This window comes from Pongo abelii, chromosome X, assembly GCF_028885655.2.
Source record: "Pongo abelii isolate AG06213 chromosome X, NHGRI_mPonAbe1-v2.0_pri, whole genome shotgun sequence".
In the NCBI taxonomy this organism is placed as follows: domain Eukaryota; kingdom Metazoa; phylum Chordata; class Mammalia; order Primates; family Hominidae; genus Pongo; species Pongo abelii.
The window spans coordinates 155,822,084-155,963,616 of record NC_072008.2 but is presented as its reverse complement, the minus strand read 5'-3'; the positions used below and the strand labels follow the sequence as shown (position 1 = coordinate 155,963,616).

Sequence of the window (141,533 nt, the reverse complement as noted above, 5' to 3'; positions counted from 1 at the left end):
GGTTTTGAGTTGTATTTCCCTAACAATTAGTTTCAATAAGTATCTTTTCATATGCCTACTGCCCACTTCCATAGCTTTTAAGCAGAAATTTCTAATCAAATACTTTCCACAGTTTTGAATTGGTTTGTTTTCTGTTGTTGTTGAATTTTAGGAGTTCTCTATATATTCTGCATGTGCATCTCTTATCAGATATATGATTTGGAAATATTTGTTTCTGGTCTGTGGATTGCATTGTGATTCTCTTCCTAATATCTTTTCATGCACAGAAGTTTTAATTTTTATGAAGTCCAATAGGTATACATTTTCTTTTACTGATGGTTTTATAGTATTTTCAACTTCTAGCGTATCCTTTTTGACTCTGCTTCAAAGAGTTTACATCTCCCTGCCTATATTACCAACCTATTTTTGCATGCTATTCACTTTTTCCATTAGATTCCTTAGTGTATTCACCATACCGGTATTAAATTGTCAGACTGATAATCCAACATCTCTTCCATGCCCGAGTCTGTTTGGTATTTAGTCTCTTCAAACTGGGTATTTTCTTTTTTTATAATGCTTTGTAACTCCTTTTTCAGTTGAAAGCCAGACATAATGTACTAGGTAAATGGAAATGAGGAAAATAAGGCTTTATAGTTACAGTTTATTTTTGTCTGTTTAGGACTGCAACTGTGTTTACGGTTTCCTGGAGCCATAGGTTTCAGAGGTTAAACTTTCTGCTCTTGTGTTGAGTTTCCCTAGATATTTATTCTTAAATGAAATCTGAGATATGAAGTTGTTTCAGTGCTATTCCCCTGCTATTACACAGGAGTACTACTGACATACTGGTAAGGTGTGGCAAAGAGGAAGTGTTCCACAGACCTATGAGTAAGTCTCAGTCTTTTTATTGGCCTGTGCCCTGGGCTGAGACCTGCAAAAGTGCTACTCATTACCACCTTCCAATCTTCTCACACTTTTTTGGACAAAATATCTTGTTGAGAGTAGGATTCCCCTCCTTGAGATTTTTAGATGCTTTTCCAGCTGTGGTTGATGCTGCAGCCACAGGATACAGATTCAGGACTGGAGCTAATCTGTGAGCTGGGCCAGCAGGATCAAAATGTTCTTTCCCTCATTCCCTGTATACTGTATGGGCCTGTCTTCCTAGCTCTTGGACCATAGACAGAGAACTTTTTCATAAAACTCTTTTTGTCCACACCTCATGTGCAATTTAGAAATTTGGGCAGCCTTTGAGTTCAGTCTTGGAGATAGAGGAGGAAAAAAAAGCACAAAAATTTTACCACCATACTGATTTTACTTCAACTTCTAGTTTCTTTGCCCAAACCTCCTGGTACCATTTACTTTATAGAAGCATGAAGTTTTGGTATGAGAAGAGATTTGGATTTACATAAAAGTTGCATAGAGAAAACCAAGGATTAATTTCACAAAATTGGTGGAACGATAGAATCTATCTCAATGGGGAGTGATGAGGAATACATTAGATGTTTTAAAAAGCATTGAGAAGAGTCCCTGAGATCTAAGAAACACTCAAGCAAGCTTGTCCATTATGAGTCCTCTCAGTAGTGTCCTGATCTGAACTTCCTGGAGTGTGAGATGGAGGGGCTGGATGGATATGCCAGAGTCCCCCAAATGGACCAAATGGGGGACCCCAAACCACTAAATCTGGTCCAGTATCTCACTAACGGGGAACTCACAGGACTCACCATATAGTCCTACCCATGGCTACAACTTATTACAGTGAAAGGATACCAAGCACAATCAGCAAAGGGAAAGGGTGCACAGAGAGAAGTGCAGGAGACCAGACACAGGTTTCCAGAGTCATCTCATCTCCCAGTAAGGACCACTTAATTCCCTCACAACAAGGTGTGACCACACATGTAAAATGCTGCCAACCAGTGGAGTTCAGTAAAACCTCATCACCCATGAGTTGAACTTGGGCTGGTCACACAAGTAGTTCTTCCAGGCATGGACCAAAATTCCAGACTCCCAGGAGGAAAGCACTGTGCAGCTTTTTGTTTTCATACATAGTTTAGGTATATTGAGTTCTGAGAAAAGTGAAATCCCTCCCAAATCCAAGTCCTCAGAATCCAGCCAATGGGCAACATTGAAAGTAATAGGCTGTTCTAAGTAGAGCAATGAAGCCTGCTGTGTGCAGTCTTTTCCGCACAGCGCACCCCATTGGTCAAGGCATATTACAGGAAATTATCAATAGGACCGGACACAGCAGGGTGAAATCAAGCTGCATACAGATATCACTTATGCCTGTTAGGAGTCCTGGATTGAACCAGTCAACACAAACCCCATTAACCACACAGGACTATCTTAGACAACCACATGGCTCCCTCCTTAAATTTTAGTACAAATGGTTTCTTTTTACCTAGCCAAGGGCATCAATTCAGGTAGAACACAACTCTGGTCAGTAAGTTGGAGCTGATCTCAAAGTCATCCAGGCCTGAGGCAGTGTCATGACAGGCAGGGTACACAGGATGTACAATACATGAGGGCACACTTGGTGTCCCTGCACACACCAAGTGTACCATGGTTTGGGCACCCCAAGAGAGTGTACCTAAGTCAGGAAGCACAGGACATCAAGGCCTCATTGTGGCCTTCCTCTGTGGCAGCTGCTGCCAGCCACGGGGTATCCAGTACAGGCCATATAATCCAGTTCAGTCCCTGGTTTCATTGCAGACAATTTGTCTTGTCCATGACTGGTGTGGATGACAACCGGGTGCTCCGTGGGGAACATGGAGGGGCTGGAGTCACTGCCTCTCTCCCCTAGTCAGTGGGGTCAGGTATGGCGTCAGGTATGGGCTCAGGTGAAGCCATCAGTTTGGAGTCACAGAACTTGCAGCAGCTTGCAAAGGCAGCATGGGGAGTTTTCCTTCAGCAAGAGAGGAAACCTTCCAGGAACAGTTCTGCAACACTAAGACCACAGTGCTCTCCCTCTCACCTCCACAGATATCTTGTTGTGTTTTTCTCCACCCTTATAAAATCAATGTGGCTCACTCAGTAATAAAAGCTTTACATTCCCTCAATCACTCATACCTTCTCCCAGGCCTTCTCGCCTAGCAAGGCTGTATGTAACAGGGACAAAAACACTGTCAAAAAACAAGGTGTGAACAGAAAAACCCATCATGTTTAAAATCCTGCATTTCGAAAAGATTTCAAAATGGGTTTACGTATCCCTTTCCATCCCGCCTATTTATGCAGTGAGCAGAGCAGAAAAAACTCATCCCTTCCTGGGCATAGCTGCATTTGACAACCCCACTGCCTGGCATGTGGACTAGGAGGAGAGAGAGGAATAAAGTCAGGCTGTCCATCTGCTGTACCAACCTGTAACTGATGTAGGTTGTCAAACATGAGTCACCAGCAGTGGACATCCCAGAGAGGGGGTTCAAGACTGATCTGTCATGAGTGGGCAGAGGGATCACAGTCTCTGTGGGGTGCCCTCTCCTGATGTGCAGCTTTTGGCCACCATGACTGGTTAGAAGTGCAACCCGCCTGAATCAGAAATACAGTGCCCATGAGCAGTCCCACTGTAGTGGGTCCCACCTGAGAACAAGCCCTAAATCATGGGCATCTGCAAGAGATGTGGATGGCCCAGGGCTGCATGCAGGTTGCAACAGTTTTGAACCCCATGGAGTAGGGCCCAGAACAATCAAGATTCCAGTGTCAAAGACTAATCTATTGCATTGAGCTATGCCTGCTTTCTGTCCAGCACAGCTTGCGGCGAGTCTGAAACAGCTCAGGGTGGACACTTTGGGTTTTAGCTTAGAGTCAAGCCCAGCCTGTTGAGATCTGTGAATTCAGAATTCCAAAACAGTCAAGAGGTTTTCTTTAGCAGCAGGAAAGCCGAGATGCTGCAAGGCCAGACAACATCAGCATTCCGTGTCCCCGTGAAATGCCTGCCTGGTGTGCTTTCCTAAGGCCTTTTGGCCTTGTCCAAACAGACCCCCTCAAATCATGCAACTCAGCTCAATCATCAGCCTCTAAGGGTCAGATATCCGAGTTCATAAGAGCTCATTTCACACTGTGTGGGCCTGGGGGGGTTGATCAAGGAAAATGATAGGACCACCAGAGGCTGTACCACACAAAGCAGCTTTATTGGGTGGTGATTGGATAGGGTGCTGGGGAGGGGATATCCTCAGAGCAGAGGGCTGTCCAGAGTTTATGGTTCAGGGGTCACCATCAGACATGTAGAAGGCAGGAGAACTGCTGGAGGAGGTGGGAATTGGATAAGGGCCTTACAGGTCTAGCTGATGTGTATCAGTAGCTGGACAAAATAGCTTTGAGGTCTCCTAACCACAAGGTTCTATCTTATCTATGGTTAGCAGATGTGGGATGAGTTTAGCAGGGTATGGAAGCCAGGTAGGCTCTGAATGCCTAACAATCTGCTTGGCAGTGCCATGTTTCAAATGATCAAACGTGTGAAAAATTGAGTTTTGTGCTGGTGGGCTTCGGAGCCAACAGGTCTCAGTCTTGTGAAGAAAAACAGTAGAGAAACACGAGCGGTACTGCAGGATAGCCAAGGAGCCTCAAGGCCAATCAACAGCAACATCCCATGTCTAAACAACAACAAAGGCCTTCATCCAGCCTAGGGATTACACACAGGTCATCTTTGGTACATGTATATAACACAGGCTGAAAACTGCTTTTAAATCTCTGAGGATGTATCTCCACCTGAAGATTGCCTCTCTTTTCCATGTGGACTTCCTTTCTCCAGGGACCCCAAGAGGCAAGAATTATCACCTACAGAGACATGTTCTAGTTTCCATACTTGAAAAGCTTAACACACACACACACATACACACACACACACACACACACACACAGAGAGAGAGAGAGCAAATCCAAGCACTATTGATTGAGAATGATGTTAATACTATACTTCCTCACAGACAAACTTTCCCACAAAAGGCTTTTAAGATGCTGTAGAAAAGACAACCAGTGGAAATCACAAGCATCCAGGTGTCCCTGTCTACAGCAAGGGATGAAAGCTGGCTGTTTAGGAAAGCTAGCACAGCCTCCTTTAGAAAGACTCATTAATTCAGGGGCTTGTGTGAAACAACCTTCAGGGGAGGAGAGGCCATTTCTGTGGAATAGCCTTCTGCCCTAAGCCCCAGCTGACCACACCCAACCAGAACATGGTCACTTGTGCTGAGTGCCACATAAGCATCCAGGACTTTCCAAGGGGCCAATTAAAAAAAAAAAAAGTGCAGAATCTTCCAATTAACCTGAGTCAGCATAGTAAGGAAGTCTCCTCTTCTTTAACCCTAAGTGGAAAGTAAATTTGAAATGACCAATCTGCTTTCTTTTTTTTTTTTTTCCTATTTCTGCTTTCTTTAGCACTGTTCTGCCTATGAAGCCAACCTCCTCTGCTCGGTTCATTGGAACACTCATTTCATTTTATAGAATGTTGTGTTGCCCAATTCTAGTATTGCGAAAAAATTTAAAAAGCCAGCTCAATCTTCAAATCGTATTTGATGTCATTTATTCTCTTGGCAGTTTCTGGCAACCCATGAAGGGACCCAAAAGACACAGCTGATGTCTCTGGAGACCCCTTGACAAATGCAGGGGAGATGCCGTTGACAGCTTTGGAGGCCCCTCTCACCCTCACAGAGACATAAGGGTTCTAAGTTCCTCTCGGGTCAGATTTTTGCATTGAGTCCCCTGATACTTTTGGCTCTTGATTCCAGGATTCATTTGTCCTGTGAGAGAGAACATTACCTGGGGGTTTGTGGGGGCTGACAAGTCACTGACAATACATGTAGTTTTAAAGGTAACTGATGGCAGGAGCAGATTATCACATGCAGTGTGTGACTCTGGCTTTTGGAAATTTGCAGGGATGTGGGTTCTCCAGTTTCTTTTGCTTGTATGCTTCGGTAGGAGAGATTCACTGGTTACGTTAGTCAGGGGAAGCTCAGAGCCATAGCCATGACTGACTGGTGGCTCCAGTTTAGGAACTTATGAACGATTAGAGCACTCGCCACCTAAAAATAAGACATCTGTGTTAGGATCAGCTGGTCATGAAACAAATAAGTTAAATACCATGTCACCGTCAGCCTCAAGACAGCATCCATGTGGCAAGGCTCACTGGAAAGCAAACCAGGACCCAATCCTGTGGCATTTCCTTCTTAGACTTTGATCTTATCTCTGAGTCAACATAAAAATGGGATCCTTGCTTTCCAGACAACAGTGTACTCCACCTTCTGGCTATGCCTGCTTTCTATATAAGTATTACGCAGCAGAATCAGCAAACCTTTTCAAAAAGGTGCAATCTTCATAAGGATAATTTAGACTTACAATGGCCATCATGTGAAACATTCCAGATGAACAATACTGTTCATCCCAAAAATGTGCTTAAAAATTAGGCCCTCTGAAATAGGCCCCCACATGGATGCCTATTCATGTGCACAAATTTCTAAAAAGGTTTTTGTAAAACTTGCCTCCCAGAGACAATTTGTGGGTGTTCTGGATTTTATGGCAAAGTTGTTTGCATAAGTTCAATCACAATCTGCTCTCTTTATAACAGGATGCAATTGGGAATACTAGTTATACTACCCAGGTTGTCACTGCGATACCATGTTTGAGAACGTTCATAAAATGCATGGCTTTAAGTGTTCCCAGATTTATAGTGAGAAAAAAAAGTCACTTCCTGGAAAGCCCAGGAACCTCAAAATATTTGAGGGACCCTGAGAAGAGAGAAATTCACCCAAATCTATAGGTGCGGCAGACAAAGTCTGAAGTCCACCTTGTTTTGGCTTCCTAGCATAAAGAGGCTTTGAAAACTGAAATCTGAGAATCCTCCCTAAAAGTTCCAACAAAGCAAACTTTAAAAGAGCCTATGTGGCTAATGGATCCTTGCTGCACTTACATAAGTAATCATTCTAAGTTTGATGAGACTAAACTTATTTTGTTATCAGAATAGTCTTACTCTAGTTATCTTTGATAGAAATGCAGATAGAAGAGAGAAAAATTAAGTTTCAGGAAAATTTTAAAAACTATGGTATACTTGTTATTAGTTTGTAGCTCTGTTCGTTGTTTTCGAGTCTAATTGCAGGCCATACATGATTCTAAATTGTTCTAATTTTCTCCATTATCTGGTTGCAAGTCTCATACTAACAGGAACTGCTCAGGTCCTCTGTAAGCTGCAGCTCGACATCTCATGTAAACATCAAGAAACAACCCTCCTGCCTGATGTGTGAGCCACTCAGAGAGTTCACCACAATGCCTGAAGCCATAACCAGACTTTCAAGCTACAAGCCAGAATGAGAACTCGATGACTTCATCCTGTAGACAGCTTCTCTAAAGATGCTGAAACAAGACTCCCTTTCACAATGACATCCTTATCCCTCTTAATTTTTTCTTGCTTATGCTTCCCTCTTTCACTTGGCAAGATAACACCTGTATGCTAGACCTTTGAACAAGGTGGGGGTTAAGGGGACCAACTCCCAATGCAGTCAAAAATCTGTGTATAAACATTGACCCCCCAGAAACATAACTACTACTAGCCTGCTGTTGACTGGAAATATTATGGATGAACACATATTTTGTGTTTTAAGTGTGTTATATACTATATTTGTACAGTAAAGAAAGCTAGAGGTAAGAAAGGGTTATTAAGAAAGTCATATAGAGGAGAAAATATATTTACTATTCACTAATTAGAAGTGGATAATGATAAAAATCTTCATTCTCATCAACTTCACATTGAGTAGGCTGAGGAGGAGGAAGAAAAGGAGGGCTTGTTCTTGCTGTCTCCGGGATGGCAGAGGCAGAAGAAAATCCATGCATAAGTGGACCCATGCAGTTCAGACCTGTGTGGGTCCAGGGTGACATGTACTTAGAATTTTACAATGATCAGCTTCCATAGAACATTGGATATCCCATGCCAAGCCCATATCTTTACATGACCCAAGACATTCTTTAATCCACCCAGTGGCTAAATTTAGAAACATCCTTGATGCAATTGTTTGTTTAAACTTCGCTAGTGATCCCTTTTATAGTCAGACTTCAAGATCCACTTGGCCTCACTCCCTGCCTCAGTTTAGCCTGTGATGGGATACTAGATCATGGAACTGCAACCTTCTAGCTCAACAGGAAGGACTCTGTGCAGCTGCTAACACTTTCTGTTGTACGTGGATGAATAAGACAAACAGGCTAGTTGGTTAGAATGGGTAGATTCCTCATCTGGCTCATTCTTTGGTCTGCTCAATTTCAGTCGGTTTAGCTCATGGGAAGCCTGCCTAAGGGGCTGTTTTCAGAGCCCCCAGCCAAACTGAAGTTCTAGTACCAGAATATCTGGTAAGGCTGACCTAATTGGAGATGGAGGGGAGCTGATGGTAGGTTTTCCAGTATGCCTTGCACAGGGTAATTCTTGTGCCTGGCGGACAGCCTAATAAATTTATTTTCCACGAGATTTGGTTCAGGAAAACTACCAGCTGGTTTCACATAACTGGTTTCAGTGAGGGCCCTTAGAACCCACAGTGGGGAAGACAACCAAGCTGTCTTCTGGGGTTCTTGATTCCAGAACTTGGCTTTTGGATGGCATTTTTAGACCTGTCCTGGGCCAGGAGGGAACCCACTATCCTGAAGTCTTACCAGATTTGCTTGGCTTATTTGATCATGCAAGAGAATTACATATGAATAATTAGGTCCCCCTGCTCACTGGCTCATTTTTCCTCAAAACATTCATTGAGCATCTGCTATTTGGAAGGCTTAGGTTAGTAGTAGAGATGCTAAGGTAAGCCAGATCCACCCCTAACCTTAGGGTGGTAGAGTCTAGGATCTGCAGTCACATAATTAAAGTGGCCAGATGTCTTCTATGATCTGGAGGGAAAATAAGAGAGCGGTGAGGGTGTGGGGCAACAGGTGAGAGTATTAATAGTTGAGTGTACATGCCCTGAGCCAAAACCTTTTGGACTTTGGGAAACTGTAGTTCCTTCTGGGGGAGCTAATTGTAATGAAGCTGTGTGGTGCCAGAGCCAGATTCTCAGGCATGAGAGAAAAGCCTGGAATAGAAAACTGCTCAGCAGTTCCTTTTGAATAGTGGATAAAGCAGAGAGGAGTTTCCGTCTGGGGCAGGAATGGAAAGCATCCTGTGCTCTTGTTCCAGTGAGGTTGAACACAGCACAAGAGCTAGGTGATAGATACGCATCATCTGCAAGTGTTTTCTGAGAGATAAGGGTGAATATCCCTGGAAGTGAGGCCCAGAAGCCACTGGACAGGTACTCTTCTGCCTGGCTGGGAGCCAAAGCAGACTCTATTAAAATGACATTCTAATTAGGTCATCTCAAGTGCCATTTGGCTAATTTTAGCAATGGCTAGATTTTGGGTGGCAATGAAATGAAAGAAAATAGTGGTTTGGATGGAAAAGCAGCTGGCAGAGAAGGAAGGAGTTGGTCCTTGACTCAAATTCTAGGAGCTGTGAGCTGCATCTGGCTTGGGAAAACTCCCCAACAACCAAAGTTTGAAGTATGTCCTCTAAGAGGAAATATTTACTGAACTTTATAGATGAAACTTCATTCTTTGACAGATTATTCCGTGTCTTACTGAGCTGTATATTATCTGATAAGTCCTGGAGAACAATGACAACAACAACAAAATCCCAGAGTGTTAAGGCCTGGGGTAAAATAATATAGGAAAAAACAGCCATTTGCCATTCTTTAAACTTGTAATTTATGCCAGGCCCTGAGCTAGGTGCTTCACTTGCATGGCACACACTCCAACAGTCCTAGTGGAAAGGACTTATCACACCTGCTTCACAGACGTAGAGCCTGAGGCTCACAGGGCTTGGGTATTTCCCAGGATCCCGTGGCTACTAAGGGACAGGGCTGGAAAGACCCCTGGTCTGAATTCCTCCAGAGCCTATGCTGTTCCCCCTCCCCCCAGCCTGAGGCCCATCTCCTGACTGCATCTTCTCAGCACTGCGCCATGTCTCTCAGGTGACAGAAAGAACCCTGAGACCAAGGTACTAAAAGCAGGTCTACAAAGGTGACAATGAGAATCAAACACCATTAGGGGGTGGCATGTGGTAAGTCTCCTGGGAGCTCATTGCTGAATGCTTTCTGTTGAGCACCTACTATGGGTGCTCATCAGGTTGTGGGAGAGACTTCAAGTGCTCATCCACATCTTGCATTCCTGTCCTTCCTGGGCACATGGGACAAGTACATTCCCAGGATTTGTTTCTGGCCCCGACAGTTTCTCGTGTCACAGCACCCTTTCTCAGTCACCCTCATGTTCCCTCTCTTCTGACTAGGTGAACTGGCCTGCTGTCCAGTCTTCACTGCTGCCTCCCCTGGAGGCTGTGCAGAATCACCTCCCCTCCCTGGGACATGGAGTAATCCTATCCCCTGCAAAAGTCCCTTGACTCTGACACTGCACACCCTTGGTCTTGTCTCACAGCCACAGCCACCCTGGACTGCAACTTTAGACACTTGGTATTCCCTCCGGGGAATCCTCTGCATACTGTTTGTTTTCCCAGTGGGCTGCAAGTAGAGTATGATTTGAAACATAATTTCCTGGTTCTTAGGGTACATGCCTGAAGGTAGACATAGAGTTTGTCCAGTCACTAGCATATCTGCAGTATGATTTTAATGACCTTCTTATCTGAACCTGGGGACTGAACGGGCAAACACAGGGACAGGCTTTTTTAGGTGCTCAAAACTTCCATCCCCTCATAAGAATTCTAAGAGGAACAGCGATCAACTGAGTCTGAATTCCTACAAACCCTGGGCTTCTCCCAGGAGGTGAAAAATGGTTCCATGATTGACATGCCAGCTAGAATTTGAAAAGAATAATTAATCAGACTTCCACTGCCTCCTGTCTGGCATCTCTCCCCAGGAACATACTGGCTTTCAGTGTGACTAGTGGTACCTGTACAGGTGTTCAGACAAGAATGGTTATGTGGAAGGTATCAAAGACCCTGAGCAAAATTCTGCCCCTGCATCAGATGGAAGGAGGAAATCCTCAGCCTCCTGAGATGATAGATGGCACTGCAAAAGGAAGTGCAGTAAATGCTATGGAGTGAAGAACGTGAACTCTTTCTGCTGACCTTTACAGGATGCTCTTCAAATCGGATGGGCTAATGCATTTGAAAACATCTGTCACGGCCAGGCATGGTGGCTCACACCTGTAATCCCAGCACTTTGGGAGGCCAAGGTGGGTGGATCACGAGGTCAGGAGTTTAAGACCAGGCTGGACAACGTGGTGAAACCCCATCTTTACTAAAAATACAAAAAATTAGCCGGGCATGGTGGCATGTGCCTATAGTCCCAGCTATTCAGGAGGCTGAGGCAGGAGAATCACTCGAACCCAGAAGGCAGAGGTTGTGGTGAGCCTAGATCATGTCACTGCACTCCAGCCTGGGCAATAGTGCGACACTGCGTCTCAAAAAAAAAATCTGTCACATAGTAGGCACTTAAAAATTAAGACAATTTCAAGGAGAATCTTGTCTTCTCAGAATCTTCTCTAAAGAAAGAAGAGTGTTATCACAAGAAAAATATAGTTTACATCTATTTGAAGCTTTGTTCAAAGTCACTGCTTCTGAACAACTTTTAGAAAAAAATTCTCAGATTGACGTCAGACATTTCAACTAGTCTTATCTAGTTAAAGAAGTAACTTTTAGAGGCCAAGGCGAGCAGATCACCTGAGGTAAGGAATTTGAGACTGGCCTGGCCAACATGGTGAAACTCTGTCTCTACTAAAAATAAAAAAATTTGCCGGGCTTGGTGGCGGGCACCTGTAATCCCAGCCACTCATGAGGCTAAGGCAGGAGAATCGCTTGAACCCGGGAGGCAGAGGTTGCAGTGAGCTGAGATCATGCCACTGCACTCCAGCCTGGGTGACAAAGTGAGATTCTATCTCAAAAATTTTTTTTAAAAGTAAATTTAGTTCCATCAACCTCATTTATTATTTTTCTATAATTTCTGAAATGTTTTATTTTCCTATCTATATCATCCATATATATGTATAAAATATATATATATTAATATACATGTATATATATTTATATATGTATATATATATTTATATATGTATATATATATTTATATATGTATATATATTTATATATGTATATATATTTATATATATATACGTATATATATATACACACACACACACATACATTTCTTTTTTTGAGATGGAGTCTTGCTCTGTCACCCAGGCTGGAGTGCAGTGGTGTGATCTTGGCTCACTGCAACCTCTGCCTCCTAGGTTCAACTGATTCTCCTGCCTCAGCCTGCCGATTAGCTGGGATTACAGGTGCCCTCCACCACGCCCAGCTAATTTTTGTATTTTTAGTAGAGACGGGGTTTCACCACCTTGGCCAGGCTGGTCTCGAACTCCTGACCTCGTGATCCACCCGCCTTGGCCTCCCAAAGTGCTGGGTATCATCCGTATATTTTTGTTGGCCTTAGGTTAATTTACTTTTCTGTTCTCATTATATAAGATCAAAGTTTAGATTTTTTGTTTGAATCTTTTCTTACATTCTAATATAAGCATTTAATGATATAGGCACTACTTTACCTAAATTCCACAAATTTTTAAACATGACATTTACGTTTTAATTTATTTGGAAATATTTTCTAACTTTCCTCAAGAATTTTTTGAAACATGGATCACTAAAAATATGTTATTTTAAAAAATACAGGTATCTCATTCATTATATTTTTTATTTTATCCCATTACAGATTTTAAAAACATACTTTGTACATATTCAATTGTTTTAAATTAGTTATGGGTTGATTTACGATTTATTTTGGTAAAACTTCCACATATACTTGAAAATCTTGTATATTCTGCTGCTTTGCTGTGGCGCATTCAGCAAAAGCCAATCAGCTTGAGTTGGTTCATTTTGTTGTTCAGGTCTTTCCATAACTTTGAGGACTTTCTGTCTAGTTCATTTATCATTTACTCAGAGAGGAGTGTTGCAGTATCAAAATATGATTGTGGATTTGACTATTTGTCCTTTCAGTTCTATCAGATGATGTTTTGTGTATTTTGAAGCTCTGCTTTTAGGTGAATTAACGGTTAGGATTATTATGTTATTTGTTAAGTGACTATTTTTTATCATTGCATAATGTCCCTATTTATCCATGGCAATTTTCCTTCTTATAAAGTAAAAAATTAAGTAATATAGTCACTCTAGCTTACTTTTTTAATTTTTAATTTTATTCTGTAAAGTATCAAATACTAAAATATCAGGCGAAATTCACTCCCAATATTTCACGTAGGTTCTTTTCTGTTTTCCCTAAGTGTCAGCTGGTCTGAGACATAAAGGGAAAGAGTACAAAAGACAGAAATTTTAAAGCTGGGTGTCCCGGGGAGACATCACATGTTGGCAGGTTCCATGATGCCCCCCAAGCCGCAAAACCAGCAAGTTTTTATCAGTGATTTTGAAAAGGGGAGGGAGTGTACAAATAGGGTGTGGGTCACAGAGATCACGTGCTTCACAAGGTAATAAGATATCACAAGGCAAATGGAGGCAGGGCGAGATCACAGGACCACAGGATCAGGGCAAAATTAAAATTGCTAATGAAGTTTCGGGCAGGCATTGTCATTGATAACATCTTATCAGGAAACAGGGTTTGAGAGCGGACAACCGGTCTGACCAGAATTTATTAGGCGGGAATTTCCTCATCCTAATAAGCCTGGAAGCGCTACGGGAGACCGGGGCTTATTTCATCCCACAGCTGCGACCATAAAAGACAGCCGCTCCCAAAGCGGCCATTTTAGAGGCCTCCCCTCAGGGACGCATTCTCTTTCTCAGGGATGTTCCTTGCTGAGAAAAAGAATTCAGTGATACTTCTCCCATTTGCTTTCAAAAGAAGAGAAATATGTCTCTGTTCTGCCTGGCTCACCAGCAGTCAGAGTTTAAGGTTATCTCTCTTGTTCCCTGAACATTGCTGTTATCCTGTTCTTTTTTCAAGGTGCCCAGATTTCATATTGTTCAAACACACATGCTCTACAAACAATTTGTGCAGTTAACGCAATCATTACAGGGTCCTGAGGCAACATACATCCTCCTCAGCTTATGAAGATGACGGGATTAAGAGATTAAAGTAAAGACAGGCATAGGAAATCACAAGGGTATTGATTGGGGAAGTAATAAGTGTCCATGAAGTCTTCACAATTTATGTTCAGAGACTGCAGTAAAGACAGGCGTAAAAACTATAAAAGTATTAATTTGGGGAACTAATAAATGTCCATGAAATCTTCACAATTTATGTTCTTATGCCATGGCTTCAGCCAGTCCCTCTGTTCAGGGTCCCTGACTTCCTGCAACACTAAAATTATTTTCTTTTCTTTTGGTGTCCAGTTCTACGGGTTTTAGCCCATGTGTTAATTCATGGAACCAAAACGACTATCATAATACAAACAATTTCATCACATTCCTCCCCCCAAAACCCCCCTCCACCTGCTATTATAGTTAATCCCACCTCTCCACCACTAACTCTAGTATCCACCCATCTGTACACCATCATTTCAGTTTTCTCTTTCAAGAAGGTCACATAAATAGAATAATAGAAGTCGGGCATGTTTGGTACTTGTTCTTGTGGGGCAGTCAGGATTCTGGAATACTTTGGCTTTTGGGGTGGTCAGGCTTGTGGAGCAGTTGTGTTTCTGGTGCACTAGGCCTTGTGTGGTAGCCGGGCTTGTGGAGCAGTTGGCTTGTGGGACACTCGGGCTTGTGGGGCAGTCAGGCTTGTGGAGCACTCAGGCTTTTGGAGCACTAGGGCTTCTGGGGCAGTTGGGCTTGTTTGGCAGTTGGGATTCTGGAGAACTAGGGTTTGTGGGGTACCTGGGCTTGTGGGGCAGTCAGGCTTATGAAGCACAGAGGTTTGTAGGGCTTTCAGGCTTGTGGGGCATTCAAGCTTTTGGGGCAGTTGGGCTTCTGGAGGACTCAGGCTTGTGGGGAACTAAGGCTTGTGGAGCACTCAGGCTTGTCAGGCTGTCACATTTGTGGGGCGGTCAGGCTTGTTGGTCAGTCAGGCTTTCAGGGCAGTTGGCATGTGATGCAATCAGGCCTGTGGGGCAGTTGGGCTTGTGGGGCAGTTGGCTTGTGGGGCAATGGGGCTTGTGGGGAAGTTGGGATTCTGGAGAACTAAGGCATGTGGGGCAGTTGGGCATGTGGGACACTCGTTCTGCTCTTTTGCCTTCCTCTTTGTCTTCATATCAGTTTTGAAAGTTTCTATTTTCATTTTTTTCTGGCTTTCTTCTTGTTTCCTTAGCCATGTCCTATCTATTGATGAGTTAATCAAAGTCATTCTTCATTTTTGTAACAGTGGGGATTTTGGGGTTCTTTTTTTTTTGAGAAAGGGTCTCACTTTTTCACCCAGGCTGAGTGCAGTGGCACAATCACAGCTCACTGCAGCCTTGACCTCACTGGCTCAAGTGATCCTCCCACCTCAGCCTCCCAAGTAGCTGGGACTACAAGCATGCGCCACCCTGCCCAGCTAATTTTTGAATTTTTGTAGAGACAGGGTCTTGTAGCTTTACCCAGACTGGTCTCAAACTCCTGGATGTAAGCAATCCTCCTGCCTTGGCCTCCAAAAGTGTGAGGATTAACAGGCGTGAGCCACTGCACCTGGCTTGGTTTCATTTTTTTCTAATAAAACATTTTTATTTTGGTAAAATACATGTGAAATTGACCCTCCTAACCACTTTAAAGGTATAGTTCAGTGGTATTAAGTACATTCATATTTTTATGCAACCATCACCACCGTTCATCTCAAGAACTTGTTTCCTGTGGCAAAAGTGAAACACTCTACCCACTAAACATTAGCTCCCCATTCCCTCTTATCCCAAAGCCATCGCAACTACCTTTCTTCTGTCTGTATGAATTTGACCATTCTAAGTACTTCATGTAAGTAGAATCATACAGTAGTTCCTTTTTTTGTGACTGAATTATTTCGCTTAGCCTAATGTCCTCAAGGTTCATCCATGTTGTATACTATTCCACAATTACCTACCTTTTTAAGGATGAATAATATAACATTGTATGTATATATCACATTTTTCTTATTCATTCGTCAATGGATTCCTGGAAAATCTTTCTCATAGATCTCTTCCTGTCCACCCCTCATGTGCAGTTCTCATATTTGGGCTGACTGTGACTCCAGGCTTAGAGATACAACAGGAAAACATGGTACAGGAATTTTCACTGCCATATTGATCTTACTTCAAGTCTGGTTTCTTTCCCCAATGCTCTTGTTACTATTTACTTTTTAGAAACCTAACCATTTTGATTTAGAACAGAGTTGGATTTACAGAAAAGCTGCACAGATAGGACTCAGAGTTTCCTTCACAAAATGGGTGGAACAATAGAATCTATGGATGTTTGCAAAGCATTGAGAACAGTCCTTGAAACCTAAGAAGCACTTCAGCAAGCTTGGCCATTATGATTCTTCTCAGCAGTGTCCTAATCTGAAATTCCCTGGAGTGGGAGATGGAAGGGATGGATAGGTGTGTCAGGGTCCCCAAAATGAAATGGGGGAACCCAAACCACTGAATCAGGTCTAGTAGCTCACTAGGAGAACTCATAGGACTTGTAATATAGTCCTACCCATGACGACAACTTACTACAGTGAAACGGTATCAAGCACAATCAGCAAAGGGAAAGGGTGCACAGGGAGAAATGCAGGAGAGCAGACACAAGTTTCCAGAGTCATCTCATCTCCCAGTAGGGTCACACAGAATGCACTTAATTCCCTCACAACAATGTGTGACCACACATGTAAAATGCTGCCAACCAGTGGAGCTCAGTAAAACCTCATCACCCATGAGTTGAACTTGGCACTGGTCACATAAGCAGTTCTGCCTGGCATGAACCAAAATTCCAGACTCCCAGGAGGAAAGCAGTGTGCAGCTTTTTGTTTGCATAAGCAGCTTGGGTATAGTGAACCACCCTGATCAGTTCTGAGAAACGTGGAATCCCTCCCAAATCCAAGTCCTGAGAATCCAGCCAATGGATAACATTGAAAGCAGCAGGCTTTGCCAAAGATAGCAGTGAGGCCTGTTGTGTGAACTCTTTTCTTCACAGTGCACCCCATTGGCCAAGGCATATTACAGGAAAATTATCATAGGACCTGACACAACAGGGTGAAACCAAGCTGCATATAGATGTCACTTGTGCCTGTTATGGGTCCTGTACTGAACCAGTTAACACAAACCCCATTAACCAAAGAGGTGTATCTTAGACAGTCACGTGGCTTCCCTCTTAAATTTCAGTACTTTTTCTTTATACTTGGCCAATTCAATCAATTGGGGCATCAATTCAGGTAAAATACAGCTCTGGACAGGAAGTTCCAGCTGACCTGGAAGCCATCCAGGGCTGAGGCAGTGTCATGACAGGCAGGGCACATAAGTTGTACAATACCTGAGCATACACATGGTCTCCCTGCAAACTTAGAGTGTACCATAGTTTGGGCAACACAAGAGGGTGTACCTAAGTCAGGCAGCACAGGTTAACAGTGCCACACTGTGGCCTTCCACTGTAGCACCTCCTGCCAGTCACAGGTTTTCCAGTACAGGCTATACAATCCAGTTCCATCCTTGGTTTCCCTTGCAGACAGTTTGGCTTGTGCATGACAGATCCAGAGGACACCTGGAGGTGCTCTAAGGGGAACATGGAGAAGCTGGGGCCACCTCCTCTGTCCCCTAGTCAGTGGGGTCAGGTGTGGTCTCAGGCATGGCCATCATTTTGGATACACAAAACTTGCAGAAGCTTTCAAAGGCAGCATGGGGTGTTTTCCTTCAGCAAGAGGCGAAAGCTTTCAGGAATAGTTCTGAAACACCAAGATCACAATGCCTTCTCCCACACCTCTACAGATGTCTCATTCTCTTTTTCCTCCATCCTTATAAAATCAGCATGGCCCACTCAACAATAAAATCTTTAAATTGCTTCAGTCATCTCTTACCCTCCCCCTGGCCTTCTTGCCTGGCAGGGCTATATGAAAGAGAGATGAAACTGTTTTTACAGAAAAACACTGTCATACAGCATCATGAGAACAGAAAGGCCCATCATGTTTAGGAAGCAGTCAGGAAGAAATCCTCCATTTCCAAAAGATTCCAAAATGGGTTTACCCCTTTTCATCCTGCTCATTTATGCAGTGAGCAGTGTAGAACAACAATTTAAAAAATAATAATCCCTCCCTGGGCACAGCTGCATTTGATAATCCTACTGCCTGACTTGTAGGCCAGAAGCAAGGAAAGAAAGTAGCCAGGCTGTCTGTCCACTTTCCCAAACTGAAACTAATGTGGATCGCTGGACACAAGTCACCAGCAGTGGACATCACAGAGAGAAGGTCTAAGACTGATCTGTCACAATTGGGCAGAGGGATCACAATTCTTGTTGGGTGCCCTCCCTCAATGTGCAGCTTTTGACAGCATTACCAGTAAAAAATGCAACCTGTCTACATCAAAAATACAGTGTTCATGAACAGCTCCACTCTCGCTGGCCCCACCAGAGAACAATCCCCTCATCATGGGCATCTGCAAGAGATGCAGACAGTCCAGGACAGCATCTAGCTTGTGACAGTTTCAAATTCCAGAGAGGGGTGTTCAAAACCTACCAGGATCACAGGGTCAAAGACCGCTCCAGTGCATCGAGCTATGCCTGCTTTCTGTTCAGCACAGCTTGACATAAGTCTGAAACAGCCCAGAGTGGACATTTTTGGGTTTTAGCTTAGAGTCGAGAAAAGCCTATTGTAATTTGTGACTTCTGGGTTCCAAAACAGTCAGAGAGTTTTCTATTGCAGCAGGAAAGCTGAGATGCTTCAAGACCAGACAACAGCAGCATTCCATGTCCCAGTGAGAAGCCTGCCTGGTGTGCTTTTCTAAGGCCTTCTAGCCTTATCAGTTTAACAGTCCAAACAGACTCCCTAAAATCACACACCTCAGCTCAGACAATCATCAACCTCTAAGTGCGAAACTCCAAGTTAAGCAGAGTTCATTGCACACTGTGCAGGATTAGGGGGTTGATCAAGAAAAATGCTATGACCAACCAGGGGCAGTTACCACACAAACAACTTTATTGGGTGGTGCTTGGATAGGATAGCAGAAGCGGGGACATCCTCAGAGCAAAAGACTATCTAGAGTTTATGGGTGTGGGATCACCATCAAATGGGGAGGAAGGCAAGAGAACTGCTGGGGGAGATGGAAATTGGAGAAGGAGCTTATGGGTCTAAGTGATGTGTCTCAGCAGCTAGACAGTGTCTTGGTCTTCTAACCACAAGGCTCCATCTTATCTATGGTTAGCACATGTGGGGTGAGGTTTACCAGGGTATGAAAGCCAGGAAGGCCTCCAATGCCTAACAATCTTCCTGGTTGAGCTATGTTGAAAATAATTTAGAAGTATGAAAATCTGAGTTTTATGCTGGTGGACTTCTGAGCCAATAGGTCTCAGTGTGGAGGAGAAAAACAATAGAGAAATGTCAGTGGTGTTTCAGGAGAGCTGAAATGCTGCAATGCCCTTTGATATCAACATCCCAAGTCTAAACGACCAGCAAGGATTTCCTCCAACCTAGGGGTTATACACACAAGTCACCTTTGGTACTTTTATAGAACACAAGCTGAAAACTTCCTTTAAAATCCCTGAAGATGTATCTCTACCTGGAGGCTGCCTCTCTTTTCCATATGGACTTCCTTTTTCCAGGGATCCCAAGAGGCAAGAATTATCACCTACAGAGGCTCTATGTCCTATACTTGAGTTTAACACACACACACAGTGTGTGTTCAAGCATTAGATATTAATTCAGAATAATTTTAACCTAATTGCTCACAAACATTGTTACAAAAGGCTTTTAAGATACTGTAGAAAAGAAAACCAGTGTATTTTACTCTGAGCAGGGCAATAGGATAAATTAATTAATTTTTTAAAACGTGCATGGCCAGGTGTGGTGGCTCACGTCTGTAATCCCAGCATTTTGGGAGGCTGAGGCGGGTGGACCACAAGGTCAAGAGATCGAGACCATTCTGCCCAACATGGTGAAACCCCATCTCTACTAAAACTACAAAAATTAGCTGGGCATGCTGGCACATAATCCCTGCATGTAATCCCAGTTACTCGGGAGGCTAAGGCAGGAGAATCACTTGAACCTGGAAAGCGGAGGTTGCAGTGAGCCAAGATCACACCACTGCATTCCAGCCTGGCTACAGAGAGAGACTCTGTCTCAAAAAAAAAAAAAAAAAAAGCAAATTATGAGCATCCAGGTGTCCCTGTCTACAGCAAGAGTGGAAAGATGGCTGATAAGCAAACCAAGCAAAGCCTCCTTTAGAAAGACTCATTAACTCAGGGGCCTGTGTGAAACAAACTTCAGGGGATGCCACTGCTATGGACTAGCCTCCTTCCCTAAGCCCCGGCTGACCAGACACAACCAGAATGGGGTCACTTGTGCCGAATGCCACGTAATTATACTGAACTTTCAAAGGGGCCAATTAAAAAAAAATACAAAAATACTCAGAAGATTCAGTCAACCTGAGTCAGTGTTATAAGCGTGTCCCCTCATCTTTAACTCCAGAAGGAAAGTAACTTTGAAATAACTGTGTTGGTCACTTTTGTACTGCTATAAAAGAATACCCGAGGCTGGGTAATTTGTCAAGAAAAGAGGTTCATTTTGACTTGCATTTCTGCAGGCTGTACAGGAAGCATGGTGTCATCATAGCCTTCTTGTGAGGGCTCAGGAAGCTTCCATTCATGGCAGAAGGCAAAAGAGGAGCTGGCATATCACATGGCGAGTGAGAGAGCAAGCAAGAAAAGGAGAAGCTGCCAGGCTCTTTTAAATAACCAGATCTCATGTGAACTCACAGACAGAGAGAACTCACTCATTATTGTGAGGACAGCAGCAAGTTATTCATAAAGGACCCACCCCCATGACCCAAACACCTCTCCCACTAGGCCCACCTCCAACATTGGAGTTCACATTTCAACATGATATTTGAAGGGCACAAAATACCCAAGCTGTTTCATTCTGCCCATACCCCCCCAACAAATCTCACATCATTTTCGCACTGCAAAATACAAGCATCCCATCCCAATAGTTCCCCAAAAGTCTCAACTCATTTCAGCATCAACTCAAAATTCCAAAATCTGAGACTCAAGGCACGTTTCTTCCAACTATGAGCCTGTAAGATAAAAAAACAAGTTATTTACTTCCAAGATACAACGGTGATCCAGGCATTGGGTAAATATTCCAATTCCAAAAGAGATAAATCAGCCAAAAGAAAGGGGCAACAGGCACCACACAAGTCTGACACCCAGCAGGGCTGTCATTAAATCTTAGAGCTCCAAAATAATCTCCTTTGTCTCCATATTCTGCATCCAGGGCACAGTGATGGAAGGGGTGGGATCCCAAGGCCTTGTGCATACCCATCCCTGTGGCTTTGCAGGCGCAGCTCCCATGGCTACTCTCACTGGTTGGAGTTGAGTGCCAGTTGCTTTTCCAGGTTCAGAGTACAAGCTGCTGGTGGCTCTACCATTCTCAGCCACCTTCCCACAATCCCACTCAGCAGTAACATGATTAGGACTCTGGGCAGAGGGGCTCCAACCCCACATTTTCCATGAGCACTGTTCTAGTAGAGTCTCTCTGTAGGAGCTCTACCCTTGTGGCAGGCTTTTCCCTGGGCACTCAGGCTTTTCAACACATACATCCTCTGAAATCTAGGTGGAAGCTGTCAAGCCTCTTTCACTCTTGCATTCTGTTCTCCCGCAGACATAACACCATGGGGAAGCCACCAAGTCTTATAGCTTGTGTCCTCCAAGGCAGTGGCCTGAACTGTATCTGGGGCACTTTGAGCCATGGGTGGAGCTGGATCAGCCAGATGCAGGTAGCAGTGTCCAAAGGCTACAGAGAGCAGCAGGGCCCCAGGCTTGGCCCCCAAAACCATTCTTACCCACTAGGCTTCTGGGCCTGGGATGGGAGGGGCCTAGTTTTCTGAAATGCCTTCAAGGGCTTTTTCCCATTGTTTTAGATAGTAACACTTGGCTCCCTTTCAGTCGTGCAAATCTCTCTAGCAAGTGGTTCCTCAGCATCCTGCTTGGTTTCTTCTCCGAAAATGCTCTTTCTTTCCCTACAACATGGTCAGGCTGCAAATTTTCCAAACTTTTATGCCCTGCTTCTCTTTTAATTATAAATTCCAACTTTAAGTCTTTCCTTTTCTCCTACATCTGAGACAGGTTGTTAGAAGCAGCCATGGAACATCTTGAATACTTTGCTGCTTAGAAATCCCTTTGGCCAGATACACTAATTTATCACCCTTAAGTTCAAACTTCCACAGATCTCTAGAGCATGGACCCAGTGCAGCCAAGTTCTTTGCTAAGATATAACAAGGGTGACCTTTGCCAGTAAATTCCTCATTTCCATCTGAGACCTCATCAGCCTGGCCTTCATTGTCCATATTTCTGTCAGCAATTTGGTCAAAACCACTTAACAAATCTCCAATAAGTTTGAAACATTCCTGCATCTTCCTGTCTTCTTCTGATATCTCCAAACTCTTCCAACCTCTGCCCATTACCCAGATCCAAAGCTGCTTTCACATCTTCAGATGTCTTTATTGCATCACCCAACTCCTGTACCAATTTTATATGTTAGTCAGTTTTGCATTGCTATAAAGGAATACCTGAGGCTAGGTAATTTATAAAGAAAAATGTTTATTTTGGCTCATGGTTCTGCAGGGTGTACAGGAGGCATGGCACTGGCATCTGCTTCTGGTAAGGGCTCAGGAAGCTTGCAGTCATGGCAGAAGGAAAAGGGTAATCAGCATATCACATGGCGAGAGAGAACAAAGAGCTGCCAGGCTTTTTAAAGCAACCAGATCTCATGTGAACTTAGAGAGTGAGAATGTAAGGTTAGCCGAGAGAAAGGACGAGAGAGAGAGCCCCAAGTTCAGGCAAGCCTTTATTAACCTGTCGGCTGCCCCCTTCACAGTCAAGGAAAGCAGCCCCAAGCTTACAGAATGAGGGGTTTACATTGGGGCAGGGAATTTGAGGGAGTCCTTTGGTATGGCTGCATCCCGGGGTTGTTTGCTGGTTAATTCTGCCACGTATCACCTTGTGATGTTTATGGTACTGGAGGGTGTAGCTAAAGTTTGTTTATGCTTCCCACAACCTCCCTCTGTTCGGTCTGGATGGTTTGTAATTGGGGTTTGCTTTATCGCAGCAAGGCCTGATAGATAAAGTCTTCTATCAGGCTGGCTTCACTGCGGTGCCTAGATAAGGGCTTGGAAATGTAAAAAGGTTTGGGGGAAGGGTGGGCAGCACGGAGAGGTTTGGGGGAAGCATTGGCAGTACCAAGAAGCTCTTTGGGGTGGTTTGTACCTAACAGAGAACTCATTACCACAAGGACAGCACCAAACCATTTATGAGAGATCCACCTCTGTGACCCAAACACCTCCCACTAAACCCACCTCCAACATTGAAGGTCACATTTCAACATGAGATTTAGAGGGACAAAACAGCCAAACCATATCAATGACTAATCTGCTCTGTTTTCTGTTTTTGCTTTCTTCAGCCATTTTCTGCTTACAAAGACAACTTCTTCTGCTCAGATCATTGAAACACTCATTGTACTTGAGTAAGGTTGTAAGTCTGAGAGTCTGACCATGTGGGCCTATTCTGGCCCTGTTGCTTCCTCACTGCGGAACTTGCACCATGGCTCAACCCCTCCATGGCCTAGCTTGGCTCATTGGAGAAATGGACTCATTCTTAATATCCACCCAAGAGATGGGTGTGCACAGTAAATGACACAGACTAGCAGAGCACTTAGCACAACGGATTGACTATGAGTTGTCCAGGTCACTGGCGTTTTGAACAAAGAATTGAACAAAATGCATAAAGTAGCAGAGGAATGAAATGCAGGAACAAAGCAGTGAAAGCAGGAATTTATTAAAGTGAGAAAGCCCTCCACAAGGTGAGAGTGGGTCTGAGCAAGTGGCTCAAGGGCCCAGTTACAAAGTTTTCTGGGCTTTAAGTACCCCATTTGAGGTTCTTAATGACTACCCCTTATCTGGATAAAGGATTTGGTCTGTGGCTAATTAAAGGCTGAGGTGAATTGGCACCCTATGCAGATGAAGGGATGGTCCCTGCTTGGCCCACGGTCAACAAGGCACCCTCCCCTCCCTTTCCATCTGAGATGTGGTGGAAGACGGATGGTTGTAGGGAGAGTAGCCTCTGATCCTTTGTTACTCAGCATGGAGAGATGGGGTTTTTGTCTTTTGGTTTAGCTTTAGGAAGTTTGTGTTAATCAGCCTTAGGTTTCCTGTCCCCAGACCGAGGTATTTTCCTTTTGATCCAGCTTTGGGAAGTCAGAGTGAATCGGCCTTAGATTTCCTGCCCCCAGACCCTGGTGTTTTCTCTTTTAGGAAGTTAGCACAGAGTGGCCTTAAGTTCCCTGTTTCTAGAACCTATTTTCCTGTCTCAATAGGAGCTCACAATAATTGTTCTGTTATCACTGTTCTAATGTAGAGCCATGTCCAAGGATGCTAAACCCCACTGAGCTCCTGGTGACATGGAACTTTCTTCATCCAACATGTATTGAGGGCCACATTTGCACTGTGGTCTCAGCCATCCTCATGGGCCTCTTAGTCCAGAGGGGAGACAGCTCATCAACATGCCCAACCTCATAGGAGTTCAGGATCCACCCAACCAATGGTGGAGAGCTGTGCTGGGCCAGCCCTTGGGAATAAGCCTTGCCAGCTGACCTCATGGAGTGACCTGGACCCTGACAAGCTGAGTGACTTCTGGGTTGAAAAGGGCATTCCCATAGGGGAGGCAGCACAAGCACCCTTACCAGCAAGGAAGTTCACAGTGTGCTCAGTAAATAGCACCAGAGGGAACCAGAGGTTGATGCAGGGAGACCCCCTGAAACTATTGCTATGGAATAAAAGATGAAATGCTCCTGATTATTGTAAATACATAATTGCATGCAGGATTGTGTAAAGACAATGCCAGGTTGGACTGCCAGAATGAGCCAACAGTGCGTGATGTGCTTTCCGCTGCAGACAGCCTATGAATGGATGTGCAGTCAGGGAGGTTTCACATCACCAAGATTCCTATCCTAGAAAAGCAGATGTTCATAGCTCTGGGAATGGAATGTGACCCTTGTGGAGAGCCTATAAACGGATGCATGAGGAGCGCCTGTCCATATGGATAAGATAGGGCTATAAACGCCCTCATCTTGCCACGGCTCTTCTAGGCCTCTTTAGGTTTAAGGCATACTCCCTTCTGAGAATTTCTGGTCTAACCGGTTGTCTAGCTTCACATCCTGTTTCTATGGATTGTTTGTAACCAGCTTTTGCTGCAACTGTTACTGCTGATTAATATCTTGCTAATCATAGGTCATGGAAAGACTGTGTTTCTGTTTTAAGGCTCTGTTAGAAATTACTGATGCACACACTATATCGTAAATGTTTATTCCTGTATACTGTACTTCTGCATACAGATGTTATGTTAAAGAATTACTTCATCCCCATGTGACCATCTCACCTCATAATCAAATGACCCTAAATCCCTCACTAACCTACCCCTGCCCTCACTAAACTTAATAATAAATGCTGGTATATCCAGTGTGTTGTTGGCACCGTGGGACCAGAAGGCGGTGACCCCACTGGACCCAGATTTTGCTATCTTGCATGTGTCTATTATTTCTCGACCTGCCGATTCGCCTGAGAACAAAGAGAGAGCACTGTTGCATTGCAGACTGCTGGCCAGATCCCGCAATAGGTTGAGAGTTGTCTTACCCAGGACCCAGCATCAAGCAAATGCTGAGTGAAGCAGGGTTAAGGGCAGGTGGCATGGTGGATACCTGAGTGTGTGAGAAAGAGGAGCCCAGTGGCTAACGAGGCTGGGAAAGGAAGGCCTTGGAGGTGTGAGGAGTTGGTGCCTAAGCAACTGACAAGTTCCGAGCCACAGTTTAGAAAGACTCCTCTGGGGTGGGATGAACCAACTGCAGGGACACATCCTGGAGCCCGGGAGAGATCAGCAGGGAAGAAGATCCTGAGAGGCCACGGGGAGGATGAAGAGGGCCTGGGGGATCATGTGACAGGCAAGGCCTACACAGCGAGTCTTGGCCTGTGGCTGGCCTCATACCTTGGGGCCCCACCATCAAGACCTCAGCACTATTCTTGATTGCTGCATAGCTACAAAGAAGCTGCAGTGAGTCAGCACTGAGACCACTTTCCACAGGGCCACTGGTCCTCATACCATAGTCAGCTGTGCTCTGCTTGGGTCGCCTGACCATGATGATTTCATTCATAAAGCAGCAACGCAGAGGGGCCATCTCAGGGGCTTTTGGAACATGGAATAGAAGACCAACCATTTTCCTCAAAGTGGCTTGCAGGTGGCAGGTGACTCATAAAGAATGTCTGAATGGTTGCTGAAGGTTGCAGAGCTGATCTTTGGGGACTGAGCAGGCTTAGGTGGAGGAGGCTGGATTTCCCACCATGACTCTTCTTGACTAGACTTAAGTCAGTGCCCTGAATATTCCCTCCAGGGGACAAGAGGAGTTTGATGTCTTAGACTCGAAATCCCAGTGTACATTCTGTGACTTAAATCAAAGGAGAATGGTCGCTAATGGTCCTATAGAAGCCACATGACATAGTGTGACTAAATCAAATCAATACCAGCTCTTGGCTGAATGCCACCGTGTAGTTTCCCTAGTAATTTTCTTCACGATCGTTCCCCTCCCACCAAATGGCCAAAAGCCTTTATATAAGTAATCAGCAGAGTTTATAAGTCCGCAAAAGCCACAACAATGTCATTCTCAGTCTTAAGAATTCCCCCATGAAAAAGCACTTTGGTATGTAAGTGAAAGATACCAGCTGTATAATTGAATACTCAAGGATCCTCATTTAGAGATGTCACCAATGGCCTCTATTTTAATATTTAGCCTCAGAGTGTGTGTGCCTACAGGTTACACTGAGTCCTTGAACAAAGCTTTGTAAACCTCTTTAAAAAGCTTGGTGACCATGAACCAAGCCTGCATCCAGGCATTGGGGACACCATGAAGGATTAGAGAGCCCTGAGATTGAAAAGCACCTTGGAAGAGCCTCTTCCAACCCTCTTCGCACTCAGGGCCGACCCTGAGTGGGCAAAGGGTGCTACTCAGTGGGACAAGGACCCAGGGTCCTTTCAGTCTAGGGCCTTTCCACTGTATCACTCTGTCTCCCTATACAGAGTGAATATTAAGAACAAAGGTGTCTTTAATGGCTAGAGAAAATGTATCACCAAAAAGACTGTTGTATCCTCTCATCCGGGATTGAACATGGCTTTCATTTGGGTTTTCTCCCTCCTTCTGCCCAACCCAACACACGCTCATACGCTCATCTGTTTTCAAATACATAATGATGGCACTTTTGTGCTGGATTACTTTAATCAGGTCTAACTAGACAAACAGAAACTTTTCTTAGGCTAGTCTGTGTAAAGCAGGCCTCAGAAATGAACATGTCTTCACCTGATCCAAATCCAGATTCCAGCGAGGTTTTGGACAGGCACGAGGACCAAGCCATGAGCCCAGATCCAGGCTCCCAAGATAACTCACCACCAGAAGACCGAAACCAACGCGTGGCCAACGTGGAAGACAACCACAACCTTTTTAGGCTTTCCTTCCCAAGAAAGCTTTGGATGATTGTGGAGGAAGACACATTCAAGTCTGTGAGCTGGAATGATGATGGAGACGCCGTGATCATCGAGAAGGATCTCTTCCAGAGGGAGGTTCTTCAACGGAGAGGTGCAGAGAAGATCTTCGAAACAGACAGCTTGAAGAGTATCATTCGCCAGCTGAACCTCTATGGATTCTGCAAAATACGCTCAAGCAACTCTCCAGGAAACAAGAAAATGATGGTAAAGTAGAAAGCATTTCTGTAATCCCTTTTCTCTCTTTCTCAAACATATCTTCATAGGACACCAATATAAATAATACGCCGTAAGAGCTTAAGTGTCAAAGATAGCATTTTAAAATGTGAAACATTGTTTATTGAAAGATGAAAAGTATAGAACTTAAAAAGTATGGATTTTGATATTAAACTACAACCCCCTTAGAGATAATGTAAGCATCATATTATGCAGACCTGCATATTACCTCTACGGGGTTGCAGTTTAATATCAAAATCCATGCTATTTATATATTACTGCCTTAATCTATGAATCGTTTATCTTTAGTCAGGTCATGCTGTAGAGCATAACCACACTTGCTGCCACTTACAGCATTCTTTTCTCCATTGCAAAACAAAATCACTATTTTGAGAGGTGGGAAAGGAATAATTTATCCCAGAACAACTAACATGTTTCATTTTGTTTCAGATCTACCGCAACTCCAATTTTCAGAGAGACAAGCCCAGGCTCCTGGAGAATATCCAGAGAAATCACCTCAGAAACACCGCTCAGCAAGCGACCCGTGTCCCAACTCCAAAGAGAAAGAAGCTGGTAGCTACAAGACGCTCCCTACGTATCTATCACATCAATGCCAGGAAAGAAGCAATCAAAATGTGTCAGCAGGGAGCCCCCAGTGTTCAGGGACCCAGTGGCACCCAGTCCTTCAGGCGCTCTGGCATGTGGTGGTCCAAGAAGAGTGCCACTAGGCATCCCCTGGGAAATGGGTCCCCTCAGGAACCAAATGGCCCAAGTTGGGAGGGCACCTCTGGGAATGTCACATTTGCATCTTTGGCTACTACCTGGATGGAAGGCACAGGGCAAGTGCCTAGTAGTCTGGTTTACTCAGATAATGGTAGTGTAATGTCTTTGTACAATATCTGTTACTACGTTCTGTTGGCCTCCCTCTCAGTCATGTCTCCAAATGAGCCCTCTGACAATGAGGAGGAGCAGGAAGGCTCCTCAGATGACAAGTGTAGGCTATGTGAACAGTTCAGAAACAATGCAAGTCCATGAACTCACAGGCCACTAATGGCCCATAAAAGTTGCCATTTTCTAATGAGAAACACATTTTTGGTCTTAATAAAGAAAAACAAAATTCCATGGAAATAAATAATAAACAATTTAAATGAGAACTGTTGTCTGTGTTTTTTTTTTTTTTTTACCTTCTATATTATACACATCTCATTGGCAGAAGCCACGGGAGGCTGGAAATCCTGTCCAAGACAGGCTTTGGTCCCCATTGTCCTCGTTTATTTGGAGAAGCAGCATTTTCACACACTCGGCAAAGGATGTTGCTAGGAAGTGTCGAGGCCAAGCCCAAGAAGACCCGGTCCCCTGAGATTGGCCTGCTGGCCAGGAGAAAGAATAGACTCCTGATTCCAGCAATATCTTCCTGTATCTTCAAAAAGGAGATTGTTTCCTCACGGGTCCCTCCCAATGTTGCCAGGAAGTGTCTGATCAGCAGCTCAGCATCCCTAGCCTAGCATCCAGGGGCCTCCAAAGAGGCCCACTTGAAAGTCAGGCCACCCCGTCTGCCATGGGATGTACGACCACCATAACATCCTGGCTCAGAAGAGAAGGGCCACTGCAGTCAATACCTGGGGGGAAATGCCCATCATCCTCATGGATAACAACTAGAAACTTTGCTAAATCACCAAAAAAAAAAAAAAAAAAAAAAAAAATTACTACAAAATAAAACAGCACCACTGATCACATTTCCAAGTTAAGCTCACTCTACTAGAGCTGTATTTTGGATGTACTGCTAGGATAGGAAGTAGCTGTGTGATGCAGGTAACACACATGCTTCAGAAACTGACAGACACTTTCACAACAGAATGAGAGTAACCTGAAAGGACAGACAGCTGCTCTAAGTCTGATGTCCTCTTCATCCTGCATGAGTCGGTTGATTAATGGCTAGTCACTACCAGGCAAACATTCAGTGCCAGGTCCCAGACTTTCTGTAATGTCGCCTGGATGCTAGTTACACATTTCATGAGTTTTGACCAGACCAAATCAGGGGAAAACATAGAACGAAGCCTCAAACACTAACCAGTCATCTACAACACATTTATTTGTACAATCCAGAAACTAGCAGGACCAAAATTAGAAGCAATGCTGAGACATTTACTGGCAGCTTTTCCTTCTACCCTAAGGTCAAAGTACTTGAGACATTGCCTGTGTGTCTAAAGAGGCATCACACAAGGAAAGCCCCACCCCCTACTTCCTTCACCTGAGCAAAGAAACCTGTCTACATGCACAGTGCTTAGTGGGTGGGATTCTCCAAAGCAGTGGAAATTCAGATTTAACCTAATGTATATAGGTCTGCGTCATGCTGGCGAATTGAAGGTGTCATGATTTAGCTGGTTTCTCTGGAACATTCCTTTCAGGAGCCCACACTTGTCACACTTCATGCCCCAAAGGGATCAGGTGCTCTGGGATGTCTACCTGGAATACATCCTTGCCTCCTTTCCTAGGTATGGGCTCCAGTAACCACCCGGGGTTTGAAATCACTGTCAGGTACTTCTGCTTCAGGTTGGTCAGTACAGCTCGATTTTCTAGTTCCACAACCTCATCGGGAGTCAAGTCTTTGGGGCATTGCAAAGTTTCCCCGATGTCAACGAGTCCTGTACATAAAGAGAGATACAAATGAATGCCTTTCACTTCCATAGCCCAAGGCCTGCCCATGTGACAACACAGTTACTCAAAGTCACAATCAATAGAGAGTAAGACGGCATCAGTAAAATGACAAGAAGGGAGTCAAGTCCTTCTTCCGTAGCTTTGATAACGAGCCAAACCCGATTCAGGAAATGCTGGGAGAGGCAGGGGGAGGGCTCCAGAAAGGCAGAGGAGAGGGCCTCGTCCTCATGAAGCCACACAAGTAAGAGGCAGGTCCAAGCCAGACTTTTGAGGGCAGTGGTTGCAGATTGGAAGGGCACCAGCCACTGCCTGGGAAGCTACAGGTGATGCCTGAAAAGGTCACCAGGGGACAGGTGCTGATGTCGGGCCTCAGTCACCTAGAGGTTAGGGGACTTGCCCAGGGTGCTGTGAGTGGTGGGGCTGGGGCAGGTTCATGAAGCCAGGCAGGCAGCCCAACTCTAGAGGTCACCTGACCCATTCGGCGGGCTGGGCTGCTTTTCATGGTCTCTGCCACACATGTGCACTCATACACGTATGCACAAACACACACACACACACAGCCAAACACCACAAACACCATGTGCACATGGACCTGACCAGGCTTCTCACTGAGATCAGAAATAGGAACTGAGGCCCAGAGCGGAGAAATGATTTACCAGAGCTCGCGGAAGCTAGGTATGCCAACCCCCAGCCCGAGGCCCTTGCTGTCCCTTTGAAGGTGTGTTGCCGAAAGGAACTGTGTTATACACGCCAATCAGTTCAGACGACAAGAGAAGCCCCCAAATTCCCAAGCAAGATCTTGGGTGGCAGCCCTAGGCGTTGTCTGCGCATTGGGTACATTGTCACTTACCCGCTATCACTCCTCGGCCAAACTTTTCCCCTTCCCTGAGCAAGGCCTGAATCTGAGCAGGAGTCATCCCGAACCTCTCCACCAGCAGCTCCCGCCAGGCATCGCCTTCCCAGTCCCTGTGAGCAACGTGGATGGCGATGGTACAGTTCCGCTGGCTGCTCAGCAGGGGACGCCAGCGTGTCTCCACAGTCTTGACTCCATTTAAGACAGAGCCAGCATTAAGGCTGCCGGAAGGAGAGGCAGCCAAACTTCATCTTCGCAGGCGCCCCGGGCCTCCGGTGGCCTGCGGAAGCACAGAAGCGCATCATACGCCAGCCCTCCAAGCTCAGCTGCAGTGGCCTGATCTTCCCCCCCCCGTGTCTCTCAGATGGCCTAAATCGCACTGACCTTGATGGTCTGCTGCTTCCGTCTGTCACTGATGTCCAGCACCACAGCAGGCTCAAGGAAACGGGCTGGGATTCGGCTGACTCAGGTCCATCCCATGGAGTCTTTGGGGCGGTCCAGAGTAGGGCAGGGACAGCTAGAGGAAGGCACAGGCAGGACAGCATGTGGTCAGTGCTATGACAGAGGTCACCGAGCCCTAGGGCAACACAGAGGACAGAGGGCCCCCTCGGCCTAGCCAGAGTAGAGAGTCGGGGCTGGTGTTAGCCCTCTTCCAGCACAGAGGGACAGTCCCAGGCTCTGCTTCTCTTCTTTTCCCCCTGCTGTGCCTTGCCAACACTCTCAGTGCCCTGGCCCTGCCGCCAACAAGGCACTGACCTTCCCGGCTCCTACTCCAGGGCTGCTGAACCCACATCGTTGATATCCAATCTCAGCTCTGCTCTCAGGATGCACCGTGACCTCAGATGGCCCTTAGACATCTCCTCTCCACCCCTCTGGGTGCCACCTTCCTCAAGCCCCTTCCCCCACCACTGCTCTCCACTGTCAGCAGACGCCCCTGTCCCAATCTGAGCTGAGAAAAGAAGAATGATAATCAGAACAACTGGCAACCCCACACACATGCCTTCACGTGCCAGCTCTGGGATGGCATGATCCTCGGATCATCAAATTGAATCTTCAAGTAACCCAGCAGGGTCAGTGGTACTGTGAGGCCCACTCTATGGCTGAGGAGAATGAGGCACCAGCCCACAGTCACACGGGCTCTGGCTTCCCACAACTCTTGCCCAGCCTCCTGCGTGTGTGGCTTGGGAGAGGGTCCCCTCCTCTTGCACAGAGGACAGCGCTGTGCCTTGGAAGGAGCCCTGGGCTTGAAACCAGAACCTCAGCCCAGTCACAGACTCTTGAGATGCCTCAGTTTCCACATGGCTGTGAGGATGGGAGATAAGGCACCAAGAGCACCCAGCCCAGTACCTGGCACCTAACAGAACAGTCAGAAATAGTGGCTGCCCTCACCCCTCAGGCCTGTGGCCCCGCCCCCGGCCCCGAACTCCACCCTTGAGCTGCCCCCACTCCTCTCTCTGTCCTTCCTTTCAGCACATAAACGCAACCTCTAGTACGCTCTATGATTTTAAGAAAATATACCCACCCTCATGAGACAAAGCCCTGATAGGGCCAAAGCTGCCTGGTATTCACTCCTTTCCCAATCGGCAGTGCAGCCTTCTGAGCTCCAGATCTGCTTTTCTCCCGCCTCTGGGGTGAGCTGCCCCAGCCGAGCCAGTTGCCTGCTGTGCTCTGGACCCTGCTCCTCTGGCTCACTGCGGGCCCTGGGTGCCACCAGCCACCATCTATGCTCGCTCAGCATCCCTACTCTGAGCACATGCGTGCCTCCCGCTCTGCCTCCCTTCTCTTTAACCCTGAATAGCCGAGACCTCAGAAGAGCTGTCTACATGCACAGTGTCTACTTCCTCTCTGAACTTTCTGCCCCCACCCCCACCTTTCTCCCTTTATTCCCCACCCCCCCACCCACTCCACTGACTGACCTATCCCCACAAGCACCCATGGCCGGCCTCATGCCAGTCCTGTCTTCATCTTAGTCCATACTCAGCAGCCCCAGCATGGCTGGGCACACTCCTTCCCTCCTTCTGGGACCCCCACGTTGCTCACCGTCCTGCTCTGAATCACGTGGTGCAGGCCACCCCCCGTCAGACTCAGCCTTAGGTAGACAGGCCTGTACACACTCAGGACCCCAACCACCACCACCAAGTCCACCTCCCTTCCACCTCTGTGAGTGGCATCACCAGCTACACAGTGTTCCTGCCCCAGACCTAGCTGCTCTCTGCCCTCCCTCTCTTTCCCACATCTGCGGCCCACATCCCGTGGCACTGTGTCCAAAACCGACACTGAATCCGATCCCTCTCCATAATCTCTATGGCCACAATCCCAATCCAATGCCCTAAAACCCCCTGCCTTCTGAAGAAGTCTCCTGATAGCACCCCCACCCCCGCCTCAGCACTTGTCCTCTGCACTCTTGTGACCACACTGCCATCGGAACGATCTTGGTACAGGGACAATGAGATTATGTCACTCCTCTACTGAAACCTTTCAAGGGCTCCCTGCCCCAACTAGCACGGAATCCACACTTCCTCTCAGGGCACTCAAGGTCCCTCCTGATCTGGCTTCCCACCCCAGCCACGTCCTCTCCTCTCCCCTTTATTCACCACCCTGCAGCCACACAGGCCTTCCATCCCCTGAGGGAACATGCCAAGCTTGTTTCTACCTCAGGGCCTTTGTCAGTTGTGATGGGTTGCATTGTGTCCTCTTAAAATGCGTATGTTGAAGTCCTAAACCCCAGCACCTCAAAATGTGGCCTTATATATAAAAACAGACTCATTACAGAGGCAATCAAGTGAGACTGAAGCCATTAGGGCGGACCCGCATCCAATGTGGCTGGCGTCCTTATGAAAAGGGGGATTTCAGAGACAGTCATGCACACAGGGAGAACACCATGAGAAGATAAACGCAGAGATAAGGGAGATGCTTCTACAAGCCAATGAGTGCCACAGATTGCCAGCCAGCCGCCCGCAGCTAAGAGAAAGGGGCAGACCACATTGTCTTTCACAGCCCACAGAAAAAACGAACCTGGCCAACACTTTGATTTCAGACTTCCATCCTCCAGAACTGCGAGACAATGACTGTCTGTTGTTTAAGCCAGCCCCTTTATGGTCCTTTGTTTCAGCCATCTTGGCAAACTGCTGTTCCCAACACATCTCCACAGGATAGGGCATGAGTTTTCCATTTAACAGCACATCAAGCCCATTCTTTCCACCTGACAATCTTCATCTACCTTGTTTTTCACTGCCTGTGTGATATCCCATTGTTGGTCGTCTCATAATTTGCCTGACCATTCCTCCACTGATGGAGAGTTACAAGTTGCTTCCCACTTTTGCCACTAGAAATGACATTACCTCTAACACTCGCTGTGTGAAGACATGCTGAAGGAAATGCCTCAGCCGCCTGGCACGCCCATCTAAGATGCTGATATCTGCCAGCAAATGACTTTCCACAAAGACTCACCCGTGTACCCTCCACCAACCCATCCATGGCGCCATTTCCTCACACACTTGTGGCCCCTGAGCATCATTATTCTCCTGATGGGTGACAAAAGATCACCAGGTTCCTTGGTTCTGGATTACTTCTGACAGAGGCCGAATGTCCCCCACAGGGCCTGGCCACTTCCATCGGAATATGTGGCTACAGTAAATGCCTCTTTTCTGCCGCCCAGTTTCTTAGCCAACCCTTTTCTCATCATCACCACAAACTCAGAACAAACGCGGACTGTGTGTGTGTGTGTGTGTGGAATCCCTAGTAGGAACTGATGTAACTGAAAAGGCAAGAAGGAGGCTGAGTCCCCTCTTACCTGGTGCTGCAGAGAGTACCTGCTTTACGGCCAGAGGAGGAAACACTCTTCCACTTAGCTTCTTTACCTGCACAACAAGGAAGATGAAGAGGAAAGGCCATTAAGTGCAAGCCAGCAAAGCTGGTTAATGGCCCTAGGAAGGTCTTCTACTCAGCAGGCATTGGAAACCAAGAAGAGCTGGGAGGCCTGGTCTTATCAGTAACACACATGTGCACATCACAGTTTGGTTCTGCTAATCACAGCAGTGGGACCCTCCGCACCTGTCTGGGTCAAGGACCACAGGGTGCACCAGCCCGCAGGGCAGAAAATCATTTCACCATGTTGAGCAGCATTCTTGCAGCCGAGCATGCTCCATTCGAAGGGAGAAAAATGACACTTCCCCTCCCATTGTCCCGGGGCGAGGGTTTGGGGCTCTAAATCCCATTGTCCTCAGCTTAATTCTGGGTAGGTCACGCTGAGCACGGCGCCACAGGCCACAGAGCTGCGCACCGCCCGGCCTCGGGTCCAGGCGAGCTCACAGCAGAAGGGTCAACGGGAGGCAGGGAAGACCGGACTGAGGTGGGGCCGCTGTGTGTGGAGCAGCACACGGGCTTTCTACTCGCAGACGCACGTCGCGGGTACACGCGCTTAGAAGGAGCGGAGCCGAGACCCTGCCGACAGCAGGGGATAGGAAAAGGCGCCTGGGTGCTTGAACAAAAGCTTTGTAAACCTCTTTAAAAAGCTTGGTGACCATGAACCAAGCCTGCATCCAGGCATTGGGGGCACCATGAAGGATTAGAGAGCTCTGAGATTGAAAAGCACCTTGGAAGAGCCTCTTCCAACCCTCTTCGCACTCAGGGCCGACCCTGAGTGGGCAAAGGGTGCTACTCAGTGGGACAAGGACCCAGGGTCCTTTCAGTCTGGGGCCTTTCCACTGTATCACTCTGTCTCCCTATACAGAGTGAATATTAAGAACAAAGGTGTCTTTAATGGCTAGAGAAAATGTATCACCAAAAAGACTGTTGTATCCTCTCATCCGGGATTGAACATGGCTTTCATTTGGGTTTTCTCCCTCCTCCTGCTCAACCCAACACACGCTCATACGCTCATCTCTTTTCAAATACATAATGATGGCACTTTTGTGCTGGATTACTTTAATCAGGTCTAACTAGACAAGCAGAAACTTTTCTTAGGCTAGTCTGTGTAAAGCAGGCCTCAGAAATGAACATGTCTTGGGCAATGAAAACAGTATTTATGGGCAAAAATGAAACTAAAGGTAATCTCCTGTTGTGATCTGCAAGAGGGTGAGATGCAGGGGCAAGCAGAGCTCCAAAGGAGACTCCAAAGCACAGCTGAGGATGTGGCCATCCAACCACAAATGGTGCTCTGGGTAACACAGTGGTAGAGGAGTGAGGGGAGTGCTCCCACCATGCTCAGGCACAGCAGCACTCTGGGGACAACTTGACCAAGGGGAATAAGAAACACTTTATCTGGGCCCACTGGAGCACATCCAACCGATCATTAGGAGTACTTGGAAGAGACCAAAGCAGGAAGGAGATGAGGGGGATTGGAAAAGAGGGGTGCTACCACACAGATCAGGCCAAACAGCCTGGTAGGGACCACCATCTCCTAGAAGGCAGTCACCCACGAGGGGTCCATCTGACTCAAGCAGTCTTGGTGAAACCCAAGCTAGGGCTAACTAGGGGCTGGCTCTTGAGCAAATTAGAGGCCAGCAAATGGCCTCCCCTGTCTTCAGGGTTGGGAGTGGCCATAGAGCCATGGTTTCTCAACTCATCTGGGGCCTGGCCCCATGACACAATGTGACTGTCAGAAGGTGGGAGACTTTTCTGGGAACTTGAACCATGCCTGTTTATACTTTTAGAAAAGGGAGAAGCTGAAGGCCATGCCACCTGTCTACTCCCCCAACACCTGGCCAGGGACCCCTCTCCAGATTGGCTGAGAGCCACCTTTGTGACATCATGTGACAAATACAGCAGATGATGAGTTAAGCCACTGGTTGCCCTGATACCGAGACTCTAGAATTTTGTGGACAGTATTTATTGGGCACACCTACTCTGACTGAGGCATTTTGGACTTGCTAGGACAGTGATAAGGGCCTTGGGTACAAAATGCTCCTGATTCTGGTGTAGCTCCATGGCGAGTCAGAACACTGAACAGGAATATGAAGCCAAGCTGGCCCCATCTGTTGGTGGAGAGCCAACAAGCGGGGGCCCATCTAGTTCTTCACCTGATCCAAATCCAGATTCCAGCGAGGTTTTGGACAGGCACGAGGACCAAGCCATGAGCCAAGATCCAGGCTCCCAAGATAACTCACCACCAGAAGACCGAAACCAACGCGTGGCCAACGTGGAAGACAACCACAACCTTTTTAGGCTTTCCTTCCCAAGAAAGCTTTGGATGATTGTGGAGGAAGACACATTCAAGTCTGTGAGCTGGAATGATGACGGAGACGCCGTGATCATCGAGAAGGATCTCTTCCAGAGGGAGGTTCTTCAACGGAGAGGTGCAGAGAAGATCTTCGAAACAGACAGCTTGAAGAGTATCATTCGCCAGCTGAACCTCTATGGATTCTGCAAAATACGCTCAAGCAACTCTCCAGGAAACAAGAAAATGATGGTAAAGTAGAAAGCATTTCTGTAATCCCTTTTCTCTCTTTCTCAAACATATCTTCATAGGACACCAATATAAATAATACGCCGTAAGAACTTAAGTGTCAAAGATAGCATTTTAAAATGTGAAACATTGTTTATTGAAAGATGAAAAGTATAGAACTTAAAAAGTATGGATTTTGATATTAAACTACAACCCCCTTAGAGATAATGTAAGCATCATATTATGCAGACCTGCATATTACCTCTACGGGGTTGCAGTTTAATATCAAAATCCATGCTATTTATATATTACTGCCTTAATCTATGAATCGTTTATCTTTAGTCAGGTCATGCTGTAGAGCATAACCACACTTGCTGCCACTTAAAGCATTCTTTTCTCCATTGCAAAACAAAATCACTATTTTGAGAGGTGGGAAAGGAATAATTTATCCCAGAACAACTAACATGTTTCATTTTGTTTCAGATCTACCGCAACTCCAATTTTCAGAGAGACAAGCCCAGGCTCCTGGAGAATATCCAGAGAAATCACCGCAGAAACACCGCTCAGCAAGCGACCCGTGTCCCAACTCCAAAGAGAAAGAAGCTGGTAGCTACAAGACGCTCCCTACGTATCTATCACATCAATGCCAGGAAAGAAGCAATCAAAATGTGTCAGCAGGGAGCCCCCAGTGTTCAGGGACCCAGTGGCACCCAGTCCTTCAGGCGCTCTGGCATGTGGTGGTCCAAGAAGAGTGCCACTAGGCATCCCCTGGGAAATGGGTCCCCTCAGGAACCAAATGGCCCAAGTTGGGAGGGCACCTCTGGGAATGTCACATTTGCATCTTCTGCTACTACCTGGATGGAAGGCACAGGGCAAGTGCCTAGTAGTCTGGTTTACCCAGATAATGGTAGTGTAATGTCTTTGTACAATATCTGTTACTACGTTCTGTTGGCCTCCCTCTCAGTCATGTCTCCAAATGAGCCCTCTGACAATGAGGAGGAGCAGGAAGGCTCCTCAGATGACAAGTGTAGGCTATGTGAACAGTTCAGAAACAATGCAAGTCCATGAACTCACAGGCCACTAATGGCCCATAAAAGTTGCCATTTTCTAATGAGAAACACATTTTTGGTCTTAATAAAGAAAAACAAAATTCCATGGAAATAAATAATAAACAATTTAAATGAGAACTGTTGTCTGTGTTTTTTTTTTTTTTACCTTCTATATTATACACATCTCATTGGCAGAAGCCACGGGAGGCTGGAAATCCTGTCCAAGACAGGCTTTGGTCCCCATTGTCCTCGTTTATTTGGAGAAGCAGCATTTTCACACACTCGGCAAAGGATGTTGCTAGGAAGTGTCGAGGCCAAGCCCAGGAAGACCCAGTCCCCTGAGATTGGCCTGCTGGCCAGGAGAAAGAATAGACTCCTGATTCCAGCAATATCTTCCTGTATCTTCAAAAAGGAGATTGTTTCCTCACGGGTCCCTCCCAATGTTGCCAGGAAGTGTCTGATCAGCAGCTCAGCATCCCTAGCCTAGCATCCAGGGGCCTCCAAAGAGGCCCACTTGAAAGTCAGGCCACCCCGTCTGCCATGGGATGTACGACCACCATAACATCCTGGCTCAGAAGAGAAGGGCCACTGCAGTCAATACCTGGGGGGAAATGCCCATCATCCTCATGGATAACAACTAGAAACTTTGCTAAATCACCAAAAAAAAAAAAAAAAAAAAAAAAAATTACTACAAAATAAAACAGCACCACTGATCACATTTCCAAGTTAAGCTCACTCTACTAGAGCTGTATTTTGGATGTACTGCTAGGATAGGAAGTAGCTGTGTGATGCAGGTAACACACATGCTTCAGAAACTGACAGACACTTTCACAACAGAATGAGAGTAACCTGAAAGGACAGACAGCTGCTCTAAGTCTGATGTCCTCTTCATCCTGCATGAGTCGGTTGATTAATGGCTAGTCACTACCAGGCAAACATTCAGTGCCAGGTCCCAGACTTTCTGTAATGTCGCCTGGATGCTAGTTACACATTTCATGAGTTTTGACCAGACCAAATCAGGGGAAAACATAGAACGAAGCCTCAAACACTAACCAGTCATCTACAACACATTTATTTGTACAATCCAGAAACTAGCAGGACCAAAATTAGAAGCAATGCTGAGACATTTACTGGCAGCTTTTCCTTCTACCCTAAGGTCAAAGTACTTGAGACATTGCCTGTGTGTCTAAAGAGGCATCACACAAGGAAAGCCCCACCCCCTACTTCCTTCACCTGAGCAAAGAAACCTGTCTACATGCACAGTGCTTAGTGGGTGGGATTCTCCAAAGCAGTGGAAATTCAGATTTAACCTAATGTATATAGGTCTGCGTCATGCTGGCGAATTGAAGGTGTCATGATTTAGCTGGTTTCTCTGGAACATTCCTTTCAGGAGCCCACACTTGTCACACTTCATGCCCCAAAGGGATCAGGTGCTCTGGGATGTCTACCTGGAATACATCCTTGCCTCCTTTCCTAGGTATGGGCTCCAGTAACCACCCGGGGTTTGAAATCACTGTCAGGTACTTCTGCTTCAGGTTGGTCAGTACAGCTCGATTTTCTAGTTCCACAACCTCATCGGGAGTCAAGTCTTCGGGGCATTGCAAAGTTTCCCCGATGTCAACGAGTCCTGTACGTAAAGAGAGATACAAATGAATGCCTTTCACTTTCATAGCCCAAGGCCTGCCCATGTGACAACACAGTTACTCAAAGTCACAATCAATAGAGAGTAAGACGGCATCAGTAAAATGACAAGAAGGGAGTCAAGTCCTTCTTCCGTAGCTTTGATAACGAGCCAAACCCGATTCAGGAAATGCTGGGAGAGGCAGGGGGAGGGCTCCAGAAAGGCAGAGGAGAGGGCCTCGTCCTCATGAAGCCACACAAGTAAGAGGCAGGTCCAAGCCAGACTTTTGAGGGCAGTGGTTGCAGATTGGAAGGGCACCAGCCACTGCCTGGGAAGCTACAGGTGATGCCTGAAAAGGTCACCAGGGGACAGGTGCTGATGTCGGGCCTCAGTCACCTAGAGGTTAGGGGACTTGCCCAGGGTGCTGTGAGTGGTGGGGCTGGGGCAGGTTCATGAAGCCAGGCAGGCAGCCCAACTCTAGAGGTCACCTGACCCATTCGGCGGGCTGGGCTGCTTTTCATGGTCTCTGCCACACATGTGCACTCATACACGTATGCACAAACACACACACACACACAGCCAAACACCACAAACACCATGTGCACATGGACCTGACCAGGCTTCTCACTGAGATCAGAAATAGGAACTGAGGCCCAGAGCAGAGAAATGATTTACCAGAGCTCGCGGAAGCTAGGTATGCCAACCCCCAGCCCGAGGCCCTTGCTGTCCCTTTGAAGGTGTGTTGCCGAAAGGAACTGTGTTATACACGCCAATCAGTTCAGACGACAAGAGAAGCCCCCAAATTCCCAAGCAAGATCTTGGGTGGCAGCCCTAGGCGTTGTCTGCGCATTGGGTACATTGTCACTTACCCGCTATCACTCCTCGGCCAAACTTTTCCCCTTCCCTGAGCAAGGCCTGAATCTGAGCAGGAGTCATCCCGAACCTCTCCACCAGCAGCTCCCACCAGGCATCGCCTTCCCAGTCCCTGTGAGCAACGTGGATGGCGATGGTACAGTTCCGCTGGCTGCTCAGCAGGGGACGCCAGCGTGTCTCCACAGTCTTGACTCCATTTAAGACAGAGCCAGCATTAAGGCTGCCGGAAGGAGAGGCAGCCAAACTTCATCTTCGCAGGCGCCCCGGGCCTCCTGTGGCCTGCGGAAGCACAGAAGCGCATCATACGCCAGCCCTCCAAGCTCACCTGCAGTGGCCTGACCTTCCCCACCCCCGTGTCTCTCAGATGGCCTAAATCGCACTGACCTTGATGGTCTGCTGCTTCCGTCTGTCACTGATGTCCAGCACCACAGCAGGCTCAAGGAAACGGGCTGGGATTCGGCTGACTCAGGTCCATCCCATGGAGTCTTTGGGGTGGTCCAGAGTAGGGCAGGGACAGCTAGAGGAAGGCACAGGCAGGACAGCATGTGGTCAGTGCTATGACAGAGGTCACCGAGCCCTAGGGCAACACAGAGGACAGAGGGCCCCCTCGGCCTAGCCAGAGTGGAGAGTCGGGGCTGGTGTTAGCCCTCTTCCAGCACAGAGGGACAGTCCCAGGCTCTGCTTCTCTTCTTTTCCCCCTGCTGTGCCTTGCCAACACTCTCAGTGCCCTGGCCCTGCCGCCAACAAGGCACTGACCTTCCCGGCTCCTACTCCAGGGCTGCTGAACCCACATCGTTGATATCCAATCTCAGCTCTGCTCTCAGGATGCACCGTGACCTCAGATGGCCCTTAGACATCTCCTCTCCACCCCTCTGGGTGCCACCTTCCTCAAGCCCCTTCCCCCACCACTGCTCTCCACTGTCAGCAGACGCCCCGTCCCAATCTGAGCTGAGAAAAGAAGAATGATAATCAGAACAACTGGCAACCCCACACACATGCCTTCACGTGCCAGCTCTGGGATGGCATGATCCTCGGATCATCAAATTGAATCTTCAAGTAACCCAGCAGGGTCAGTGGTACTGTGAGGCCCACTCTATGGCTGAGGAGAATGAGGCACCAGCCCACAGTCACACGGGCTCTGGCTTCCCACAACTCTTGCCCAGCCTCCTGCGTGTGTGGCTTGGGAGAGGGTCCCCTCCTCTTGCACAGAGGACAGCGCTGTGCCTTGGAAGGAGCCCTGGGCTTGAAACCAGAACCTCAGCCCAGTCACAGACTCTTGAGATGCCTCAGTTTCCACATGGCTGTGAGGATGGGAGATAAGGCACCAAGAGCACCCAGCCCAGTACCTGGCACCTAACAGAACAGTCAGAAATAGTGGCTGCCCTCACCCCTCAGGCCTGTGGCCCCGCCCCCGGCCCCGAACTCCACCCTTGAGCTGCCCCCACTCCTCTCTCTGTCCTTCCTTTCAGCACATAAACGCAACCTCTAGTACGCTCTATGATTTTAAGAAAATATACCCACCCTCATGAGACAAAGCCCTGATAGGGCCAAAGCTGCCTGGTATTCACTCCTTTCCCAATCGGCAGTGCAGCCTTCTGAGCTCCAGATCTGCTTTTCTCCCGCCTCTGGGGTGAGCTGCCCCAGCCGAGCCAGTTGCCTGCTGTGCTCTGGACCCTGCTCCTCTGGCTCACTGCGGGCCCTGGGTGCCACCAGCCACCATCTATGCTCGCTCAGCATCCCTACTCTGAGCACATGCGTGCCTCCCGCTCTGCCTCCCTTCTCTTTAACCCTGAATAGCCGAGACCTCAGAAGAGCTGTCTACATGCACAGTGTCTACTTCCTCTCTGAACTTTCTGTCCCCACCCCCACCTTTCTCCCTTTATTCCCCACCCCCCCACCCACTCCACTGACTGACCTATCCCCACAAGCACCCATGGCCGGCCTCATGCCAGTCCTGTCTTCATCTTAGTCCATACTCAGCAGCCCCAGCATGGCTGGGCACACTCCTTCCCTCCTTCTGGGACCCCCACGTTGCTCACCGTCCTGCTCTGAATCACGTGGTGCAGGCCACCCCCCGTCAGACTCAGCCTTAGGTAGACAGGCCTGTACACACTCAGGACCCCAACCACCACCACCAAGTCCACCTCCCTTCCACCTCTGTGAGTGGCATCACCAGCTACACAGTGTTCCTGCCCCAGACCTAGCTGCTCTCTGCCCTCCCTCTCTTTCCCACATCTGCGGCCCACATCCCGTGGCACTGTGTCCAAAACCGACACTGAATCCGATCCCTCTCCATAATCTCTATGGCCACAATCCCAATCCAATGCCCTAAAACCCCCTGCCTTCTGAAGAAGTCTCCTGATAGCACCCCCACCCCCGCCTCAGCACTTGTCCTCTGCACTCTTGTGACCACACTGCCATCGGAACGATCTTGGTACAGGGACAATGAGATTATGTCACTCCTCTACTGAAACCTTTCAAGGGCTCCCTGCCCCAACTAGCACGGAATCCACACTTCCTCTCAGGGCACTCAAGGTCCCTCCTGATCTGGCTTCCCACCCCAGCCACGTCCTCTCCTCTCCGCTTTATTCACCACCCTGCAGCCACACAGGCCTTCCATCCCCTGAGGGAACATGCCAAGCTTGTTTCTACCTCAGGGCCTTTGTCAGTTGTGATGGGTTGCATTGTGTCCTCTTAAAATGCGTATGTTGAAGTCCTAAACCCCAGCACCTCAAAATGTGGCCTTATATATAAAAACAGACTCATTACAGAGGCAATCAAGTGAGACTGAAGCCATTAGGGCGGACCCGCATCCAATGTGGCTGGCGTCCTTATGAAAAGGGGGATTTCAGAGACAGTCATGCACACAGGGAGAACACCATGAGAAGATAAACGCAGAGATAAGGGAGATGCTTCTACAAGCCAATGAGTGCCACAGATTGCCAGCCAGCCGCCCGCAGCTAAGAGAAAGGGGCAGACCACATTGTCTTTCACAGCCCACAGAAAAAACGAACCTGGCCAACACTTTGATTTCAGACTTCCATCCTCCAGAACTGCGAGACGATGACTGTCTGTTGTTTAAGCCAGCCCCTTTATGGTCCTTTGTTTCAGCCATCTTGGCAAACTGCTGTTCCCAACACATCTCCACAGGATAGGGCATGAGTTTTCCATTTAACAGCACATCAAGCCCATTCTTTCCACCTGACAATCTTCATCTACCTTGTTTTTCACTGCCTGTGTGATATCCCATTGTTGGTCGTCTCATAATTTGCCTGACCATTCCTCCACTGATGGAGAGTTACAAGTTGCTTCCCACTTTTGCCACTAGAAATGACATTACCTCTAACACTCGCTGTGTGAAGACATGCTGAAGGAAATGCCTCAGCCGCCTGGCACGCCCATCTAAGATGCTGATATCTGCCAGCAAATGACTTTCCACAAAGACTCACCCGTGTACCCTCCACCAACCCATCCATGGCGCCATTTCCTCACACACTTGTGGCCCCTGAGCATCATTATTCTCCTGATGGGTGACAAAAGATCACCAGGTTCCTTGGTTCTGGATTACTTCTGACAGAGGCCGAATGTCCCCCACAGGGCCTGGCCACTTCCATCGGAATATGTGGCTACAGTAAATGCCTCTTTTCTGCCGCCCAGTTTCTTAGCCAACCCTTTTCTCATCATCACCACAAACTCAGAACAAACGCGGACTGTGTGTGTGTGTGTGTGTGGAATCCCTAGTAGGAACTGATGTAACTGAAAAGGCAAGAAGGAGGCTGAGTCCCCTCTTACCTGGTGCTGCAGAGAGTACCTGCTTTACGGCCAGAGGAGGAAACACTCTTCCACTTAGCTTCTTTACCTGCACAACAAGGAAGATGAAGAGGAAAGGCCATTAAGTGCAAGCCAGCAAAGCTGGTTAATGGCCCTAGGAAGGTCTTCTACTCAGCAGGCATTGGAAACCAAGAAGAGCTGGGAGGCCTGGTCTTATCAGTAACACACATGTGCACATCACAGTTTGGTTCTGCTAATCACAGCAGTGGGACCCTCCGCACCTGTCTGGGTCAAGGACCACAGGGTGCACCAGCCCGCAGGGCAGAAAATCATTTCACCATGTTGAGCAGCATTCTTGCAGCCGAGCATGCTCCATTCGAAGGGAGAAAAATGACACTTCCCCTCCCATTGTCCCGGGGCGAGGGTTTGGGGCTCTAAATCCCATTGTCCTCAGCTTAATTCTGGGTAGGTCACGCTGAGCACGGCGCCACAGGCCACAGAGCTGCGCACCGCCCGGCCTCGGGTCCAGGCGAGCTCACAGCAGAAGGGTCAACGGGAGGCAGGGAAGACCGGACTGAGGTGGGGCCGCTGTGTGTGGAGCAGCACACGGGCTTTCTACTCGCAGACGCACGTCGCGGGTACACGCGCTTAGAAGGAGCGGAGCCGAGACCCTGCCGACAGCAGGGGATAGGAAAAGGCGCCTGGGTGCTTGAACAAAAGCTTTGTAAACCTCTTTAAAAAGCTTGGTGACCATGAACCAAGCCTGCATCCAGGCATTGGGGGCACCATGAAGGATTAGAGAGCTCTGAGATTGAAAAGCACCTTGGAAGAGCCTCTTCCAACCCTCTTCGCACTCAGGGCCGACCCTGAGTGGGCAAAGGGTGCTACTCAGTGGGACAAGGACCCAGGGTCCTTTCAGTCTGGGGCCTTTCCACTGTATCACTCTGTCTCCCTATACAGAGTGAATATTAAGAACAAAGGTGTCTTTAATGGCTAGAGAAAATGTATCACCAAAAAGACTGTTGTATCCTCTCATCCGGGATTGAACATGGCTTTCATTTGGGTTTTCTCCCTCCTCCTGCTCAACCCAACACACGCTCATACGCTCATCTCTTTTCAAATACATAATGATGGCACTTTTGTGCTGGATTACTTTAATCAGGTCTAACTAGACAAGCAGAAACTTTTCTTAGGCTAGTCTGTGTAAAGCAGGCCTCAGAAATGAACATGTCTTGGGCAATGAAAACAGTATTTATGGGCAAAAATGAAACTAAAGGTAATCTCCTGTTGTGATCTGCAAGAGGGTGAGATGCAGGGGCAAGCAGAGCTCCAAAGGAGACTCCAAAGCACAGCTGAGGATGTGGCCATCCAACCACAAATGGTGCTCTGGGTAACACAGTGGTAGAGGAGTGAGGGGAGTGCTCCCACCATGCTCAGGCACAGCAGCACTCTGGGGACAACTTGACCAAGGGGAATAAGAAACACTTTATCTGGGCCCACTGGAGCACATCCAACCGATCATTAGGAGTACTTGGAAGAGACCAAAGCAGGAAGGAGATGAGGGGGATTGGAAAAGAGGGGTGCTACCACACAGATCAGGCCAAACAGCCTGGTAGGGACCACCATCTCCTAGAAGGCAGTCACCCACGAGGGGTCCATCTGACTCAAGCAGTCTTGGTGAAACCCAAGCTAGGGCTAACTAGGGGCTGGCTCTTGAGCAAATTAGAGGCCAGCAAATGGCCTCCCCTGTCTTCAGGGTTGGGAGTGGCCATAGAGCCATGGTTTCTCAACTCATCTGGGGCCTGGCCCCATGACACAATGTGACTGTCAGAAGGTGGGAGACTTTTCTGGGAACTTGAACCATGCCTGTTTATACTTTTAGAAAAGGGAGAAGCTGAAGGCCATGCCACCTGTCTACTCCCCCAACACCTGGCCAGGGACCCCTCTCCAGATTGGCTGAGAGCCACCTTTGTGACATCATGTGACAAATACAGCAGATGATGAGTTAAGCCACTGGTTGCCCTGATACCGAGACTCTAGAATTTTGTGGACAGTATTTATTGGGCACACCTACTCTGACTGAGGCATTTTGGACTTGCTAGGACAGTGATAAGGGCCTTGGGTACAAAATGCTCCTGATTCTGGTGTAGCTCCATGGCGAGTCAGAACACTGAACAGGAATATGAAGCCAAGCTGGCCCCATCTGTTGGTGGAGAGCCAACAAGCGGGGGCCCATCTAGTTCTTCACCTGATCCAAACCCAGATTCCAGCGAGGTTTTGGACAGGCACGAGGACCAAGCCATGAGCCAAGATCCAGGCTCCCAAGATAACTCACCACCAGAAGACCGAAACCAACGCGTGGCCAACGTGGAAGACAACCACAACCTTTTTAGGCTTTCCTTCCCAAGAAAGCTTTGGATGATTGTGGAGGAAGACACATTCAAGTCTGTGAGCTGGAATGATGACGGAGACGCCGTGATCATCGAGAAGGATCTCTTCCAGAGGGAGGTTCTTCAACGGAGAGGTGCAGAGAAGATCTTCGAAACAGACAGCTTGAAGAGTATCATTCGCCAGCTGAACCTCTATGGATTCTGCAAAATACGCTCAAGCAACTCTCCAGGAAACAAGAAAATGATGGTAAAGTAGAAAGCATTTCTGTAATCCCTTTTCTCTCTTTCTCAAACATATCTTCATAGGACACCAATATAAATAATACGCCGTAAGAACTTAAGTGTCAAAGATAGCATTTTAAAATGTGAAACATTGTTTATTGAAAGATGAAAAGTATAGAACTTAAAAAGTATGGATTTTGATATTAAACTACAACCCCCTTAGAGATAATGTAAGCATCATATTATGCAGACCTGCATATTACCTCTACGGGGTTGCAGTTTAATATCAAAATCCATGCTATTTATATATTACTGCCTTAATCTATGAATCGTTTATCTTTAGTCAGGTCATGCTGTAGAGCATAACCACACTTGCTGCCACTTACAGCATTCTTTTCTCCATTGTAAAACAAAATCACTATTTTGAGAGGTGGGAAAGGAATAATTTATCCCAGAACAACTAACATGTTTCATTTTGTTTCAGATCTACCGCAACTCCAATTTTCAGAGAGACAAGCCCAGGCTCCTGGAGAATATCCAGAGAAATCACCGCAGAAACACCGCTCAGCAAGCGACCCGTGTCCCAACTCCAAAGAGAAAGAAGCTGGTAGCTACAAGACGCTCCCTACGTATCTATCACATCAATGCCAGGAAAGAAGCAATCAAAATGTGTCAGCAGGGAGCCCCCAGTGTTCAGGGACCCAGTGGCACCCAGTCCTTCAGGCGCTCTGGCATGTGGTGGTCCAAGAAGAGTGCCACTAGGCATCCCCTGGGAAATGGGTCCCCTCAGGAACCAAATGGCCCAAGTTGGGAGGGCACCTCTGGGAATGTCACATTTGCATCTTCTGCTACTACCTGGATGGAAGGCACAGGGCAAGTGCCTAGTAGTCTGGTTTACTCAGATAATGGTAGTGTAATGTCTTTGTACAATATCTGTTACTACGTTCTGTTGGCCTCCCTCTCAGTCATGTCTCCAAATGAGCCCTCTGACAATGAGGAGGAGCAGGAAGGCTCCTCAGATGACAAGTATAGGCTATGTGAACAGTTCAGAAACAATGCAAGTCCATGAACTCACAGGCCACTAATGGCCCATAAAAGTTGCCATTTTCTAATGAGAAACACATTTTTGGTCTTAATAAAGAAAAACAAAATTCCATGGAAATAAATAATAAACAATTTAAATGAGAACTGTTGTTTTTTTTTTTTAACCTTCTATATTATATACATCTCATTGGCAGAAGCCAGGGGAGGCTGGAAATCCTGTCCAAGACAGGCTTTGGTCCCCATTGTCCTCGTTTATTTGGAGAAGCAGCATTTTCACACACTCAGCAAAGGATGTTGCTAGGAAGTGTCGAGGCCAAGCCCAGGAAGATCCGGTCCCCTGAGATTGGCCTGCTGGCCAGGAGAAAGAATAGACTCCTGATTCCAGCAATATCTTCCTGTATCTTCAAAAAGGAGATTGTTTCCTCACGGGTCCCTCCCAATGTTGCCAGGAAGTGTCTGATCAGCAGCTCAGCATCCCTAGCCTAGCATCCAGGGGCCTCCAAAGAGGCCCACTTGAAAGTCAGGCCACCCCGTCTGCCATGGGATGTACGACCACCATAACATCCTGGCTCAGAAGAGAAGGGCCACTGCAGTCAATACCTGGGGGGAAATGCCCATCATCCTCATGGATAACAACTAGAAACTTTGCTAAATCACCAAAAAAAAAAAAAAAAAAAAAAAAAATTACTACAAAATAAAACAGCACCACTGATCACATTTCCAAGTTAAGCTCACTCTACTAGAGCTGTATTTTGGATGTACTGCTAGGATAGGAAGTAGCTGTGTGATGCAGGTAACACACATGCTTCAGAAACTGACAGACACTTTCACAACAGAATGAGAGTAACCTGAAAGGACAGACAGCTGCTCTAAGTCTGATGTCCTCTTCATCCTGCATGAGTCGGTTGATTAATGGCTAGTCACTACCAGGCAAACATTCAGTGCCAGGTCCCAGACTTTCTGTAATGTCGCCTGGATGCTAGTTACACATTTCATGAGTTTTGACCAGACCAAATCAGGGGAAAACATAGAACGAAGCCTCAAACACTAACCAGTCATCTACAACACATTTATTTGTACAATCCAGAAACTAGCAGGACCAAAATTAGAAGCAATGCTGAGACATTTACTGGCAGCTTTTCCTTCTACCCTAAGGTCAAAGTACTTGAGACATTGCCTGTGTGTCTAAAGAGGCATCACACAAGGAAAGCCCCACCCCCTACTTCCTTCACCTGAGCAAAGAAACCTGTCTACATGCACAGTGCTTAGTGGGTGGGATTCTCCAAAGCAGTGGAAATTCAGATTTAACCTAATGTATATAGGTCTGCGTCATGCTGGCGAATTGAAGGTGTCATGATTTAGCTGGTTTCTCTGGAACATTCCTTTCAGGAGCCCACACTTGTCACACTTCATGCCCCAAAGGGATCAGGTGCTCTGGGATGTCTACCTGGAATACATCCTTGCCTCCTTTCCTAGGTATGGGCTCCAGTAACCACCCGGGGTTTGAAATCACTGTCAGGTACTTCTGCTTCAGGTTGGTCAGTACAGCTCGATTTTCTAGTTCCACAACCTCATCGGGAGTCAAGTCTTCGGGGCATTGCAAAGTTTCCCCGATGTCAACGAGTCCTGTACGTAAAGAGAGATACAAATGAATGCCTTTCACTTTCATAGCCCAAGGCCTGCCCATGTGACAACACAGTTACTCAAAGTCACAATCAATAGAGAGTAAGACGGCATCAGTAAAATGACAAGAAGGGAGTCAAGTCCTTCTTCCGTAGCTTTGATAACGAGCCAAACCCGATTCAGGAAATGCTGGGAGAGGCAGGGGGAGGGCTCCAGAAAGGCAGAGGAGAGGGCCTCGTCCTCATGAAGCCACACAAGTAAGAGGCAGGTCCAAGCCAGACTTTTGAGGGCAGTGGTTGCAGATTGGAAGGGCACCAGCCACTGCCTGGGAAGCTACAGGTGATGCCTGAAAAGGTCACCAGGGGACAGGTGCTGATGTCGGGCCTCAGTCACCTAGAGGTTAGGGGACTTGCCCAGGGTGCTGTGAGTGGTGGGGCTGGGGCAGGTTCATGAAGCCAGGCAGGCAGCCCAACTCTAGAGGTCACCTGACCCATTCGGCGGGCTGGGCTGCTTTTCATGGTCTCTGCCACACATGTGCACTCATACACGTATGCACAAACACACACACACACACAGCCAAACACCACAAACACCATGTGCACATGGACCTGACCAGGCTTCTCACTGAGATCAGAAATAGGAACTGAGGCCCAGAGCGGAGAAATGATTTACCAGAGCTCGCGGAAGCTAGGTATGCCAACCCCCAGCCCGAGGCCCTTGCTGTCCCTTTGAAGGTGTGTTGCCGAAAGGAACTGTGTTATACACGCCAATCAGTTCAGACGACAAGAGAAGCCCCCAAATTCCCAAGCAAGATCTTGGGTGGCAGCCCTAGGCGTTGTCTGCGCATTGGGTACATTGTCACTTACCCGCTATCACTCCTCGGCCAAACTTTTCCCCTTCCCTGAGCAAGGCCTGAATCTGAGCAGGAGTCATCCCGAACCTCTCCACCAGCAGCTCCCGCCAGGCATCGCCTTCCCAGTCCCTGTGAGCAACGTGGATGGCGATGGTACAGTTCCGCTGGCTGCTCAGCAGGGGACGCCAGCGTGTCTCCACAGTCTTGACTCCATTTAAGACAGAGCCAGCATTAAGGCTGCCGGAAGGAGAGGCAGCCAAACTTCATCTTCGCAGGCGCCCCGGGCCTCCGGTGGCCTGCGGAAGCACAGAAGCGCATCATACGCCAGCCCTCCAAGCTCACTTGCAGTGGCCTGATCTTCCCCCCCCCGTGTCTCTCAGATGGCCTAAATCGCACTGACCTTGATGGTCTGCTGCTTCCGTCTGTCACTGATGTCCAGCACCACAGCAGGCTCAAGGAAACGGGCTGGGATTCGGCTGACTCAGGTCCATCCCATGGAGTCTTTGGGGCGGTCCAGAGTAGGGCAGGGACAGCTAGAGGAAGGCACAGGCAGGACAGCATGTGGTCAGTGCTATGACAGAGGTCACCGAGCCCTAGGGCAACACAGAGGACAGAGGGCCCCCTCGGCCTAGCCAGAGTGGAGAGTCGGGGCTGGTGTTAGCCCTCTTCCAGCACAGAGGGACAGTCCCAGGCTCTGCTTCTCTTCTTTTCCCCCTGCTGTGCCTTGCCAACACTCTCAGTGCCCTGGCCCTGCCGCCAACAAGGCACTGACCTTCCCGGCTCCTACTCCAGGGCTGCTGAACCCACATCGTTGATATCCAATCTCAGCTCTGCTCTCAGGATGCACCGTGACCTCAGATGGCCCTTAGACATCTCCTCTCCACCCCTCTGGGTGCCACCTTCCTCAAGCCCCTTCCCCCACCACTGCTCTCCACTGTCAGCAGACGCCCCTGTCCCAATCTGAGCTGAGAAAAGAAGAATGATAATCAGAACAACTGGCAACCCCACACACATGCCTTCACGTGCCAGCTCTGGGATGGCATGATCCTCGGATCATCAAATTGAATCTTCAAGTAACCCAGCAGGGTCAGTGGTACTGTGAGGCCCACTCTATGGCTGAGGAGAATGAGGCACCAGCCCACAGTCACACGGGCTCTGGCTTCCCACAACTCTTGCCCAGCCTCCTGCGTGTGTGGCTTGGGAGAGGGTCCCCTCCTCTTGCACAGAGGACAGCGCTGTGCCTTGGAAGGAGCCCTGGGCTTGAAACCAGAACCTCAGCCCAGTCACAGACTCTTGAGATGCCTCAGTTTCCACATGGCTGTGAGGATGGGAGATAAGGCACCAAGAGCACCCAGCCCAGTACCTGGCACCTAACAGAACAGTCAGAAATAGTGGCTGCCCTCACCCCTCAGGCCTGTGGCCCCGCCCCCGGCCCCGAACTCCACCCTTGAGCTGCCCCCACTCCTCTCTCTGTCCTTCCTTTCAGCACATAAACGCAACCTCTAGTACGCTCTATGATTTTAAGAAAATATACCCACCCTCATGAGACAAAGCCCTGATAGGGCCAAAGCTGCCTGGTATTCACTCCTTTCCCAATCGGCAGTGCAGCCTTCTGAGCTCCAGATCTGCTTTTCTCCCGCCTCTGGGGTGAGCTGCCCCAGCCGAGCCAGTTGCCTGCTGTGCTCTGGACCCTGCTCCTCTGGCTCACTGCGGGCCCTGGGTGCCACCAGCCACCATCTATGCTCGCTCAGCATCCCTACTCTGAGCACATGCGTGCCTCCCGCTCTGCCTCCCTTCTCTTTAACCCTGAATAGCCGAGACCTCAGAAGAGCTGTCTACATGCACAGTGTCTACTTCCTCTCTGAACTTTCTGCCCCCACCCCCACCTTTCTCCCTTTATTCCCCACCCCCCCACCCACTCCACTGACTGACCTATCCCCACAAGCACCCATGGCCGGCCTCATGCCAGTCCTGTCTTCATCTTAGTCCATACTCAGCAGCCCCAGCATGGCTGGGCACACTCCTTCCCTCCTTCTGGGACCCCCACGTTGCTCACCGTCCTGCTCTGAATCACGTGGTGCAGGCCACCCCCCGTCAGACTCAGCCTTAGGTAGACAGGCCTGTACACACTCAGGACCCCAACCACCACCACCAAGTCCACCTCCCTTCCACCTCTGTGAGTGGCATCACCAGCTACACAGTGTTCCTGCCCCAGACCTAGCTGCTCTCTGCCCTCCCTCTCTTTCCCACATCTGCGGCCCACATCCCGTGGCACTGTGTCCAAAACCGACACTGAATCCGATCCCTCTCCATAATCTCTATGGCCACAATCCCAATCCAATGCCCTAAAACCCCCTGCCTTCTGAAGAAGTCTCCTGATAGCACCCCCACCCCCGCCTCAGCACTTGTCCTCTGCACTCTTGTGACCACACTGCCATCGGAACGATCTTGGTACAGGGACAATGAGATTATGTCACTCCTCTACTGAAACCTTTCAAGGGCTCCCTGCCCCAACTAGCACGGAATCCACACTTCCTCTCAGGGCACTCAAGGTCCCTCCTGATCTGGCTTCCCACCCCAGCCACGTCCTCTCCTCTCCCCTTTATTCACCACCCTGCAGCCACACAGGCCTTCCATCCCCTGAGGGAACATGCCAAGCTTGTTTCTACCTCAGGGCCTTTGTCAGTTGTGATGGGTTGCATTGTGTCCTCTTAAAATGCGTATGTTGAAGTCCTAAACCCCAGCACCTCAAAATGTGGCCTTATATATAAAAACAGACTCATTACAGAGGCAATCAAGTGAGACTGAAGCCATTAGGGCGGACCCGCATCCAATGTGGCTGGCGTCCTTATGAAAAGGGGGATTTCAGAGACAGTCATGCACACAGGGAGAACACCATGAGAAGATAAACGCAGAGATAAGGGAGATGCTTCTACAAGCCAATGAGTGCCACAGATTGCCAGCCAGCCGCCCGCAGCTAAGAGAAAGGGGCAGACCACATTGTCTTTCACAGCCCACAGAAAAAACGAACCTGGCCAACACTTTGATTTCAGACTTCCATCCTCCAGAACTGCGAGACAATGACTGTCTGTTGTTTAAGCCAGCCCCTTTATGGTCCTTTGTTTCAGCCATCTTGGCAAACTGCTGTTCCCAACACATCTCCACAGGATAGGGCATGAGTTTTCCATTTAACAGCACATCAAGCCCATTCTTTCCACCTGACAATCTTCATCTACCTTGTTTTTCACTGCCTGTGTGGTATCCCATTGTTGGTCGTCTCATAATTTGCCTGACCATTCCTCCACTGATGGAGAGTTACAAGTTGCTTCCCACTTTTGCCACTAGAAATGACATTACCTCTAACACTCGCTGTGTGAAGACATGCTGAAGGAAATGCCTCAGCCGCCTGGCACGCCCATCTAAGATGCTGATATCTGCCAGCAAATGACTTTCCACAAAGACTCACCCGTGTACCCTCCACCAACCCATCCATGGCGCCATTTCCTCACACACTTGTGGCCCCTGAGCATCATTATTCTCCTGATGGGTGACAAAAGATCACCAGGTTCCTTGGTTCTGGATTACTTCTGACAGAGGCCGAATGTCCCCCACAGGGCCTGGCCACTTCCATCGGAATATGTGGCTACAGTAAATGCCTCTTTTCTGCCGCCCAGTTTCTTAGCCAACCCTTTTCTCATCATCACCACAAACTCAGAACAAACGCGGACTGTGTGTGTGTGTGTGTGGAATCCCTAGTAGGAACTGATGTAACTGAAAAGGCAAGAAGGAGGCTGAGTCCCCTCTTACCTGGTGCTGCAGAGAGTACCTGCTTTACGGCCAGAGGAGGAACACTCTTCCACTTAGCTTCTTTACCTGCACAACAAGGAAGATAAAGAGGAAAGGTCATTAAGTGCAAGCCAGCAAAGCTGGTTAATGGCCCTAGGAAGGTCTTCTACTCAGCAGACATTGGAAACCAAGAAGAGCTGGGAGGCCTGGTCTTATCAGTAACACACATGTGCACATCACAGTTTGGTTCTGCTAATCACAGCAGTGGGACCCTCCGCACGTGTCTGGGTCAAGGACCAGAGAGTGCACCAGCCCGCAGGGCAGAAAATCATTTCACCATGTTGAGCAGCATTCTTGCAGCCGAGCATGCTCCATTCGAAGGGAGAAAAATGACACTTCCCCTCCCATTGTCCCGGGGCGAGGGTTTGGGGCTCTAAATCCCATTGTCCTCAGCTTAATTCTGGGTAGGTCACGCTGAGCACGGCGCCACAGGCCACAGAGCTGCGCACCGCCCGGCCTCGGGTCCAGGCGAGCTCACAGCAGAAGGGTCAACGGGAGGCAGGGAAGACCGGACTGAGGTGGGGCCGCTGTGTGTGGAGCAGCACACGGGCTTTCTACTCGCAGACGCACGTCGCGGGTACACGCGCTTAGAAGGAGCGGAGCCGAGACCCTGCCGACAGCAGGGGACAGGAAAAGCCGCCTGGGTCGCGCCCCGCACGGGTTCCCAGCCACACATCCAGGGAAACCCCAGCCCTCAGGTTCCGTCCGCAAGAAGGCTTAGCACACAGGCTCCCGCACCATGGGCCCTGGCACCTTTCAGCCCCGGCAGGTCTCACGGCCTCCGGAACGACGGACCCTGCGAGTCGTGGGTGCCTAGGGCCGACTCCGGCTTTTCGCCACAGGGAAGAACAGTCCTCCGCCTCCCCGAGACCCAGCGAGGCCACCGGAGCCAGGACGATGGGCTCCCAAGCAAGGAGACGTGGGCCGCTGTGAGAAGAGGGAGCGCCTGGCTAGTGTCGAGGCTACAAGGTCGCTGCCGCTAACTCCGGGAAACCAGTGGCTAGTGACAGGTGCTAGCCGTCCATAACTCTTCCGGTTTCATGCAGTTCCCGTCATCCCTTTCACGAAGAACGTACGTGGGCGCGCAATCACGCATATACGCACACCCCGCACGTACGCAGGAGGCACGTACTGAGCCATGCATATAGACAGCAAACATCTGTCTATATGACAAATGAATCTCGCATTCACGAACACTCGCACTGACGACATCACGCACGTTCGCACGCCCTGGCTGCTAGGAGACGCTATTCCGTTTACCCGGCCCTGATGCGCGCCAGTCAACCAGGCGAAGGCCAGGGGACCTCGAGACCGGCAGCCTGGACGATGAACCGGAAGGAGGAAAAGGAACGGGAGGGAGAAAGAGTACGGGGAAGGGTGGGACGAGGCCACCAGGCAGGAGTTTCGGGCCCAGAGCTGCTATAGCAGCAGGGAGGAGCTGGGAGAAACCGTTGGGGTGGGGGTGGAGGCGGGGCTGAGAGGAGGGCGGAGCTGGGGGAGGGGCCGAGCGGGACTCACAGAAACAACTGGGGACTGGGTTGAGGGCGGGGCTGGGATAAGAGGCGGGGGGTGGGGAGGGCCGGGCGGGGCTGAGAGAAACCATTGTGGGCAGGGCCGTGGGAGAGTTGAGCGAGGAGAAGCTGTAGGAAGAGCTCGCGGACTCTTGAGAAACAGCAGGGGAAGGCAGGTGTCCGCTGGGGGGGTGGGGGGGGAGGCGGAGAAAGAAATCACTGGGAGGGGCTGGGGGCGGGGTTTTGAAAGCAGCTGCGTAAGAAGCAGGGCGGGGCTGTTAGAGGGGGGGCTCTGGGAGGGGCGGGGCTGAAACTGCTGGGGACGGTTTGTGGGCGGGACTTTGGAAGCAGCCACAGGAGAAGCAGGTCGGGGTGCGGGCGGGGCTCGAGGTGCGGCGGGACCGAGAGAACCTGCAGGGGAGGGGCAGGGGGCGGGGCTTTGGGAGCAGCCCCGAGAGAAGCAGGGCGGGGCTGGTGGGGCGCGGCAGGGACGGGCTGGGCGGGGCGGGGCAGGGACCGGCGGGGCGGGGCAGGGACGGGAGGGGCGGGGCAGGGACGGGAGGGGCGGGGCAGGGACGGGAGGGGCGGGGCAGGGACGGGAGGGGCGGGGCAGGGACGGGAGGGGCGGGGCAGGGACGGGAGGGGCGGGGCAGGGACGGGAGGGGCTTTGGAAGCAGCCGCCTGAGGAAGGAGCAGGGCGGGGTAATGGGAGAACTGAGCGAGGAGCAGCTGCGGGAGGCCCCCGCGGACTCCTGAGAACCAGCTTAGGGGAGCGGGGGCTTGGGGAGGTGTCGGGTGGAATCACGAGAAAGCTCTGTGGGAGGGCCTGGTGCACAGCTCAGCTGCAGCGTGGAGCTCATGGAAAGCCGGACGTTCCTGGAGGAGGAGCAGGGCGGGGTTGTGGCAAAGCGCTGTGGGAGCAGATGGGGCGGGGCTGTGGGAAAGAGCTGGAGAAGGGGGAGCCAGGCTGGAGTGAGGCTGGCGTGTGAGAATGGCGGGGGAGGAGCCAGTGCAGAGCTGGAGGAAAGAGCTGAAAGGTGCTGGGGTGGGCAGAGGGGTAGGAGAAGCGGGACGGGGCTAGAGGAGGCGGAGCTGGGAGCGGTGATGAAGGGGTAGCAGGGTGGGGCTGTGGGAAACGAAGCTGGGGGTGGAGCTGCAGCAGGAACTGGGTCAGAGCTTCTGGAGAAGCCGCCTGCAAGAGGAGGGCGTAGTTGTGGGAAAGAGCTGTGGGTGGAACTGGTTAAGTGCTGGGAGGAGGACGAGCTGGGGGCGGAACAGCTGGGGCGGAGCTGCCGGAGGAGGAGCTGGGGGTGGAGATGCTGGTGAAATGAAGCGGAGCCGAACTGGGGTGGAGCTGTGGGTGGAGCTGGGGGAGGGAGCTGAGGCCCTTCTGTGATGCACCCTTAGGCAAGACTCCAAACTTGCCCGCAGCGACCTAACTGCACCTCCAGTGGCTACCCCCAGAGGGCACGGAAGCAGCAAGAACGGCGGGAACACTTGCCTGGCGTCCATGCAGCTCTAGGCTGAGTCTTGTAGGGCTAAGGCCCCCAGGCCTGCTCTCCTGTGTCCTAGCCGCTCTGTCAGTGCCTGCCAGTGGGGTCCAGAGGGACCGTCTCTTTAACGCCTCTTTTGCAGGTGATGAGAAACATCCCCACTCTTAATGTCTTGCCTCCTCCGACCTAAGTCGCCCAGCACACAGCCCAACTTCCCTGGCAAACTTGCTTTTCAAACTCTCTTCTCTATCTCAGTCACGGGCTCAGGTTCTGTAGTGCTGCCATGCTTTACTCCTCTGTCCTTCCCCTTATCTAGTCTCCCGCAATGACTTCATAACCAAGTTCTGGGTCCCTGCCTCTGGAGTGCCTGATGAGACAAAACGGCTCCTCGTCCTGCATCCCCGCTGCTACTTCCAGAATTCAGGCCTCGTGGTCTGGAGCCTGCACTGTTCCATGAGCCTCCTGACCAACCTGGAGGCCTCTGTCTTTCTTCCCTCAGGTCTGTCGTCCACGTTCCATCGGCTCAGTTTCTAAGTCACAAATCTGTCCCCAGCAATCCTCTAGTGAAAACGCTGCCGGGCCTTCTCAGGTTTAAGTCCTAACAGTTCAGGGAGTCGGCTCAGCTCTCCCCACCCTTAAGCTGAACACTCTCTGGGTTCACGCTGTGCTGTTTAGTCACTGGTCCCCACCAGCCTGCTGTTCCAGGTCTCCTTGCTTTGCACAGGCGGTTCCCATGGCCTTGTCCTGGTGCGCTCCTGGCTTCCTTCAGGGCACAACTTTAACGTCACTTTCACAGCCCCACCCCAAGTATTAGGGACTTTCATCTCCAGCTCTGATAGCATTTTGTACCTCCCCCGTCCCCACCCCACGTTAGGCTCTTGCAACCCAGGGTGGTAATTGCTCTGTAAGAGTCTGTGGCTGCGGCAGGGTCTCTTGAGTTCCTTGAAGGCAAGGCCGGTGTCTTACTCATTTCTGAAACTGGATGCCCAGGGCACAGTATCCGCTTAGTAAGCGTTGAATGAGCAAAGGGCTGCTTTCTTGTTTTTTCTAGTGAGATGTGCCTACTTCTCCCTGGAGACGCTCGAGGAAGCAGGAATGCTGGAGATGAGGTGAGGAGGAGAGGGTCCCTCTTTATGGGATGTGGGCCGTAGGGCTGCAGGGGACCTTCAGATCACCAGTTCCAATTCCTATGCATGTTAGCATCCCCTCCTGGGTTCCTTCCCCCCAAGAATGGTTGCCAGCTTCTGCCGAACACCCCAGAACCTGCTGGGAGTGGTTTCAAATCATGAGTGAGGATCCCCGGGATGGTGGGTTGCCGTTGCTCCTCCCGTGGCCTCTTGTTTGAAGAACTAGAACTCGCATAATGAGCTGGATAGTCACCATGTGGCTGCTAGCAGGGAAGCCCATGGTGGCCACATAAGGGCTCCCTTTTCCAACTCTCCCAGCTGCTCCTCACTCTCACTCCTGGGTGTGCTGGGCAGTGGGGTGCAATGCGCACGTAGGTGCACACTGTCCCTGGGCGGCAACGAGCAGCAGAGGTCTGATCTGTGGTCGGGTGAGGAGAGGAAGTCCAAGTAAAGCAGCTGCAGCGGTGAGTGGGCCTAGGAGGAATGGCGTCACCAGTCCAGGTAGGGATGCGGGTGGTGTTCGGCTAACCCTGAGAAAGGGACCAGAATGCTCCTGAGTCTTGATTTTCATTCCCAATAGCAGGTCAGCACCAAACCCAAAAACGCTCTGATTTCTGCCTTCCACGCCACACTCTCTTCACCTGCTGCCTCCTCACTCCTCTCATTAACAATGTCCTGGCAGGAACAAGACTTTCCCCTCCCTCCCTTCTCGTCTCTTAGCAGGTCAGGTCGGCCTTCATCTCCCTAGACCTGTCCTGCTCCTGCCTTCCCCTGTGGGGCCCTCCGTGGATGCTCTGGAGTCCCGGGCAGTAGTCAGCCAACTGCAGGCATGCGGGGCCTTCTCGGGTTCCTTGCTGTGCTCCCATGAAACCGCTGTGCCTGGCTGCACCCCACTAGCACACACTCAACTGACCCCTACTCCTGGGGCCAGGGGTGTGTCTCCTCAAGTTCTGCTTGCTTTTTCAGGCCTTGCTTGCATGCCTATCGTGCCACACATCATATCTCTTTTAGGAAGTCCTTGCCGTTTCTGAAGATCCTTTGCAGCTGACTGTATCCTCTGCCTGCCTCCCCCAGGATACTGCCTCCTTCCTGAAACCACAGCCCCCGCTCAGGTCTTCCTTCCTTCCTCATCACCAGGGAGCCCCCTGCAGAGCTCCCTGTCCATTCCAGTGGCCTTCTGAGCCTTGCCTCCCCTTCCTTCTCCTCCCCTCCCTTCCCCTCTCCCCACTCCCCTCCCTTCCCCTCCCCTACCCCGTCCCCCACCCTGCCTTCTCCTGCTCTGTCTTCTCCCTCCATAGCAGGCTAGCCTCCCTGGCTGGAGCTGTCCCCTGGGAATTTGCCGTCACCTTCCCTCTCAGTGCTCAGCATCCCTGGCTGCGCAGTCCCTCTCTTCCACCCACATGCTCCCCTAGGGAAGCATTCTTTTTGCTCAGCGTGATTTCTGTGCGACTCCTCCTGTTTTCTGAGCCTGTCACCCCCTTCCTCTTTCCTTGCCTCCACACTGACACTTTCCAGAGTGCAGCCACCTCCCCTCGCTGTGCTTCTTTGTCTCTGAGGCCCAGGAGGAAGTTGCTCTCCTCTGGAGAGGGTTCACGTTTGATTCTGCCTAGTGTTCCGGGACATGGCCAGTCTGGGACCGCTTTAACCCTGATTCATGGTTTCCCTTCAGATGCTTCTTGTTCAGCCCGCCTTCCTCGTCTAGGAAATGGCTTTTGCCCATTTTTCTAGTGAGTCACTTGCCTTGTTGGTATGGAGTTGTAGGAGCTCTTTCTGAATTCTGCCTCTAACCCCATGTTGGCTTTTTGTATTTCAGAGGCCTCGTCTGCTCAGGGGCTTGTTCTTCTGTCTCTTTCAGAGGCCTCGTCTGCTCAGGGGCTTGTTCTTCTGTCTCTTTGCAGGGCTGTTTTGGACTCAGTATTCACCTAAGCACTCCAAATTGTAAGTAACCCCGGAGGTCATGGAGTGTCCCACCGCCCCTCCATTTGGAGGCAGTGACCCCTCTCCCACAGAGGAGGTGCTCGAATGTGTCCAGTGCCCTGCCCATTAGGTTAGAGAGGGTTCCCTTTTTTGCTGTCTTGCACTCATTTGTCCGCCTTTTAGCTTTCCTTTTCTGCCCTGGACTCACAGAGGGTCGCGTGAACATGTGGTATAGCAGGAGGAGAGAGGTAAAGTGGAGGAATAGGAGCTGGAGGGGAGGAGGAGGGAAGAAAAAAGGGGGAGGGGGAGGAGAGGGAGTGGGTTGGAGGAGGGGAGGAGGAGAAGGAGAGGAGGAGAAGATGAGACCAAGGAGAAGAGGTGAAGGAAGAGAGGAGGACACAGAAAAGAGAAGAAAGAGGAGAGGAGGAGACGGAGAAGAGGAGGAGGAGCAGCAAAGGAGGAAGAAGAGGAAGAGGACTAGAAAAGCAAGTAAGGAGCAGGGGGAGTAGGAGGAGAGGAGAAGGACAGAAGGAGAAGAGGAGGCAGATGTGGAGGAGAGGAGGCAGAGGAGAGGAGGAGATGAGAAAGAGGAGGAGAAGAGAGGGATGGGGGAGGAGAAAGAGAAAAGAACAGGAGAAGGAGAAGAGGAGGAGTGAAAGAAAAGAGAAGGAGAGGAGGAGGGGGGAGGACAGGGAGGAAGGGAGAAGGAGAGAAATAGGGAGGAAAGGAGGAGAGATGTAGGAGGAAGAGGAGAGGACGAGAGGAGGAGCAGAGGAGGAGGAGAAGGAGAGGAAGAGGAGGAGATTTGGAGGAAGAGGAGAGGTGGAGGAAGAAAGGAGGAGGTGGGGAAGAGGAGAAAGCGGAGAGGAGGTGGCAGAAAGGAGGACTAAGGAGAGGACGAGGAGGAAGAGGAGGAGTAGAATAAGAGGAGCAGAGGAAAAGGAGGAGGGGGTTGGGGAGGAGTGGAGAGGAGAGGAGGAGGAACAGAGTTGGAGGAGGTAGAAGAGAGAAGAGGAGAAGGAGGAGAGGAAGAGAGAAGGAAATGAGAAGGAGAAAAGTAGGAGGAAGAAGAGAGAAGACAAGAGAAAGAGGAGAGGATGAGGAGGAGGGGAGGAGAAGGAGAGCAGGAGGTGGGAGGTGGAGGAGAGTAAGAGGAGGAAATGAGGAGGAAGAAAGAAGGACAGGAGGTGGAGAGGAGGAAGAGAGAATTAGGAGGGGAGGAAGAGGGGAGGAGAGGAGGAAGAGGGGAGGAGAGAAGGAGAAGGAAACGAGGAGGAGGAGGCGGCTGCACCATCCTTATCAGGTTGCAGTTCTCGGTGCGCCCCATTCTGCAAGACACTCTCCTGTGGTCAGCCCTGGCCTGCAGAGGATTCCCGCGCTGGATCTCTGAGGGATGCTGGCGCCCTCTCTCCAGCACATTCCTGGTGCCCTTGCTGACGCATGTGTCCTCTGGGCCCTCTCCTGAAACCTGATCCTCTGGGGTGTCTTCTGGCCTCACCTCTTCTGGCCAGTTCCAGCAAGCGTACTTTGCTTAGCCTTTGAATCTCTTCCTTCACTGTCTGCCGTGACAATTCGGGCCTTTCACCGTCACTCAGGCCTGGACCATCACTGTTGCCCATCCCATGCCATCAACAGGTTTGCCCCATCCCTTCGGCTCCCTACCGGGGCATTCAGTTGTGTTGAGCAGCAGAGTGTCTCCAAGTCCCTTATCTAGCCTTTGTTTTCAGCCCCCACTGGTTGAGCTGCATCCGGATCCCATCCCACAGGGACCCCCCCGGCCACTGCAGGTGCATGCTGATCCTGCAGCTCCTCAAGGGTGTCATCGCTTTCCCCCTTCCCAGACCCAGCACACCCTTCCTGCACGGCGCTGTGCTGCACCTTCACTCTGGTCACGGGTCTGGCAGTCGGCTCACCAATTCCTTCTGCTTTCCTGGGACTCGCCGGCTTTTAGCACTGCAATTCACTCAGCAAACTGGGACTGTTGGTCACCCTACCTGGCAGCCAGTGATAAGGTGAGGGCCACTCCTGGGAGGGAGGACACCTGTGGGGAAAATTCTTGTGTTATTTATTTCTCCTTCGGGATAGGGTGCCTGCAGCGCTTCATGGGAGGGGGTGGGCTGATGCTGCGGGCTCAGAAGTTTCAAGGACATCTGGGGAGACCAGATATTCAGAGACCTCCTAGATGTGCCTGTTCCATGTATCAGGGACGCAGGTTTTCCCAACAGGGCTTGTGTCATTGGCATGACAGACCTGCCTTGGCTGAGCGTTCACCTGTCTTTGGAGTTCAGCCACCTTAGCAAGTCCGGGGTTTGTTCTTCAGACTTTGCTGCTCGCCCATTGCCTGGATCGGGGGCTACTTTGTAAACCGCCAGGAAGACTCCAGTGTTGCTGCTGAATTTTTAGATGTTTGTTCATTGCTCTTGGCCTCTCATTAATCCCCTGTGGGTCATCCAGGAAACATACTCACCACTGTCTGCTCTCTGAGTTTTCATTTCCAGGCATCCGCCCTGCCTGGATCTCCTCACCTGCCAGGAACTTCCTCTCCACAAGCCGGCCATCCCAGCAAAAGTTCTAACACCAAAGGTCTGGCAACTAGCCTGCCATCTTGTGCCTGGAGCCGCCTGCGTGCCACCTACCCCGAAGATGGGAACCTTGTTGCCAGTTGGGCAGATGCAGGGCAATCCTGTACCAAGCCCCCATTTTACCACCTGCTTTCTCAGACCACTCTGGAACCCACTGTCTCAGATTGTGTCCTCCAGGAAGCAGACCGTGAGAGGGAGTTGGCAGGGCCAAAGGTTTACTGGGGCTAACTAACACTCAGGAAAGGGATAGGAAGGAAGTAGGGCTGGAGAGCAGGTTGAGCCCGACCTGACAGTCTCGAGCAGCCCAACAGGGAGGTGTGGAGCAAGGGTTGCCCACTAGAGGGGCCTGCGTTGGGCACGGGTGGTGGGGTCCACATGGTACCTGGCACATAGGCTGTGCAATCTGTGTTAACTGACTGGATGAATTAATGCCCGGAAAAGGCGCCCTGGAGAATGGGTGCGTGCTGAGCACAATAGGGAAGGGCCCAGCATCTGCCTTGGCATAGGCAGAAGTGTGCTGTGCCCTGCAACAGGCCACCCGAGAGCTGCTTTGATCTTGTGTGTGCATTAGACAACTGCCTGGGGCATGAAGGGGATGTGCTTCCCGGGCATTTGCTGGCAGGGCGTCTCGTGATCTCTCGGTATTGGTGTGAGCACAGCCTGGCAGGAGAGGGCAGATCTCAGTGCAAAGTATGTCAAAAAGCAGATGGAAGCCAGGCCCCCTCCTGAAAGAGGCTCCTTGAAGGTAGGTGCACACTCATGTCTTTGTTACTTGTAAGGGGGCATCTTACAGGCAAGAGGAGTTAGGTGAATGTGAAGAGGAAGGAACTGCTCACTCTGGGCAGGGGGCTGGGGGAGGCTTCGTAGAGGAGGGGCTGTTTGAGCTGGGCCTTGAAGGTCGAAAGGGTTTTGTTAGATGGGAAACGGGGGAAGGACAGCCTGAAAGGGTTAGGTACATTCAGGGAGCCCAGAGAAGGTTCGTGGCTGGAGCAGACGCGTTCGTAGAGTGAAGTCATGGGAGAAGAGGCTGGGAAACTAGATTGGGTCCAACTCATAAAGGAACACTGAAGGAGTGTGGGCTGCACGCTGGGTGCAGCAGGTGAGTTTCCTCCCTTGGGTTTCACTGTCAGCATTTTTAAAAGGCAAACTGGTTCTCTTCCTGAGAAGAATTCATTGATTCACTCATGGCCAGTAAGTCATCTGACAAACCCTGTGTACTTCTGATGGGATAGGAGTGTTTGTAGACAACAGGCACACAAATATAACATGCAGCCCAGTGCAGCTCAGGAGCAGCCTTCCACAGATAAGCAGTTGGTACCTACAGTGTGCTCCTGTCCTTGCTAATCTGAACACATAGGTAGTAACCTTAAGCATGTCTCAATCTTCTGACTTGTGATGAGGTTTCCAATTCTTGTTCCTGACTTTAGAATGAAGTTTGGAGAGATGTCATTAGGTTTCTAGGTTCTGAGGATTACTGTGGGGTGGGCAGAGGGAGAGAAGGGTGTTGGGGCCAGATGTTCCTGTGCTTCTACCAGAAAGTTGATTTGCCCAGTGTACCACCCTCACTTGGCAGGCCTGAGCAGAGTGGCCTGCCACTGACAACCCAGAGAAAGAAGGTACAGTGCAGGCTTGCCCTGGCGGGCTCTTGGATGCCCTAAGCTGCAGCATCCAGGGCCAGGTGGGATTTGGTAGGGTAGGCCCCCCATCTACTGTGTCTGATCATACTGCCTTTGAAAGAGGAGGGTGGGTGATGAAGACAAGACGATGAGACAGGGTGGCCTCGGCATGTTGTAGCACCCAACTGGAACATTTGCAGATGATACTCGGAAAAAGCTTTAGGAAAGAGGCCCACTTCATTTATGAAATGACACTAGCTAATATTTGACCTTAGTCATATGTTCCTTGGTTCCTCGTTTTGCCATCTGCTGGCTGACTCATGCAACTTCACTTTTAATTAAAGGTGGGCTGTGATGAGAGTCATGATCAGTGAGTGGCTTCCAGAAAGTTCTGTGTAGTTCTTGGGGGATGTGAGTGTAAGTATGAGGTGCTAAGACGAACATGTCCATACATTGTAAACTATTTCCTCTATCCTTTCCCTCCTCTAACCATTCCTGCCTTCTTCATCTTTCTAACTTTCCAAAGGCATTTTACATCAGATTTCAGATACAGAACAATGGATGTTAAAACAAACCCAAATTCCTAATGCTTGTTACCATGAAAACATGGCAACACTGTTTGCATTTTCTTTACAAATGGCCTGTACGGGTCAGCCCAGGCATTGACATAGGAGCCCATTGTTTGCATCCTCTGGGTCCTTGTAGTTCATATGCTGGAGCAATGCATAGAGACACACAGAAAGGCGGAGAATGTGGCCATGATGTACGTAACAATGAGGCCCAGAGCCTGAGCTTTGGTGTCTAGCAGACCTGGGTTTGAATGTTAGCTCTTTGTCTTCCTGTGTGACCTTGTTGGTTACTCGTCTCTCTGTGTCTCCTCCTCTCCCATAAACCAGGAGGTACAAATGCCACTCATGTCACAGGGCTGTTGCTGGGACATACCCTTGCACCTTGTGTTCTCTCTTTCTGGGACTCAGGTTCTCAAGATTTGTTTCAACATTTACAGGTTGGAGATTATTCCAGCAATACTGATGAAAGTTTTTTTTTTTTTTTTGGTTTCTCAGCTTTGCAAATTTCAGAGATTTCCAACAGTGTTCAAGGGACTGCGATGTGATCTTGGAAAATTCCTGTATGTTCTTTGAATAATCTCAGTTGTGCTATCTAGAAAATGAATTGGTTAGTCTAGAACATGGTTTTCAAACCTATGTGGCCATGGAATGTCATTTTGGAGGGATGCTTTCACAGGATGTAAGATTCTGAGTTGAAAGTTTTTTGTTTTGGTTTTGGTTTTTTTTGAGACAGAGTCTCACTCTGTGGCCCAGGCTGTAGTGCAATGGGGCAGTCTCTGCTCACTGCAACCTTTGCCTCCTGAGTTCAAGCAATTCTCCTGCCTCAGCCTCCTAAGTAGCTGGGATTACAGGTGCATGCATGCCACCACGCATGGCTAATTTTTGTATTTTTAGTAGAGACAGGGTTTTGCCATGTTGGTCAGGCTGGTCTTGAACTCCTGACCTCAGGTGATCCGCCTGCCTTGGCCTCCCAAAGTGCTGGGATTACAGGTGTGAGCCACTGCACCCAGGTGAAAGCTATTTTCTTTAAGCCCTTGAAAAAAGTTGTGTCACTTCCTTTTGGTATCCATGGTTTGGTAAGGTGTCATTTCTCTCGCATTGCTTCGAAGATTTTTCTTTTTTTTTTTTAATTATTATCATTATTATTATTATTTAAAGACAGGGTCTCACTTCATTGCCCAGGCTGCAGAGCAGCATTGCAATCATAGCTTACTGTAACCTTGAACTTTTGGGCTCAAGCAATCCTCCCACCTCAGCCTCCCAGGTAGCTAGGACTACAGATATAAGCTACCATGCTCAGTTACTTTTTTGTGTTTTTATTTAATAGTTCTCAGAAGTTTAACTCAAGTGTTTTAGTGTGGAATTTCTTTGGATTTATTCTCTTTGGGATTTGTTCAGCTTCTGAAGTCTGCAGAGTTATGTCTTTTGTCAAATTTGGGAAATTTTCAGCCATTACTTCTTTGATTTTTCAGCCCCACACTTTTTCTCATCTCCCCTGGAACCCTTATGACACAGATGTGAGATCATTGTTCATAGTCCTACAGGTTCCTAAAGCTCTGTCCATCTTGTTTTCCCATGTATTTTCTATTCATTTTTCAGAATGGGAAATTTCTGTTCTGTCTTCAAGTTCACTGGTTCTTTCCTCTGTTCTGTCTATTCTGCCAGTGATTCCTTTATAGAGTTTTTTAAAATTTCAGTTATGGTATTTTTCAGTTCTAAAATTTCCATTTGGTTCTTCATTATGTCTTCTATTTATTTATTTATTTTTTGGCTGAGACTTTCTATTTTTAGTTTGTTTCAAATGCGTTCTTAATTGCTTAATGAAGCATTGATATAATGGTGGCTTTCAATTTTTTTTACAGATAATTCTAACATCTTTGTCATCAGTGTTGACATCTCTTGATTGTATCCTGTCATTCCATTTGAGATCTTCCTGGTTCTGGGTATGATGTGTAACTTTTGATTGAAATTTAGAGATTTTCATATTGTGTTAGTAGGTTTAAGGTGTTATTTAAACTTTGTTTTAGCTGGCATCCTCTGACATCACTCCAGCAGAAGAAAGGGAAGGAGCACGCTGCATTACTGCCTGGTGAGTGCAGTAGTCTACCTTCCCCACGTGGCCTCCATTGATCCCTGAAATGGGTGGGGCTCCTTGTTTCTGCTGGGCAGGAGTGGACTTTTTGGATCTGATCTGGGGCTGTACTGATACCTTTGTTGCTGGGAGGGTTCGATATTTTTCAGCACTGTATCCAATATCACCTGCCCAGACACCTTAGGGGATGGGGACTTGGTATTGCCTGGCAGGGATGAAAGTGCCAGCTCCTTAATTGGCCACCTCCGACAGCACCAAGGTAGACAGGAGGGATGTTACAGCTTAGCAAGCATGTTACACTGAGCCCCCTAGTTGGCCTTTGCTGGCATGTGTGGAAGTGGGGATCAAACTATATTTCAGTGGAGTTAACTAGAGTAAAGCAGCTCACTGTCTAAAAGTTTTCTGTCTTGCTAAGTTACAACTTTCCTGGTCCTCTGGCTTTGGTTCTTCTTTCCTCCCTCCCTTCCTGTCCCCCTTTCCTCCCTTTTTTCCTTCATTCCTTCTTTCTTCTTTCCTCTGTGTTTGTTGACATTTCTGGATCCCAGCTCCTTCAGCTCCATGTCTGGTATATATGGGTAAAGAAAGAAAACAGAGAGAGAGAGAGAGAAAAAGGGAGGAAGAGGAAAGGAGAGGAGAAGGAAAGAAAGAGGGTGGAGACAGAGGGAGGGAGGAAGGGGAAAGGAGAGGAGAGGAGAGGGAAAGAGAGAGGAGGAGAGAGGGAGAGAGAGAGAGGAAGGAAGGAAGGGGAAAGGAGAGGAGAGGGAGAGAGGAAGGGAGGGAAGGGGAAAGAGAGGGAAAGAGAGAAAAAGAGAGGGGAAGGGAGGAATGGGAAAGGAGAGGAGAGGGAAAGAAAGAAAGAGAGACACACACACACCAGAGAACTAATTAACTCCATTGTTCCTCAGGTCACAAGGTCCCTGTCTGATCTGCCTTCACTCCACCTTTCAGAGTCTTACGTTCGTTTTGTGTATATTATCAAGGGGTTTTAGGTCACTTAGTTGGAAGAATAGGGAAAAGTGTGTCTACTCCAGCTTTATGGAAGTGGAAATCTTCTGAGAAATTTTTTTTGATACAAAATATGTACAAGTACATATTTTGTATCAAAATATATAATGTACATGTCCCTTTTGTACATGTATATAAATTGTATATAAGTATTTAGGGTTATAAAAATAACCAAAGACACCAAAAACTGCCACAGGTGGATTTGAGAAGACATTGAAATGCCTCCCTTGCTAAGACATGCTCATTCTTGACAGGCTGGGAACCCTGAAAGCTGTAGTGTCACCACTGCCCTGTCCTGTACCTACCTATCTTTTGACTCATTTCCTCCAAGCTCAGGTTTTCAGTTTGGGGTATGTGCCACCTAAAACTGAGCTGTGGAACTGCAGCACAATCATCAAATTCAAAAAAGGCAAGGACATCTTGCTCAGTTTTTAAGATATGCCATAGATGGAGTAAACCAAAACCTTTGATTCCAGATCCTTAACCCTGATTAAAAACAACACAACGCTTCATGCCTATTTAAAACATCCCTCGCAAAAGATGGTTTGAACATTCCAAGTTGGAAATACCCAGTCTTTTTAAGTTACAGCACCCTTTTTGATACAAAAAATGTGCATGACAGAAATTGTACAGTGAGTAGTGTTATAAAAATAACCAAACACACCAAAAGCTGCCACGGGTAAATTTGAGAAAGTGTTGAAATATACCGCACAGCATGAGACCTTGCTGGCTCTAATAGATGACGCTGGGGCTGCAAATGGTGTCCCAGCCTTCCAGGGCCTGTGGTCTCCAGACAGGGCTGAAACCTGTTCCGAGTTGACAGTGCTTTCCTAAGAAGACCCCAAGTTGAGAGGACCCTCTTACCCACTCATCAATAATCAAAGCAGACTTGATGCCCATCAGAGATGCCCAGTGATTCTGGTGAGCCGTTCCTCCCTCTGGCTGTCAGTACTGGGGAGTATGGTGGGGACTTTGAGATAGCTCAGTGGAGCTCAGAAAGAGAGGGAGTTCCCCCTGACACCTGCCCCAGTCAGTAAGCCCCGTAGCCTGAGGGGCATCCCCACTGCTCGACCTCTCCACTCTCTTGGGGAGGACGACGCAGGCTTGACCTACGAGGGCTGATGAATGGGTAGGTTATCGGCAGGCTCCTAGGCCACCAGCTTAGAGGTCACATTGTCCCTTTTAGATTCAGTGTGGCGGGAATCTAAAAGGTCGAGGATCGAGAAACCTGACCCCGGCAGTGCAACCTCAGGAATCCACTCCCGGAACTCTGACTGGGCTGCCCATAGAGGCCCTGAAGGTACAGCAGTCAGGCGCTCTGTGACATTCTGAATACTGGCATGCAGCCTTCGGCCTCTGCCAGCTTTTGTGAGCTGCCCTGCACCAGGCAGAGGTGGCCCCCAGGCCTGGCACAGGGTCTTGCACATGGCACATGCTACAGAAATAGCTGTGGACCGCCCGACTGCAAGATCATATTGAACATGTGGTGCCGGGCCTCAGCCTGTGCTGCTGTAGCCAGGAGCAAATACGGGGAAGTCTGGCTAAGGAGAACGCATGCCTGTGTGGGACCCAGGGATCCATCTTGAGATCAGGAGGAACAAGAGCCCAGTGATCTTGACAGCCAGCTCAGGCAGCCTGTTAAATCCCATGCCCAGAGGTTTCTGGCTCCTGCCCCAGAGGCCCAAGATGAGGATGTGGCAGCACAGGGAGGCCAAGGGAATGATGAACTGAAGGAGAGGTGGCCAGACCACCTGAGACACCTGTTGAAGTACGCTTTCCCATTCCCAGACCTGCGAGCTCCTGAGACCAGGTGCAGAAACCAGATTACACTCATCTTTCTGACCTAATTCACAGAGTGGATAGCAGCCCCCACCTAAGCACAGCCCCCTCACTGGGCAATAAGTCAGCAACAGCAATGCTGGCCACGTGGGAGGCCCTCAGGTGTCCTCACCCCACCCCTAGGTTTACTGACAGGTACCCTGCAGGGAAGCGGGGGGCCCCGAGCTGGACTCCACCCAACACTGCCACCTCCCCAGCCTGTGTCCTCCCTACCACCCGAGGAGCTGAAGGACCCAACAGCACACCCTCAGTGGTTTCTGAAAGGAAGCAAAGCTCTTTCTACCCTTTTTCACTTTGGGTGAAAACGTGGCTGGGTTGACAAGTCGGTTTTTTAGAAAGGAAGCACTGATTAGCGAGGGACTCGCCCAGCCAGAAGAGGGCTCTGCAAAGACAGCCCCATCCCCAGGATGGGAATGCTGGATTCAGACACCACAAACCAAGAGAACCCAGACTCTGGACGTGGAGCAGTACCAGGGTGAAAGACTTTTCCCACCGACATGGTCACATAGCCATTCTCCTTGAAGTACTGGGGGATGGTGGAGAAGTTTCCAGCATGCACCCTCCAGTAGGAGTTGAAGTCGTACAGGCGGGTGGTGTCAGGTCTCCTGCCAGTGAGGAAAGAAACGCGGCTCGGGGCGCACACTGCTTGCTGTTAGGGAGCAGAAGCAGAGGTAAGCATCGCCACAGCAAAACATGTCTGCCATCTCTTAGGTAACCAAGCAACCGCCCTCCTGAGGCCCCTAGCAAACAGCTTGGTAGCTGAGTCATGCAGAGCTCAAACCAGACACTGGGATTTGGGTGTCACCTAGGCAACAGACTGCTTCCGGGAGAGAAAAGGGAAGCAATCAGCCCCTGAAACCAGCAGATGCTTATCTCCTCCTACGCAATGGCCTCCCCAGGCACACAGAGCAGCCAGTGTTGCTGGGGGCAGAGCCATGAGGGGGTTCAGGGAGCAGAGCCACCCTGGCTAGCTCTCACCTGAGGCCCGGTCTGCAGACCTGTGGGTGCCCTTCTGCAGCACCCCTTCCTTCTGAGCATCAGGCAAGCGCCCGTTCTGGGAGAAAGCTGGCCAGGGCTGCCGTGAGCACATCAGGGCCAGGGTGCACCTTCCACCCAAGGAGAAGGCCACCCTTGAAGGTCAAGCTTTCCCGTGAGTGGAAAACCAGATTTTCTCCACTACCATTTTCCAGACTATGCTTCCCTCTAACAAGATGTCCCGCACAATCTGTGCCATCTGACGATAGCTGAAGTTCCCCACCCCCAACCCTTAGTGCACGAGGAGGCACACACTCACAGCTAGAGGTTCCACATGCGCAAGGGCATTCTGGAAGAGGAGGCTGTGGGATGCCAGTTGGTCAATGTTTGGGGCCTTCACTAGTTCATCCCTGCAACTTGAAAGGATAGGACATGTGCTCTAGAAAATAACACCTGTAGCCAGCCATAGTGGCTCATGCCTGTAATCCCAGCACTTTGGGAGGCTGAGGCAGGTGGATCACTTGAGATCAGGAGTTCGAGACCAGCCTCATCAACATGGAGAAACCCCATCTCTACTAAAAATACAAAATTAGCTGGGTGTGGTGGCGCATGCCTGTAATCCCAGCTACTCAGGAGGCTGAGGCAGGAGAACCGCTTGAACCCGGGAGGTGGAGGTTGTGGTGAGCCGAGACTGTGCCATTGCACTCCAGCCTGGGCAACAAGAGTGAAACTCCGTTTCAAAAAAAAAAAAGAAACCACCTGTAATAGAGTGAGGGAAGTAGAATTGGGAGGAAAGTGGAGTTGTTCTATGACAGTTGAATCAGACGTCTCAGTCCCTGAGGGAGCTCTATAGTTGGGAAGATGCTATAGAGATGTTGCAAGTAGAGGCTGGAGTCCAGGTGTTGGTACTCTCCACCCTTCATTGACCCCTTGACTGATACTTGGAGAGAGACTTAGTCATGTGCCATCATCAAACAACACCTTTGGCAGGCAGTGGAATGATTAATCTCCGCCATTAGGTTGGGCTGTGGAACGACCACAGCATCGACTACAACCCATGCCTTGCAGGCCTCAGATGAGCTTGCTTCACACAGGATGCTCCCCTCATTTGGGAATAACTTCTCCAGGGTTTGGCTTGGCCCTTTTCCTAGGGAGGTGAACATGAGGCAGGGTAGTGGGACGGTGTATGGCCCGCATGACTGCAGCTGGCTTTGAAGCCACAACTGATGCTCATGGTCTTCCTAATCTACTATCCATTCTAGAGTACCCTCAGTCTCAGCCACCATGTCTGCTGTTCTCAGTGACCTGGCTGGTCGAGTAACAGACCTTTATCCCTGAGGATTGGTTCTGAGCCCATGGTCCCCATGCCCTTCTCAGACTGTGGAAATTGCATGTGTCCATTTACCATAAAAATTGGGCTAGGAATTATTAAGAGACGTTCAAATGGATCACCTGGGTGCCAAATATATCCTTCTCTGTTCACAGTGTGTAAGAACAACCCTGCCTCCTCCTCATGATCAGAGCCAATACCCCTGACAGAGTGGCTACTCTTCTTTACACCTGCTTAGTCCCACAGCCATAGCAGGAGGAATGAACCCAAGGTTCCCATGACTTGTAATTCAATTATCAGCCATGGCTCGTAATTCAGTGGGACTCCTACTGTGTCTACTGGTGGAAGCATTTCCATTTGAATAGCCAGGATCCATTGTTTAATAAGGTAGCCACTAGCTGCATGTGCCTACTGAGTACTTGAAATGTACCTAGTGTGTCTGAAGAACTGAATTTTAATTTTCTAAAATTCAGATAAAATAACAGCTAATTTTATCTTAATTTAAATTTAAATAGATGAATTTGGCTAGTGGTGACTGTATTGTGGGGACAGGAAGCACAAATTCCCATGTGGATCACTAGGAGAGATAATAAGTGGGGTCATTCCACCCCTTGGTGCCCTGCTTCCAGACCCAAAGAGGCCTACATGGCATTGTGCTTCCTTTTTAGTGGTAGGAGGTGTGAGATACAATCATTTGCCTCTGACTTTGGAGGGGTGGTCCTAGCATGCCCCTGACTAGTAGCCCCTTAAATACTTCATTGATATGGCAGGCCTCTGAAGCTTTGTAGGCTTAATCTACCACTCTCTGAAGTGCTTATGTCTTTCAAAGGCCTCTAAAATCTTTGCCATGTCTTGCTCATCCAGTTGTTAGCATGATATCATTGATACAGTGGACTTTAGAACCTAAGTGGGGAGACACTGGTAAGTGACCAATTACTTCACCTGTGGTGTGCAAGCCAGATCAGGAAGCCTCTACCATTGCTTTCATATACTGGGAAAGCTGTTTTTAGTGTGTAGACTTCATGCCAGATTTGCCCAGATCAGGGGCGGGATGCCCAGAGCTCCTGGTTATTGGAAGTGCTCTACCTTGAGTACAGAAATCCACACCAACTCACTCCCTTCTCCAAGGGGACCCTCACCCTGAGGAATTTAACTGGGCCTTGCTAACACGCCGGGAGAATGTCCCTGAGAAAAAGAGCAGTGAAGGTGCACATGAATTTCCTGTTGCATACCCACAGTGGGCCAGAAACAAGACCATTGGATTTTTACCTCGTACTTTTGATGTTTGGCAGCCATTGATTCTAGTTTGGGGGTGAAAGAGATGACACAGGTATTGGAACCTTTCTTGGGGACTGCTAGTCTTAGGGACAAACTGCCAAAATCAAGCTAGGCCATGGTGGCCACAGCTATGGGATGGAGAGTGAGGGGTAGGACATATAAGCTGACAGCTGGAGGCCCAGACACTGCCCATGTTAGCGTGGCTGGGGACAAAATAAGGAACCAGAGTGGGTGGAACAGGAGCAGTTCAGGGACTCTGCAGAAATAACCTATGGCTCCTCAGAGAGCTTACAAGGGAAGCTTCCTTTGAGCACCCAGATGTCAGAGAGATTGGCAGAGGCAGGAAGAACATGTTCCCAAGCAAAAAGTAACAGCAGCTAACTTTGATTTCATGGAAGGTGTGAGTCCAGCTGTGAGTCAGAATAGGGAAACAGGCAGTGAACAGAGGACAGAATGATGACCTGCAGTGCTGAGAAACAGGCATATCCATGACTTGGTCCTCAATCCCTGACCCAGGGGAACACCAAGGATGCCATGGGGTGCAGGGAGGGCCAGAAGAGCTAAGTACCCAATTTCTACAAAAGGGCCCCTGCTCCAGAACAGGGCTGGGAGAAGACATATAGATGATCCCTACCCCCAGTCCTCCAACAAACACATCTGCCTCAAAACTGACATATTCTCAGCTGCTGGAAGCATCCAGGAAAGATAACACATGGCTCCATGTGCAGCTGTGGTGCCTGTGGGGCACTGGGAGTTATACTACCAAACAAAGCTTGGTCAGTGTCCCCAGCTCCTATTCCTTTTGAAACTGTGTTAAAATATATATCATATAAAAGTCACCATCTTAACCATTTTTAAGTGTCCAGTTTGGTGGCCTCCACATAATTGTACAATCATTGCCCCACTAGCCCCTATTCTTTTTAAAAACATTCAACTTATATTAATATTTTAGATTTAGGGGGTACATGTGTGGGCTTGTTATAAGGGTGTATTGCATGATGATGAGGTTTGGGGTTCGATTGAACCTGTCACCCAGGTAGTGAGCATAGCACCTAATAGGTAGTTTTTTAACCTACATCCTCCCTCCCTCTCCTCTCTTGCGGTTCCCAGTGTCTGTTGTTCCCGTCTTTATGTCCATGTGTATCCAATGTTTAGCTCCCACTTACAAGCAAGAACATGTGGTATCTGATCCTGCGTTAATTTGCTTAGGATAACGGCCTCCAGCTCCATCCGTGTTGCTGCAAAGGACATGATATCATCTTTTTATGGCTGTGAAGTACTGGTGATACAGATGCACCACATTTTCTTTATCCAGTCTACCGGTGATGGAACCTTAGGTTGATTCCATCTCTTTGCTATTGTGAATAGTGCTACAATGAACACACCAGTCCATGTGTCTTTTTGGTAGAACAATTTCTTTTCTTTTTTTTTTGGCCACAAACGGTTTTCTATTTCTGTCCTTGTCAAAAGCCTCGTTGGATGAGGCCACACACAAATACTTCCGCTCTGACAAGGGACACTTTGTGCGCCGAGTCCTTCATTAGTTCTGCTATGTCAGGTGAGTCCATGTTCCTCTGGGCAGTTTTATTAGCACTTGAAATCCCTGAAACCCTTAAACCAAGTCACCATCACACTGATCATTATTAGCATTGCTCAAAGTACACATTCTGAAAACTCATATTAAAAATGCCCTGATCATTTCCAACTAAAGAGTTTTTAGCCCAAGGAACTTGGCACATCTGCTTTAGAAGTCAGTCATCTATGAGAGGCTTTTCTCTCCTGTATAATCTGTAGGCACATAGCAATAGCCCAGCAGGCTTTCCTTTATCTTTGGGAAAAAAGAGTCAAAATTACATTTATGAAATAATCCTTAAAATAACTTGGAGAACATCTGATTCTAGTGAGTGGTTCAGGTCAAGATGACAGTCAGCAATTAGTTAACCATAGGAAACAGATGGATTTTCAAGTCCATTTGTCAAGAATTATTTGTGTTAGGTGTCCCTGCCTCCAGGTTTCCCTGTCTCAACTGGAAATATGACAGTGGAAGGGGAGAAATCAATATGAACAATACAGGACCAGGTGGTCATGGTGGAAGACATGTACATGAGCTGGGCCTCAAAGGCTGAGCAGAAACTGGATAGAGGGAGGAGAAGGGAAAGCATTAGAGGGGCTAGAATGTAAAGAAGGGCTTGGAGTAACCCTGATTCACCCGACTGACATTCTACCAGGTACCAGATGGGCAATCCTAGAGACAAAGGGACAGAGGCAGATTATCCATGATGCCAATAAAGTTTAAGGTTTTATAATTTTTATAAAATTTGCAAAAGATAGTTTGACTTCAGTTGGTTTACTTCTATTGCTTCCCAATCCAATTTGCCTGCCATGATCTTTCCCCCTCAGAGTTAAAGGCTACTGGAGGAATCTTGGGCACTTGGAGGATGTAGCTTCTGGGAAGCTGAGTTGTGGAAACACATTTGAGTTGAGTGAAGTGTTTTTATGTGAAATGTGGTCACTCCCAAGCATAATTAAATGATCATTGGAACAGTCCTAACATCATCAATTCAAGGAGTATCGAGAGTTAGTCCATGAACCAAAAAAGTGAAATGCCCTGAAATCTTACAGTTCACACAGGAAAGAAGCTTGATTGATGTTTTCCCAAACTTGATGAAAATCTTAACAATTTACATGAATTCATGGTGAGAGAGCTCACAAATCACCAACTCATTAGGACCACGTCACTGGATTTTTGCTTTGTCCTTTTGGGGAGGTCAGGGTTCTCTGCTGTTTTTTCTTTCTTAATTTCTTTTTATTTTATTATTATTATACTTTAAGTTTTAGGGTACATGTGCACAATGTGCAGGTTAGTTACATATGTATACATGTGCCATGCTGGTGTGCTGCACCCATTAACTCGTCATTTAACATTAGGTATATCTCCTAAAGCTATCCCTCCCCGCTACCCCCACCCCACAACAGTCCCCAGAGTGTGATGTTCCCCTTCCTGTGTCCATGTGTTCTCATTGTTCAATTCCCACCTATGAGTGAGAATATGCGGTGTTTGGTTTTTTGTTCTTGTGATAGTTTACTGAGAATGATGATTTCCAATTTCATCCATGTCCCTACAAAGGACATGAACTCATCATTTTTTATGGCTGCATAGTATTCCATGGTGTATATGTGCCACATTTTCTGAATCCAGTCTATCATTGTTGGACATTTGGGTTGGTTCCAAGTCTTTGCTATTGTGAATAGTGCCGCAATAAATATACGTGTGCATGTGTCTTTATAGCAGCATGATTTATAGTCCTTTGGGTATATACCCAGTAATGGGATGGCTGGGTCAAGTGGTATTTCTAGTTCTAGATCCCTGAGGAATCGCCACACTGACTTCCACAATGGTTGAACTAGTTTACAGTCCCACCAACAGTGTAAAAGTGTTCCTATTTCTCCACATCCTCTCCAGCACCTGTTGTTTCCTGACTTTTTAATGATTGCCATTCTAACTGGTGTGAGATGGTATCTCATTGTGGTTTTGATTTGCATTTCTCTGATGGCCAGTGATGGTGAGCATTTTTTTATGTGTTTTTTGGCTGCATAAATGTCTTCTTTTGAGAAGTGTCTGTTCATGTCCTTCGCCCACTTTTTGATGGGGTTGTTTGTTTTTTTCTTGTAAATTTGTTTGAGTTCATTGTAGATTCTGGATATTAGCCCTTTGTCAGATGAGTAGGTTGCGAAAATTTTCTCCCATTGTGTAGGTTGCCTGTTCACTCTGATGGTAGTTTCTTTTGCTGTGCAGAAGCTCTTTAGTTTAATTAGATCCCATTTGTCAGTTTTGGCTTTAGAACAATTTATTTTCTTTTGGATATATATCCAGTAATGGGATTGCTAAGTTAAATGGTAGTTCTGTTTTAAGTTCTTTGAGAAATCTCCAAACTGCTTTTCACAGTGGCTGAACTAATTTACACTCCCACCAACAGTATATAAGTGTTTTCTTTTCTCCACAGCCTCACCAGCATCTGCTGTTTTTTGACTTTTTAATAATAGCCATTCTAACTGGTGTGAGATGGTATCTCATTGTGGTTTTGATCTGCATTTCTCAGATGTGATGTTGAGCATTTTATCATGTTTGTTGGCTGCTTGTATGTCATCTTTTGAGAAGCATCTGTTCATGTCCTTTGCTTGGTTTTTAATGGGGTTGTTTTTAGCTTGTTGATTTTAGTTCCTTGTAGATTCTGGATATTAGACATTTGTGGATGCATAGTTTGTAAGTATTTTCTCTTGTTCTGTAGGTTGTCTTCTTACTCTGTTGATAGTTTCTTTTGCTGTGCAGAAACTCTTTAACTAGGTCCCACTTGTCAATTTTTGTTTGTGTTGCAATTGCTTTTGAGGACTTAGTCATGAATTCTCTGCCAAGGCCAATGTCCAGAATTTTCTTCTAGGATTTTTGTAGTTTCAGGTCTTACATGTAAATCTTTAATCCACCTTGAGTTAATTTTTGTTTATGGTGATAGGTAAGGATCCAGTTTCATTCTTCTGCATATGGTTAGCCAGTTTTCCCAGAACCATGTATTGAGTAGTAATTCCTTTCACTATTGCTTATTTTTGTTGACTTTGTTGAAGACTTTGTTGTAGGTTCATCATTCCTGGGCTCTCTATTCTGTTCCATTGGTGTGTGTGTCTGTTTTTGTACTAGTACTATGCGGTTTTGGTTACTGTAGCCTTGTAGTATAGCGTGAAGTTGGATAATGTGTTGCTTCTGGCTTTATTCTTTTTGCTTAGGATTCTTTTGGCTATTTGGACTTTTTTTTTTTTGGTTCCATACAAATTTTAGGCTAGTTTTATCTAATTCTGTGAAAAATGACATTGGAATTTTGATAGGAATAATTTTGAATCTGTAGATTGTGGATATATGCATATTTTAATAACACTGATTCTTCCAATCTATGAGCATGGAATGATTTTTCATTTGTTTAAGTCATCTATAGTTTCTTTCAGCACTGTTTTGGAGTTCTCCTTGGAGAGATCTTTCACCTCCTTGGTTAGATGTGTTCCTAGGTATTTTAATTTTTTGCGGCTATTATAAATGGGATTGTGTTCATGATTTGGCTCCCAGCTCGAACATTTTTGGTGTATAAAAATGCTACTAATTTTTGTACATTGATTTTGTATGCTGAAACTTTACTGAAATCATTTTCAGTTCTAAGTGACTTTTGGCTGAGTCTTTAAGGTTTTCTAGGCATAGAATCATCTCATCAACAAAGAGAGACAATTTGACTTCTTCTTTTCCTCTTTTTTTTTTTGAGATGGAGTCTCGCTCTCTCACCCAGGCTAGAGTGCAGTGGTGTGATCTTGGCTCACTGCAACCTCTGCCTCCCAGGTTCAAGCAATTCTCCTGCCTCAGCCTCCAGAGTAGCTGGGATTACAGGTGCCCGCCACCACGCCCAGCTGATTTTTTGTATTTTTAGTAGAGATGGGATTTCGCCATGTTGGCTGGGGTGATCACGAACTCCTGATCTCAGGTGATCCGCCCGCCTCGGCCTCCCAAAGCTGGGATTACAGGCATGAGTCACCGCGCCTGGCCCTTCCGGCCCTTCTTTTCCTAATTAGATGCCTTTTATTTCTTTATCTTGCCTGATCGCTGGCTAGGACTACCAGTACTATGTTGAATAGGAGTGGTGAGAGTGGGCGTCCTTGTCTTGTTCCAGTTCTTAAGGGGAATGCTTTCAGCTTTTGCCCATCATGAAGAGATGTTAGATTTTTATCAAAATTTTTTCTGCATCTGGTGAGATGATAATGGTTTTTGCTTTTACTTCTGTTTATGTGGTGAATCACAGTTATTGATTCTGTATGTTGAACCAATCTTGCATCCCAGGAATAAAGCCTACTTGATTATGGGCAATTAACTTTTTGATGTGCTGCTGGATTCAGTTTGCTAGTATTTTTTTTTTTTTTTTGAGGATATTTGTGTCTATGTTCATCAGGGATATTGGCTTGTAGTTTTGTTTTTCTTTTCCTTTCTTTTTTTTTTTTTGAGACAGAGTCTTACTCTGTCGCCCAGGCTGGAGTGTAGTGGCGCAAGGTGCAATCTTGGCTCCCTGCAACCTCTGCATCCTGGTTTCAGGTGATTATCATGCCTCAGCCTCCCAAGTAGCTGGGATTACAGTCATGAGCCATTGTGCCCGGCCTTCTTTTTTTTTCTTGTCATGACTTTGCCAGATTTTGGTATCAGGATGATGCTGGTTTTGTAGAATGAGTTAAAGAGGGGTCTCTGTCAGTTTTTTGGAATAGTTTTAGTAGGATGAATACCAGCTCTGTTTTATGGATGTCTGGTAGAATTTGGCTGTGAATCCAGTTGGTCCAGGACTTTTTTTGTTGGTAGGTGTTTTTTGTTTGTTTGGTTTGTTTGTTTTGTGACAGGGTCTCGCTTTGTCATGCAGGCTGGAGTACAGTGGTGCAAATTCAGCTTGCTGCAACCTCTGACCCACAGGCTCAAGCCATCCTCCCACTTCAGCCTCCCGAGTAGCTGGGACCACAGGTGTACACCACAACGCCTGGCTATTTTTTTTTTTTTTTTTTGTCTTTTTAGTAGAGACAGGGTCTCACTATGTTGCCCAGGCTGGTCATGAACTCCTGAGCTCAAGTTATCTGCCCGCCTCGGCCTCCCAAAGTTCTAAGCTTACAGGAGTGAGTCATTGTGCCCAGTCTTGTTGGCAGGTTTTTTTACATTACTAATTCAATTTTAGAACTTGTTATTGGTCTGTGTAGGCTTTTAATTTCTTCCTGATTTAATCTTGTGAGGTTGTGTTTTTCTAGGAATTTATCCATTTCCTCTGTTCCTAGGAATTTATCCATTTCCTCTGTTTCTAGGAATTTATCCATTTCCTCTAGATTTTCTAGTTTGTGTTCATCGAGGTGTTCTTAATAATCTCTGAACAGCTGGGCACGGTGTCTCACGCCTGTAATCCCAGCACTTTGCAACACTGAGGCAGGTGGATTGCTTGAGTTTGAGACCAGCCTGGGCAACATAGTGAGACCCTGTCTCTATTGAAAAAAAAAAAGAATAGTCTCTGAGGATCTTTTGTATTTCTGTGGGTTATAATGTCACCTTTGTTATGTCTGATTGTACTTATTTGAATCTTTTCTTTTTTTGTTTGTTAATCTAGCTGGCAGACTATTAATCTTGTTTATCTTTTCAAATAATAAACTTTTTGTTTCATTGATTCTTTGTCTGGATTTTGAGCCTCAATTACATTTAGTTCTGTTCTGATTTTAGTTATTTCTTTTCTTCTAGCTTTGGGGTTAGTTTGTTCTTGTTTTTTTAGTTCCTCTAGCTGCAATATTAGATTGTTAATTTGAGATCTTTCTGTTTTCTTGATGTAAGCATTTAGTGCTATAAACATTCCTCTTAACGCTGCTTTTGCTGCATCCCAGAGATTTTGGTATGTTGTATCTCTGTTTTCATTTATTTAAAGTAATTTTTTTGATTTTTGCTTTTTGTTTTTTACACAAAAGTCATTGAGGAGAAAGTTTGGTTTCCAGGTAATTGTGTGGTTTTGAGAGTTTCTCTTGGTGTTGATTTCTATTTTTGTTTCACTGTGGTCCAAGAACCTGCTTCATATGATTTCAGTTTTTTTGAATGTATTGAGACTTGCTTTATGGCTGATCATGTGATCAATCTTAGAGTATGTACAGATGAAAAAAATAGATATTGTATGGTTGTTGGGTAGAGTATTCTGTAGATGTCTATTAGATCCAATTGTTTGTGTCAAATTTAAGTCCAGAATTTCTTTGTTAGTTTTCTGCCTCAATGATCTGTCCAGTGCTGTCAGTGAGGTGTCGAACTCCTCCACTGTTATTGTGTAGCTGTTTAAATCTTTTTGTAGGTCTAGAAGTACTTGTTTTATGAATCTGTGTGCTCTATGTCGGGTTCATATGTATTTAGGATAGTTAAGTCTTCTTGAATTGAACCGTTTATCATTATATAACGCCCGTCTTTGTCCTTTTTTACTGTTGCTGGTTTAAAGTCTGTTTTATCTAATATTAGAATAACAACCCCTGCTGTTTTTTTGTTTTCTGTTTGTGTGATAGATCTTTCTTCATCCCTTTACTTTGAGCCTATGTAGCCCCTATTTTTTAGGATAAAACACCTAAGATAGAAGAGGCTATCTTTTTCTGGAGGTTACAAAGCTGTACTTGTGGGAGGACTGTTGGAGGGTCACAATGAAGACTTGATCTGGTTGTTTTACTGTGTATTCACCCCCAACATGTTGCTCTTACTTTTATCCTGAATATCATGCCTCCAGCCCCCACTATGACAAAAACAAAGATTGAAGGAAACTGCTGACCTAACACCAAAAGTCTCTGATGCCTGCTCTTGAAACTGCTTCTGCAAGAGACTAGATAAGCCCGAACCTCAGGGAAGCAGGGAGAGGTGGGAGAGAAGTGACTTGGCCAGGAGAAAGAAAAGGGTCTAAAGGATAAGGAACCCTTGGAATGGGAAGGAGAACTAGAGCTTGACATGGCATGTATTAGGGGCCAAGTGGGATAGACTCCAAGGACAAGCTTTGACACATCTGCCTGTCCCTAGCTGTCTCATGCCCTGTGGGCACCTGCTGTTTGGACACTTACAAGCCCACCTAAGAAAATGGTGGAGGACTCAGATATCACCCCCTGTTTGAGGAATACATGGGCAAAACAGAATCAGCAGAGTACTTTACCTATGAGGGGAGAAGAGGGGTCCAAGTGTCACTGTTACACTTCCCTGTTCTTGGCTTCCTCCCACCACTTCCCACTTTAGAACCCACAGGGCCAATTCTTGTAGTCAAATGATTATTTGTTTCCACATCTTTCTGCAAAGGGTAAGGCCAGAACCTGGTTAAAGGATATATTTGCTTCATGCTGTGTCTCGCCAAACATCTCTCTTTTATCACCACAGCCTTTATGTGGCTGCAAGAAGAATTTGGCTCCCAATCTGTTGGGAGTGTGTGTGAGTATAGGTGTGTGTGTGTGTGTGAGTCTGTGTGGAGGTAGAGGAGGGATGGTCCCTGGGACTGAGTTTCTAGGCTTCTGTAAGTCTTTGTCAGGCTCTTTAGCAACTTGCCTCCTGCCATCTTCATGAAAGGCAGTGGTCACTCTGACAGATGAGATAAAATCATCCTCATGATGGAAAGAAAGTAAATGGAAGAGGGGCTCTGCTTTGATGGAGGTGCCTGCTTTTCTGCTACCCCATGACCCAAACCTGGCACCATCAGTTCAAGTCCACTGAGGGATTGCTGGCAAGGGAGCTTTAGAGATTTTGGTAAACTATGAGATTTCATCCTATAAAGGAAAGTTGTGTGTGTGTGTGTGTGTGTGTGTGTGTGTGAGAGAGAGAGAGAGAGAGAGAGAGAGAGAGAGAGAGAGAGAAAGCTACCCAGATAAAGATAGTCAGGCTCCTGTCCTCCACAGGGAAAGCAGGGCAGGAAGCACAGACTTTGTAGTTATAAACCTGGAATTGACCCCTGGCTCCATCACTCGATGGATGTGTGACTCTGAAAAAGTCACTGTACCTCTCTGAGTTACAATTACCTCATCCGGAAGATGGGTACAATATTAACCACCTACCTGCAGGAGTAATGAAACTTCTCAGTCTATCTCCTGGGAGATGAGATTCCTGTGGGAGCGATCTGTAAACTATAAAGCACAGTATTACTAATAGTGGTGAAGATATATTTCTGTTTTCCCAGGAATGACCTTTTGAATAAGCGTGTGGGGATGCTGGCCTGAGCCTCAAAGTCTGTAGATGGGAAATGGGCAGATAATGAAAAGCCTCCAGCTTGGGGAGAAGGAAGAAGAGCCGTGAGACCATAGGTTTCCAGTCCTGAAGGTCCTACAGGATATGGCCTGTTTGGGGACTTAGATTCCATCCATGGGTTATAACCAAATACGTGTAGTGGCTCCGGGCCAATAGGAGGCAGTGAGAGTTCTGACTTGGGTAAACTGACAGGTTTGAAAATTGAGGGCTATTTCAGTACCAGGAATCTGTAAGGCGAGAAGCCTCTTTTTTGATCTGTGTGGAAATTGATGCCTAGGGCAATACAGACCCGTGATCTGTTATTCACAAAACCCTAATCCATAAAGCTCTGGCAAGCAAAAGGTTTTTCATAAGCCTGCTCTAAATTCTCTTGCTAGTAAAACCGAAAATGGATGATACGAAACTGTTTATAAAATACTGAATTTTCTTCATTTATCATATTTTGTATTAATATTCATACATCTCACTGCTTAAACGTCAGTGTGTTTGCTAGACTCTGAGAGGTGCTACTGATCTGTACACTTCATCCCCTTTCTGGATTCTGAAAATTATCCATGCATATGTGATACTAACACCAGTAAGAGCCACCATTTGTTGAGGCCTTACAGAGGGCTAGAGTTCCTGGATATGTGCTTTTTCTCCAGCCTTGACCTCAAGAGGATGCCCTTCCCAGGACAGGTGAGACTGAGGCCCTGCCCCGGGTCAACCTGGATGGCTGGGTATTCCACCCTCTGACCAAATTGCACCAAGTAGGTGAAATCTCATTTAGTTCCATCCACGGTTTTCCTTGGAGGAAATTGGCTGAACACAGGGCTAAAAAAATAGGAAGAGCCCTTGGCAAGCATGTGTGTACACCAGTCATTTCAGATAACTGAAATCTGCCCGCGAAGTCTTCTGTCGGGAAATCCTGTACTCTGTGTGGCCTCCCAGTGCAATCACACAGAGCCTGGGTCCACCCACACAATTCTAGGGTATCACTTGCTTTAAGAGTCCGATTTTGAAATGTGTCATGACACCCAGTTGCTACTATCATAGCATGTTCCTCACAGGTGCCGAGTGGGAGACACAGTTAATTGCAGGAGATGAAGTCACAGGATGCTGTGCAGCAGCCTTCTCAACATTACTCTGCTGGTAGCTCTCTTTGTCCCTAGGAAGTTTGTGGTTAATTTTTGGCAGGATGGAAAGATGCCTGAAAGCAGCTTTGCAAGGGAAGTCTTGCTTTTGTTTTTGTGGTCTCCGTTTTTCTCCCTGACAGGAGTCCGAATGCAGACCTTATCATGACTAGCACCTGACTTGGGTGAACATGAAGGAGGCAAGATGGCTAGGTGACACCAGTTGGCCACGAAGCTGAAATAGCACAGGATCTGGCTTGTAGCAAGTGCATGGCCCAGGGTCTCTTCATGGTGCTTATTGTGGTCACACGTTCTGTCGTTTCCTTCTTCACCAAATCTGTGTAGAGCACAGGGGATAAATGAGGTGGCTTCTCACTAGATAAAACTGGGTTTGAGTCCTGCCTTTGTCACTTACTAGCTGTGTTACCTTAGACAGCTTACGTCTGCTTTCTCATCACGTAACATGAGGATGGTAGAACCCACATCTCAGCATTGTGGGGCCGTAAAGTTCTTTAGACAGTGGTACTCAGGGCTTACCCACTCAGACTTGGTAGCTAACAGTAATAACTTAGAACTAATCTGGACCCTGAATTATAAAATGTACTTTTCCCCCACGTAAAATTGGGGTTTTCTGACAGCCTATGATCTGGAAACTCTCTTGCCTATCCACCCCTGCTCTCAGCCTTGTGACCTTCCATGTGCCCTGGTTGCCTATGAGAGCAGATCATGGTTACCCTTAAAGCACAGGGCCTAGCAGCCCAGCCCAGAGCCCTGGCCTGTGGCAGTGTTGCATAGTGATTAAGAAGCCAGGGGCTAAGTTCCAGCTCTGCTGGCTGTGAGACCTTGGGCCAGCGATGACCCTCTCCAAGCCTCAGTTTGTGCATCAGTACTCTGGAGAGAAAAGTAGTGCACAGTCCCTCGGGCAGCAGTGAGGATTCAATGAGTTGAAAAGTCTGGGATGAATTTGACCCACAAAGATGTTATCGGAAAAGAATATCAAAACACTCCTGGTGTTGGGGTCTTTTGTTTGACTTTGGACCCCACTGTGGACTGACAGTGGTATGAAGAGTGCTAATGTCACCCTGCCTCCAGCCTGCTGTTGTGAGAACTTAATCTTTTTTTTATTTTTATTTTTATTTTTTTTGAGACGGGGTCTCACTCGGTAACCCAGACTGGAGTGCAGTGGCATGATCTCGGCTCACTGCAGCCTCTGCCTCCCAGGTTCAAGCGATTCTTCCTTCTCAGCCGCCTGAGTAGCTGGGATTACAAGCTTGCACCATCATGCCTGGCTAATTTTTGTATTTTTAGTAGAGACAGGGTTTCACCATGTTGGCCAGGCTGGTCTCAAAAGAGAACTTATTCTTTAAGCAGCTCGTTGTTGATGTTGAAAACAAGTTACACTGCATGATGGTAGCCATAGATGGGGCCCTCGGGAAAATGCTCACAAAGCCCTGGAGCCTAGCCAGATGCATCACCTCAGTGCAGGGTGAAAACCCCCACGTGGCACAGGCTGTGGCTTCAGAACTGAAAATATTTCACTGGCCCTTATGCATCTCTCTGAAGTTCACAAGCCATGATACAAGCCATGTGGGGCTCAGGAGAGCCAGCAATTGCTACAGCTTTGCCCCATCTGGGCTGGAGCTGAAGCAGGCTGAGAAGGCTGGGATCTGGAACTCCACAAGCTAGTCTCTGGTCAGGCAGGCAGAACCTGCTTCACAAAGGCCCAGTTGATTGAGTACTTACTGGAGGCTGGGAGTGGGTCCCTCTGCTGGCTGTTTGTGGGATTCACATTTCCTGATGGGATCCAGGGAAGTTTAGCAGTGGCTCAGGGTCACACAGGAGCTAGGGTTGAAATCAGGCCTGTCTGAGTCCAGAGTTCATACTTTTTTTTTTTTTTTTTTTTCCTTTTCTTTGAGACAGAGTTTCGCTGTTGTTGCCCAGGCTGGATTTCAGTGGTGCAATCTCGGTTCACTGCAACCTCCGCCTCCCGGGTTCAAGCGATTCTCCTGCCTCAGCCTCCTAAGTAGCTGGAATTACAGGCGCCCACCACCATGCCACGCTAATTTTTTTGTGTTTAGTAGAGACGGAGTTTCACTATGTTGGTCAGGCTGATCTTGAACTCCTGACCTCAGGTGATCCTCCTGCCTTGCCCTCCCACGCCTGCTGGGATTACAGGTGTGAGATATTGTGCCAACAGAGTTTATACTCTTTAGACTGCCCTATCATGTGATTGCTTAGGCACCATCAATCAGAAAGGTGGGAACCAGGCAGCCAGCTGGGGGCAAGCTGGTGGTTTCTGCATTGGGATACAAAGTAAGGGTTAAGACTGGGGGTCTCGAGGCTTTGCTCCTGCCTGGGATTTAACTGCAATACTTAGGCTCCAAGATTCGATGGAAAGAAATCCCAGCTGTGGGCTCTGAGGACTTTGAAAACTGTGTTTCATATGTGAATACACTTGCTCTTTAGCAAGAATCTCCGCTGATAAGCCTTCCTCCTCTGAGTGTTTTTATTGGTCCCTTAGAGAGTGTTAGAGAAATTTCCCATTTTGATAGACTTTTTAATGATGTTACAAAAATATCATTTCACACTGATTCCACAGGGGGGACATCTGCTGCTTCCCAAATGCTACATTTCTTCAAATAAAAAGCAGAAGACAGCATGCAGTACATAAGGAACTCATGTCTTGGTAGAGACAAAATTGAAATTCTTTTAATAATTAGTCTCATGTCATAGAAAAGAGGACTGATTTTCCTCACCCACCCAGCAAGGTTGCTCTTCTTGCTATACTTGTTTGGCATAAACTACTGACTTCTTGTGAGCACTGATCTTAAGAGGGCCATGGTAATGAGTCACGGTAATTTGGCATGTCTTTGAAGATCCTTCCTCCTACACTTCTGTTTGTCCCCTTGAAGGTGTCCTATTTCAGGCTGTGTTTAGCTATTCCTTTTGTTGATGCGTCCACTCATGCCTGAGGTATGTCTCATAACACACCTGTGAGAGGGGACCTTGGAGGAACGTCACCAAAGGCCGAGGAGCAATGTCTTTGCAGTGTTTCCCAGTCCATCTTGTCCTCTGGCTTTTACTTCAGAAGGGACACTCCTGCCTTGCTGGCAAGAGGGGATGGGCTCTGCCTTGAATTCCAGCTGTGGGCTCTGCTTTGCAAGATATCTGCTTGTCAGAACCTGAGACTGCAGGTGTGCAGGGTCTGGTCTATATGACCATGGGACAGGTCCCAGGTATATGACTGACAGGCCTGAGGGACCAGAAGCCCTTCTCCTTACCCAAGCCCAGATGGAGAAAACTTCAACTGTGAGAGCCCTCCTTTATTCCCGAACAGCCATCACTGTTTCCCTTCCCTGTGGCTCTTTATGAAGAGATCTGGGGGAGTAAGAATAAATCGTTTCTAGATCAAAGAGAAACAGCGAAAACCAGGAGAAAAGGCGGTAGCCAATGTACCCACTCCATTCAGATGAATGCAGTCCAAACAGACAGCCAGTCATACATCACTCAGTGACAGTGCAATGCAATACTTCCAAAGATCTGATTAGGCACTTCTGTTTTTCTTATTTTAAGCTTATGCTTTACAAAGTAAATTGTTGTTTTTCATTTGTTTTTTGTTTTGTTTTGTTTTAAATGAATCGCCTTTAAAGTAGTGGGGGCAAAACACCAGAGCTTAGGCAACCCCTGGTGGAGGCTTTTATAATTCCTCTACTTTTTGGCTCTGACAGCATGAGGGTTGCCTGCTCTAAGCCCTGCCTATCCATCCACCCAGAACTGAAGTGGCTGAATCATTGCCTGGCATGACAGGAAAGTCTTGGGCTTGAGGAGAGAAAAAAAAAAAAAAGAAGAGAGGGAAGAGGGTGGGACGAGAACTGGAAAGAAGAGAAAGGAAGGGAAAGATTGTTCAGAGGATGATGCAAGATGTCCACAGGCAAATGGGACTGGGACTAACCTCTTCCATCGTGAGAGAATATCTCAGCTCCTAAAGTTCTTGATATGGTATGTGACCCAGGGTAGGAGCCCAGCAAATGTCAAGGCTTCTGTGATGCCCAGCCCCTTGGCTGCCCCCTCATGCTCCATGGGGTTTCACTTCTTCCTGGGAAGTAAAACAGAATCAGATTCTGGTTGTGTTGCCATTCACTTTCACTCCTCTGGAACCCCAGGGAGCCTAGGGCTGCTACTGCTGCACCTTAGTCCTCAGGGTAGTGCAGACCTGGCTATGGAAATAGATGCCTATGGATGATCATCTGTACTCTCCAGAGTTCAGATTGAGAGCAGAGTTCTAGCACGTTGCCTCACGCACCTTGAGATAGTCTCTTCTGGGAACAGTGCCCTCTGTGCCCAGCGCATTTGGGTAACATTCACAGCCCATGTTAGGCTCCTCCTTGGAACACCATTTCACATGCCTACAGAGTCCAGGGCCCTGCCTATGACTCTGCAGGGGAGAGAGCCCTCACTGGCACTGGGCTGAGGACAGCCTGGGACACTCCCTTTCCTCATCCAGGTAGTTCTCATCATGGTTCTCATCCCGAGCCCTTGAAACCCCACGAAGGTACTAGCCCCTGGGATACAGTAGTACATGGACAGGGCAGAGCCTGCCTTTGAGGAGTGCCCATCCGAGGATCCCTGGATCCGGAATGAGAGAGAAATCTTGAATTCTCCCCTGAATCCTCATCCTACCATTGTGTGGGACTATATACCAATTTGCCAGTGTGCATTGTCCCCTCCTCCTGGAGTTAGGCTCAAAGGCGGGGGTAGGGTAGAAGTCCAAGAGCAAGGGGACTCCCTTTGCTGCATGGTACCCTAGAAGGTCCAGAGTCCTAGAACTCCTCTCACACCAAATCCACACATCTTAGCTGCAGAAGTGTCTGGGGCAGTCCCCTGAGCTTCCTGTGACACTAAAGTGGCATGGGAAAGCAGTTGAATTTTCCCATGCCTCCAAGGAGGTAAGAGAGGGAGGGAGAGAGAAAGAGGGAAAGAGAAAGAGGGAGGGAGGGAGAGGGAGAGGGGGAGAGAGAGAGAGCGCGAGAGGAAGAGCACATCTCCAAAAAATGTCACATAGAAAATGGCATGGACTGTGCAGCTAGGAACCAGGTTGGAATGATGACACCACATTGGAAGACAGCATGAAGGTATGCCATCTCTGAGTGCTGGATGGGATTGTACATTGGAGTGGATGCTGGCATGGACAGGTTGCCATTGACAACAAGCAGATTCTCTTCTCTCTTGCTGTCTCTCTCCGAATTTAAGAGTCTCACAGAATTTAGGTGATAGGCTGGGGCAAAGGAGACAATCCTAAATTGCTTGATAACAATAATTGGTAATTAGTAAGACAATCCTGAAGTAACTGGGAAAATGTGGAATTGACTAGATTAAATTTTCTGTTATCTGTTGGAGTTGAGACTCAAGATAGGGCTCTTTTGTGGTAGATGCCATTCTAGATGGCCCCCAAGTTTCCTGCCCCCTAGTGTATGTGACCCCTTGTGTATAAGCAGAATGTACTACAATCAGCCTCCTTATCCATGTGTTCCACATCTGTGGATTCAACCAACTGTTGAATTTGAAAAAGATGGATGGTTGTCTCTGCAGTGAACATGTACAGACTTTTTTTCCCTTGTCATTATTTCATAAATAATGCAGTATAATAACTATTTACATGGCACTTACATTGTATTAGGAATTATAAGTAATCTAGAGGTAATGTAAAGTATATGGGAGGATGTATGTATGTTATATGTAAACACTGCACCATCTTATATAAAGGACTTGAGCACTTGTGGATTGTGCTATCCACAATCCCGAGCTTTAAGTGAGAATGTAGTCCTTCACTGCAGCCTTTTGAGACCCTGAACTTAAGACCCAGCTTAGCTGTGCCTGGATTTCTGACCCACAGAAACTAGGAGGTGACAAATGAGTGATGTTTACAGCCACGAAGCTTGTGGTCATTTGTTACATAGCATTGATTGGCCCTTATCCCTCATTCACTGAAGACTCAGGTACCAGGCTTACAGGTGGCCTTGGTACCCTGTGTCCTGTCATCATTCTGGGGAACTACAGTGTATTCATCCAGCAGCCTGTGCCACTCACAGACCCTTGATTTCTTGTTCATCTCTAACCTCTAGCAATCTCTTCCTCCCTACCTCAGCCTCCCAGCTTCAAGGCCACATCCTTGACCTTTAAATCACCAGGATCTGTTTTACCTCAGAAATCTTAAATTTCAGGGTCTCATTCTGGGACTAAAACCAGCACTCTCACACCCTTGCTGCCTCTCTATATCCTCACCCATCTCCTAGATCTTTGTCCCCAGTCCACCAGTCTTCTTAACCACTGTCAGCCACCTGAACTGCTGTCTTACTGGCTCTCTCCACTTGCTCCCACTCTTGTCCTTCTGCTGCTATGAGCCCCAGCAAAACCTCGAGCTTACACCAGAGCAAACAAACAACAAAAACAAACACACACAATTGTGCCAAGTGGCATATATAATTTTCTATCCCAGCGGAGACAATCAATCTTGTTAAATTTTGAATTGTTTATAGGTAGTGTTAGTTTTCTAGGGCTGCTGTAACAAAGTACTACAAATTATGTGGCTTAGAACAACAGAAATGCATTGTCTTACAGTTTTGGAGGCCAGAAGTCTTAAATCAAGGTGCCAGCAGGACCATGCACCCCCTGAAACCTATAGAAGAAGAATGCTTCCTTGCCTCTTCCTAGCTGCTTGTGGTTTGCTGGCAATCATTGGCATCCACTGGCTTGTAGGTGCATCACTTCAATCCATTGTCTTCACATGGATGTCTTCTCTCTATGTGTTTGTGTCTGTGTCCAAATTTTTTCTTTTGATAAGGACCCCAGTCATATTGGATTAGGGCCCAACCCAATTATCTCCTTTTAACTTGATTACCCTGTTAAAGACCCTGTTTCCAAATAAGATCACATTCTGAGATACTGGGTGTTAGGACTCCAACATACAATTTTTGGGGGGAGGACACTAACACCTAAGTCAAAAAGGACCAAAAGACATATCATACAAAGCAAAGGCCCTCTGCGCTGCACCTTCCCTCTTCTGTTCTCATTTTAAATGTTTCTACTTTCATTTCTTCTAGTAGATTGTCCCTGTCTTTCTAAATACTATGCTATTTCTATATCAACTTTCTAATGTTTTCAACTTTAGACATTGCTGACTTCTTCCTATGATAGATGAGATCACTTATCCATTCCTCTTTTTATGTACATATTTTCAACCTTGGATTTTGGAAATTGATCAAACCTATACAAGATTACAGAAAATAGTATAATAAACCCCAGGTGTTCATCAATGAACTTCATTGGTTATCAACTCATGACAAATTTTGTTTAATCTCTCCCTACCATTTTCCCTTCTCCTTTTACTATATAGATTTATTGCCATTTTTAAGTTTTCTATTGTTTACTTTTGTATCTTTAAATAATATCCTTAAATCTGTATTTCTCTTTCTGTGAACTGGGGACAACAACTATTGATTTTTTTATTATTATTATTATTTTTTTTTGCGATAGGCTGGGGCAAAGGAGACAATCCTAAATTGCTAACCCTAAATTAATGTGCCTACATTTCCTGCCATCTCCCTTCCTCCTCCCAGCTTTTTGTCAACTTGCTGCAGGCCAGGTTCCCAAGGAAGCTGACTAAGATGGAGAGTAATGTGCAGGAAGTTTCTTAGGGAGTACTCTTAGGATCAACACCTGTAGAAGGGGAGGGGAGGGGAGAAATCAAAATTCAACAGACAGAGAAAGTGGGCAGTCTCAAAAAAGCCTTCAGTTAACCCCACAGGGAGCTCTGAAGCTGAGATGGCCTTTCAGAGATGTCCCAAGTTGGGGTAAGGGGCTGGACCTTTATGCCTTCAAGTTGAATTATTGATGTGGGCTTCCTGAGAACAGGAGTGACCTTGGCTGAGGTACCTATCTTTTTCTAAGACAATTTCTGATAAGGGCTAACGACAGCTAACAGCTCTCAAGCCAGCTAGGGAAATAAAATTTTTGGTCTTGAAGGGAGACCTGAGCAGTGCACCACAGCACCATCACAGCTGTATTTGTACCTTCCCATTGTCCACTGTTGTTTAGTCATAATTAAGTCATCTGGGCTTTGTTATAGATTGATTATCAAAGTTGAAAATCAAACTGTGTTTACAGTATTAGGACGGTATAATAGTATTCAGTACAGTACAGTGTAGGGCTAGGATTCCATCTCCCCACAATTGCTGCTCTCTCTGCTTGGCGCACCCTTCTTGCAGACCTCAATGCGGCTTGCTCCCTCACTTCCTTCAAAATTTTGTTCAAATGCCACTTCACTAGTGAGGCTCTGCCTGGCCACCCCATAGAAAATAACAAGCATGCCGCGCACCCACGCTTTATTTTTCTTCAGACCAGGTATGCCCACCGACATTCTATATATTTTTTTATTGTTTTAAGCTCCACCAAAGCAGGGACATAGAGCCCCAGTGCCACCAACAGCGCCTGGTATACATATTTGCGATACTTAATAAGAATTAGTGGAAGAAATGAATAGGAAAGGGAGTCCCTTTAGATGGAGGAAGGGACTTTCTCAAAAGGCCTCATGGAAGGAGAATGGCATTGAGGCTGGCTTACAAGAAGTGTGTCTTTTATAAAGATAAGAAGGAAGGGCAGGGCTTCCAGGTGAAAGGCATAGCACAAGCAAAGGCAAAAAGACGGGAAACTGCTAGTGGTTAAGGGCAGTGGCTGAATCGCAATACCCCTAGCAGTTCTACACCTAGGGGTCTGCGGGCCGCTGGGTCTGCGAAACTTGCAAAGCAACGGGCCCGCCCCCGCTCTGCGCCTGTCTCTCGGCCACGCCTATTGCCGCAGGATGACGCGCACCTCTAGAACCCGCCCCCGAGGGGAGGGACGCAGGGAAGAGTCGCACAGACGCACTCGCGCTGCAGCCAGCGCCCGGGCCTGCGGGCCCGGGTGGAGGCTGTATTGCGCAGTCTTCATGGGTTCCCGACGAGGCGGTCTCTGTGGCTGCGGCGGCGGCGGCGGCGGCGGCTGCTAACTGCGCCACCTGCTGCAGCCTGTCTCCCCTGCTCCGGAGCGGCCGTGTCGAAGCCGAAATGCCGCCACCCCGGACCGGCCGAGGCCTTCTCTGGCTGGGTCTGGTTCTGAGCTCCGTCTGTGTCGCCCTCGGATCCGAAACGCAGGCCGACTCGACCACAGGTGCCGCCCACGCCCTCCCTGCCATCTCCTCTCCCTTCCTGCCTCCCTCCCTCCCTTCCTTCCTTCTTTGTTTATATCCATTCTTTTTACCCTCCCTCTCTCCTACCATTCCTTCTTTCATCCATCCATCATTCGTTCCCTCCCTCCATTTTTCACTCCTTCCTACCGTCCCTTCATCCCTCGCTTCCCTCCTTCCATCTATTCATCCATCCTCCTCCTATCCCTCCGTGCTTCCCTTCCTCTTTCCCTTATCTTTCCCATCTCTATCCATCCATCTTCCCCCCTGCTTTCCTCCCTCCATTGGTCCATCCGTCCCTTTTACCTTCTATCCATTCATATTTCTCTCTCTCCTCCCCTCCTTCTCTCCATCCTTTCTTCCCTTCAGCTATTCATCTTTTCCTCCTTATCTTCCTCCATCCAACCATCTGTTCTTCCCTGCATACATCATTCTCTTTTTTTCCTAAATTCATCTTTCCTTTCCACCATCTTTCACTCACTATCTCCCTTCCTCACCCAGGTTGGAGGCCATGACCAAAGCCTAACCCTGCCACCCAGGACTCAGGCTTCCTCCTCGAGCCCCACTCCCACCCTTGCTGAGGCACAGCGCCCTCCCTGGCTGGGCTGTTAAGGTGCAGGGTCCAGCCTTGGGCCTCTTAATAACCTAGCACCTACCATGAGGGAGGGTTCAGTGTCAGTGCAGGTTACCTCACCAAAGCCCCTCCCTCCTGTGTAGATGGTCTGAACGTTCTTCTCATCATCGTGGATGACCTGCGCCCCTCCCTGGGCTGTTATGGGGATAAGCTGGTGAGGTCCCCAAATATTGACCAACTGGCATCCCACAGCCTCCTCTTCCAGAATGCCTTTGCGCAGGTATGTCTGGGAACCTCTAGCTGTGGGTGTGTGCTGCTTCGTGCACTGAGGGTTGGGGGCGGGGAGCTTCAGCTATTGTCAGATGGCACAGATTGTGCGGGACATCTTGTTAGAGGGAAGCATAGTCTGGAAAATGGTAGTGGAGAAAATCTGGTTTTCCACTCACGGGAAAGCTTGACCTTCAAGGGTGGCCTTCTCCTTGGGTGGAAGGTGCACCCTGACCCTGATGTGCTCACGGCAGCCCTGGCCAGCTTTCTCCCAGAATGGGCGCTTGCCTGATGCTCAGAAGGAAGGGGTGCTGCAGAAGGGCACCCACAGGTCTGCAGACCGGGCCTCAGGTGAGAGCTAGCCAGGGTGGCTCTGCTCCCTGAACCCCCTCATGGCTCTGCCCCCAGCAACACTGGCTGCTCTGTGTGCCTGGGGAGGCCATTGCGTAGGAGGAGATAAGCATCTGCTGGTTTCAGGGGCTGATTGCTTCCCTTTTCTCTCCCGGAAGCAGTCTGTTGCCTAGGTGACACCCAAATCCCAGTGTCTGGTTTGAGCTCTGCATGACTCAGCTACCAAGCTGTTTGCTAGGGGCCTCAGGAGGGCGGTTGCTTGGTTACCTAAGAGATGGCAGACATGTTTTGCTGTGGCGATGCTTACCTCTGCTTCTGCTCCCTAACAGCAAGCAGTGTGCGCCCCGAGCCGCGTTTCTTTCCTCACTGGCAGGAGACCTGACACCACCCGCCTGTACGACTTCAACTCCTATTGGAGGGTGCATGCTGGAAACTTCTCCACCATCCCCCAGTACTTCAAGGAGAATGGCTATATGACCATGTCGGTGGGAAAAGTCTTTCACCCTGGTACTGCTCCACGTCCAGAGTCTGGGTTCTCTTGGTTTGTGGTGTCTGAATCCAGCATTCCCATCCTGGGGATGGGGCTGTCTTTGCAGAGCCCTCTTCTGGCTGGGCGAGTCCCTCGCTAATCAGTGCTTCCTTTCTAAAAAACCAACTTGTCAACCCAGCCACATGTTTTCACCCAAAGTGAAAAAGGGTAGAAAGAGCTTTGCTTCCTTTCGGAAACCACAGAGGGTGTGCTGTTGGGTCCTTCAGCTCCTCGGGTGGTAGGGAGGACACAGGCTGGGGAGGTGGCAGTGTTGGGTGGAGTCCAGCTCGGGGCCCCCCGCTTCCCTGCAGGTTACGTGTCAGTAAACCTAGGGGTGGGGTGAGGACACCTGAGGGCCTCCCACGTGGCCAGCATTGCTGTTGCTGACTTATTGCCCAGTGAGGGGGCTGTGCTTAGGTGGGGGCTGCTATCCACTCTGTGAATTAAGTCAGAAAGATGAGTGTAATCTAGTACCTAGGATCTATAGGGTCCCAGAGACGGACATTCCTTACCTCAGATGCTGCCTGATAAACTGGTTCTCTTTAATGCCAATATGGGGATAGTGAAAAGCAAACAAACTTTAAAACTTTTTATTTATAGAAGTAATGCATGAGTATTTGAGAAAAAAAAATGGAGAAAAAAGTATTGGAAGACAACAGTGCCATAGGGACAATAATGCTTATCATTTGGGAATGACGAATGTTTTCAGTCTCTTTCCCTTTGCTCAGTGGTTACACCGGCAGGCTTGGCAGCCTTCTGCAGGAACTCAGCTGGCCAGCCCAGGTTGAGAGTAACATTCAGCTCTACTAAGTCAGGCCAGTTTCAGAGGTGAACCTGTCAGGAATCATATTGCACAGCCAAAAGCCCAGTGTGAGGAGAACTTTCTGAAGTTTGGTGTTCTCATTACCACACCCCTTGCCCAAATGCAGCTGGAGGGAAGTGATGATTTTGGAGAGAGGAGGAAACACAGCAGAGGGACGAGATTGTGCTTTGGGAGGGGAAACCAGGCAAGAACTGAGTGATGTTGCTTGACCTCCTCCCTCCTGATAATTCGATTTTGGCATCAGGCTCTAAGCACCATGTCCTTCCCAGAGAATAAACCTTTCCCTGCAGCCCTTGTGGGAACACATTTTTCAGCTGAGTCTTTGTTCTCAAGTCCTTTTTCTGTTAGCATTGGGCCTGCTTCAAGATGACAGTAGCCACCACTGAGTGCCAGGTATGTACCGTTTACCATGCTGGCCACTCCTTTAATCTTCCCAACAGCAAGCAAGGTGGGTTTTTATCATCATCATCATTTCCCAAGGAAGACGTGGAGGCTCATGGGAGTCAAGTAGCTTGCCAGAAGTTGCAAGGATGCTAAGAGGCAGCATCAGGATTTGGACCTGTGGTTGTTGGCCTCCTGTGTGCTCTTTCCACAGTGCTTGCTGTCTTCATAGGCCCTCCACCCGCTGCCCTCTTTCTCTCCATTCCTGCCTCTTCTGATGCTCCCTATGGGAGTCCCACTGTGTGACTGCTGCTGATGCTTTCTCTCGAGGTTCTGCCTGTGATCCCCTCCACTCCTGGTTAACCACTATAGGCAGCACTTCCCTTCAGATCCCTCACAGGCCTCACTGGCTCCTAGAAGTCCTCCCTGCCAGTCCTCACCTGATTCACAATAACCTCTGTGCTTGGAGGATCTCCCACTTGGCACTTCGATGCTTTTGAAAGCTGGCAGTCCTTCCTTGGTTTCCAGTGCTGTTATATTGTCTTCACAAATAAACTATAAACTACTAAGCTTAAGGGTGGGTTTCTGCTTCATGAATCAACACTTGAACTTGGAATTCTAAAACATGGTTTTGAGTCCTGGCTCCCTCATCTAATATCTGGTTAGCATAGGTAAGGCACATACCTTCCCTGAGCCTCCCTCTCCTGTCCCCATCGGCTCCCTGGTGGTGCTGATGCCTCTGCTGCCTCCTTCATAGGGTGAGAGATAGGTTTCAGCGTGGTCTCTAAGGAGCTGACTGATCTTGTCCTTGTGGGTCCCTTCCACAGAGCCTAGCACAAATCACCAGGGCTTAGGGACCAGGAAGTCAGATGCTTAGTTCTCAAATAGAAACTAGAGAGTCTGGCTTTAGAGGGGACTTTTGTAGATGAGGAAACTGAGCCCCAAAGAAGGGAGGTTTCACTTGCCCATTTGTTTACAGAGTTTTAATTATGGGGAGTGGGGTGTTGAAAGACTCATCATGTTTTAACAACCTTTTTTTTTTTTTCCAAGGGATATCTTCTAACCATACCGATGATTCTCCATATAGCTGGTCTTTTCCACCTTATCATCCTTCCTCTGAGAAGTATGAAAACACTAAGGTAAGGCTGTGAAAGGGACATTTCTGAAGAGGAACTGCTTTTTCCTTTGTCACATAAACTACTGGGTATACTACATGTTCTGTGAAGCTGGTTATATACCACGAAGTTGTGGGTTTCATTTGTGATAATGTTTTGACAGAAGTAAGTGTTGGGATCTTCAGCATTAGGCCCGACAGGAGCAGTGGCTTCATTCTAGAAGCTGGTGGGTGCTACTTGTTCTAAAACCTTGGGCTCTAACGTGTCAGACTCATTGAATAGCTCCCCAGTGCTCACGCTGGATGAGACTGAGAGTTGTAGGAGATGCTGAGACATGGGAGGGAGAAAAGAGGCTGAGCTCCAGGAGCCTCAGCCCAGAATGGGAGAAAGGCATGCTGTGTATCTGTCTCAGACCTAATGTGTATGTTCAGCAGCTGAGACCTCTGATAGGGGTTTTAAATTTTTAGAGCATTATGAAAAAAAGTAACCTACAAAGAAAATCTTGGTTTAGAGGAATCCCAAATGTATAAATGAAACTAAAACCCACATTTAAGAAACTCAGAAAACCAGCTGGGGAACTGAGACATGAAATGTACCTCTGAGGTTTTAGTAAACATCATGTTGGGAAGGGTGAGGATTTGGAAGTGAGGTGGAAGGTATTGTTCTAAATTCTTGACAGCTTTCCATTTCAGAATACAGTGAAAACTGTGAGCTCTGGCCTTTGGCTTGTGGCTTGAATAGGGAAGATCCCATCTTAATTCCCTGAAGCCATCTTGCTCCTTTTTAGTGGCCTCACTTACGAATGCCAGGTCCCTGCCCTAACTGCCCCCCTACCCATTTCTTCTCAAAGTGGTGGGTCTGACAATACTAAATCTCCCTCGAGTGCTGCAAATCGTGTATATATAGATGATGAACAAGTGGTCTGAGGCGGGTGCTGGGCTGTCCTGCCCAAGGGTGGGGTGAGCAAGACAGGGCTGTGAAAAGGCAACACTGTTTGAGATGGAACAGCAGCTGACACAGCCCCTCGGTCTTTGTGGTATACAAATTATGGTCAAAACTAACTTTGGTCTCATGGCCAGCATGTCTACTTTAGGAAACAAAGCAGGAGGTTTCATTCTGTGCCTAGTGTAGCTGAAGATCTGGAAATCCCATGGACTGTCACCTTATCAGGTTGATTGGGACCCTGTCACTTACAAGCCTTAGCCTGTCTTTGAAATTTGAAACGGGTTTTTTTTTCTTTTTAATTTTTTAATTAAAATAGAGTTCATATACCATAAAACTCTCCCTTTTGAAGTATATAATTTAATGGTTTTTAGTATACTCACAGAGTTGTGCAGCCATCACCCAAATCGATCTTAGACCATTTTTATCGCTCTCAAAAGAAACCCTGTACCCACCAGTCTTTCCTCATTTTGTCTCAGCACCCAGCCTGGGACAACAACTGAACTATTTTTGGTCTCCATGGATTTGCCTATTTTGTCCATTTGGTATAAATAGAGTCATATACTACGTAGCCATTTGTTTCTGGCTTCTTTCACTTAGAATAATGTTTTTGAGGTTCAACCACATAACAGTATAAATTGGTACTTCATTCCTTTTTTTTTTTTTTTTTTGAGATGGAGCTTCACTCTTGTCACCCAGGCTGAAGTGCAATGGCGCAATCTCAGCTCACTGCAGCCTCCACCTCCCAGGTTCAAGTGATGATTCTCCTGCCTCAGCCTGCTGAGTAGCTGGGATTACAGGTGCCCACCACCACACCCAGCTAATGTTTGTATTTTTAGTAGAGACGGGGTTTCACCATGTTGGACAGGCTGGTCTCGAACTCCTGACCTCAGGCAATCCACTCACCTCCCAAAGTGCTGGGATTAGAGGTGTGAGCCACCGCACCCAGCCTTTCATTCCTTTTTATGGCTGCGTAATTGTCTGTTGTACCACATTTTGTTTATCAATTCATCACTTGATGGATATTTGGGTTGTTTCTACTTTTGACTATTAGGAATAATGCTGCCTTCGACATTTTTGTACAAGTGTTCTTATGGGCATATATTTTTAATTTTTTTGGGTATAATAACTATATTTAACTGTTTGAGGAATTGCCAGACTGGCTTTCAAAGTGGCTGCACTATTTTACATTCCCACCAGCAATGTGAGAGGGTTCTAATTTTTCTGCATCCTCGTCAACACTTGTTATTTTCCATCTTAAAAAATTATAACCATCCTATTGGGTGTGAAGTGGTTTTGATTTGCATTTCCCTAATGACTAATGATGTTAGACACATTTCCATGTTCAATTGGCCATTTGTATATCATCTTTGGAGAAATGTCTATCCAAATCCTTTGCCCATTTTTAATGGCATTTTTTTGTTGTTGAATTAGAGATGGATTTTTTTTATAATTAGTCTACCGGGGTTTCTTTTAATTAGTTATGATCTGGAGAAAGAGTATTAGTAGCAAGAAACCAAGTGCTAGTGGATTTCTGGCCCCTGCCTGGAAAACAAGAAACACTTTTCTGTCTTAGTTCTACTTCTGATGTCTCTGTTCAGTCTGAGTGACTAACACGTGAAGGGCTGATTATGTGAACATTAAATCTGTGTGTGTGTAGCCTTCATGGCTTCCATTTCTTGCACTTAAAAAGCTGATGTTATATATTTTGTTTTGAAAGACATGTCGAGGGCCGGATGGAGAACTCCATGCCAACCTGCTTTGCCCTGTGGATGTGCTGGATGTTCCCGAGGGCACCTTGCCTGACAAACAGAGCACTGAGCAAGCCATACAGTTGTTGGAAAAGATGAAAACGTCAGCCAGTCCTTTCTTCCTGGCCGTTGGGTATCATAAGCCACACATCCCCTTCAGATACCCCAAGGTGAAGAGCTGGTTGAGGGCTGATCCAGCACAGCTGCCACAGCTGTGTTGTTTGTTGAGGGAGGGATTTGCACAGGGAAGGTGGCCACATCCTGCCATCCCCAGGCACCATGGATGCCTAATGGGCACCAGTGTCCTCAGTGGAGTAAAGATGGGATTTAGAGGTCAAGGCCAAGAACATGTAAGAATCTTGTAAGAAATGCTTGGCTTTCCGCTTCCCTCCACTGGAGGATTTGATTTCCTTTCCTTGAACTTATTGAGCAGATGTTGGGTTGGATGGTGAGATCACCACAGAGAAGTGAATCAGAGCTGGCTGCCAAAGCCTGTAATAAGGGATGGCCCTCCCAAAACAGCCCCAGGGAATGTGAAACTCTCTTTAAAAACTGCCTGTTCCCCCCGAGCCTGTCAGGTTAGATCATCTAAACACAAAGCACTGCATTGCTTCTTGGAACCTCAAATCCTGTACTTGCTTGTATGTCATTTAGAGCATGTAGTCTTTTCTGTTTTAGAATCCTTTTCCATTTTTCCCTATTATGTTTTATGAGGGCCTGAGCATCCCATCCTTTTGACTTTGCAGAGAATGCCCCTCACATGTAATGAGAGTAGAGACCAGCAGTATGCTCTTTGATGCTGCAGGTGTCTTGCTTTGATTGGCCCAGGGGATCTTGCCTTCCTAGTAGGAGCTGTCAGCCCCCTTGATAGAAGAAGGCTGTGAGGTTCACCTCTCCTGCCTCTTTGCAGAAAACAGTTAACAAAGCTGGCCTGGCTGTGATTCTTTGAAAGGCCTGCTTATAAAGTCTAGCACTTGGCTGGCATCTGGGAACTTTGATTTCCGAAGTGTTCCCATTATTCCCAGAATTGGCTTACTATGCTTAAACTGTTTAGACAAACATTATGGTTGATGATAAATCCCTGGGTTTTTTTTTTTCTGGGAGCCTGGAATTTTGATATGTTCCAGACAGATAGTACCTATCTGACCAGCCCCAAATAAAAACTGGATAATGAGGCTTTAATGAGCTTCTCTAGTTAGCAGCATTTCACATGTATTGTCACACAATTCGTTGCTGGGAGAAGTAAGTATCCTATGTGACTTCCCTGGAAGAGGACTTGAAGCTTGTGCCTAGTTTCCTCTAGACTTTGCCTCATGTGCCTTTTTTCTTTGCTGAGTGTGTTTCACTGTAATAAGTCATAGCTGTGAGTGAGACTAAATGCTGAATCCTATGAGTTCCCCTAGTGAATTACTGAACCTGAGGGTGGTTTTGGGAACCCAACACCTCACCACACTTTTCTAGCCAGGCAGGAGGTGGGGACAGGAACAGAAGGGTGTCTGTTTGTATGAAGGAAGAGAGTTGTTGCTGCTCAGTTTGTAGGAAACAGAAGTCGTATGATTTCATTGCCATTGGCATCTCATGAGAATAACTTAAGGCTGGACTTCCAGGTCAGGGCCGAGCACATGGGGAGTGCTAGTGAGCCACCACTTAAATGCATCGCAGGCTTAGAGAAAAGGCAGTATAGACAGTAATAGAGCCACAACCTTGTGCTTTTGCTAAAAGAGTGACAACTTTGTGGCTTTGTGTTTTTCCCCAAGGAATTTCAGAAGTTATATCCCTTGGAGAACATCACCCTGGCCCCCGATCCTGAGGTCCCTGATGGCCTACCCCCTGTGGCCTACAACCCCTGGATGGACATCAGGCAACGGGAAGACGTCCAAGCCTTAAACATCAGTGTGCCGTATGGCCCAATTCCTGTGGACTTTCAGGTATCAAGGACATAGTTTGGGGATGTATTGGACACTGATGACATAGTGTCATAGGTGAAACCACTCTTCTCAGTAGACACAACTCCACCTATAATGTTTTATTAAGAGCTTTCTTTGTGTGAATTATCGGGCAAAGTGCTGGGGTGGAGGTGTCCTATAGGTATTTAGGACACAGGCAGTGTTGCCTGGATCAGGACTCTCCCAACCAGTGTCTTACTTTCTAAAGAAGGGAATATCCAGAGAGTTGGTGACTTGTTGTGTGTGGACACAGAGGTGGGGAACCAGCCTGGGTGACCATTCCTAAACCAGGGGGATACTGTTTAGGTGACAGCTCATTGATTGTAGAGTGATGAGCAACTCCCGAGCAGCCCAGAATGCTTGGTTTGCTGGTACTTGCAGGTTCCCTCTGTGGGAAAGCCCATCCTGGCTAGCTGTCACTCTCAGGGGGTGGCTTGGTGAGCAGGACCTTGGTGCAGAGGGAACTGGGACACCATCATGGCCAGTGCCATCCAGCTGTGATGTCTGGCATTCCTTTGCCATGATTTAGGGGCAGAGCAGCCACACAATTAGAATCCTCACACTGACTCATCAGTCACCCTTTCTCCCTGGAGAGCAGAATACACATTGACTAATGCTCTTTCTGGAATATTCCACACAGAACCCTGCCCTTCTCTTACCATATGAATGCTGTGGCAGGCAAGCTATAGTGGTTGGAAGATGGCAGTGTTTTCAAAGTGTGCATCCTGGACTACCTGCCTTAGAATTTCTGGGAGGGCTTGTTGGAAATGCAAAGTCTTGGCCCACTCAGATTTACACAGTTGGAAGCTGGAGGTGGGACTTGACCTGACAACCAACATTTCTTTAAAAAAAAAAAAAAAAAAGCACACCAGGTGATTCTGATAAGTTTGAGAGCCTCTGCTGTAGAGTATTGTTTAAAACAAACACAGAACAAAACCACCGCATACAGATATCCCTTGCTATCCAAACTTACTTGGCCCCTGAGTTTGCACAACAAGAGTTTGGGTGGTGAGAGGTGTACATTCCTCAAATCTATTTGATTCCTGTTTCACTGAGAGTTTGGAAAGTAATGCATCCATCTGTTTGTTTTCTAATTTTGTGTTTCTGGGCTCCTGATGGTGAAGTGGCTTGAACTGGCTCTGAGGCTGCACCTGGATGCTTTATTTTTGATGGTCACTTAAAATGACCCTTCAAAATGGACTGTGTGCCAGGAAGGGCGCTGATTCATGTGTGGTATCGCCTTTAGTCCTCATGGGGACTTAGTGAGGTACCTGCTCTCTGTTGTCTAGGTGAGGAAACTCAAGGCATGAGAGGTGTGCTGACTTGTCTGACAGCACAAAATTAGTGCTGGGTGGAGCCGATTCATCCCCAGGGACTGTAACTCCAAAGCCCCATGGTTGGGTCTGTTGGTTCCCAGCAGTGTGGGTTCGAATTCATGTTCTACCTCATACCAGCTGCCTAACCTCTGTCAAGTCATGTTACCTCCCTGAGCCTCCCTGAGTTTTCTTCTCTATAAAACTGAAACAAGGTAGGTAAAGTTTTTCCATGATGACACCTACTTTAGAGATTTTCAGCAAGAACCAAAGAGAGCATGTAGAAGTATCTAGGACCGTGTCGGCCACACGGAGCGATCTCCTTCAAGTTCTTAGTCCCCTCCTTACACACAGTGGACAGCATGACTCAGAGGGCCTCCCTGATGCATGCATATGCTGGTCTCAGCCCTGTATTCCCCTTGAACTCTGGCCTGCTCACTGTCCTCTTGTAGCTTTGGATGTTTGCATCCAAGCCCATCTCACTGCACCCTGGAGACTCAGCTCTGGGCTCTCTTCAGCTCCAGCCCTCTAACTCAGCTCCACATGAGCCAGTAACCTCAGGGGCCACACTCAGGAGTTTGTTGCCTGCTCCTTCCGAGTCACCACACTGACCACAACCTCTTCTCCTAGCACCTCCCTTGCTCTAACTCACGGGGATTGCTAGAGTATGGATTTCTATCTCCCCTTTGTGTCCAGGTCCTGTTGGCTTTGTTGCTTCCATAAATAGCTAAGGCCTGGTGGTAGGTGACTTCCTGTTCTTCCCAGCCGCTCAGCTCACCATACTTGTCCATTTATCCTTGCCTCTCCTGCAGTACCTTTATCGTCAGACAGTCCAGCCACACCCTCTGCTCTCTAGTCCAAGTCCTGAAAGCTGCTGGAGAAAATCCATGCCCCCACCAAGCAGGGAGGCCCTCAGATGCCCCGCCTCCAGCCCCAGCAGCCCAGGCAAGCTCTCTGCTCAGCTCACCTCACTTGTCCTCTGCAGCTGCTCTGTTTGCATGACCTCTTCTCTGCTCCCTTTCACTGCTCCCCTCCAGGCCTTTGCCACCCCTGTGCCCCATTTCTCAGTGGATAGCACCTTTCCTCTTGTAGAAATGGAAGCTGGTGGACAGCCAGAGGTAGGGGATTGGACAGGGTGGATGTGGGTATGCATCCTGGCTGTGCCCCTTATCAGCTGTGTGACTCTGGGCAAGTTAATTAACCTTTCTGCGTCTTGGAGTCCTTAATGTGCCATTCAGAGGATCAGATGCCACCTAGCGTGTACTTGCTGAATGGGCCCTATTAATAATCGCTGTCACTGAGACCTGGAATTTTGTGTGTGCATGTTCTGGGTTCGAGGCCTCTTCCCTTGACTCCCCACCACTGTCCCTGCTTCCCACGTCTGCAAGCAGAATGAGCAAGGTCTTCCTTCTCACCTACCTTCCCTGCAGCCTCTCCATCCATTCTCATCCCTCCCAGCTGCAAAAGTGCGAGCCCCCTTACCCCTGCCTGTTTCTGCTTTCCACTCCTTCACCTGACTTCCAAGGCAGAGCGAGTGCACACTAGGCTGTTCTGGCTGTGTCTGTGGCCTCATTGTCCATTTGTTCTTCACCATTCTCTACACAGGCTTCCACCTCCCCAATCCACTAAACTCTCACCTCAGCACTGACCTTGGTGGCCAAGGTCACCAATAAAATCCATCTGTGTAGGTCCTGACCTTTGAGCTCTGTGTCACTTCCTCACTGTTGGCCAGCTCCACCCCTTCTGGGACTGTTGGCCTGCCAATCCTTTCTGTGACTGCCACTTAGGTGCCACTTCCCAAGCCCCCCACTATATCCTTTCCACCTCTTCTTCCCCTGCTGGGCTCAGTTGAGCCTTGGCAGATGACTCCAGAACTACCCCTTCAGCCCAGGTCTCTCTCCTGATTTTCAGATATGTGTGTTGACCTGCCTGTGAGAGCCATTCCTAGGCAGATGACCCTGGAGACCTCAGCTCCATAGGCTTCCGCGTGGTCAGGCCACCACCCCTGCCCTGCCTTTTCTCCTTCCTCCTCCTCCTCTTGTGCCCCCTGCCCCCAAATGCCAGCGAATTATGCCACCAGCTGAATGTGAAACGTGGAGTCACCCTTGGGTTCCTCAACACCTCCTCCTCCTCTACTCCCTGACCCCCCTCTACTCCCTGACCCCATGTCTACGTGATGCCCCTGAATTCCTCTCACATCCACACAGTCCTCTGGATCCTTCAGCACATCGTTCTGGACCACTTCAGGGGGCCTTGCTTTGTTTTGTTCATTCAGCAAGTGTGGTGAGCACCTCTTACGTACCCAGCAGTGGCCTAGTACCATTTTGTCTAAAGCCTCTGGAATCTGTGTCTGTGTCCTGTTGCATCAGGACTCTTAATAACTTGCAGCCCAGATCATGTCAATTTCTTGCCTTGAAAGACCTCAGTGACTCCATTGGCCTAGAACTCGGAGTCTCCACTCCCTGGATAGACCCACCAGGTCCATATTATCTGTCCCGGACCTAACTTTCCAGTCACCCCTCTGCCCTCCCATTTGATTCTCCAGTCACATGGGCCTTTCATTGGCCCCAAACGCAACCTGCTCTGTCACAACTCCACACTGTTCCGTGCCCTGCAGCCCCTGCTTGGAGCATCCGAGCCCCATTTATCTGACTGCAGGTGTTTCTTGTCAAATTCTAACTCCTCTGTGAAGCCTTCCCTGAATCTCCCAGGCAGATTTGAGGGCTTATTCCCCTGTGTCACCCCTGGGCCTCTGGGGGGGATCGGTCAGAGTGGTGGGAAAAACTATAGGGAAAGGATGCAAACCTTCTGAAAGGTCAGAAGGTTCTGCAGAGCCACAGGGGGGAATAGCTGTTCTATAACCCTGAGGCAGAGGGCAAGGAGTAGGTACAAGGGAGTGTGGGAGAATTTATCTTAAATAGGCTTGTTTACTTATGTTGACCAGGAACTGACCTTTGATCATCTGTGCATGTGAGGTTCCCTGAAAGGGGAACAATAAATGTTAATTACCTGCAGGTTGGCTCCAGGTTTTTGGCATTGTGCCTGCACTGAAAAAAAGCCAGCAGCTCCAGCTTCTTGGGGTTGCTCTCTGGCCACTAGAGCCAGGCAGTCACCTAGCTGCTCTTATGCTGCATGCCTGTGTGTGAGTACTCATTTCATCCATAGGTCAGGGTCTGCAGGACAGACCCAGCAGGCCTCACTGATAATTGAGCATTTTCTTATCTCCATGATTGTGTCCTCACTGGATGGGGTGGCTCATCAAGGGTGAGGACCTTGTCTGCTTATTGCCTTACGTCCAGGGGCTAGCATAGGAAGGAGGGAGTACCTTTGTATAGGACACAGCCATCCTGACTGGTGTCTTTCGTCCCCAGGAGGACCAAAGTTCCACAGGTTTCAGACTGAAGACTTCATCTACCAGAAAGTATAAGTAGGCCAGGGTTCAGCGTAATCCTGCTAGAAGGCTAGATGTATAGCTTTTCTCTTGACTGCAGATGAGAACGGGTGAGTCTCATGATTGTCCTCACCCTGGCAGTGATGAGAAGAAGCTGGTGGGTCCAGCTGATAAGTCAGGGGCTGGTCTGAGAAGTCACGACTCTCTTCTCACCACTCTTTGGGGTGGAGGATTAATCTTTGTACTTAGCATTTGTGAACCAGGTTGGGAATGAGAGTCAGCCCAGGAGGGGCCGGTGGCTCATTTACTTCAGGGCATGATCTGGCTGTTCCCAAAGTCCCTCTTGGGTTCAGGGACTGTGAAGGACGTGCTGCTCTCTGGTGTCTCCTTTGCTCTTCTGCCTGCCTGCTGACAGTTTGTTAGAAATGAGCTCCACGTAACGGCCATAGTCCATGAAGATATGCGGTTGTAATCTGCTGTTGGGTTAGAAAGTGATCAGAGGGAAAGGCTCAGTCAGGGTTGCTGTTATGTGTTAAATTATGAATTTTTTTTCCCTGAAAAGGGCTGTTGACATCCTAACCCCCCAGTACCGCAGAATGTAACCATATTTGGAAATAGGTTTATTGCAGATGTAATTAGTTCAGATCAGGTCATATTGGAGTAAGGTGGGCTCCTAATCCAATGTGATCGGTGTCCTTTAAGAAGAGGGGAGAGAGACACGGGAAGAACACATGAAGATGGAGACACAGTGATGCAGCTGCAAGCTGAGGGATGCCAGGGACTGACAGCCACCACCAGCTAGGGAGAGGCAAGATTCTTCTACTTAGAGCCTTCAGGGAGAGAATGGCCCTCCCAGCACCTTGATCTTGGACTTCTAGCCTCCAGAGCTAGGAGACAATACATTTCTGTTGTTTTAAGCCACCCAGTTTGTGATATTTTGTTATGGCAGCCACAGGAAATTAACAGAGCTGAATTGTATCTTTGTGGCCTTTATCAGAGCATGTGTGGGCCTGTGTTTCAAGGGACTGAAGGATCAGTTTCTGTGTACATGTTAATCTCTTGGAACCCATCAGAATATGTGAGGGAGACAGAAAGGAGCAGTAGGTGACACATTCATCCACTGTGATCTGTGCCCTAAAGTGAAATCTGATTTGCTTAGAAATGTACCTTATTTTTTTGGGGGAGGTTGTGATGAGTTCTAAACATAAACATCACTGAGCATCAAAAAAAAAAAAAAAAAAAAGTACCTTATTTGTAGACCTACAGATTTTGCTGTGACTCTGTGGGTGAAGTGATGCTGATGGTAGGAAAAGGAGTGTTACATTTTGGCTGAGAAAATCATTAAGGGCATCAACTAAGGGGTAGGGATTGGGAGAGATGCTCAGGCAAGCATTATCTCTGTATGCCATGGCAATTTAAATTGCAGTCACTCTCATTTTTATTTTTTTTTAATTTGCAGCAGAAAATCCGCCAGAGCTACTTTGCCTCCGTGTCATATTTGGATACACAGGTCGGCCGCCTCTTGAGCACTTTGGACGATCTTCAGCTGGCCAACAGCACCATCATTGCATTTACCTCGGATCATGGTAAGCATTTTGAAATTCCCTGGTGAGTCAAAACAACTGAACTTTCCTGTGAAACGTGCTTCGCAAAATTGCCATTGACATAAACATGGGTGTGTTCTCTTTTGTGAACCACTGGTTCACAAAAAAAGTGGGATCCTGGGGCATTTTTATGATCAACTTGTTAGTCCTGAGACCTCTATCTTAGATGCTTGACGGATAGGTGTGGGTGGGTGGGGGAGGGTCTTGTAGCAACCTTTTTTTTTTTTCTTGGTGAATGCAGCAGGAACCCTCCATTTGTGTGGCAGAGCTCTTGTAACCCCCATTTTTAACCTGGAGGGTTGGAGGACTTTTAATTTGGGTGGAGAGGATCCAGAACAATCCTGGCAGAGCCCAGCAAGCTCTTCACGCCTGGCTCCAGCCCTCCCACCCCTATCCCCGCTGTCTTCTCTGCTGAGAGCCTGGGCTTTTCAAGTCTTTATCTCCTCCTAAGGCTGTTTCCTACTTTTCTAAAAATGAAACTACCTTTTTAAAAGCATTTTTTTAATTCTTCAACATTCCAAGAGCAGGGAATAAAACAGCAGCTCCCGCCGTTTCCCACTCACATAGTCTTGTTCCTCTCATCCTCACCCACTCCCCCATCTCTGAATTGTTTTGAAGCAAATCCCAGATGGTTCCATTTTCCGATCACTATCTCTGAAAAATATTGCCTCTTTTGAAGTATAACCATAATACTGTTATACTTAGAAAAAGGAAAATAATTCTTTCATGTCATCAAATATGAAATAGGATAATAGTAAATCATAACATGTGTTTATCGTAAAAAGAAAAAAGGATACAGAGCATATAATTCAGGGCCAGAACATCCTGCCCTTTTCTCCCACCTGCTAAGGGCTAACAGGTGCCAACGGATTAGGGATCCATCTGCCAGCCATCAGTTGTGCACATATGCACACAGGGATATATGTTATACATGTGTATGGTTGTAACATGTATGTCACAAGATGTGATTGCTTGTTCTGTGTGTACTGTTAACATTCCCTGGTTTTGTACACTTAATGTCATAGACAATCTCTGTGTCATTTCTCAGAAGCCTACCTTTTCCCTTAGAAATGTCTGTAATATTTTATTATATATGGAGGTGCCATAATTTTTCACATATTCCTGATGATCTGCCATCTGCTTCTGACCCCTCAGTGCCCAGTTTCCTCTTCTCCACGAACACACTCTTTTGTGAGGCAGTTGCTGTAGATTACAAATAGCCCATCTCAGACTCCCCTCCTGGGACATCCTCCATCAGAACCGCCTGGGAGCTAGTAAAACATGCTGGTTTCTGCAACTGGTCTCAGGAGCTCGCAGTTCCGGGCATGGGAAAGTGCACTTTAACAGGTGTCTCAGGTGGTCTGGCCACCTCTCCCTGAGCTCATCATTCCCTGGGCCTCCCTGTGTTGCCACGTACTCATCTTGGGCCTCTGGGGCAGGAGCCAGAAACCTCCTGAGCTGGCTGTCAAGGTCACTGGGCTTGTTCCTCCTGATCTGGAGATGGATCCTTGGGGCCCACACAGGCATGCGTTCTCCTTAGCCAGACTTCCCCGTATTTGCTCCTGGCTGCAGCAGCACAGGCTGAGGCCCGGCACCACATGTTCAATATGATCTTGCAGTCGGGCGGTCCACAGCTATTTCTGTAGCATGTGCCATGTGCCAGGCCCTGTGCCTGGCCTGGGGGCCACCTCTGCCTGGTGCAGGGCAGCTCACAATGGCTCTCAGAGGACAAAGGCTGCGTGCCGGTATTCAGAACGCCACAGAGCGCCTGACTGCTGTACCTTCAGAGCCTCCACAGGCACTCCAGTCAGAGTTCCGGGAGTGGATTCCTGAGGTTGCACTGCCGGGGTCCCTCACTTTGCCATCCTGCAGGCTTCTCGATCCTCGACCTTTTAGATTCCCGCCACACTGAATCTAAAAGGGACAATGTGACCTCTAAGCTGGTGGCCTAGGAGCCTGCCGATAACCTACCCATTCATCAGCCCTCGTGGGTCAAGCCTGCGTCGTCCTCCCCGAGAGAGTGGAGAGGTCGAGCAGTGGGGATGCCCCTCAGGCTACGGGGCTTACTGACTGGGGCAGGTGTCAGGGGGAACTCCCTCTCTTTCTGAGCTCCACTGAGCTATCTCAAAGTCCCCACCATACTCCCCAGTACTGACAGCCAGAGGGAGGAACGGCTCACCAGAATCACTGGGCATCTCTGATGGGCATCAAGTCTGCTTTGATTATTGATGAGTGGGTAAGAGGGTCCTCTCAACTTGGGGTCTTCTTAGGAAAGCACTGTCAACTCGGAACAGGTTTCAGCCCTGTCTGGAGACCACAGGCCCTGGAAGGCTGGGACACCATTTGCAGCCCCAGCGTCATCTATTAGAGCCAGCAAGGTCTCATGCTGTGCGGTATATTTCAACACTTTCTCAAATTTACCCGTGGCAGCTTTTGGTGTGTTTGGTTATTTTTATAACACTACTCACTGTACAATTTCTGTCATGCACATTTTTTGTATCAAAAAGGGTGCTGTAACTTAAAAAGACTGGGTATTTCCAACTTGGAATGTTCAAACCATCTTTTTCAAGGGATGTTTTAAATCAACAGGAAGGGTTGTTTTTAATTGAGGTTAAGGATCTGAAATGAGAGGTTTTGGTTTACCCTATCTATGGTATGTCTTAAAAATCAACGAAGATGTCCTTGTCTTTTTTGAATTTGGCGAGTGTGCTGCAGTTCCACAGCTCAGTTTTAGGTGGCACATACCCAAAACTGAAAACCTGACGTCGTAGGGCATGAGTCAAAAGATAGGTAGGTACAGGACAGGGCAGTGGTGACACTACAGCTTTCAGGGTTCCCAGCCTGTCAAGAATGAGCATGTCTTAGCAGGGGAGGAATGCATGTGTGGGAACCACCACAGAGCCCTGCGTTAGGTATATGTTGCTAGTAGTTTCTTAAGATATTTGAGTTTGGGAATTTAATTATTTTTTCTTTTTTAAAGGTTTCCTCATGAGGACAAATACCTGATTTTGAATAAAGCAGCATTCAGTTGAAATAACCCTTTCTGTGGTAATTCCAAGTGAATATTTTTCTTCTAGGTGATGAGTTTCTGCTTCCTCTGGTTTTTACAACAGGAAATGAAATGGTATCTAAAATAAACAAGCTGTGGTATGATGATTATTCATTTTCTGTCATTCTGTGCTTTTTATGAACTAGGGTGGGCTCTAGGTGAACATGGAGAATGGGCCAAATACAGCAATTTTGATGTTGCTACCCATGTTCCCCTGATGTTCTATGTTCCTGGAAGGACGGCTTCACTTCCGGAGGCAGGCGAGAAGCTTTTCCCTTACCTCGACCCTTTTGATTCCGCCTCAGAGTTGATGGAGCCAGGTATAAAATATGCTGAAATGATATTGCTTGACAGTAAGATCACCTTTAGTTTATATGTGAACCACTTTATTGAATCATAGGCTTTGGGAGTTACACAGACCCCCCTTCCTATCTTGTGTTGGAATTTCTTCTCATCATTTTGTGGTCAGCACACGCTTTCTGAGCATCTCCCATATTCTGGGCGGGGAAAGAGTGACAGAACCAGAATTGACAAGTATGGCTCCTGTCCACAAGGAGCCTTGTGGGATGATGATGGACAAAGGAACAGGTGCATCCCCAAGATGGGGAGGGCTGTGGTACAGTCTACAAGAGCCTGCTCCAGAGCTTAGAGTAAGGGGCTGCCCCCGTAACAGATGAGTAGAATCCTTTCCCTCGATGCACACTTTTGGTAGGGACTTAGCCTTCTTTGTAGGGGGTACATTTTCCATTTTGACAGCTCATCAATCTAGTGAACCACTAGATCTGTAAAATCTACCAGGTGATTCTACTCTGCCCTCTCCAGCAGTGAAGGGCAAGTTTACTTTGACTACCATGTGCCAGTCCTTCAAAGCTTTGAAAACAGCACTGATGCCCCCGACCCTGTCCCTCCACCAATATCTTCTCTTCTCTAGGCTGAAATCCCCAGCCCTTCAACCATTTGTCACAAGGTAGTGTTTAGACCCTTGGTTGTCCTGGTCTCTGTCTTCCAAAAAGTTTCAGTTTGAGAAAGCACTTCCAGAATACCAGTTGGACCAGATACCCCTCCTGCATGTGTGGGCAACCTGTGTGGGTTCTTGTGAGTTCTATCCTGACTCTATCTGCCCAGTGCATTTCAGAGACAGGTTGTACACTGTCTCTGAAATGACGTATGATGTTTGCTCTTTTCGGAGTGTCTCTTCTATGAACTATGCTAAACCAGATTGCCCCCTTTCTGGACTTAAGCATTTAATCCATCCTTAACATCTAAATCTTGTACTGTATATTGATTCCTGTTTAAATTTGTCTTGGTTCTGGACCAGAAAGGTTCGGGCCTTTCTGGATCTTTCTGAGCTTGCTTTATACTACCCAATTTTATTTTTTGCACATTTGATTTTTGTGCACTGCATGCCCTGTCTTCTTTCATGTCATTGATAGAAAGGTTAAACAGTTTCAAGGCATGATTTTAGCCCTTTGTTTGCTGGGAAAGATCTTCTGATTGGTTGAGAATCTTTTCTGAAACTTTTGTTGGGAAGTGTTCAGCAATTTAGAAATTGATGTAACTGCACTGCCTTTCAGTTTATTTCCAAATTTTATCTCTAGCTGTGTCTTTTCCCTGAACTTCAGACTTTTGTTTCCAATAGTCTTTCCCACTTAGCCAGCCTAACATATCCAAAGCTGGACTTCACATCTTTCATCTTCAGCTTTTCCTTCAACACTCATCTTGTCCTCAAGAAATGAGAATAGTCACTCATGCCAAAAAATCATGGAATAATCTCAACCCCGGTTTTTCTCTTACTCCATATGCAATATTCAGTCTATGAGAAAGCCTGTCACACTCCATTCAGACTTTGTGTACCACTTCCCACCACTTCGCCTGCCACTGTCTTGGACCAGACTGCCACTGTCTTGTGCTGAAGTACTGCAACAGCTTGCTAAATGGTCTCCATGCTTGTGCCCTGGATCCCTTGGAGGTTTTCCTCCTCAGAGCAGCCACAGTGATTCCATTAAAACCCAAGTCAAGTCATGTCACAGCCCGGCACAGGAGCCTCTTATGTACCCTTCTTGATCTGAGTAAAAGTCGTCACAGTGGCCTTCCATGTCCTGGCCCGGTTATCTCCCTGACCTCCTCTTTTTATAAGTAGCCAGTTGTCCTATACAGTGTCCCACAGCCTGGATTTGTCGGATTGTTTCCACATGACTACATTCAGGGTAACATTTTTGACACGTGTGCTACATGGGCTGTTGTATTCTCCCATTGTGTCACATGGTGGGGGCACTTCATGGCCAGTGTTACTAGTATTGTAAATTTGATCACTCGGTTAAAGAGCTAGCATCAGCCAGATCTTGCCATTGTAAAGGTACCTTTTTCAACTTTCTTTACTTGTTTTCTTTTTATTTGACTTAAAAATCAAGTGTCTAGAAAATGAAATCAAGCATGATAAAGCACTGTCTTAAAAATCCAGAAGGGCCAGAATGATAGTGCAAATCCAATTTCAATTTTAACAGGAATCAATATAAAGTACAGTATTTAGACGTTAAATATGGATGAACCACAATGAAATACTACTTCATACCCACTAGGATGGCTATTAATAAAAAACAACAACAACAAAAGCTATGAAAGGCTGGGCGTGGTGGCTCACGCCAGTAATCCCAGCACTTTGGGAGGCCAAGGTGGGCGGATCACGAGGTCAGGAGATCAAGACCATCCTGGCCAACAAGGAGAAACCCCATCTCTACTAAAAATACAAAAATTAGCTGGGCGTGGCGGTGCATACCTGTAATCCCAGCTACTCGGGAGGCTGAGGCAGGAGAATCACTTGAACCTGGGAGACGGAGGTTGCAGTGAGCTGAGCCGAGATTGCGCCACTGAACTCCATCCTGGAGACAGAGCTAGACTCTGTCTAAAAAAAAAGAACGAAACAAGTGTTAAGAGTGTTAGTGATTATATGGAAAAATTGGAACACTTGTGCATTGCTGGTAAGAATGTAAAATGGTGCAGCCACTGTGGAAAATAATTTGGTGGATCCTCAGAGTTAAACATAGAATTACTCTATGGCCCAGAAGTTCCACTCTTAGGTGTATATCCACAGAGCTGAAAACAGGTATTCAATCAAAGGTTGTACATTAATGTTCATAGCAGCACTATTCACAGTAACCAGAAAGTGGAAGCAATCCAGATGTCTATTGACAGAAGAATAGACAAAATGTGGTCTGTCCATACAATGGAATATTATTCAGTCTTAAAAAGGAAGGAAACTGACACATGCTACATCGTGGATGAACCATGAGGACATTATGCTAAGTGAAATAAGTCAGTCACAAAAGGACAAATACTGTATGATCCCACTCCTATGAGGTATCTAGAGTAGTCCAGTTCATTGACATAGAAAGTAGAATGGTGGTTTCCAGTTGCTGTTTGAAGACGGAAAAAGGGGAGTTGTTACTTAATGGAGACAGAGTTTCAATTGTGTAAATTAAGAGGAGTTCTGGAGATAGATGGTGGTAATGATGGCACAACAGTGTAAATGTACTTAATTCCACTGAACTGTATACTAAAAAGTGGTTACTATGGTAAATGTTATGGTGTGTGTATTTGACCGTAATAAAATGCAAAGATAACTCTAATGCAGACATCCAGAAGGGAGTAATGTGTGGGGTGATCCTGTGGGACTCAGAATATCCTGTTCCTCAACAGACTCTTTTACCTAGTGGTTTTAGCCTTAATTGATGATCCTTGTCTGAGTCAGTTATTAAATTGGTGGTTCCAAAATTCAGGTTGTTTTAAAAAGCGCCAGCAGCCTCGTGGGACCCTAATTTTGCATCCTGCTATTTGATTGGATGAGTAATTAATGCAGGGTGAAGTGCCGAGGTGGTGTTTCTAAACGTCTGTTGCTAAAGATAAATGTTGTAAATTAAAAAAAGAAAACATATGGAGCCCAGACAGGTTCCTTTACTGTTCCTGCCTGGCCATGGCAGGCTTTTATAATGTAACCCATTCTGCTCTGTCGCTTCCTGTTTCAGGCAGGCAATCCATGGACCTTGTGGAACTTGTGTCTCTTTTTCCCACGCTGGCTGGACTTGCAGGACTGCAGGTTCCACCTCGCTGCCCTGTTCCTTCATTTCACGTTGAGCTGTGCAGAGAAGGCAAGAACCTTCTGAAACATTTTCGATTCCGTGACTTGGAAGAGGATCCATACCTCCCTGGTAATCCCCGTGAACTGATTGCCTATAGCCAGTATCCCCGGCCTGCAGACATCCCTCAGTGGAATTCTGACAAGCCGAGTTTAAAAGATATAAAGATCATGGGCTATTCCATACGCACCATAGACTATAGGTATACTGTGTGGGTTGGCTTCAATCCTGATGAATTTCTGGCTAACTTTTCTGACATCCATGCAGGGGAACTGTATTTTGTGGATTCTGACCCATTGCAGGATCACAATATGTATAATGATTCCCAAGGTGGAGATCTTTTCCAGTTGTTGATGCCTTGAGTTTTGCCAACCATGGATGGCAAATGTGATGTGCTCCCTTCCAGCTGGTGAGAGGAGGAGTTAGAGCTGGTTGTTTTGTGATTACCCATAATATTGGAAGCAGCCTGAGGGCTAGTTAATCCAAACATGCATCAACAATTTGGCCTGAGAATATGTAACAGCCAAACCTTTTTGTTTAGTCTTTATTAATTTATAATTGGTAATTGGACCAGTTTTTTTAAAATTTCCCTCTTTTTAAAACAGTTACAGCTTATTTACTGAATAAATACAAACAAACTCAAATTATGTCATACCTTTGGATACGAAGACCATACATAATAACTGAATATAACATTATACACAAAGAATACTTTCATTATTTGTGGAATTTAGTGCATTTCAAAAAGTAACCATATATCAAACTAGGCACCACACTAAGTTCCTGATTATTTTGTTTATAATTTAATAATATATCTTATGTAGCCCTATGTATTCAAAATATTATGTTAACATGTAATCCATGTTTCTTTTTCAAATCTAAAGTTAAAAAAATAGCAGAAGCCAGTGTCTTAAAGTCTGTCTTTTATTTTTGTTTCTAAGACCATGGGATTTCAAAATCTCAAGATAAAATATGTATGAAGTAATTAATGTAGAATTTTTACATCGAATAATAAATAATGCTCAATAAACTAGAGATATGAGATGTGTAGGAAATTTGGTTAAACTTTTTTCAGATACTTTCTGGCCCAAATAATAATTTGTTAGCAAATAATATGACCCTTGAACTCAATGGCCATCTATTAAAAGACTGTTGTTCACACTGGAAAACATTTAAAGATGTAACTATATCCATAGGTGGATTGATTGAATCACTCAAAATATATTAGTATCCTTCTTTAGGGATGGTTGGTTGCAGACATGTGTTTATTCAGGAGGCAGAAAATATTCCATTTTAATTGCTTATTAAAGAAAACATTAAATTCTAAATTATTTTGAGGACTGTGGAGACTTTTCATTAGTATAATATTAGGTCATTGTCAATCTCCCAGAATGTAGTTCTGTATTCTCTAAATATGAAAGTATCCAGAAAGGCCAGTGGTAGTAAAAAGCTTAGTGTATATAATCTCAAAAAGGATAGAATATTTACAACTCATATTTATAACATGTTGAATCTTATCAGTTATCAGTAGTCATCAGAAGTATCAATAGCTTTCTAAATAAATATTAAATATCTACTGTGCTGTAGTTGAAGGAGTAATTTTTAGTAATTTTCTCTTTACAAAGTCTCCAGTGTTTCAAGGTAAATGTTTGTGAAACAAAATATCACAAACTACATTAAGTTACTGCAGTGTATTGTTGCCAAAAATGACAAGATATTATATTAAAATCAGTAAATTTTAGACAAATTTTTAAAATTAATTAGCCTACAATAGAGGTATATATGGTAACACGGTGATCTTCTAAGCAGTTGAGTGAGTGACTGTTCTGGCAACAACGACTTCTCTGTGACTAAAGGGCCCTGTTCATTTCCTGATCCTGAAGCTCGTCTCCCTTTTGAGTCTTGGCTTGCTTTGGTCGATGGTTTCCCTCAGCTTTTTCTTCGCTGTTCTTCATCCTCGTTGTTGCTGTCATCATGTTCACTGTGGCTTTTACAATACAGCCTGTAAATTCCTTATGACATAGTTCAGTGCATTTGGCTTTATCGCCTACTCCACAGTTCTTTACCTTGACTTGGCTTAGAGAAACCGTATCTTTGTTGCTTCATGTAACCTTTCCCCAACCCCACTAAGCTGGACATAACTTATTAGTGGTCCTCCAGTCACTTTATTTGTAGAAATCTCCTTTTCACTTCAGCAGGGGTTCTTTCATATGGTCTAGCTGACAGCAGAACTAGTGATTCTAGACATTTTGCATGGCCCTCATTCAGTGGCTCACAAACATGAGGGAGCATCAGAACTACTTGAGGGGCTTGTTAAAACCCAGTGCGTTAGAGGCCGGATGAGGTGGCTCACGCCTGTAATCCCAGCACTTTGGGAGGCTGAGGCAGGCGGATCACTCGAGGTTAGGAGTTCAAGACCAGCCTGGCCAACATGGTGAAACCCCATCTCTACTAAAAATACAAAAGTTAGCCAGGTGTGGTGGTGCATGCCTGTAATCCCAGCTTCTCGGGAGGCCAAGGCACAAGAATCGCTTGAACCAGGAGACGGAGGTTTCAGTGAACGAAGATCGTGCCATTGTATTCCAGCCTCGGCGACACAGCGAGACTGTGATTTTCTTTGGAGACTCCTAGATTTTCTGTGGTTTTGAACTGAGTTTGTTGGATGTTGACAAGTTCCTCTTATGAGCTGTTTCTTTATCCTGCATTTGCCCCACGAAGACTTACCTGGAGGTGAGCAAAGTATGTTTGGTAGTGAGGTCACAAAGGCAATCAGCCCCTTCCTCCCCACTCCCATTGCCATCTTCTCAGTCCTTCTCCCTTTCTTTCCAAGTAGTTTACCCACCCCTCCTCTTTCCTCCCCTGTCCCTAAAATAATCCACGTGTCTTCCTAAAATCTCTCTTTGATCCTGTCCTTTGATAACACCGTCAGTGCCTACTACTGGGTCTAGACAGACCTCTGTTGAGCAGTCAGAGTCTTCCCTGACTCCACAATGCCCCTTTCCTTGGCTGACCAGTATGACTACTGGTCCCCACCTTTCCCTTGCCTATCCCTACCTCCCTCCTACTAGGTTGTCCCATCCCTCTCTTCACCCATTCATTCATGACCATTTTTCACTACCAAGCTCCCCCCGCCCCTCCCGAAGGAGGCTGAGGTTTTTGTGACTCTCTAGACTCTATTGTGGGATGGAATGAACATTGCTAAAGAATCTCGTGTTCGCTTTACTTTAAAAAGGTATTTTTTTCCTAATTATAAAACTGATGTGTCAGTTATGGAAAAATTAGAAATGCAGCACAAATACATGAATATTTTACCACAAAATTGCCATATAATATCTTGTCTTTTTTGGGGGTGTGAATTTTTTGCATTGTTCTGATCATATTGTGTTCTTTATCATGTAATTTATGTTCTCTTTTACTAAATATTATGTGTGGTTATTATAGATTTTCACAAAGATACTTTATATTGCTGGTAATATATTTTATTGTGTAGTCTTATAATTACTTAACCTTCTTTCAATTGTTAGAAATTTAGGTTATTTCCAGATTTTCAGTATTGTAAATAATGCTGTGATGACCAATTTTGTGAATAAAATGTTTTTATGTATTTCAGATTATTCCCTTAGGATAGTCTCTCAGTGCCAAATTGTCAAAAACATCTCTATTTTGCTTATCTTCCTGCTCTCTTGCTGCCTTAGGGGGTAGTAAACTGAAACATAAAGTAAACATGCATACAAATAAAAAACAAAACAAAAATAAGCAACCTGATGGTAATAGGTGAAAGTAGTAACCTGTTTTAACTTTGAATTCTTGCTGGGCGTGGTGGCTCACGCCTGTAATCCCAGCACTTTGGGAGGCCGAGGCAGGTGGATCACGAGGTCAGGAGTTCAAGACCAGCCTGGCCAAGATGGTGAAATCCCGTCTCTACTAGAAATACAAAAATTAGCCGGGCGTGGTGGTAGGCGCCTGTAATCCCAGCTACTTGGGAGGCTGAGGCAGAGAATTGCTTGAACCCGGGAGGCGGAGGTTGCAGTGAGCCAAGATCGCGCCACTGCACTCCAGCCTGGGTGACAGAGCAAGACTCCATCTCAAAAAAAAAAAAAAAAAAAAAAACACCTTAAAATTCTTTGCTGTTAGTGACCTTGATCATGATTCTCTTTGTACGATAGTTGGGCATTTGTATTTCCACTTGTGTGAATTTGCCTTTAAATTTTGGTTATCGGTTTCACCTTTTAAAATAATCAAACATATTTATCTTTTCCTGTGTGATAGTTTTTTTCTGTATCTTTTCCTGTTAAACACACAGACCCCTCCCCAATCTGGAGATTGAATAAATATTCATTTTCCTTTGCATTGTTTGTGGTTTGGTTTTATGCTTACTGTGTCTCTCCACCCCATTATCAGAGTAATATATGCTCATTGCATAAAATCTGGAACATGTGAAAACTGGAGATGAAAAGAAGCCCAGCATTTGAGACATACCCACTGCTGACATTTGTATATTTCCCTTCATTCTTTTACCTGCCTAAAGAGATATATGCAGATGTGGACATATTTAGCTTTACATAGATGCAGTCTACCACATATAATCTATATCTTGTTTTTTTGATCTAACACAATGTTAGCTTGGTTTTTTATGTCATTGACAGTTCTTGGTTAACAACTGTAATGGCTGCACAGCCCTGCTTCATTAATTTTTTTTTTTTGAACTGAAATGTATGTACCACATTCTGCTTATCCATTCATCCACCAGTGACCACTTGGGTCATTTCTACCTTTTGGCTATTGCAATAATGTTGCTGTCAACAAGGATGTACAAATATCTGTTCGAGTCCCTGCTCTTAATTGTTTTGGGTATACACCCAACCTACATTAATCTTTAATCACTTAAGATGTTGGGGTTTGTGCTGGGAGGTAACCAAGTGACTCTGGAGCAGCCTCACCCTAGCTACAGAGGGAAACTGACTCTTCCCTCTCTGCCCAATCTTTTGCCGCCTGTCAGGTTCCCAAGCTGTCCATACCTCACTGTGTGAAGGGCTTTGGGTATAAACTCCCAAATAGAGGCTCAGCCCCTTTTTGTTTCCCAAGTCCATCCTGCAGGTTATAGCTCTTCAGAGGAATCTCTTGAATTCTGGCCTGGGATCTGGGATTAAAGTAGAACCCAGGGTGTCCCTTGGGGCCTTAGGGATAGCCCGTTGTGGTGGAACCTGCCATCAGCCCCACTGCACTCAGTGGTCCCCTAGTACTTCAGGACAGTTTCTCTCTTCTGCACATGAGAACTTCAAGCAGAGAGGACTGTCAGTTGGTGCCTTCACATCACCCATCATTTGGCCATAATGGCCAAGAGCCCTCACTGCCTCTTGGGTCTTGCCTTTCCACATGTTACTGAAAGCTCCCGTTGGTGTCCCTGTCCACTAACTCACCTGATGGGACAGATGCCACTTGCCTCTGAGTGTCTGATAAAACACAGTCTGTTGTGGGGAGCCCCCACTCGGGTTTTCTTTGGGATCAGAGTTTCCCGGCTATTACCCCATTCCCTGCCGAGATCACTGTCATGTATGGTGCTAATCACCAAAGGATGCCCTTGTTTGATTCTGGATTCTAGGTGATAGTCCTTATCCTCTGATGGGGGAAGAGTTTGGGTGGGAGAGAACAAACCTGACAAGTTGGTTCCACATGAGGTGGCTGGGAGCCAACCCTCAGGTACTTGGCTCTGAGTAATGTGACAGCCCAGGCAAGAGGACTCCCACTGCCAATGAGGAACGAAAGCTCAAGGTCTAGTAGTGTATTCAGCACATGCTAGGAAACAAGAGTTGGGATGTGGACAAGGAGAGGAGCAAAGGCCAGGGGTTAACTGCTTTTGGTTTTTCCTCTATAAAAGTCAGGGACTATGATTCATGTGGGTAAGAAGGTTTGGAGTAGGACTGAAGCTGCCATTTACAAAACCCTTGCCCTAATTTATTGTAGTTTTGGGTGTGTTTCTGAAAGAACCTTTTGCGGGTGATTTTTATTCAGTACTCATTAACTTACAGGTTTTATGAATTCACATCTTCTACACTATTGAAAAACATACTTTTGTATTAAGTGCAGCGTGAGTTATTATATGAATAAATCACATTAAATTTGCCATTATCGTGTGTGCAATTCTTGCTGCTGTTTTGGGACCACTTGGTGCTGCCTTAAAATAAAAGGAGCCATTTAACAGATCTCGATACCGTGGTACAGGTTTGCCCCCTTAAAGTATCCAACCTGTTCCTCCCCGTGTGAGGCCAAGGCAGCTGTGGCGTGGGTTTTGTTAGGGAGTGGAATTCTTGAGGGTAGATGGTGAGTTGCACTTGACCATAGACACACTTTGCTGGGCAGTGGTATGTCTCTCAGCTTGCCCTGCAGTTACAGTACAGAGACTCCCCAGAAAGAAAGAGGAAGTGGGCTGACCAATTAGGTAGGCTTAGGGAAACCATATATGCAATAGCAACAAGGTAAAGGAATTAAATCAGTGGGTTCTTGGGGTCCCAACTGGAAATTTGCCTGTTTAGTGGTCTTGGCTTAGTGTCTTCATGAGCCTTAGTTTATCTTTTTCTACGTATCCTACTGGTTTTGACTAAAAATTTGGAAGGCAGTGCTTCTTATATTGGTGAGGACATTGGAAGACATACATTTCCAAATAGATAAAGGCAGGCTGGAAGGATTGAGTAAATCTCAGCAGGTGAAGTAACTTCAACGTATTCATTTACTGGCTTGTTTATTATGTACGGTGCGAAGTTTAAAAGGCACAGACATGAGGGAGGATTGCTCGAGGCCAGAAGCTCAAGACTAGCCAGGGCAACATAACAAGACACCCATCTTTACACAAATTTTTAAAGAAATTAGCTGGGTGTGGTGGCATGGCACCTCTAGTCCCAGCTACTTGGGAGGCACAGGCAGGAGGATCACTTAAGCCTGGGAGTTCAAGACTGCAGTGAGCTCTGATCATGTCACTGCACTCTGGCCTGACTGACAGAGTGGGACCTTGTCTCAAAAAAAGGCACACACATGTATACAATGAAGAGTCATTTCCTCTTCCATCCTGTTCCCAGCTACCCTATTATCCTCAGAAGCAAGCATGCCTACCAGTTCTTGGAAACTGCTGAAGTTTGAAAAGGATAAATGGAGACCTAACAGGAAGGCCCCAGAACCAAGGTGCTAGTGAGGGGTGACCCAAGGGAGCAGTATTGCACATGCAACCCTTTTACATTGTGGCCAACAGCTCAGAATGGGGGTGCGGTGTGATGTGGCTGCCAGGAAGTGAAAGGCATCTCAGGCTACACAAATGGATATCCGGGAGGAAGGAGGAGGTAAGCTGCTCTGCCTATGTGTCACGGTCAGCCAGCACCTGGAGAATAGTGTTTAGTGGCGAACACGGAGCTGTCATGGAAATGTGGACAAACGAGCCTGTTCAGAGGACAGCCCTAAGATGGGTGAGACCCAGAATGTCATGTGAGGAACAGTTGAAGAAGTGTTCAAATGGGGAGAGAAAAGACTCGGGTGGGTAAAGGTAGGGGGTTGGGGGGAGAGCATGGCACTATCTTGAAATTTCTGAAGAACCATCAGAGGCAAGAGAGATTAAACACATGATATCTAGAGCCCCAAGGGAAGATCCAGCACTGGACCCTGCAGGGAGACAGATGGCCATCCAGAGGTTGAACTTTCGGCCGGGCGTGGTGGCTCATGCCTGTAATCCTAGCACTTTGGGAGGCCAAAGCGGGTGGATTGCCTGAGCTCAGGAGTTCGAGACCAGCCTGGGCAGCATGGTAAAACCCTGTCTCTACTAAAATACAAAAAAAAAAAAAAAAAATTAGCCAGGCTTGGTGGCGTGCACCTGTAGTCCCAGCTACTTGGGTGGCTGAGGCAGGAGAATTGCTTGAACCCGTGGGGGCGGAGGGTGCAGTGAGCTGAGATCGTGCCACTGCACTCCAGCCTGGTGACAGTGAGACTCTGCCAAAAAAAAAAAAAAAAAAAAATTAAAAAACAGAGGCTGAACTTTCTAACATAGCAGCTTACCATTGAAGGAGCCTGCTCCTAAGTGTGGTGAGCTGTCATCTGAGGTATGTAAGCATCACGTAGGCAAGAGTTTCTCAGTAGAGAGCAGTTCTCCTCTTGGGACATTTGTCAGTGTCTAGGGTCATATTTGGTTATCACAACTGGAGAAAGGCTGCTACTAGCATCTAGTGTGTAGAGGCCAGGGATGATAGGAATCACACACAGACAGCACCCCCTCCCCCAGAACGATAAAGAACTATCTGGCCCAAATGGCAATAGTTCCAAGGCCGAGAAACTCTAACATAGGCAAACATTTGCTACAGAAAGAAAAACTACTAAAATCCCCTCTTTCTCTGAGACTTCTATGATTGGAGAATGCATGCTCAATTATTAAAATAGCATGCTGACTATATCAGGTGATTGGCCCTTTGCATATAGCCTTGAAAACATTTTTAAAGATTGCAAGGAGCTTTCAAATCAAGATGAAGATTTAAAAACAAACCATTTCATGTAGTAGTAGTAGATTGGATTTCTCTTTCTTCCTGTTCAGTGGAGAGACCCTCCCATCTGAGTTTCCTCACCCATAGAAAAGATGTTAAATAGGTGATTTCTTTTAAAAAATAATATTGCATTTTTTTCTCAGTTGAAAAGTATTACATATTCATCACAGAAAAATTAGAAAAATATACAAAAGCAAAGAAAATAATCTAACACCACTGTTTACTTGGCATAGTCCTTCCCCTGAATAATACATATATAAAAAATTGTTCATACTCTATCTCCTATTGGTTTTTCTACATCCTGTTTTACAACCTAGGTGTGTGGTGGCATGGCACCTCTAGTCTGCTTTTCACACTGCATGATTTCTAAGGGCTTCCCCAATTCCAAATTTCTATGACACACAAATTGGAAGAATTTCCATATAAACATGTGAGGCCATTTCCTGGAGGACAAAACTAGAAACCTCTGAGTTTCCTTCCTCTCCCATGACGTCTAATAAATGTGAGTGTTTCCACAAAAGATAATACTGAGGATGCTGCTTTTCCGAGCCTTGAGTTTCATGACTCTGTTTGCTCACAGAGTGCCCTGGGTAGCCCAGAAACTCTATGGAATAGAGACATCCATCACCAGACCTTGTGGATTTTACCTCTTTGTGTATCCATGTATCCATCTGATACATGCATCCACTGATACTTTGTGTATCAGTGTATCCATCCAGGTTTCTACCTCCACCGGGTACCATTCCGAAGCCATCTCCTATCACTTGGACATGCAACCACTTCCTAACTGGTCTCCTACTCTTGCTACACTGCAAACAAGTTCACACAGTTCTGAATATGGTCTTTGCAAAATGCAAACCCGATTCTGTCTCTGCCTACCGCTTGTACATCCCTGCTCTCCCTCCCTCCCAATGGCTTCCCATGACTATGAGGACAAGCAGAAAACACCTGAACCTGCCCTTTGTGTAGACCATTCATGGTTTGCCCCCTGCTGACCTGCCACACCTCCTTGTTTTAACTCCTACTCCATCTTCATGGCCAACTTAACCCTTCCTTTCCAAGGGCATCCTTCCCTGATGCCTTTGACTAGGTTGCATAGCAGCTTGCATCACACACATACCACTTCTTCATAGTCCTCAGCTTGGTTGTACTTTTTCACTGGTTTGTGTAATTATTTCATTTGTATCTGTTTCCCCAGAAGGCTCCATGGGGGTAGAGAGTGTCTATTTTTGCATCATTACCTCCTAGTGCCCAGTACACAGTAACACCCACAACAAATGTTTGTGGAATGAATGAGTACAGTGTTCATAATGGCCGCATTGTTTTCTGTCATTTCCCTAAGCTCCTATTGCTGACTCTTTAAGTTGTTTCCAGTGTCATTTCTATTACAAACTATGATGCAGAGAACATCACCATGCAGCCATCTTTGTGCACTTGTGTATTAATGTATCTCTAAAGGATAAAGTTGTAAAAATAGAATTCTTGGGTCAAAAGCATGTGTAGAGGACATTTGACATGATGCTGGACACCAGCATCCTAAGTGCCTTTCTCTACTTGGGAAATTCTGCACTCAATTATTTTGAGTGGCAGGCAGGGAGAGCCCTCTTGCCACTGCAGAGGTGCAAAGTGCCAGAAGCTCATTTTCCCACGACTTCCTTGTGGCTAGAGAGCAGGCATATGACTTTGACTCAACTCAGCAAGATGCTTTCCTCCTTGAGTTGGTAAAGCAGGAACCAGTGTGAATTCATCTTCCCCCAGAGGAAGGCTCTGCGGTGATGTTAACCACCAGTGTCCAGCACTGGTAGAGTCACTATGGTTACCAGACTGTTTTTGTGTGGTTATGGCAGCTTGCCTGGTCACCTTTGTCCTTACCTGTTTTTTAGGTTTGAGACTTTGGCCTTCTCTGGGATTCTATGAGCTACTCAAGCCTTTCAAAAACAAACAGACAAAAAAGAAAAAACCTTTTTTCTGCTTAAATTAACTAGTCAGTAAAACAACCAGGGCTCCTGATTGATGAAGTGTCTGCATTTGAAAATCTGGAAGCTAGTGCCAAATTTCCTCCAGAGAGGCAGCACAAATTTACACTCCCATCAGCAGAGTGCACAGAACCTGAGTTCCTATCTTCCCTCTAGTACTTCTTATGTTGCTTTGCAATGACCTATTTCTAAGGAAGGGGACATTTTTTATTCATTTTTCTAGACTAAGCCTCTAACCTAGGGCCTGGCAAATTTAGGCACTTACATGTATGCTAAATGAATGAATGAAAAGAAATGTCTTTAAAGAGTTTGAGAAAGACCAAAGGTACCGTAGCTTGAATCAGAGACTGGGAGTTGGAAGGACACTCATCCACCTCCTTATTTGTTTATTTTCCTTTTGCTTTTTTAGAGACAGGATCTCCCTATGTTGCCCAGGCTAGCCTCGATTTCCCGGGCTCAAGCGATTCTCCTACCTCAGCCTCCCAAGTCGCTGGGACTACAGGCATGCACCACTGCAGCTCCTTATTCTGAGGTGGGAGCTAAAAGCCCAGAGGAGGCAAGCAGCTCCACCAAGGAGACACAGCTAGCCAAGTGGAAGCAGCCTCAGAACCAAGTCCACCAAGTCTATTTTCAGCCCACCTCCAAGTCCAGTCTTCTGCAAGGACTGCTGCTTCCACAAGGTTTCTCTTCTTGGGTCTCCCGATCCAGGGAGTAGATTTCAGCTGAAATGATGTGCAAAGGAGCCACCTCAAAGCTATGAAACCGCCAGAAAATCACTTTGTGAAAGGAAGAAGGCTGGCGACCACCCGTTTGGAAAATTGCCTTTGTAGTAACTGGAGGGCACACATGTGTGTGGAAGGATCAAGCGTCAGCCTTGCTATGCCCACAGTTTTGATTTTCCTTTATTCTTTGTATTGCTTTCAAATCAAAGGGAAGCCGTAGCAGAGAACCTCTTGCCCTGAGCTACACATATGAAAATGAACAAGGTTATGGGAGTCGCATGTTTTCAATAATGGATCGCTGGTGCCGCCCTTTCTAGGAAATGAAGAGAGGCTGTTGCTAGGTTGGCGGTAAGAGGCACTGGGCAGGGGTAGGGGGTCCTAATTCCAGTAGTTTTACCTTTCCCACTATTCAATCCAGTCCAACCAATTGATAGAGTAAGAATCAATTCTGAGCAGAACAGTGTCTCATTCTATTTCAAGCCCCCCCAACCAGCTTTTTGACATTTCTATCACCACAGCTTGATAGAGAAAAATATTCTCAAAGCCGAGTCCGTTTTGAAGAGAACATCTGTAAAATTGGGTCAGCAGATACGTTACACGTTGGCGTGGAAGATGAAATAGAACCCTGTCTGGTCTGAGCTTCACAGCAACAGGGAAGGGCTTTGTTTCCACGGCGGCGCGCACTTGGATTTGTGCCTTACAGCTCTGATCCGGCCACACAGCCCAGGCCCCTGGTCAGCCACAGGGCGCCGCCGCCTTCCGCCCTGGCTTTAGGGAAAAGCTGGAGCCTGGCGGTGGATACAGCGTGTGGTTCCTCAGAGAACCACTGGAGGCCGCTGTGGCACCAAGAACGCACGAAGGGCGCCCGGCTGGCGGAGTGGGTGTCTCCAAGGAGTAATGACTGTCGCACACACTGACTGTTCTCAAATTCTAGTCCAGGATTTTAAAGACACTGTTATGAATTAACGAGAATAAAATACTCGGCAGATGAAGCTCGGGTCTCAGATCCCCTGGGGTTGTTTTCTAACTGCTTTCTCATTCCCACCCCTCTCTGGAACTGGGTCTCATTTGCAATCCACGAGGCACAGGCTTTATACATGACGGAAACGTCTTCCAAAAATGACACAAATGCACAAATGTTACCCTTGCAGCCTATAGTATTCATCCCCAAATACTATTGCAAAATTTTATGCTATTTTCTCCATCAAGCAGTATTGGCGGCAGGTGCCAACCACCACGTGGGCCGCAGGAATACAGCTGCTGGATAAAATGCAGGATGCCCAGTTAAATACGAATTTCAGATGAACAATAAATAATTGCTTAATATAAGTATGTCCCACGTAGTACATGGATCATATTTATACGACATAATTATTCATTGTTTATCTCAAATTCAAATTTAATTGGGAGTCCTGTGTTTTTATCCGTAAAATCTGGCCTTCCTTCACAGAAAGGGTGACTCAGGTGAGGTAGCAAGGAGCACAGAGTTCTATTCCAATGTGGGTGGTAATATGTGTCACATGTTCTCACAGAGAACAAACAGGCTCTTAGACGTGCCTGTTGGGAAGGGGTCTCAGAGGAAGAGATTTGTACAGTAACTGGAGGTAATGTTCCATTTTTCACTTTTTGGTTATTGCCTTCACCCTAATACCTACATAGGCACACGAGCTTCGAGTAGCATTAGTCCAGGCTTCACTGAAAGGCAGAGTTCAGTTCCATTGAGTTCAACCAAGCGCCATCGCGCCCTGGTTCTGGAAGGTCAAGCACACACACACTGCGCTGATGTAGGCCTTGCCCCTGGTGTGATCACCCCCAGGTCCCAGAGTGCACCTGGGTCTGCAGGTAGACTTCATAGACTACTGGGCCAGCAGTAGACTTCATTCTGGGCAGCCAGAGAAGGAAGTGGACGGCCGCAGAGGGGAATTTTCATTGTATTATAGGTGGCACATCAGGCATTTCGGACCTGGGGCTCCTTAAGTTCCCGAGGTCCCAACATATTAATGTTCACTTCCCCCAACTCCTCACAAGGCTCTCCCCTCAGGGTGGAGATCTCCATGAGTCAGTGGTGACATGCATCCCTGGAATTTCTATTTTATGGTTTGGTGGATAAGCAAGAGCAACTGAAGAGCCTCCAATCTCTGGCTCCTTTTTGGGGGTCTGCTTGGCAATTCAGGCAGCCCAGAAAAAAATGCCGGGAGATCTCAAGAGCAACAGCAAGGGAAGAGCCCTCGTGGCCCCAGATTGATCCTGTTCTGCCACTTGAGAGCTGGACAACCTTGTGCAAGCCACTTCCCTTCTCTGGGCCTGTTTATTCAGTGGATTGGGGAGAGTAGCTGCTCCTCTTGAGTGGGTTTTTGAGCCCTCAGTGAGCGGGTATTGAGAACATATGATGCCTGAGCAGTGTCTGGCATCTGTTCCATAAGTGTGCCTTCTCCTCTTTTTCCTTGTTCATGAGCCGTGGAGAAGGGTGGGATCCACCTGAAAGTGACCCTGATCCTGACCCTGCCATGTGGGTGACCCTGGATAAGTCTCCCTTCTGGGCTTGGGTCTTCCCATCTAGGGGCCATCCTTCCCAGCTGTCATACTCTACAGTCCTGTAAGAAGCCGGCTGTTCTGGACATAGGAGCTGTGTTCATTGTGAGCGGCAATATACATCTTAGGCATTTACTTTCCTTCTTTTTGTAGACACTAGGCTTTGAAGGATCTTCCACCTCCAACCTCATACACATATACATTTCCTAACATCTTCAGGGGCAGAGAATCCCAGAATTATGTGGTACCAGGGCAGCCTGTAGCTTGACAGCCACTTCCAGGGTGACGAGGACCAGGCCTGGGGAACACTTCCTGGCAGAAGGTATGAAGATGTGGGATCACCCCACAAGTTATCACCTTCAGCGGCCAGACCTTGATCTGGACAGCTGGACCTGCCCTTACACTCACACAAACACAGCCTAGGGGAGCAGGATTTCCTCCAAAGATGCTGGGTTGTAGAAAGCACCATCTGCCTCATTCCCTGGCCATCAAGTCTTTAGACTTGCCACATCTCCCTCTGATTACCTTGCTTCATTTCCTTCATAGCATCCACCATTTTCTGAACTTGAGTTCTGTTCTTGTTAATGGGTCACTGTACACTTCCCTGCTAGAATGTCAAGTGCAGAGAGCAAGGACCTTGTGGCATCTTACTTACCACTGTATTCTCAACACTTAGAATAGGTCCTGACAAATGTGTGAAAAATATGTATTTCATCACTTTTTAATGTTTATTTGAGAGCTTGTGAGAGAAACGGTGGCATAAGAGAATGTGCCCTGAATTTGGAGTGTGAATTCTGACTCCAACCCTGACTGGCCGTGTGGCTTTGGGTAAGTGCCTGAACCTCTCTGGGCCTTAATTAGTTTCCTCATGTGTAAAAGGGCATGATAGTACTATCTATCTCACTGAGTTGTTGTTAGGATATGATCAGACTATGTGAACTGTTCAGACTAAACCCAAGGTATTGGAATGGTTATGCTACTGCAATATTGTCATGCATTTGGACAAGCCCTTGACCTTGGGTGAGGCACTTAGGGGTCAGTGGTGATGCTGACACTAGGAATCCGGTCCCCTCATCCCTGGCCCAGACGACTTTTGATTCACAGTTAATGACCCCATCTGAGTGACCTTGGCAAACTGTCTGTAGTCATGTAGAAGAAAAACTGGACTCAGATTTCCTAGTTCCCAGCATCCTTGCTTCCCCAGCTGGCGCTGGGCCACTCTTCTCACAGGATGATGGGTCAAAGGTGGGGGTGAGGGAGCAGAGGCCAAGACTTGTTTGCTAAAACGTTTCCTCTGTTGAAGGCTCCACTGTCTCTGTCATCATTTCCCACTCAACATGCAGCCCAGGCCCCTTTGGTTTTCATCCTTCTTTTGATGGGCTGCAGCTGTGTGTGCTGCAGAGCTGCAGCATTCATGGGGATAGGGATCCACTTCTGCTAAGGCTAAATGCAGACCCTGTCCAAGCCTCTGTCTTCTAGGAGCTGCCCAGACCAATGTAGACAGCTTTGTCCCAGGAGACAGTCCAAAGAAACCTGACTGGGCCAGAGGTCCCTGCACCAGCTAGTTTTGCTGCTACTAACCTGCTAGGGTTTGCCATCTTTGCCAAGTTTATCTTGCCAATCCACTTTCTTAAATCAATGGCTTTAGTTAGATTCTGTAACAAGAGAAGTTGCAGCATCTGTAAGCACTTTGGCAAATATTTGAATGAGCTCGGAGCTCACGTGTGAGGACTCAGGAATAACCAGTATTGTGATTTTTTTGTTCTTTTCTTGGCCAGTTCTCCTAAAGGCCACTGGAATAAGAGACTTCAAAATAATTCACTTTACCTAAAGATGTACATTCATTCATTTGCTCATTTTATTAATCCATCAACACAGAGTACCACCTACTCTTGGCCACGCACACACTAGGCTGAAAGGCTTCAAAGGAGCCTGGGGCAAGGTCCTCAGCTGTGAATGGATCATCAGATCTGGGGTCTAGGAGTGATACTTAATTTCAAGCTCCAGTCTCTTTGGTGTGTGTGGGTTTTATTTATTTATTTTTTTTGATGGGGCTGGGGAGGGGACCTCTATCAGGAAATGGAATAGGCTTATAGGCTTCAATCAGCACGTAAGTATGTGTGGGGTAGGATAAGGTGGAGCACGCTTGGAAAGCATAATTGAATTCAGTCTGGACTGGAATACAGTCCAGAAGAGGGATGGCAAATAGATTTCTTCTTGCATGCCAAGCCCTGTTGACTGCAAAAGACTGCTGAGAGTGTATTCAGAAGATGCAACTGGGCCCAGAGGAAAAGGCCAATCCACAAACGCTGTCACGGACCCGGGTGGGGGATAAGTAGGCAAGTGTTGGCCTGATCTTTATAGGTGGAAGCAGTGCAGGTCAAGAGATAGGGTTTCTAGTCTGAGGTTTACATCTAAGTAGTCTTGTGACCTCAGCAAGTCACCTGCCTGTTCTCTGCTGTGGAATCTGAATCTTCATCTATAAGATGATGTCTTAGTTCAGCTCCCCTAGCAGCAGACCCTGACAAGGATTCAGATACAAGTAGTTTATTTGGGAGGTTTTATTAGTCAGGATTCTCCAGAGAAACAGAACGAATAGGAAAATACATATATATATACACACACACATATAAATGTGTGTATATACACACACACATACAAATGTGTGTATATACACACACACACACACAAGTGTGTGTGTATATACACACACACACAAATGTGTGTATGTATATACACACACACATAAATGTGTGTGTATGTATACACACACACATATACACATATATGTATATACACATACACACATATATGTGTATATATATTTGACCTTTGAACAATGATGCAGTTAGGGGCACTGACCCTGCATACAGTCAGAAATCCATGTATAACTTTTGACTCCTCAACAACTTAACTACCAATAGCCTACTGTTGACTGGAAGCTTTATGGATAACATTAACAGTCAATTAACACATACTTTATATGTTATATGTATTATATACTGTATTCTTACAACAAAGTAAGCTAGAGAAAACAAAATGTTATTAAGGAAATCATATGGAAGATAAAATTAATTTATTATTCATTAAGTGGAAGTGGATTGTCATAAAGATTTTCATCCTTATTGTCTTCATGTTGAGTAGGCTGAGAAGGAGGAGGAAGAGGAGGAAATGACTTTGCTGTCTCAGGGGTAATAGAGGTAGAAAAGGTGGAGGAGGTGGAAAGGGAGGCAGGCACACTTGGTGTAAATTTTATTGATGTAAATTTTATTGGTGTCAATTTATCCTTATATAAGTGGACCTGTGCACTCAAAACCCATGTTATTCAAGGGTAAACTGTGTGTGTGCATCTATATATGCACATACAAACATACACACCACATGGTATATATACAACTATATATATACACACACATACACACACATATGTATATGTGTGTATATATATGTGTGTGTGTATATATGTATGTGTATATACATGTGTGTATGTGTATATACATGTGTGTATATGTGAGAGAGAGAGAGTGAGATTTATTTTAAGGAATTAACTTATGTAAGGCCTTGGGGGCTGGAAAGTCAAAAATCTGAAGTGCAGGTCAGCCGGAAACCCAGAGAAGAAATGATGTTGCAGCTCAAGTCCAAAGACAGCTAGGAGGCATAATTCCTACTTTCTTGGGGGACCTCAGTCTTTTTCTCTTAAGGCCTTCGACTGATTGGATGAGGCTCACCCACATTATGGAGGGGAATCTGCTTTACTCAAAGAAAGCCTACTGATTTAAATGTTAATTGCATTCAAAATAAACTTTCACAGCAACATCTAGACTGGTGTTTGACCAAAAGCATCTATACTGGTGTTTGCCTAGCCAAGTTGAAACATAAAAACAACCCTTACAGAGGTGACCTCAGGAAACACTGGTAGAAGAACGAAGGAGTGATAAAGGGAAGGGAAAGTAGACAATAAAGGGTGTGTTGTCAAGTGAGTTACTACTGTGGACAACTAGAGCTGAATCCTTGTGGAGACCTCGGGGTACCTGATATAGTTTGGCTGTTTCTCCACCCAGATCTCATCTTGAATTGTAATTCCCACAGTTCTCACATGTCATGGGAGGAACCCAGTGGGAGGTGACTGAATTACTGGGGAGGGTCTTTCCTGCACTGTTCTCATGATAGTGAATGAGTCTCATGAGATCTGATGGTTTTAAAAAGGGGAGTTTCCCTGCACAAGCTCTCTTTTCTTCTCTTGTCTGCCATCATGTGAGACATGCCTTTCACCTTCTGCCATGATTGTGAGACCTCCAGAGCCACATGTAACTGTAAGTCCAATAAACCTCTTTCTTTTGTAAGTTGTCCAGTCTCGGGTATGTCTTTATCAGCAGCATGAAAATGGACGAATACAGTACCAGAGTAGAATACGTCCCTCAGAGTCACCCTGCCCACAGTAGGAAGGAATTGGGCCATTAATATACTAATTTCCATCAGTCAATGTTCCAGAGCTGCTTACAGTGTGGAGGTCAATTCCTCATCCTACAGGGATGCTATGTGGGCAGGTGAAGCTGACACTAGTGGTCAGAGACAGTGTCTAGGCAGAGACTCACATACTGATAGTCAGAAATTGGGCCAATGTATATGGAAATGGCAAGGGCTAAGGGACATGGGTGGGACACAGAAAGTGTCTACAAAATAGAGAAAAACATGCATTCTCAAACTTCTTTATTGAGTATTTCATTTCTAACAGTAAGATGAGAAAAAATAGACGGGAAAATACTGGAATTTTAGTTTTTATAAATGAGATATTAACCATTTAAATAAAAAAGACTATTTCAAAAGCTATAATTTCAAATTAACATAAATACCCTATTTCATGAATATTCCATTCAATCAAGATTTTGCTGACAAATGCCATGTAAGGCTAATTTCTATTCATCTTTCCAATCTTAGTGAGGATGTCATATTTTCCAGGAAGCTTTCTCTGTCACCTCTAGCCATGTCAGGTTCTATGTTATACACTCTCAAAGCCCCCTGTTCTTTTATTTTCCTTCAGAACGTTTCCCAGCTCCCTGAAGGAAAGGACCATATATTTCTTGTTTATTAATAATTCCCCAACATCTAGCAGAGTACCTAGAACATATAGAACACTTAGTAGGTGCTCAATAAATATTTGATTAACATATTAAAGAGATATGGCAGAAAACCTTTCTTGAAATCCATAATGAATTACTGAATACTGTAAACTAAATTCATACTATGACTCATACCACAATGAGAAAGTATCTTTAGGAACCTAAGTGCCTTAATGAAGAGAAAAGAATGATTTTTTATCAATATGGCAATTATTCATAAGTAAATAGGTGTTTTTAAAGCACTTGAGGAAAAGTACTTTCTTAAGTAGATTGTCTGACCCCTGAAATTATGTTTACACTACTAATTTCATGGGAAACTCTTTCATCATAGTCTATTAGTCGGTATCAGTTACATTATGCTGTGGTAACAAACAACCCCACACATCTTAGTGGTGTAACATGACAAAGTTCTACTTCTTAGTCACATGATTTCTCCAAAGCAGATCAGCAGGGGGCTTCGTTCCTCACACTCATTCAGGAATTCAGGCTGGTAGAGGCCCTCTTGTCAAAATTTGCTTTCGCAATCACCATGGTGGGAACAAGGAACATGGAGAATTATGTGCTGCCTTTTCAATTTTCTGCCAGAGAGTGACATGGTCATGTGGTTATCCATACTTAACTTCTGGAGATCAGGTTCCCAGAAGGAGTACCAGAAATATTTAGTAAATAGCCTTAATGGCATAGACTCCAAAGGTAAATTCCAGGCTAGGCTGTATCTTATATCACAAGTTCCAAAATCATAGAATATACACAAATGAGGTTTGGCTGATTTCATCAGTATATCAGAGTCTCCCAATCAGAGATAAGATCTCTTTCTGCAAGTATAGCTCATAAGAATCAACGCATGTTGGAGGAACTGAGCCATCTGCAGAAGTGTCCCATCCTCTCACAGGACGTGTAAATGTGCTGCTGATAAAGGCTTCAGAAAGCACTGGGTGTAATGAGGGCGACAAGAGTTTTTCCTCAGTGCCACATTATATTACAAAAAAACTATACCAAAGGTGTGGTAGAGTGTATTATTCGCTCTTCTTAATTACCTGTAAGGGGACGAAACATCATCTATGATTGTCATGTTACCTGCAGTAAACTCCTCCCCACATGGAAGGACCATAAACTCCTGTCCCATGGAGGTTTAACCTGCCATGTCCATTCCTTTAGCTAAAGAATGTGAGTGGATATAACCGACTACATCCCAGTAGAAGCTTCAAGAGCCATTGTGGATTTCTGCCAGCATTCTTTCTCTTTCCCTCTGCTAGAAATAATAACATCATCTCCCAAAGGGAAATTGCATCATTCCGGCTGGGTCCTGGAATGAGAAGACACATGGAGCAGAATTGACCCAAACCAGTGACCTGTGCTGTATATGAGAAATAAATGTTTGCTTTGTAAGCCACTGAGATTTTGGGGTTGTTTGTTACTGCAGAAAAGCTGACCAACACACTAAGGAATGATGGCACCTCAACAAAAAATAAAAGGATCTTTGGTCTAGGAAAGCTTTTTATACTCCCCTGTAGTATGCACTGGGAGGCCCCAGAAGGAAGAACGTAATGAGAGGAGTTGAGATAAAGAAGAGTTCAATCACTACGTGTAATAAAGGAACCGAAGAACTTGAGGAGAATTTTCAATTTTCAATTTTCAATTTTCTCCTGGAGCACGGGATGGTAAACTATGGCCCAAGGGCCAAATGTAGCCCACCACTTGCTTTTGTAAATGAGGCTTTATTGGAACACAGCCATGTCGATTCATTTATGCGTTATCTTTGGCTGCTTTTGCTCCATAAAAGCAGATTTGAGCAGTGATGACAAAGATCTTATGGTGTGCAAAACATAAAATATTTACTCTTTTGCCCTTTACAGAAGAAGTTTGCTGACAAATGTCATAGACAGTGGACGAGATGGGGCTCTGAAATTTGTACAAGAGGAGAGGTAGGAAAATGATTTCTATAGAGAGAACAGACACAAGCAACAAGAGAGGAGATTGGAGTCTAAGAAGAAAGATACCCGAAGACAAATATTGTGGTAGGGAAACCAAGGAACTTTGAGATGTCTAATCTTCAATTCTGCATTGTTCCCTTTTCTGTTCTGTGCAGTAATTCCCCTCCACTATCCCCAAGCCTTAAGTAAGTCTGTTACATAGAGTATTCCAGTGCATGGGGTGTCTGGAGGAAGGAAGGAGAGAGGGACTGTTACAGACATTGCAAAGCAGGAGAAACTAGGATAATAACTGCCCCTTCTCACCTCTTGATGATTCCTTAACCCTCAGTTTCATCTCCTTGACAGACTGAGTTACTTGTCGCCGTTTCTTACTCCTCTTATGCCCTGTTAATCCTTCCTGGCTTTTGCTCTCTTAACAAGTTTGCATTATTGTTGAGGTCATCTGAGATGCAGCTGTCCTCCTCAGTCAGGAAGGGCAGATTAGTAGTCTCTCAGCAGTCCTGAGCTCACACTCCCCCAATACCAACCATTGGTCCTTTGAGTAACCTCCTAGGATTCTTGGGGAGCAATGTAGATTTTTGCTTTCAGAATGCTCTAGAATGGGTCAGAACAATAGGCAAATTAACTTCACTTCAAGACTGCTGGATAGTCAAGGATGAAAATTAACTCCCTATTTTCCATTACAAATTATGTTCATTTATCTTACCTAGGAGAGCTCTTTAGAGATTCTTTGTTGGTGTCAAATGGCAAAGTAAAGATTCTCTAACACTCAAGTGCTGGCAACATTGAGATGTCCTGAATTTGGATGTAATCCTCCTCCCCCATGATCTAATTCATGGAGGGAAATTAAAGCTCACAATTAAATCTTCTTATTTTTTAGAGTTAAGACCTAAAGAAGTTAAGGTTCAAAACTGAAATATCTTCTCCTTGTAAGTGAAAGTCAAAAGCTTAGAATTTCTATGTCCAAAGAAATTAAAATCCAAAATGTATTATAATGCTGTATTCCGCTCTGTCTTAGCCACAGGGATTCTCAATGTCTGGATAGAGTGTGGCCTTCTTCAGCAGCAACTGTCTGGGTTGTCTTATTCCTCAGGAGCCAAATGAGTCTCTCATGTGGCTTTGCTGGTCTTCTACCTCCCCATAGCTGAGACTCAGCCTTCGGACCATTGCCATCAACTCCCATCACTGCACTCTGCTCCACTCCAAATGACCTTGTCACAACATACAGTGGACACTTCTCAGCCCTTATTTAAGTAAATGACATCAGCATTGCACAGATGAAGAGGATGGTTCCCTGCCCTGTCAACAACCGTTCACCCCTCAGACCCACCTCCACCCCACATACAGATATCAGATTCCAGAACAACCACAGAAACAGAACCTGAAAAACAGACCCCAAATTGTATTACACATTTGGAAACATTAGTCGGTTTACTTCTTGTGAGAGGGGAGACTTGGCACTGATGACTCAGGTATTCCAAGTCTTCACTAAAATCACATAGATAGAAGGCATATCGGTGCTCATCCAGTGAGTGCCTGACTTCAGGTGGCTGACTCTCTAGAAGAGATGGCCAATGATTCCCTTTTTAAGGACGAAGGAATAATAACATTCCTAGATGATCCATTCCTCCCCTTCAATATGTTTTATTATCCTGTTTCTGCTAAATACACCTTTGCCTTCTCTTCTTCAGCCAGACTCCCGTTTTAAATGACTAAAGTGGTAACTTAATGCTATTGTTTCTATGTTAGTGCAATGGGAAGAAAGCCACTGGATTAGCAGCCACTGACTTGTGCAATGATCCTGAACAAGTCATTCCACCTCTTTGGCCCTCATTTGCCATATGTAAAATGGAGAAGGGGTTGCACTGGCTGATCTTGGAAAGTCTCTGTAGTCCTAGTGTTCTAGGGGTTGGCCTGATATTTACAAAAACAAACAAAGCAACCAACAAACAAAAAAAACTCTTGCTAGCCAGACTTTGCTCATGGAGACACTACAAATTCTGCCTGGTCTAGAGAACTTTTAGGATAGGTGAATCTTCAAAGTCAATTTTGCTTAGGATTCAAATACAACAAAGACTTCAGCCTTAGATGACATGCCTTTGTACAGATCCCATTATGGAGAGCTATCTGCTGGAGTTTTTCAATTATGAATGGAGTTTATTGATTTTTCCCATCCTGAAGAATAGGGAGAAGATTCTAAGATTATGCTCATCTTTTTCGTTCAGGTGACTAGTTACGTGGTGGGGCCAAACTCTGAGACAGAGGAAAAAGAAGGAGGAGGTTTAGTGGGAAGATGATGTTTTGGATACATTGAGTTTGAGGTGCCTATGGGATATATTTGTGGAGATATTCCACATCCATTAGAAAATATTGTATTTTTAAAGAAAATTATGTTCATTTTCATAATCTTACTTCATTTTCATACCAATTCTATAACACTCCTCCCATATGACAGATAATTTGTAAGTATTATTTCCATTTGAGAGATAAACAGGCCAAAGAGGCTAATTTAAAGGAAATGAAATGATGGATGGAATAGTGACTTACAAACATTAAAGTGCTGTGCACATGAGGAGGCTGATAATTTCCTCCAGTTCCACCAGAAAGGGATCACTGAGCTCAGATTAGATCCTGGCATTTTCTGACATTTGTTCCTCTGTTTCTCCAGGAATTACATCATGCATCTATATGTTAATTCATTCCTCAAATCAGCTAACTAATCAACATTTGTTGAGCAGCTATGTATGTTAAGCAACATGCTCAATGCTGGGTTAATGAAGAAGACAATTTTTGCTCTTGAAGAACTTTCATCTGAGAGAGGAAGGCAGACCTATAAATGATGACAAGATAGTGTGGCAAGTGCTATTACGGGGGTAGAACAGTGAGACTTGACATAGTCTTGGGGTTTAAGGAGGGCTTCCCTGAAATAATATTAAGACCTAGAAGAAAAAGTCAGACAAATGGTGGAGGACAACGGTGGTTATGTGGCAGTGAGACATCGTGTGTGCAAAGCCTTGAGACAGAAGATATCACGGATAACCAGTATGGGTGGATGCGGAGTGAGGGAATAATGGCATGCAACAAGTCTGGGGATAAAGAACAGGGGCTGGGTCATGTGTGATCTTTTAAGACATTTGTTCTAGTTATCTATCACTGCATAACAAACTACCCCCAAACTTAGTGGCTTAAAGCAGCCATTTTATTTTGCTCATAATTTTATGAGTCAGAAATCTGGGAAGGGTGGCTGGTTGGTTTGCCTGTGATCCACATGGCATCATCTCGTGGGGGATAGGGCTGGAGAATCCACTTTTCAGTTGGCTTCTTTGCTTACATATCTGAAATTTCAGGATTCTTTGACCTCTGTCTGCACACTGCATTTTACCCTGCGGTATGACCATCTCAGGACATTTGGCCTTTTTATATGACAGCTGGCTTTCTCCAGAGTGAGCTCTCTAAGAAAGCTGGGCAGATGGTGACATAGCTTCAGAAGTCCCAGAACATCACTTCCACCACATTCTATTAATTCAGCAAGTCAATAAGTCCAGGCCAGATAAAAGGGGAGGGAAAGTAGATTCCACCTCTCAATGAGGTTGGGTGGGGGTGGGGTTGCAAAGAATTTGCATCCATCTTTATTCTGTCACACCATGATAAAGAGTTTTGTATTTGTTCCAAGTGCAATGGACTTATTGTGGTGTTTTAAGAATGAGGGTGACAGGATGATCAGATAAATTTTAATTATATCTCTTTAGCTTCAGAGTGGAGCATAAATTGGAAGGAGAATTGAGATAAGTGGAAGAGAGGCCAGTTAAGAAATTTTTGAAGAGGCCAGGCTAGACTTGATGATAGGATGGTGGCAGTGATGTTAGAGAAAAGTGGAAGAATGTCTTTTAAAATTTCAGGAGGTAAAATCAACAGCATTGATTCAATAAGGGGGATGAATGTTCTTTTCATGTTACGCTGATGCAGTGTTTTTTTTTATTCATTTATTTATTCTTTCTTTTCAATCCATGTATTCACTGAAATACATTCACTGAACAGTGACTTTCTTTCAGGAACAGTGCGATCTTTCAGGAACTGTG

General features: G+C 46.8%; 6 protein-coding genes, 1 long non-coding RNA gene and 2 pseudogenes across 18 annotated transcripts; 6 read left to right on the top strand and 3 right to left on the bottom strand.

The window, feature by feature from the left end:
* Window positions 1–22,622: 22,622 nt before the first annotated feature.
* Window positions 22,623–31,625, bottom strand: LOC112130986 (EOLA-like protein; annotated as a pseudogene).
* Window positions 27,327–28,992, top strand: LOC134760886 (heat shock transcription factor, X-linked member 3-like). Its single transcript, XM_063721082.1, has 2 exons — window positions 27,327–27,829; window positions 28,289–28,992. Exons 1-2 carry the CDS (start codon window positions 27,425–27,427, stop codon window positions 28,871–28,873), a joined length of 990 nt encoding a protein of 329 aa, XP_063577152.1. The 5' UTR covers window positions 27,327–27,424; the 3' UTR covers window positions 28,874–28,992.
* Window positions 31,626–37,093: 5,468 nt separating the features above from the next.
* On the top strand, window positions 37,094–38,921 carry LOC112130989 (heat shock transcription factor, X-linked member 3). The gene is made up of 2 exons (XM_024241032.2): window positions 37,094–37,758; window positions 38,218–38,921. Exons 1-2 carry the CDS (start codon window positions 37,276–37,278, stop codon window positions 38,800–38,802), a joined length of 1,068 nt encoding a protein of 355 aa, XP_024096800.1. The 5' UTR covers window positions 37,094–37,275; the 3' UTR covers window positions 38,803–38,921.
* On the bottom strand, window positions 37,505–41,527 carry LOC112128500 (EOLA-like protein; annotated as a pseudogene).
* A 5,675-nt stretch (window positions 41,528–47,202) lies between these two features.
* On the top strand, window positions 47,203–48,842 carry LOC112130987 (heat shock transcription factor, X-linked member 3). Its single transcript, XM_024241031.3, has 2 exons — window positions 47,203–47,685; window positions 48,145–48,842. The coding sequence occupies exons 1-2, from the start codon at window positions 47,203–47,205 to the stop codon at window positions 48,727–48,729; spliced, it is 1,068 nt and encodes a 355-aa protein (XP_024096799.1). The 3' UTR covers window positions 48,730–48,842.
* On the bottom strand, window positions 47,432–51,472 carry LOC100436004 (EOLA-like protein). The gene is given in 4 exon segments (XM_024241030.3): window positions 47,432–47,639; window positions 50,152–50,330; window positions 51,194–51,413; window positions 51,415–51,472. Coding segments are annotated over 4 exon segments (441 nt in total). The 5' UTR covers window positions 51,448–51,472; the 3' UTR covers window positions 47,432–47,630.
* Window positions 51,473–55,463: 3,991 nt separating this feature from the next.
* Window positions 55,464–63,385, top strand: LOC134760887 (motor neuron and pancreas homeobox protein 1-like). 8 transcript variants are annotated; one of them, XM_063721086.1, is made up of 6 exons: window positions 55,469–56,391; window positions 57,945–58,172; window positions 59,082–59,139; window positions 61,056–61,095; window positions 61,258–61,563; window positions 62,916–63,058. In XM_063721086.1, exons 3-6 carry the CDS (start codon window positions 59,086–59,088, stop codon window positions 63,023–63,025), a joined length of 510 nt encoding a protein of 169 aa, XP_063577156.1. In that variant the 5' UTR covers window positions 55,469–56,391; window positions 57,945–58,172; window positions 59,082–59,085; the 3' UTR covers window positions 63,026–63,058. The 8 variants fall into 8 exon arrangements, with proteins under 8 accessions (XP_063577157.1, XP_063577156.1, XP_063577155.1 ...); XM_063721085.1 differs by having other exon boundaries at window positions 55,473–56,391; window positions 57,945–58,529; XM_063721087.1 differs by lacking the exon at window positions 57,945–58,172 and having other exon boundaries at window positions 55,464–56,391.
* A 769-nt stretch (window positions 63,386–64,154) lies between these two features.
* On the top strand, window positions 64,155–117,709 carry IDS (iduronate 2-sulfatase). Of its 5 annotated transcripts, XM_054545166.2 has the most exons (12): window positions 64,155–64,401; window positions 67,704–67,784; window positions 67,869–67,930; window positions 94,327–94,469; window positions 95,203–95,339; window positions 96,007–96,184; window positions 98,461–98,549; window positions 101,188–101,388; window positions 102,976–103,146; window positions 109,328–109,454; window positions 112,668–112,841; window positions 116,544–117,709. In XM_054545166.2, the coding sequence occupies exons 1-12, from the start codon at window positions 64,363–64,365 to the stop codon at window positions 117,014–117,016; spliced, it is 1,875 nt and encodes a 624-aa protein (XP_054401141.1). In that variant the 5' UTR covers window positions 64,155–64,362; the 3' UTR covers window positions 117,017–117,709. The 5 variants fall into 5 exon arrangements, with proteins under 5 accessions (XP_054401141.1, XP_054401139.1, XP_063577151.1 ...); XM_054545164.2 differs by lacking the exons at window positions 64,155–64,401; window positions 67,704–67,784; window positions 67,869–67,930 and having other exon boundaries at window positions 94,150–94,469; window positions 109,331–109,454; XM_063721081.1 differs by lacking the exons at window positions 64,155–64,401; window positions 67,704–67,784; window positions 67,869–67,930; window positions 112,668–112,841 and having other exon boundaries at window positions 94,150–94,469; window positions 109,331–109,454.
* LOC129053090 (uncharacterized) lies at window positions 67,937–89,131 on the top strand. The gene is made up of 2 exons (XR_008518210.1): window positions 67,937–69,859; window positions 70,125–89,131. It is a non-coding gene; the product is annotated as an uncharacterized LOC129053090 (long non-coding RNA).
* Window positions 117,710–141,533: the final 23,824 nt, after the last annotated feature.

Bases quoted from the DNA above. Each gene is read 5' to 3' on its own strand.
- LOC134760886 (XM_063721082.1), top strand. From the start codon at position 27,425: ATGAACATGTCTTCACCTGATCCAAATCCAGATTCCAGCGAGGTTTTG. The intron at 27,830-28,288 runs GTAAAGTAGAAA...ATTTTGTTTCAG, and splicing joins CAGGAAACAAGAAAATGATG to ATCTACCGCAACTCCAATTT.
- LOC112130989 (XM_024241032.2), top strand. From the start codon at position 37,276: ATGGCGAGTCAGAACACTGAACAGGAATATGAAGCCAAGCTGGCCCCA. The intron at 37,759-38,217 runs GTAAAGTAGAAA...ATTTTGTTTCAG, and splicing joins CAGGAAACAAGAAAATGATG to ATCTACCGCAACTCCAATTT.
- LOC112130987 (XM_024241031.3), top strand. From the start codon at position 47,203: ATGGCGAGTCAGAACACTGAACAGGAATATGAAGCCAAGCTGGCCCCA. The intron at 47,686-48,144 runs GTAAAGTAGAAA...ATTTTGTTTCAG, and splicing joins CAGGAAACAAGAAAATGATG to ATCTACCGCAACTCCAATTT.
- LOC134760887 (XM_063721083.1), top strand. From the start codon at position 57,396: ATGGAAAGCCGGACGTTCCTGGAGGAGGAGCAGGGCGGGGTTGTGGCA. The intron at 57,575-59,081 runs GTGCTGGGGTGG...TGTTTTTTCTAG, and splicing joins CTGGAGGAAAGAGCTGAAAG to TGAGATGTGCCTACTTCTCC. The intron at 59,140-62,915 runs GTGAGGAGGAGA...CCCCCTTCCCAG, and splicing joins GCAGGAATGCTGGAGATGAG to ACCCAGCACACCCTTCCTGC.
- IDS (XM_054545166.2), top strand. From the start codon at position 64,363: ATGGAAGCCAGGCCCCCTCCTGAAAGAGGCTCCTTGAAG. The intron at 67,931-94,326 runs GTGAGTGCAGTA...CACCTGCTGCAG, and splicing joins GCACGCTGCATTACTGCCTG to CCTGTCTCCCCTGCTCCGGA. The intron at 109,455-112,667 runs GTAAGCATTTTG...TTTATGAACTAG, and splicing joins TGCATTTACCTCGGATCATG to GGTGGGCTCTAGGTGAACAT.